This window comes from Lemur catta, chromosome 7 (assembly GCF_020740605.2).
Source record: "Lemur catta isolate mLemCat1 chromosome 7, mLemCat1.pri, whole genome shotgun sequence".
NCBI classification, from domain to species: Eukaryota; Metazoa; Chordata; class Mammalia; order Primates; family Lemuridae; genus Lemur; species Lemur catta.
The window spans coordinates 6,589,750-6,733,928 of NC_059134.1; the positions used below are offsets into that span (position 1 = coordinate 6,589,750).

At 43.4% G+C, this 144,179-nt stretch overlaps 1 protein-coding gene across 5 annotated transcripts; it reads right to left on the minus strand.

Moving 5' to 3' along the window:
- Nucleotides 1–16,825: 16,825 nt before the first annotated feature.
- CDON (cell adhesion associated, oncogene regulated) lies at nt 16,826–107,748 on the minus strand. Of its 5 annotated transcripts, none has more exons than XM_045555623.1 (20): nt 107,655–107,741; nt 72,205–72,341; nt 69,734–70,006; nt 68,349–68,495; nt 67,319–67,462; nt 66,372–66,659; nt 64,800–65,069; nt 59,856–60,119; nt 54,933–55,225; nt 53,478–53,652; nt 50,123–50,251; nt 46,535–46,738; nt 44,748–44,929; nt 44,166–44,271; nt 39,563–39,685; nt 35,694–35,915; nt 33,485–33,765; nt 30,217–30,296; nt 17,778–18,052; nt 16,826–17,159 (listed from the first exon to the last, which is right to left on the minus strand). In XM_045555623.1, exons 2-20 carry the CDS (start codon nt 72,278–72,280, stop codon nt 16,957–16,959), a joined length of 3,735 nt encoding a protein of 1,244 aa, XP_045411579.1. In that variant the 5' UTR covers nt 72,281–72,341; nt 107,655–107,741; the 3' UTR covers nt 16,826–16,956. The 5 variants fall into 5 exon arrangements, with proteins under 5 accessions (XP_045411579.1, XP_045411578.1, XP_045411581.1 ...); XM_045555622.1 differs by having other exon boundaries at nt 59,856–60,209; XM_045555625.1 differs by having other exon boundaries at nt 59,856–60,053; nt 107,655–107,740.
- Between the last annotated feature and the right edge of the window lie 36,431 nt (nt 107,749–144,179).

Sequence of the window (144,179 nt, forward strand, 5' to 3'; positions counted from 1 at the left end):
CCTCTTGCAGAGATGGGCTGCGGCTCTTCCCTGGGGGCTCTGGCCTGGCAGAGCCGGGGCACAGCAGGAGGGGTGTGCGTTACCGCTGCGGTGGGTAATTTTACACGCCAACTTGACTGGGTCACGGGATACCCAGATAGTTCATCAAGCGTCACTCTGGATGTTCCATGAGGGCGTTCTGGGGTAAGATTAACATTTGAGTCGATAGAATCAGTGAAGCAGGACGCCCTCCTCAGTGTGGGTGGGCCTCATCCGCTCAGTACTGGGCCTGGATAGAACCAAAAGGCTGAGTAAGAGGGACCCCTGCCTGCCTGACTGGGCTGGAACTTCAGTCTTTTCCTGCCTTTGGACTCAAACTGAAAAATCAGCTCTTCTTGAGTCTCCAGCCTGCAGACTGCAGAGCTGGGGACTTGTCAGCCTCCGTAATGACAGCGAATCCTTACAGGAAATCTCTTTCTGTACTTACACACGTCCTATCATCCCATCGGCTCTGTTTCCCTGGAGACCCCGAGGAATACGTCCTTCCTCCTTGACTCTCCCCTCTAGGGCCTCCCTTAGGGGCTGAGGAGTCCCCACCTGCCTCTCTGTGGCCCTGGTACTCCTGGCTGGGGAGAGGCTGGAGGGGCTAATTCCACAAGCAGCACAGACTAACTTCCGTGCGGCACAAACTCTGGCTGCAGACAGAAGGGTCCTTTAAAGCTTTCTGATTCACACTGCCTGAGTTCTCATGTCCTCTCCAGACACAGGTGCTGCTGCCCACCCTGTGGTGATGGCAATGCAGACCCCACTCTGTCCCCATACGAACATCCAACGGAGTTCTGAGGACATTCCCAGTTCGGGGAGTGGGGGGATCAAAGCGAGTGGCCCCTACGGTCTGGTCACTAGGGTCAGTCAAACCTGTCACCTGTGGGAGCCAGCTCTCAGGGACCACTGCCATCCTACTCCACAGCAGAGTTAGGGGGATGGAGGCTCAAGACCCTGAGGAGGGCTTGGCGGGGCCTCGGCCACTGTTGGGGCAAGAGTGGGGCAGGGTCTGGCCACAGAGCACCGGAGGAGCCTGCCTGGCACTGAGCCCTGACAGCCCCCATCCTGGCTGAGCCCTGGGGAACCTGAAAGCAGACATCAGATCCTTTCTCACCGGGGCCGAGGGGCCTCACCCCACCCCACCCCACCACCACAGGGGGGAAATCTGACCCTGTCTCATGCTGTCCTTCAGAGACGGCCAGGGCAGCAGGACGAGATTCAGAGAGCTCTGGACGGCAGAAAGCTGGGCTCTATCCCAGCCCCAGGGTCTAGACTTTATATTTCAAATCCAGCTAGAAGCAGGAATGGTACACCTGCTGCATGTGGGCACTGTTCACCTGTGTGTGTTTATGTACGTGTGCACATGTGTAATTTATATCAGACATGTGTGTGAGAAGTGTATCAATTATATCAAACATTTATAAAGTGTTAAAAATAAATGTACAGCTTGAACTGTAACCCCTACCCAAGTCAAGAAATAGAATAGTAACAGCACCCAAAAGCCCCCCATATGCTAATGTAAATTTTTTCATTTAGTTATCACAATACTCTTCACAGCAAAGAAGGTGTTATTACCCCACTTATCTGAGAGGAAACTAGCACTCAGAGGCCCAGAAACTTCCTGAAGTCACCCCCAGCCGTGTTCCACACCGCAGCTCCCCCAGCTTCGGCCCCACAGCGTGAGGATGGTGCCAGAGTGGATGCAGGGCAAGGAAATGTATGTCTGACCCTCGTGGGCCCTGTGGTCAGGACGCCTATGTTGGCCAGGTGGTTGGACTTGCTGAGGTTGGGGACCTCTGTCAACTGTGTGTTTGGTGACTCTAATTTTACAATAACCTTCAAATGAAAATGCAGGGGGCTGGTGGTCCTCCACCCTGGGTCTGCCCAGCTCTGCATGGTGGATGGAGTGAGTCATCTAGTGAGTAATTCATGTGTCATCGAGACAGTGAGGGGAACAGGGAAGCAGGGCTGGAGGCCCCAGGAGGGCTAAGGTTGGCAACCTGAGCCAGACTCCCATCCTCCCAGGGCTGTGCTGTGCTCTGGGGAGAGGGGCCCAAGCCAGGCAGAGCCTCAGGTGGCCGCTGCCACGGAGATGGGGCCGTGTGGGCCAGAGGGCCGGGCACCAGCTGTCCAGCCTCCCGCTGCAGATGCTCCTCTGCCTTCTGCATCCAGGAGCCTCAGGTGAGTGATCCTCACATCCGCCCCCCACTACCATCCCGTTATTTCCTCCCCTTTCTTCCTTGGGGACCCTCCTTTTGCACTTGCATAGCCATTCCACGAGGTTCCATTCACACCTGACATGTCCCTGGCCTGTGCTGAGCAGCTGCCGCGTGGTAACAGCACTCTGCTTTCCCCTGAGAAGCCGGAGTTATCCTGAGGGCCCCTGTAAGCTTTGGGTGTCTTGGCCAGATCCGGGTTTCAGAAAGCTCGCTTGTTTTGAGAGGGCTGGAGGCAGTTGGGCATCTTTGCAATAATCCAGGTGAGAGGTGCTGGCAGCTTGGGCCCAGAGCAGTGTCCATGGGGTTGGAAAGAATCACTTTCTGGGTTATTTTTCTTCTTGAGCAATGGAACATCAGAATTTTGCCCTTGATCCCTTCCCCCCAACTCCGCATCTGTCAGAGAAGATCCTCCCCCTCTTTGGAGAAGCTAACAGTGGTGGGGAGAATCAAAGACCGAGGCTCCCATCCCGGCCTCACCACCTACCGTGTGGTTTTAGGCAAAGTGACTTTGTTTCTCAGAGGCTCCTGGGACTGTTAACCACCTCACAAGGCTGTTGAGCATCCGGGCCGACAGGTCCGGCCAGTGACCGCGCACGAAGGCGGCATCGGCCGGGGGGCGGAGGGGGTCGCTCCTGCCACCTGGTCGTCCGTCCAGGCACTTATTTCACGCAGATTTACTGAGGCCCTCAGCACTCATAGCACGCAGGCCCACCCTGGCCACGTCCAAGGGACAGGGGCATGTGGTGCTCGGACTGAGGCTGGGTTGAGGGGTGGCCCTGCGTGGAGAACGCCTGTTGTGTCACTTACACCCTGGGGACTATTTAATCCCAGGCCCCTGATGGACCAAGCACTGCATGAGAGCAGGGCTGGGGGCTCTGTGTCCCCGTACCCTGGTGGCTGTGCAGACAGGGGCTGCTGTTCTCTTCCCCTCGCTGCAACGGGGCTGGGACAAGCGCTCTGGAACCCTGCTGGAATCCTTACTCAGAGACCTCCACACTCTGAATTGCCAGTGGCCGTGTAGATCTACATCTCTGGGGTCGTCATTGTCACCAGGTGGATCATCAGACAGACCTTGAGGCACTTGTTAAAAATGCAGATTCCTGGGCCCTGACCCAGCCAAGGGGTTTCTGCCTCAGTAGTCTGGGGTGCAGCCCACGAATCTATATTTTTATCAAGCTTTCCAAAGGGTCCTGTGACCCGTGAGGAGTGGGGGCTCTGCTCCAGTCCATTCCCTGACCTCAGTCCACCCCCCCCAGCATCCCAGCGGGAGCCCTGTCCTGCCCGCCAGCACCCGGGCGCCCTGCGGCTCCCTCGGGAGCCCTGTCCTGCCCGCCAGCACCAGAGCGCCAGCCGGGGCTGCACAGCAATGATGGAGGCTCCAGGCAAGGGGTGCAGGGGAAGTCAGAGCAGCCCCGATGTCCTGTGCTGCCCCTTCCCTCCCCAGGCCAGCCCCGCCTGGCCCCCGAGGCCCCCCGCAGAGCAGGCCACGTCCACCCAGGGAGGGCGGGGCGGCCCCGTGGGGCTGGCCTGCTGCTGGTGGTCCTCTGGAGCCTCGCCACCCTGGGCTCCCTGGTTCCGCGGCCTGTGGCTGTCACTGACTGCACCGTGTCCAGGGTGGAGGCCTCAGCTCTGGGGGCTGTGAGTCTGAGGAATGGCAGCTTGGAGCTGCAGGAGCTTCCGGGGGGTGCCAGGCCCTGCACACAGCCAGTGGCCAGCTCCATGCCGCCTGCCCCTTGCTCACGCTGGCCGGGACGCAGCCAGACGGCAGCTGGTCTGCGTGCTGCTGGGCACCCCTTGCATGCACCTCCCACGCTCCTGCATGTGCTGGGCCCACCCTCCAGGGAGCCGGGACACCTATGTCTTGAGGAAGGGATGTCCAGGGCTGGGTGGGCACGTGAGCCCCAGCCACCAGGGGTGGGGCTGCTGGACACAGCTGGGCACAGCCTGGATCTGCAGTAACAAACCCTGGGCCTCTGCCCATGCCCGTGTCCAAGGCTCAGGTGTGGCTGGGTGACCCGTCCCCAGCGAAGGGAGCCTCCGTGGTGGCCACGTGTGCAGCACAGCGGGGCACAGAGCCCGTGGCCTCTGCCTGGCAGCATCAGGCACCATGAGGCCCCAGGGAAGGCCTGGTGGGGGTCACCGAGCCGCTGCTCTGGCTAAACCCAATCAACTGGGCGCCCCTGGGCTGCTTTGTGTGCCACGGCCGAAATGCCGTCAACCGGCTGAGCAGCGGCGGAGCCTCCTGACTGTCATCTGTGAGTGGAACGGGGGAGGCATCAGGGCTGGCTCCCACCCACCCAGCCCCACCTGGCCTCCGCCACACCTCAGGAGTCCCAACCCCGTCCCCTGCAGCGCGCCCGGCTCCCTAAGGCAGGAACCGCAGGGCGCCGGGCTCCTCTTCCCCGGAAAACGGGCCCGTGTTCGTGCTCACGAGCTTCCCGTGATTCCAGGGCTGACCCGAAGGTCTGCCTTTAGATTGAGGAAACAGGGACGGGGCACCGTGGGAGGAGAGGCCAGCAGGCCCGAGCGGAGCCCCGGGTGAAAGACGACGACGGGACGCGCTAGAGCTCAGCGTCCCACGCGGCCCCGAGACGCGGCCGAGCCGAGTCCGGCCGGGCTGCGGGCGCACAGCGGCCGCGCGATTTTGCAGGCTTAGACTGAAAGGAAGATTGGAAATAGCTTATCGGTAGCTTTGACAATAATCTGGATATATTTGGTTAAATTAAAGATAAAACCTATTGGTGCATTGTTGTTTTTTTGTGGGGTTTTTTTTTTTTGATTGGGTTTGGCTATTTTTACTTTTTAAGATTTGGCTGCTGGGAAATTTGAAACATCCGAGGCTGCGTCCGTCTAGGGGACTGTGCTGGCCCAGAGGTGTGAGGAGCAGGCGCAGTGGCATTCCGCGTCTGTGTCCCCGGCGTGGTCTGTGGGGACCGTGGGAGGCAGCGGGCAGGCAGCCCTCCGTGGGGGCAGGCGCAGCTTCCCAGACAGGGCCACTGAGCTCAGGGCGCAGGAGCGAGGGGAAGGGGGCTGAGGAAGTGGAAGGGCTGGCTGCTGGGCACACACGCAGGGCATCATCCCGGCCGTGTTTCCTTCTCCCTGCAGTCCCGAGCAGGAGGGTTGGACCCGCTATTTCTCTCTTGCCTAGCAAGCTCTTGTGTGTCCCCTTTCTCAGCCCAGCCCCACAGTCCCTCAGGGAAGTCCCCAGAGCCACAGCTCACTTCCTGAGCCCCCCTGCCCAGGGTACTTACCTCCTTGGGCCTGACCACTTTGCACTGTGCTGCCCACGGGCCCCGGGACTCCAGGCTCCTGGAGGGCCTAGCACGGGGTCGGGGGACACAGACCCGCTGTATCCTACGCATTTGTGGGATGGGTGGAGAGATTCAGAGGTGACTGTGCACATGAGTGAGGGATGAAGATCAGGGACGTGAAATGGGCCTTCTTTGCCTTCCAGATGGTCTGGACAAGCCTGTGGTCACCGTGCAGCCACTGGGATTCACTGAGGAGAGTTTTGGGGCCAGTGAGAGGGAAGAGGTGAGACCAAGCTGCTGGGCTGCACCCAACCCTCCTAGTCACTGTGTGTGGCTCCGCGACCACATGCAAGTCCACAATGGGCCCACCTACGTTGGCAGCAGGGCTGGCCGTGTGCACACAGGCCCATACACCTGCCTGCCTGAAATGGCCGCCTGGACACAGCATCCAGGCTCCCATCCAGCTAACCATCTACTGCCAGTGGGAAGGAGGGCTGCCCGGGCCTGACCTTGGGGCAACCCGCGGCTGGAGCCCCTGCAGGCCTGTGCCCTGTGGAAAGGGGCGTAGAAGCTGGGAGGGTGTCTAGAGAACCGAGTTGCAGGGCAGGGAAAGAGGCTGAGAAAACTATGGCAAGGGGTAGGGGTGGGAACCTCCCAGACTTAACACAGCACCTCCTGCAGCGACTACCCCCATGGCCCTGACGACGGCACTGAGGCACGGAGAAGGGTAGCGACAGTGAGGCAAGCTGTCCTGGCTCCTAGTTGCCCAGGGCCAAGGAGGAGGACAGGAGTCGGGCCTTCCAGGGGGGCTCCTGGGATTCCTCAGGGACTCTGAACTCCTGCCCACCCCGTGACCCCCTGCCCCTTGACCTAAGAGCTCAACCTTTCTCCCACCAGCCCTCAGAGAGCCTCAGTCTTTCCCCTCGCACCCACTTCTCCCTACTTCCCTAACTTCGGCCCCCCAGGCCTCCAGACCCCAGACTGGGCCCAGGGACTCAAGGCACTGGCACTGGTGCCTGCTGCACACCCCAGTGACTCAGCCACGTCTCGCCCAGATCCCCCGGAGGGGTGGCCCTGCTGAGCTGTGCTCCTCAGCCCCAGGGCTGGGACTCTGCTCTGCACCTAGCCTGGGGGCTTTCAGTGTAGAGGAGGACTAAAACAATATTTTAGTTTGTTTGATGGTGACTTGTTTTTTGCTCTTAGCTAACAGCCAAATTCCGCTTCTGTACACAAAGCTTGCTTGCTTATTGCTTGATTACGATAAAGAGCTAAAACCATGCTCAAATGCAGTTAAAAAAAAAAACAAACAAACGCACCGCAGGTGGCTTCCTGATAGGGGGCCGGCTGTGCAGGGCGAGTGTCCTTGGGGAGAGAATCTCCTGGGAGGGAATCTCTTGGGAAAGAGTCTCTTATCGGAAATAACTAGCAACAGACTCCAGCAAAAAAAAAGTATAAAAGCTTTGTTTTTACCCCAGGGCGGGGTCCTGGTTCGTAAAGAGACCACTGTGTTGGTGCTCTGGGACTTGGACCCTAGCTCGAGCTAGTCAATAAAATAAAACTCCTTTGCCTTTGCAGCCTCAGTGACTGTCTTTCTGTTCCCGGGGCCGAGGGGAACCGGCTCTAACACCAGCTGCCCAGCTGCAGTGAGAAGGGCCCCTGGGAACTGGCCCTACTGCCCCCAGCAATGTCACCTGGGGTCATGCAGCCACCCAGCTCTGCAGCGGCAGCGTCTTCACCTGCACTGGCCAGCACTCAGCCCTGGCACTGCCCGTCCTCTGCAGGGTCACGCTCTGTGAGCGGACACAGGAAACACCAGGACTCTGACATTCCAGGCAAAATGTGGGTAGGGGTCAGTGGAGAGCCAGAGGGGCTCCAGGCTCCAGGTCATGTCATGTGACAAGGAGGTGGGCCACACTCAGCTCTCAGCTCCAACCTCCCAGCTCACCTATCCACACTGTGCTCTGTCCTCCTCACTTGGGCTCAGGGCCCTGGGACACCTCCCCACCGCCTCCCGCCCCCAGACTCCCATCGACCTTACATCCCACTTCCACTGCTCTGTTGCATCTCGGGCTTGAAACATGCCTCGAGCCTTCTTGGGGCTGAGTGTGCTCTTCCGCCTCCTCTCTGCCTGGGAAACTCCCATTCATCTGCCAAGACAGAGTCCAGATGTCATCCTAGCTGCAAAGTGCTCCTCCTTAAAGCCCCAGAGGGTTTGTCTTTCTACCTATATTCCAGCATTTATCAAACTATAATTGTTTGCTTAGTGTCTGTTCTCACCATTTCCCTGGCACATGATCAGCCCTCGTTAAACGATGAATGAATACGTGAGTGATCAAGTAATGGAGCAATAAGTGAGCGAAGGAATAAATGAAGGAGGGAATAGGGCAGAACTGCCAAGCCCTTCTTCCTCCCACAGGGCCATGCCAAGCCATCATTCCTTCGAGGGGAACCTCCCAGGAGCCCCACCTGCCAGACCACGGCCACGATGGGACACCAGCTCATCATGCTGAGCTGCGAGTGGCCTGGGGGTGACCCCCGGCCACGCTGAGCTGGCTTGATGGGCAGCAGCCCCTCCCTGGCTGTGCACCTGCTGCAGACGCAGGCGGATCTGGCTGGCAGAGAGCTCCTCTGCCAGGGCACTCGCCCTCTCAGGACCCTTGACCACCACTGCCGGCTGCAGCTGGGTGAGCTGGGCTAGCGACTCCGTTCTGGGCTGGGGCAGCAGGAGCAGCCCTTTGGAACCCAGATGACGGGCTGTGGGGGGCTGGCTGTGCTGGGATAGAAAGTCAGGAGAGTCGCCTCAGCTTCCAGGGACTCAAGTGTTTCTTTCATTCTGATCCATAAAATGAGGGGGTCACCCCAGGCCAGAGTTGTGCAATAGAAATAGAATGCCAGCCATATATGTGATTTTAAATTTTCAAGTAGCCACATTTAAAAAAGTAAAAAAAAAAAATAAGTGAAACATTTTATTTAATTCAATACACTCAGTTTATTATCATTTTGATATGTATAATAAAAAATTAATGAGAACTTTTACATTCCTTTTTTTATCCTGTCTTCAAAATCTGGTGAGTGTGTTTACAATTACCGTATACCCTGATGTGGACAGCCACGTCCGAGGGCTGAGGGGTCACGGCTGCGTCCGCGGTGCTGTCATCGGCCGGGGCTTGCGAGAGGCAGTGCCTGCGATCTTCTCTCGCACGAACGTCCCGGAGGACTGAGGTGTCTCTGCTTCTCCCCCTCCCTCTGTTCTTGGTCTGGTTCCTCTCTCTGTCTTCATCTGGCCCTGTCAGTCTATTTATTGCTGACTCAAGAAAAAAGAATTAAATATTGAAGTAAAAAAATGTGAGCAAAGCAGAGGAGCTGTCACGCGAGACAGTTCTCATGCAACGGCTCATCACTCGGCCTCCAAAGGCTTGGTGACTAGCGTATTTTCGGGGGCTCTAAGGAAGTCCTCAACCCCAAAGATTTCCTTGCCTATTACGCACTCCGAGGATGGGCAATTCCATCGTAGGAGATTCCCTGACACCTGAGAGTCTGGGTCTCTAATCAGAGTCAGTCCACAAAGACCGAGCACTTGCTGTGGGCCCGGCACTACGCCCAGAGGCCCTCAGGCGGGGAGGCCGGTGCCAGGCGCAGAGGGCAGCTCGGGCAGGGCCCGGCCTGCAGGAGCCGAGGCTAGAGTGGGGCGGGGAAAAAGCCTGGAGGAACACTGCTGTCATGGGCCACGCCTGGAGCTGACGGTACCAGGAACTCAGCACAGAACAGGAGCCCGAGTGAGGAGGCAGGTGGCCCCAGACAGGCTCCACTGTCAATGCCACAACCTCCCCGTCTCCTCTCCCATTTCTTCTCCATCCTTTCTACTGCATGCAGCACCTTACCCCAACCCTTCCCACTAGCTGGGGACGTGGGACCTGTCCCAGCCTCTCCCTCTCTGTCCCCTCAGAAGCCTCACAGCTGGCTGTGGGAGAGCCCCAGGTGTCGGTCGGTGTTGGAGGGGGAGAGGCCTGACTGGAGCGGGGGGGGGCCTAGCACCTGCCCAGCTCCTCTGGCTGGGACCCCAGCAACGGCACATGGAGCCGGGCACCTCTGATTTGTGCTGCACCCTCAGGGTGCCCAGCTCGCCTTGGCGTCAGATGCTGACCCAGCACCCCACGGGGGCAGCGACCGATGCACGGCCCACAGCAGTCGCAGCGTGCTGCTGGGGGTCCTGCGTGCGTGACGGTGGTGTGTGCACGCGTGACGAGGGCTGGGAGAGCAGCAGCCGCAGAGCGCCCGACGTGGAAAGACACAGGAATTCCCTGCTCTACATGTGGGCCCTCGAGCTCCCTCAGGCCCCCTCTTGAGGCCCGTCGAGAGCAGGGGCCTCGGTGAACCATGTGAGCGTGAACCTGGCACACTCTTGAACACAGGCGACTAGAGCTGCACGCAGTCAGAATGGTTTCCTTTTCTTCCTTTTATAGAGGAGGAAACTGAGGCTAGACAGGTCTACAGGCCGAAATCTAGTGCCTCTTCCACACTGCCAGGCTGTCTCTCAGCAGGCGCCAATCCGGGTGGCTGCGGGTACACGCGTGGGTGCGGGTACACACGTGCTGTGTGCGCCCCGCCCTCCTCCCAGGACACCCGGCTCCTGCCAACGTCACCCTCAGCAGCCTCAGCTACGGGAGGCACCGGAGAGAGGTGCAGGGCAGGGGGCGGACGAGGGATTCCTGGAGTTGGAGGAGGTGACCTCGGCCTAATCTTTCCTGCCAAGGGAATGTTCTGTCTGGTATCCATGGTTATTAGCACATAGCACAAACTGTACAATAACAATAACCTGGGTTTAATCTCCTTTATTGCAATACCAAAAAACCCACATTTACTAACTTTAACTTCCTGTTCTCCCTTTTACCGCAACAACATGCATTAGCCAATCGGGTAAGGGCAGGATTGTGAGGACAGAGTCCCTACCAATGGGACAAGACACGGCCCTTGGTCTGCCTTACGGATAAAAAGGTGAAGAAGAACTTCCCCAGAGCGTGCTGGCTGGTTGGCTGCTTTTGCTGCCGCTACACGCTTCTGAACAGAAGTAAAGATTTTGCCTTGCCAAGACAATTTGCAGTGTCATTGTTTTCTCAATGACACCGCAGGCTACTTCCAACAGTGGTGCTGCGGAGAGCCAGTGCCCCAGGCCCAGGAGCTGGGGTTTGGGAGACAGCTGCTAGCGACATGGAGCCAGAGAGCAGAGGCTGGTGGCTGGGAGGCTTGGACCCAGGGGTCCTTTATGCCTTGTGCACCCGGGCTCTGAATCACCACACACTGGGACATCCCTCTGCTGGGGCCAGCACTGGGGGGGCCTCACCTTTCTCCAAGGAACTGGACCCGGTTCCTCTTCCTTCCCACAGGGGATCCCTCTCTGTCCCTTTGCTTCCTTCCTACTGAATCCCCAGCCCCCGCCTCTGCTCTCTTCTCCACCCTCTCCTCAAGGTCCTCGGGTCATCTCTATGGCTCCTCCCCATCCCTCCCTGGGGGGTCAGAAGGCTCCAGGCATCCAGGAACCCTAATTCAATGTGAACCTGAAGAAATAGCCAAAGTGGAGGAAGAAGGTGCTGGTGATTAAATAAGAACAGGAGCCCCACTCGTGCCTGTCTCACCTCCTGGGGTGCAGGTGGGATCCCAGCTTCCTGCTGCTCCCTCTCCATCCTGGGAATCCCCTCTGTGGCATACTTCCCTCCAGCCCAAGCTGCCGGGGTAACCAGCAGGGGTTTGGCACCTGCTCCCTGGGAGAGACCTCTCTCCAGCTTCTCTGGGGCAAGGCTTGCTCTCAGTCCCGTCAGCCGGAGGGGACTGGATGAGTGGGAACCCGATCAGCCACCGTTGCCCAAGTGCTGCAGTGGCTCTAAACCACACAGCCCTGCTCTGCCCTGCTAGCAGGCCCTGCTTCAGGGCCCATCCAGCAGTGTTGGGTGCAGCGGGCAAGGAATGGTGATGTCCAGTGTGCTGCCCGGCACCCGGACAGTTTCCCCTGTGAGTGGGCATCTGAAGGGAGGGGCTGCTTGACCCCATGGGGTGGCTGGGTCTAGACCCACCAAAGGAGAGAGCTGGTGCCCCCTGGATGAAGAACCGAGGTTCCCCCCATGCTAGATGCTGTCCTTCTGGGCCCTGACCCCCAACTCAGGCATCTGGGGCCATCCCCTGTGGGGCTCCTGAGACACCAGTATGAAGCCCACTAGTACGAAGGGTCATTTTCCTGGGATCTTTGCTGGGTTGGCCAGATAATATTCATTTTCTTTTCTTTCCCACAGGCCTTGGTCAGTTGCTTGTTCCCATGCAAGTGCAGAACTGTCATCCTGGGGCCCAGGGCTTTCCTCCAGTTGGAAAGGAGGCTAGACAGACGAGCTGCCGCTGACTTTACCCTCCTACGTCACCCTCAGGGAGCACAGACTCTGGCAGAGGGGCTCAAGGGAAGGCCCGGGGGCACAGGCAGGTGAGCATCATTCACCCCAAACATCGTTCATGAACAAGGAGACCCTTGCTCAGTGTCAGGCATGATGTTTGGTTTCTCTTGTCCCCTGGGAGCCACCTGGGACACTCCCAAGGCCGCTCTCTTCTTGGCCCATACGTGCTCTTTGCAGGCCTTGAACGCCAGCCACCGCCCAGGTCCTGCGCAAGAGCCCCTGATGCTCCAGTAAGTCACCATCGTGGTGACAGCAATACTGCGAGGCCCAAGGTGGAAAATGCAAATCGGCCCAGGGAGGGCAGGTAGGTTTGGGAAGAACCCCTTTGTCACATTTTGGTCTTAAAACCAAGGTAGCTAAGACACCAGCTACCCTTCCCCACTTAATGCCCAGTCTTTACAGTCAGTGCGAGGCCCAGCTACAGTGAGCCTAAGTGACCTGGTGATAAGAGAAGCTCTGGCCCAGCCTATGGAAGACAGAAGTGACAGGATGAGGAAGACTCACACTGGACACAAGAGTCACGGGGTGTCTCAGGGCAAGTGAAAGCCGTGGTACTGGGAACCATCTCTGGTGCTACGTGAGTATGAGCAAGCTAGCTGCGTCCAGCCAACAGTCTGTGCACTGAGCAATTCCTCAGTAAACCACGGCTACGTCCACACTCAGAGAGGACACAGCAGCTCCCGGGGAGGCTGACTGCTGGGGCCCAGGTCTAGCTCGTGGGAACAGCAGGGCGTGCAGGGGTGTGCTCCCTCCACGCAACTGCAGCTCGGGAACGTGAGGCTGCAGCGGGCAGACCCCAGGAGGCCAGCCGACCAGACACAGCAGACGCAGCTCCGCCGCCAGGGTGGGGGCCGCCGGACAGGGAACCGGCCGTTCCAGAGTCACACTGTCGGCTGCCACATGACTCGCTGGCTCGCGTGTGTGTCTGAAATCTGGATGAAACACACAACGCGTGCTTGTCCCGCTGACTGGAAGTCGGGACTCAGGTGAGGACTGGCAGGGAGCAAGCCCAGCGCGACCCGCCAGCCACACAGAAGGTGGAGCCTGAAAGGAGACAGAAAACTGGGAGAAACTGAGGTAGCTTCTTCGGTTCTCACAATTAGACTTTATTGGAAAAGGGGTTTCAGCTTCCCTCAGAGCTCTCAGGACCGGGGCTAGGAAGGTTTGTTTATATGCAGGAAATAAAATAGAAAAGGCCACACAGAGAAGCCTGGCAACTTCAATTTTTTTAGCGCAGTAAAACAAAGCTGCTTCTTGAAGAGGCTGAATTTCTAGCCTGGAGTTCCTACAGATGTGGCCCTAAGTCAATGGCAGAGACGTGAGGAGGGACCTCTCCCCATTTCCCCCAGCTTCTCTCCCGTCCTCCTCTCTCTCTCCTGCCGGAAGAAGCGGCAAGTTGCCCTGAGGGTCTGCCCTGTCGCCACACAGCCCCTTGGCCTGTGTCCCCTCAGCCTCCTCCTAAACACCCGCCCAAGATCCTGCTCCTTCAGCGGCTTCATCTCCACACCCAGAACAGAAGGGATTAGCACACTGAGCTCTTGGCTGTATGCAGGGGATTTTCAAGGAAGGACAGGGTGGAGGTCCCAAAGAATTTCAGAGTAAGACATTCACCCACCCCAACCATAAACTATAAGCAGCTTTGCACAAACATGCGGTATCTGCATCCCCATCTTCAGAGGCTACTCTGTATGAAAGCAGCATTCTCTTTTAATATAAAATCATATCAACAAAATAAAACTTATCAAAGCTACAGCATTTAAAATATGTACAATTTCAAACAAAATATTACAACTTTAAGGAAGACAAAACATACTTTTCAAAATGATACAAAGCATGTACCTCAAAGTCATTGTTTTAAAAGAGCAACACAGGTGAAATTCAACTATAAATGTAACTTCTTGGCAGTTCTGTAGCTGCAATGAGATTTGTGGCATGATCAGCCCAGGACAGATGCCTTGGTCTTCACAGACTCATTCAACAAAAACAAAACCCAGAAAGAAATGCTTTTGAAAAGACCACTTCAAAAGGTTTAGAACACTGCAATTTAACTTGCACACGGACAGCACCTGTCACCACTGCCAGACTGTGAGCACCACGTACAAGGGAGAGAGTGGGATGATTTAATGGGAGTGGGGCAAGCCTAATGCCAAAACAAAGAATCACACAGAATCCTAGGATGACAAAGGATGTGAAGAGCCCTGACCAGTTTCATGATCACTGAGTGAAGATCAAATTTCTGGGTGTGGTGCGGAGCACCGAGGGGAGGAGTGTGGATTCCGGGGAGACGAGGATGAGCAGACCTCTGCCTGCGCAGGGAGGACGCGCACAGCAGGGCAGACAACGGCATGTGGGACAGGGCCGGCTCCATCAGGAGAGTGAACCACAGCAAGTTTGGAATGCAGTGTGGAAAAATGTGAGGAGCACAGATTATGACTCCAGATAAACTGAGTTCAAATTCAGGCTCTGTGGTCTGCATGCATGACTTGGGGATTTTAACAATTTGCTGTGAGGGTTAAATGAGATAACAGTGACAAGCACCCAGCACAGTGCCTGGTACACAGTAGTTATTCAACAAACGTTAGTGCTGTCTCCCATGCTCTATACTATGTCCTCTTATCTCCTGGCGAAGTGACATTAGGTAGAACTGATTTGGTGATTGTGCAGGCCATGAAAGTTCAGAGCAACTCACACTTAGGGAGAACTCATAACTCCCAAACATAAAGGCAATTATATATATTTATATTTATATATCTCAATATATAAAGGCATTTTTATAAATAAAATACAATAAAAAGGATAACACTTAAAACAGCGTTACTAATAATATAAATAAAGAAGTCCACAATGAGATTGTCCTAAAGGTAAAGCCATATTCTCTTCCTCATGGACAAACCCCATATTTAAACTCAATCTTTAAAAGCAGTTTATGACCTAAGGCTCATACTAATACACCTGTTTCCTGAATCAAAATGACTATCTATGGACATTACCTCCCCACTTTTCTACAACTCCCTGTGACAGCACTGCTGTGACTTGACTGGCAATCACAGAGTGTTTTCATATTCTATGTACTAGGACTTTGTCCCCTGCTGGTCACAGAAAGGAGGGATGCAGTTATCTCGCTCCAAAGCTAATTGCATCTAAGCAACATGAAGAATAAATCCAGTATACTACAGGCACGGACATCTGAAATGTAGAACTTGCTTCTATAGTACCCCTAATATCTAATTATGAAATTGTACTCGCTACATTCTACTAGAAGTAACTCTTGCATGGTGACCCAGCTTAAACAAGCATATTTTTACTAGCAGTTCTATTATAAAACATATAGACATACGTAAGGGAATACTGATGCATTTATATAGAAAATTGATCAACATACTATTCTATTCTATGCCATTGTGATTTCTGGGAAACTGGAAAATTTCTCCATTTATGCTGGGACTGCCTGACCCCACACAAACAGAGTGTCTGTTTCTTTCCCCAAAGGGATGTACAAACCAAAAAGCAGCAGCGATCCACCAAAGCTTCACTCAAGCTATGAAATGCGTTTATTGTGTGTGTGTGGGTGTTTAACATGGAGGAGGACAGCCTTCGAAGGCAGCTGCAAATGTCCTTGTCACACAGAGGCAGCAGTGACACATGAGCCCTGCTGACCACAGTTGTAGGTGTCTGTTTACAATGATGGCATTCTGAAAAAAAGGTCAAGAAGTTAAAAAAAACCCCTTTTCTTCTCAGTTAAGTCTTTTCTGACACTCACATCTGACGGTTGCCCACGCCGGCAGTGAGGAGGCAGCTGCGTCCGGGCAGTGCGGCCCCACGGACACGTCCCTGTGCCGACAGAACAGACGGGTGAGCTCCAGCAAGCCGGCTCCCTGGAGCCCTTCCCTTTTTTCTTAAAATATATACCTTTCTCTTCAAGCCACCACTTAGTCTTACTTTGTTTTTGCTCTTAGTAACAGTCTAAAGGAGCCCCATGGTGGCTATTTTATAAATTAATGTCATTTTAAAGTGACAGGACATTAAGGCATTATTTTTCTCTCTGGCCTGGGTTCCCTTTCTGCATACTGCAATAATTCACTAGATCTCCCACGCAACTATGTCCACGACGCTGCTTATAACTAGTGCCTAGAAGACTGAGCATTACTCATGCCCATGTGCTGATAGAAAGTCACTGTCACTTTTGTGAAAGGCACTCATAAAATACCAGCCAGGGCTGGGCACGGTGGCTCACTCCTGTAATCCTAGCACTCTGGGAGGCCGAGGCAGGAGGATCATTTGAGCTCAGGAGTTTGAGACCAGCCCGAGCAAGAGCGAGACCCCATCTCTACTAAAAAAAAATAGAAAGAAATTAGCTGGACAACTAAAAATATATATATAAAAAAAAATTACCCGGGCATGGTGGTGCATGCCTGTAGTCCCAGCTACTCGGGAGGCTGAGGCAGGAGGATCGCTTGAGCCCAGGGTTTGAGGTTGCTGTGAGCTAGGCTGACGTCACAGCACTCACTCTACCCTGGGCAACAGAGCGAGACTCTGTCTCAAAAATAAAATAAAATAAAATAAAATACCAGCTGGATCTGCTACTATGAACATTAGGTCACAGCTGTGGTTGATTTCACAATGTTCTCAGAAAGTCTGACAACACGGTACTGGAAGACAGTTTTCCATCTGAAAACCTGTGTGGTGGCAAATTTCAAATGGCCCCTGCAATTCTGTCCTGGCTGATCCTCCAACAGACGAGACCCTTTGTATGAGGAGCTCCTACTGTCACCGAGGTTTGCAGGAAGCATGGAATAATTCTGCTGTGCTCCAGATGACTGAAAACTAGACGAAACAAGGTTGTTTCCTACTGAGGCGGAGGAAGGAATAGGGAAGAAAATTTCTAAGACATAAATAATATAAAAGGGCACACATTTTAAGATACATTCAGATGACATTACTACTGCAAAAAAAAAATAAATAATGATTTTCTCTGATTTGAATTAGGTCCTTCACACAGTTCATTCCCAGGGCTGTTTCATGCAGTTACCGGCTGGACACGGAAACGTGACTAGTCATTTGCACGTCAGGGTTCCCGGGGTTGCTGCGGGCCCCCGACGAGCTGTCTAAAGGAATGCCAGGGGGACACCGTGCTGTCTTCTCAGAGCAGTCCCCTGAGACATGGGGCAAAATAAAAGGATTCCAACTTAGAGTTTCGTTCTCTGTTTCCAAACAGACACAGCTGTCTCCTGAAAAACAGAAAGGTTTGAGAACATTATAAAATGATAAAGGCTGATTTTTACAACGCAGTTTAATATTACTTAGAGCAATAAAGAAAGAATAGTAAGTAAAGGTAGAGCCCAGTTATATTTGGTTTGAATTTAAGGTAGAGAGAGTGTTTAAAAGGATTAAAATAAAGTTGAGCTTTCATGAATAGTTATACAATTCATCTGAGGATTAAAACAAACCCCTTAAAAGCCCCAAAATAACCACCTGTAAGAAAGGCTAATACTCCAGAACGAAAAGTAAAAGAAAACGAGGCTCATATTTACAAAATGTGTTCTTCCAGCACGCCTTCATGTACAGCCTGAAGCAAGGCCTGTTTGGATACATTTTTCAAAATGTAATGGGATTAACAGCCCGAGATAAAGGATGTGTGTAATAACAGAATTTCAAAGAATCCATTTTCTAGTCCCATCTTTTCTTGGAGTATCCAACACTGTCCCCACCCCCACTCCAGTCTCTTAAGAAATACGTAAACTAATCACAGAGGGGAACCTCTGAGAGCATCATTCTCCTTTATATATTTCTTAGCTAACTGAAGACTATCTGGAAACTTGAGGTTTTTTGTTATGCCTGCCCCGTACCTCTGCTGAACTCTGCTGTATCTTCCGTGTGATCAGAGCTGATGTCATTTATGGGGTCCTGACAGCGAGTGTGCTGAGCAGGTACTGATGCCACATTGTCCTCGATGCTCTCCTCAGGTATAGCGCCACAATCAGGGACTGTGGGAGCCAGACACACAGACATCTGCATGTGGGTGAGGGGCTTCATTTCCAAGCCCTCCTGAAGATAAGGTGCTACCACGGGGACCACAGGAAGAGAGCTGCCACTGAAAGTGCCGTTGGTTTTGGTGAAACACCTGCAGAATTTAAACCGAAAGAAACAGAATTGTGTCTAGAGGAATCAAAAATTAAAATAGGCTTTGTTTGAGAAGTATCATTTGGTAGTTTGTATTCTCAGACTCTTAAGAAAGAATTCTTAAGTTAGTCTTAAAAATAACTAAATGATTCACTATGATTTGAAATATCAAGAACTTGAAAATTCCAGTAAAGGTGGAAGACGACCAGAGAATGCACCCAAAGGCAAACCACTTAAGAATGGCACCTCGTGGGACAACCATCCCACATGCTTCCTCTGTCTTATCCCACCGTCGGAAGTCGTCTCCCCTTTCACCACTGAGTGGCTCCCACAGACACCTCCCAGGAGGAAAAGGCCATCAGCCACTAGAAGGAATGAGAGGGTAACAGACGACAAAGAGGACAGAAGCTAAGAAACTTAGGGCCACATGAGAGAAATGACCTTTTGAAAGTTAACAAAAACATTTTGCTTTGAAATCAGAAGATATGTTCCCTCTCATTTTTGAAGGAAACACAAGGATTAGACATTCAAAATCCAGAAGTTTTTTATTTTTCAATTTTTTAAATTGTAGAATTGCTATAATGGAACATTTAACTTCGATTCTGCTCTACTTCTAAAATTTTTTTATTTTTAATTATTATGGGCACATAATAGTTGTATTCTCCATACTGCATCAGATCCAACTGTCTCATAATCAGGGAAATCACATTAGTGGCAATTATGGAATTAGAGAGTAAGAAGGATTCTGATTTTGAAAAATCAGAAATATCTCTGGTCAGGGCAATCTGTATGGCTACTGTGATTTGTTGGAAATAATTCTTAAAAATGAAATTTCTGGCTTCTAATTATGACTGATTAGTTTGTATCAGAACAACTCTCCTGCTAAGAACAACTAAAACGATGGGGAAACTTTATTTTCAATCTGCTGAAGGCACTGGAGAGCTGCCAAAGCACTTTAGCAGCTGAGATTCTAGAGAGAAGGAAATCTTGAACCTGAGCTTCAGCACCACCTTTCCTCTGGGGGCATGTGCCCAATTCGGCACAGGATAAAACACTGAGACACGAAGAAGACAATGGCGCTAAGAAGCCAAGCAGGCCTTTTGACTGTTTCATGGGGCTGGGAAGACAAAAATTGGACTTTAGGGCCTGCCAAGGAGAAAAGGCCCAGTAAACACCCCAGGCTTTAAATTGGGACCCTTGAAGGGCTACATCCTAAAAGTAAGAGTGAGGCAGAAATAGACAGGGCTTTTAAAAGGACTGAAATTCAGCATCAAATTAGCTCATTCCCAGATTGGTTTAAAGGGATCTGCTCCTTGCCTAATTGTTTGCCAAAGGCAAATGTAAATCCTTTCTGGAGGAAGAAAACACCTTCCAGAGCCTCTATAAGTTTTTATATATAATTTCCAAAATTCAATAAGAAATATTGGGCATATCAAAACACAGGAACAAGATAAAAATAAGTGATGCAGATATTGAGTTAGCAAAGACTTTTAAAAAATGGAGTAAGTATGTTCAATAAAATAGAAGAATTTTGGGCCAGGCGCGGTGGCTAATGCCTGTAATCCTGGCACTCTGGGAGGCCGAGGTGGGCGAATCGTTTGAGCTCAGGAGTTCAAGACCACCCTGAGCAAGAGTGAGACCCTGACTCTACTAAAAAAATAGAAAGAAATTAGCTGGACAACCATAAATATATATAAAAAATTAGCCGGGCACGGTGGTACATGCCTGTAGTCCCAGCTACTTGGGAGGCTGAGGCAGGAGGATCGCTTGAGCCCAGGAGTTTGAGGTTGCTGTGAGCTAGGCTGACACTACAGCACTCTAGCCTGGGCAACAGAGTGAGACTCTGTCTCCAAAACAAAAAAAAAGAATTTTGATAAAGAACTATAATCTAATAATAATAATCATTTAGAAATTCTGAAACTAAAAACAGAATAATTGAAATTAAGAATTCAATACACAGGGACAAGCAAGCTGGGCACAGACAGACAGAGACGGCGACTACGGGAGCATGTCACCACGCAGTGTTCAGATTGACGCATGAAGCCAAAGGGACGGAAAAGATAGCAAGAAGCTTCAAGGACATATAAAGCATAGTATAGTGAAAAACTATATGTATTACTGAGTCTTTCTGAAAAAGAAAAAAGAGAGAATGAGAGAGAAACCACATTTGAAGAGATAAAGGCTGAGAGTTTTCTAAAACTGATAGAAGCTCAAGCCAATATTCAAATGGCTGGAAGCAAAATACAAAGAGAAAAATCATAAAAGCAGCCAGAAGAAAAAGACATATTACCTTGAAAAGGAACAATATCTGTATAGATGATTTTTCAACAGAAATGATGGATACAATAAAATAATAGAATGGTGTATTTAAAGTGCAAAATGAAAATAACTATCAATCTATTAACAGAATTTAATAAACAGTAAAAAATATCCTTCAAAAAGGACAACAATATTGAAGATATTTTTAGACTAAAAAGCTGGGGAAATGTGTCACCCTCAGACCTGTACTACAAGAAATATTAAAGAAAATTCTTCAAGTTAAAAAAGTAGCAACAGATAGAAAAAAAGTAATAGAGAAGGGAATGAGCAGCAACAAAACAAGGTAATTAGGGAATTCTGAATAAAAATTGACCGTAAAAAACATTAATTGTACATGTTTAGAGGATTTTTAAATAATTTTAGAGTGAAAACATGTGACAAAACACAAAACACTGGAGTTAAAATGTTCTAAAGTATCTCTGTTGCCTGGGAAACGGCAGAAGCTGCTCTACATCAAACTGCGAAGTGACAGTGTCCAACACCCAGAACACAGAAAATGGCACATGGCAGGTCCTGGAAAATATTTTTAAAAAATTAGAAAATCAGACTTTTTGCCTTTTACTTTTCTTTTTATTTTTTTCTTAGTTCTCTTTTTCTTTTTATAAAAAGAGAGAAAGTCTATAGACTTTTTACTTGGTTTTTTTTTTGATTTTTAAATTTTTTATACCCTTTTTCTCAAGCAAGTAAATTAATTACCAGGGAGCAACAATTAAACTAATCCATTAAAGTACTTTATAACAGTCCACATCCAACAGTAAGATGAGACATGCATATTAAAGTGGGAATGAACTCATACATTTATCCCTTTAGCTTTTTGTATTAATAGTATCACGATATTAGTTATCTCTGTCCTAGTTCAATATTGATTCTATTGTCTGTATGGTTTTTATAATATTTGTCAGCTTTAAAACTGTCTGACTTAAACTTCAGTTTCCAGGAGGACAGGCAAGGACTATTCTTGGTGGCAGATAAAGCTCTTAGGACAGTGAGACAAACAGCACAGTTGGGTACTCGGTGGAACCCCCCAACAGTGATGGTGTAAATCAAAGTGAGCGGGCTTCTGGCTTGACGTTCCACTTCTCGGCAAGAATCCAGAGGTAATACAAAGGCACTAGAAACCTATATTTAAAAGACAAAGAAGTATCAGATGAGAAAGAAAAGTTTTCATTTAAAAAATGTAAAATTAAACTATAGAAAAAAAAAGTACTTACCAGAATTTGGAAAACCAACACAGCTCCCTACAAACAAAATATTACAAATTAATAATTTGTTTATATAAATATAACATTAATAAATTTCATGACGTTGACAAAACAGAGTAACGAAGACTCACCAGACGAGATGCCTTCAATCCTTCTCTTCTTTCCTTCTAATTTCTTTTTTCCTGTTCTTTTCCTTAACTTAAAGTTGCAGGATGAGATTTTTTAATGAAGTCTAAGGGCAGCCTAAGAGTTCGATTGTAAAGTACTTTTGTCAGAACCACGGTGCGGAGGGGCAGGACTGAGGGAGCCGCGAGACAGGGAGGGAGGGTGCCACTACACACGTGGCCACAGCGCCAGGAGCAACAAGCACATGAAACATGAGTATGTTTTTAAAGAAAGTACAGATGTTTAGCAAGAGAAAAGTATAATTTCCTATGACCTATTCTTTAGCATCTGTTTTTCAGATAAGCGAAACAGGAAATCATAGCAGTATTTACTTTTATTCTGAACTGTGACTCGATTACCAGAGTGGTGTTGATAGCAATATAATAATTTGAGTTAGATTTGTAAAGTGACTGTAACCTGAATTTCAGCATGATAAACCACACTGATTTAAAATTTTCCAGTATACTGAATCTTAACTCATAATCATCAGTAATTAACCACTTAGCTAACCAAATGTAAATAATTAAGTTACATTACTTTTATTTCAGTCCCAGATGTCTACATGTGTCCGCATAAAAATGGCTCTAACTGGGGGTTACGTGTTGAGATATAAGCATAAAGGACATAGTCTATTAAAAAAGAATATAACCTCTGTTCTGAATATAATTAGATGTAGCTTGTGAAAACAATTCTTTTACTGATAATGCTTTAATTAAAATTTCTAAAGCAATAAGATGATCATAAAAATAATATCTGTATATGTATGTATAAACCTAAGAGACCCAAATTTACAGTAGTAAAGGAGAAAACAGGACCAATGGCTGCACACATGACATTCAATGACATGCTCTTAATAATACATGTTTTACAGTTTACACAGTACAAACAGTTTGTAATTTCACTATCTTCTGCTTCTCAAATGATCTTTCCAATGTAGCTGTTATTGGCTTAAGGTGGAGTGAAAGTTTTCAACTAAGTTGTCTCTAGCTCAATGAAATTAGACTTTCTTAATTTTAAATTTAAAATCATTCAGTAAATGGAGCTCTGTTCATCTTGCTACATACAAAAATCCATGCTGTTTTGTAAGAACTCAGATGGTCTGGGACCTGTTAGTTTACTAAGATAACTTTTATTAACAGTAAACCAGAAAGACCTGCCCTGGCCAATCTGTAAGATGGGAAATGATGCTATCATAGCATCACAAAAAAAAAATACACTCTTTAAGCAACAATCAGAATTGCACAGACTAGAGAATAAGAGACTAGAATAGTAGTGTAGGACTGTGCTTGGAAGAACAAGGTGCCTTAGTAGTTGACTAAACATGTTTTGGATGTTCCTGTAAAACTATATAGCACCTCTGAAATATTTTCTAGAGAAGTATCCATTTCTGACTACACAGTTGAATATTTGTTAAGCATGATCATGTACAAATTACTCTGATTAGATGATTATATAAATTTTGCATTAAGTTTCCTCTTCTGACTATCCCTGGTGGGCAAGGACTAAGCTCCATGAATCTCTTGGATGTGTGATGCTTATTCTCAGGCACGTGCTCTTGAGACATCTGAAATAGTGACATCCTGGTGGTGGCTTGTTTCAATACTCAGCACCTCTGTGGCTGCTTCTCCCCACTGTGTCTGCCATTTTGCTAACCTAGCCCTTATTCTGGGAGCTTATCAGTTACTGTGCAACAGACCCTGATGGCATTCAGGACCATGGCTGTCCTCTATCCTCACTGCCCACTCTGTTGCATACTGCAATGACCCGTGCATTAGAGTGGGAGTTTCCTTTTGGGAATTAATTTATCAGTGACTGTCACATAAAAGGTTAATGTTAAAATGTTAAAAGTGACAATAAATGCTTGAGTGCATTAGTGCACACAAGTGACACACACATAAGCTTACAAATAAAAGACCAAAACTATTACTCCCCAACTCTCTGAAAACAGGCCCTTGGCTTCCACATTAGAAGTAGGGGATAGATCTGAGGAGGTATATAACTTCACCAAAAGGAAGGTACTGATCAATTTTAAAAATTAGACATTTTTTTCTTAGGGAAGTAGGCAGATTTCCACAGACAGAAAAGAAGCTGAATCTTAGGTTTGGGTGTTTTCTTCCTTTGGCTTTATGGCTAGCTCTGAAGCAGTTAAGTGGTCAGACCAGGAGACGGACTGAGTCCTAACAAACTTACCATCTGGAAGAAAGAGTTTATGTGTACGAGACAAGCGGTTGTTTTCATACTTAACAAACCAACTGGGTAGATCAAATCTTAGGCCTGAAAGAACTTCTACTATAATTAAATGTTCTCATACTCATCTCTATATATTATTTTCATCTGAGTATATCTAACATCAGTACAGGGTTTCAAGTTGGTGAAAAAACACTCTCAAATCCAACAGCACACAGACCTTTGAGGTTATCATTCTGCCAAAACTGGGAGATCACTACAGGTGTAACACCTGAGTTCTCTGAAGCACCATTCCCAACTGTTTTACTCACCCTCTCCACCGTCAGCCATGTAACTTGTACTTTTCTCCCCAGATGAATTATATACATTTTTCCAAGCTGATTTTTGCTGGGCTCTTCCTGTCCATCTCCAGTCTCTCTAGGACCCTTAAAATTAATATCTCATTCCTTTCTGATGGGACCTCTCAGTTCGTTCATCTGTGAATTTCATCAGTGTTCTCTCTACTCTCTCACAAATTATCAAGAATGATGGTTAACAGACCAGATTTAATGTCAATCCCTTCCCATTAAACTATAATAGCCAAGCAACTGACACACATCTGATTACCTGTCCAGAACTGCACTACTGTCTTCTGAATTGAGAAAAAGACAAAAGGATAGAAAACTTTTGACTCATTTTATTAAAATCTATTTAGCTATTGAAATGCCCAAATTGCACAAAGATTTCTCAGTTAAGTCAGTCCTTATGTATGGGACTGGCTCCCTGCAAAGCTGCGTTAAATATTCTTCTTTCTAGCTATTCAGTGTGAGCTTTGCATATTCCTCCTAAAACCTGAAAAGGATTCAAGTTAATGGAACACAGTGAGGCAGGCAGTCATTTATAACATGCCACAAAAGCCCCAGAACCAAACAAAACTTCTCCACAGATTGCTATAGTACACACTCCCCTCTCACCTGGTCTCAATTTTTCCCAGCACTACTCTAGTTTAGATAATAAAGGCAAAGTTTTCCTTTCAGATAGTTATTACTAAAATAGAGGGATGAGAAAAGGGGTTGAGGGTTGGCAATGACTTGTTCCAAGAAATACATTTAAGTTTAAAGTTGAGAAGGCAGAGAAAAATAACCGGGAGTGGCAGGGCACAGTGTAGGCGCGACTGTGTACGGAAAAGGCCTCGAACAAGACTTCTCCAGTTCCCAGGCACCTGTGGCATGAGGAAGTTGAGTTAGATGAGGCACCCCTGGATCTCAGAAGACAACCCCCAGAAATGCATCAAGGGGTAAACAGTTCCTCTTCATCCCCTGCAGTGTTTCCCCACTCACTGACTGCACCCAGTTACCTGGCCGCCATCCTTGACCCCTCCCTCCACTGGCCTCTTCAACCAATTGCTTCTGTCTTTTTTTTTAATCTCTCAAAATCATGCACTTCTCTCCCGACAACTACCCTCGTCCACGTTCTCATCTGGACGACTGCAACTGCCACCTCACTGGCACTCAGCAGCCCCCCAGACTCTGCCTGGTTTGTTCTCCAAACTGCATCCAGAGTGTTCCTAAAAGCCTGAATTCTATCACAACGTGGCCCGGACTTGCCATGGCTCTGTACGATCTGACTTCACTCTGACGACTGTCGCTCCCTGGGTTCCGCTACATTAGCCTTCTTTAAGTCCGCTGAGGATTCCGGCACTCCACCTTATAGATTTTGAATAAACCTGCAAAGCTTTATGCCTATCTCCTTCCCTTTTACTTAACTTTAAAAAATTCTTCAGAACTCAGCAAAATGCCACTTACTTAAGGAGGTCTTTCCTAACACATCCTTTACTTTTCCTTTAAAGCATCCAATTTTAATTACATATTCATTTTTATGATTTATGTCATTTCTAAAAATAGTATGTCTCCCCCATTAGACTCAAAGCTTCAAGCAGGCAGGGCAATGCCTGCTGTGCTCACTGCTACGTCCTCAGCACCTTGCTTGGCACTTGCCCACTATAGATCCTCAAGTGTCTACTGAATGAAAAAATGAATGAATCCTTATTTTCCTTTTTTACTCTCCTTATTTTATCACTCTCCTTTCCCATCTGTATGATTCTTGGAAGACACAGTAAGGAAGGAAGCAAAAAATACCAGAGATGACATCTTATAAAAAGAATGTCTAACCACTTTAAATATATAAGAAATAAAAGCAAATAAATACCTCAAATAGTTAAACATATATTAATAAAAATAATCAGCTAAGACTCTTATCTTCCTTGGTGATCTCACCCATTTTCAAGGGCCATACTTAGAGAGAAATGGTCCTAAATCTGTATCATGGTCCCAGTCTCCCCCCGAACCCAAGACCAGCATTTTCATCTGTCTCCTTGACTCACATATCAACTGGTACTTGAACTCTAAATGCCCCAAATCAAAGTCATTATCTTTTCTCAATGTATCATTTTATTAAGTTTCTTATTTCTAGGACTACCACCCTGGTCATCCATATTTGAAACTTTCTATGTGTTTAGAATCTTTCTTTTATCTAGATCCCTCTCCATCGATGGACAAGCATCTCTTCCTCTCCATACCCATTTCCTACATGAAGGCTCAGGCCTTCGTCACAGCAATGTCTAACTGGTCTTCTCACTCTAATCAATGCCCTCTGTGCACCACTGCCATTTATCACGCCAAAACACATCACTGAACAGATCACTCCCCTTGTCAAAAAGCTTCACAAGAGGCTGGGCACAGTGGCTCATGCCTGGAATCCTAGCACTCTGGGAGGCAGAGGTGGGAGGATTGCTTGAGCTCAGGAGTTGGAGACCAGCCTCAGTAAGAGCGAGATCCTGTGTCTACTAAAAATAGAAAAATTAGCTGGATGTCATGATGTGCTACTAGTCCCAGCTACTTGGGAGGCTGAGGCAGGAGGATCACTTGAGCCCAGGAGTTAGAGGCTGCTGTGACCTAGGCTGACACCACAGCACTCTACTCAGGGCAATGGAGCAAGACTCGGTCTCAAAAAAAAAAAAAAAAAAGCATAACAAAAATTATGATGCTACTTGCCCAGTATTTCTTAACATTTAGTCCATATCCCCTTTTGATTAATGTAAAAACTCATATCCTTTTATATTTGTATTTTATATTACAGAAGAGATTTTTTTCTATTCTTTAAATATAAAATTATAAGATTCAATGTGCATCTTCAAACTCTACTTACTACATTCCTAGTTCTGTCTGAGAATTACTATTAGACTGTAAACTCTCTGAAGACAGGGCTTGGGCCAGTACCTAGCATGTGACAGGTGCTCGATAAAAAATGTTTATTAAATAAAGTACTAAATCCTGACATTCAGGGTTATCTATGATATAAACTCAGTCCAGTTTTCGAGTTTTATATCCTACTATTCTGCACCTGCACTTCACAGCCAGTCAAATTACTCCAGTGGTTCTCACAGCATGGTCCCAGCACCAGCAGCATCAGCATCATTTGGGAACTCATTAGAAATGCAAATCGTCAGGCCCCAACCCAGACCTGTTGAATCAGAAACTCTGGGAGCACAGCCTTGCAATTCGTGTTTTTACAAATGCTCCAAGTGATTCTAATGCATGCTAAAGTTTGAGAACCACTGAATTCGACTATTTATTCTTAAACACTATCCTTCCTACTTCCATAACTGTTCTTGCAATTCCTTCTACATGGAAACACTTCAGAACCTATTCCAGTGCCTAGCTAGTGCTCAGTAAATGTTTTTTTGACTGAATAGTCAAAAACCCTACAATGCCTACTTGACAGCCGTCATGTCACTTCACTGAAATCATGCATTGGGAAATGCAAACTTATTCCTAATAATAATGTTGATATTCTAAAAGTATAACTTGACTATAATTTTGCATATTTTCAGAGTAAATCATACATCATCTACCTCTCAGCATTCAAAGGTTATTACAAATTTTGTCACCCTGTAGAACCTTGAGAGGAGATACCAGGTCTCAATTTCAAAGTTAAAAGAGTTAGAAGCTTCAAATTTAATGATTCCAATTTCCAGAGTTGAAGGTAGGTACTTACTGATATTTATCTGTCCAATTATTAAGTGTCAAAATCACAGAACTGCTCCTGGGTGCCAGGGGAGACATCTGAATAACCTTGGAAGCAATTCAGGCAAGCAAAGACTTGCCCTAAACAGGTAGATTCTCAGGAAGAAAATTTAAACTAAGGAGAAAAATAAGCTGGTTTTCTCAAGCTGAAGAAAGTTCACCTAAATTCCCAGATAATAGTAAAACTTGCAAACACGAAATGCAGGAAGTCAGAAACTTAAAAATTCATAGAAATACAATTGTCCATTGTCTTAAAAAGAAAAAGCTACGTATAATAAAAACCTTTAAATACTACATACACATACACACTTCCTCAGACATACAAATGGCCAGGAATGCAAGGTCATTTGAATGGCAGAGGTCATTTAAATCTTTTTAAAGAAATGGAATGTATTTTTTGTACTCATCATAAAGACATGATTAGTAGAAAATTACCAAAGTCTACAATCAGATTATGTTGGGAGCAATCTTATATTACTTAGGACAATCTTCCATTTTTCAGTTAAGGAAACATTATGTAACTTTCCCAAGATCATAGGTTTAAGCAGTGGCAAAGCCCAGGTCTACTCATTCTTAGACCAGAAGCTTTCTTACTACGTTATACCATTCTAGTATCTAGGGAGAGTCAAGATTTGCTGATGGCCACAAGGGCCATAAAGGAAAACACATTGTATATTTAGGCAAAACTATTCATAATTAAATCCATTGGATTACTTACCAGGAATATAAACCATCTTTACCAGTTCTTTAGCATGTTTCCTAACAAATTGTGGTAAAGTCTATAACAAGCTCAGAAAAAAATGTGGCTTCAATGTTACGAACATTTTCAAAACTAGAGTCACAAAGAATTTAAATATGTAACAAGTAAATCTCAGTACATAAAATAGGCAGATGGCTCTTGCTAATACAGAAGAAATCCTAAAATGGGTTAAAATGATAACCAAAAATCTCCAAGAAGCTGTATCTTTTGTTCTGCAACTCTCAAAACACAGGCTGAAACAATGTACCTTATTTAATTCTATAGTTGACCAGATCTTTCTCCACGCTCTGATTTCAATAACTCCCAGAAACAACTCTTAATATTTTAAGTCATTTTAAAAATATAGATCAAATCCCATTTCAATAATGAAATCCAAACTCCAATCTACACTCCAGTTATTTTATAATACTAACTATAATACAATTTTTTAGTTGTAGAGTTTCTTTTTTTTTTTTTTTTTTTTTTTTTTTTGAGACAAGGTCTCACTCTGCTGCATGGGCTTAAGTGCAGTGGTGCCATCATAGCTCTCTGCAAACTGGGCTCAAGCGATTCTCCTGCCTCAGCCTCCCAAGTAGCTGGGACTACAAGTATGTGCCTCCACCCCAGCTGATTTTTCTATTTTTTGTAGAGATGGGGTCTCGCTATATTGCTCAGGTTGGTCTTGAATTCCTGGCCTCAAGCAATCCTCCCACCTTGGCCTCCCAAAGTGCTAGGGATTACATGAGCCACCGCACCCAGCCTCGTTGTAGAGTTTTAGAACCGAGAAGGACCTGAGACCATGTAATCCAATACAATTATTACGTAAAAGAAAGACGATGTCTGATACAAGTTTAACATAACAAAAAGCTTGATAATCCTTTGGAATTAATATATAGTGGTACCATGAAATCTTTTTGCATATTTTGTCTGTCAAAATTTAAATGTACATATTATTCTACATATTTCTATCTTGTTTGAAATATTGTCAGTACATACCACTTTTAAAATTAAAAGCAAGATTTGGCTACTTAATTATCTTAGATTTTAAGAGTTAAAAAAATCAATGTATAATTTGGTAGAAAAATTTCAGTAATAATTAATACTATGAAAAAATATTACTGCGTACATAGGGTTTTTCCCCCTAACCCCCAGACCTGGTCTCATTCATCCTCATAACATCTCATAACACCGGGCAGAAAATAACAGGTAAAAGAGATAAAAGTCTATCTACAGAGAATGATTCTAATTTAAAATTTTCAAAAACATCAAACCTTTTAACAACTTTCTCACTGAGGTCAGTGAGAAACGAGCCTTTACTGTTGCCAGTGCACGGCCAAAGCAACCGAGGACCAGAAAGACTCACGCTCGGACCCAGGCGCGACCCCGCCCGCGGCGCCGTCTCCCGGGCGACGCGCCAACAACGGCCCGGCTGGGGGAGGAGCCACCCGGGCGCGCGCCCGGCAGCACCCGCGCGAGCGCGCCCACATACCTGCTGTTGTCGCGGCAGCGCCGGCAGCGGGCGCACTCCCGGGGGTCGGTGCGCGGGCCCGCGGCGCCCGCTCCGTCGCCCTGCGCGGCAGGAGGGCAGGAAAGAGAACAAGGGACAGTGCTGAGGGCGCCGCCCGGCCACCCGCCCGGCCACCCGAACGCGCGCCCGGCCCTCGCGAGCCCCGGCCACCCGGCCACCGCAGTCTCACTGGGCGCTGCGCAGGATTCCACTGCAGCCCAAACCCTTCCCTGCCATGTTTTCCTCTGTTCTCTACTGAACAGAGGCAAATAAATGAGGGGAAAGGTTTAGTCACTTCCCTTCAAATCTAGGGGACCCCAAATACACAACACGTTGCAACCTCCTGTTCATCTGTGCTTTCCTAGCAGTCACCGGAGAATGTCACATGATGCCAGCTGGAGAAACGGTGTAAAATCTGTCTGAATGATATCATACGATAAACTCATCTTCCTTTTCCTGTAATTATTTCCATCAGGTCTGTTCACTGGACTACACTAAGTTTTAAAACATGGTATATTTTTCCAGATGGGGTAGATCCTCAGCCAGCAACGACTTGGAGGGGTGTATTAATATTTTGATGTTGCTTTTGGCCGAAACTACCCAGCAATTAAAGAAATGTCCAAATTAACACATACCTCATTGTAAAATGCTCACTTGACATATACAATGGCAAGAGTTCTGAAAAAATGAAGTTAAAAATTTGTGGACTAAAATAAAATTTAAAGGCTCACCCCCCCACCAGCTGACTGAATGGACCCCCTCCTGGCCAAAGGAATATCCTAAAACTAAATTGCCTGCCAGGAGGAAGGAGGTCAGACATGCCTTATTATGCCCCCCTTCCTCCTTGGGGACATCCTTTGTAACCCATTGACAGGCCTAAGGGTGTGCAAGACAAACCTGCAGGTCCTCAATTTACACAAGTATATGTCTGGTGGCTTGTCTCTGATAAAGAGCTCCGTATGTTGAAACACTCCACGCCTTTAGACAAAACTTCATGTCTTTAAACAGTTACAAGCCAAAGAATCTTCAAACCCACCTATAACCTGTAAGCCCCTGCTTCGAGATGGCCCACCTTTTCGGGCCAAACCAATATATGCCTCCCACGTATTGATTTATGACATTACCTGTAACCCCTGTCTCCCTGAAATTTATAAAACCAAACCATAACCCAGACACACCGAGTCCACTTGCTCAAGGCTTCTTGGGCGTGGCTCCGGGTCATGATCCTCAAATTTGGCTCAGAATAAATCTCTTTAAAATTATTTTAGAGTTTGGCTTTTTTTCTGTTGACAAATTAAACTAGCCTAATAGAGTCAGAATTCTGCTTCTAGACGAAAAACAGCAGAACTGAATTTGATAAGGGTGGGAGTGGTTGTCACACTGCACCCAAACCCAAGGCAGGCCTTCAAGGTTAGGAAAAGTTCAGGCAATTGTTTTTCCTGGAATACTTTCCATTTCCATTCATCTCATGACAACAGCCAGACTCTAAGCAAACCAAAAGTAAAGAAAATTTCCCTCAGCATTCCTGATCCAACTAGAAACAGGAATTATTAAGAAAACTTTGAGAGAAAAAAATACATGCCGTCCATGAGGGCAAACCCCAAAGGTTCAGAAAATGAAGTTAACAACCTGTAGGGTAATATGCTTATTTAAATCACTAAACATATTAAAGTTAATTCAATGATTTTTATGATCACTAACATTTTTTAAATTTCTCCATTTCCTCCACTCAGAAAAGAAGAGTAAGCAAACCAAATGGGTTGGAATCACAGATGATAATTTCTAAACTGTACACCTACTGGGGCAACTATAATTTAAATGGCAATTAATTGTTAAAAAAAAACCAAAGTTCCGTGTTCAAATACTAAAGCAAACATTAGCTTTATTTTTCTTTGTATGGAAACAGCATGTGCTATTCAAACTTTAGTGCTCACTCTTTCAGTTTACTTGGACAATGTTAATAGTTTGGACTAGGAATGGTGACCAAAAAAGTTTTAAAAGGCTGAATATAAGCCATGTCTTTCCACACAAAATAATGAAATCATGATTCTCTTTTGGTAATGAGATGCACTAAAGCAAATTAAATGTTTTTTCTACAACATATGAAAGCTAGGCCACATAAAACCATTAGATTTCTAGCTTTAAGATACAAATATATATTAAATTTTTATTCTCTAATTGTAATTATTTTAATAAATCTCTATTAAAGTTGAAGATGAAGAAAAACTCTTAAACTTCTTCAAATTATAGCACATTGTGAGTTATAGCAAATTTATCTGTAATCAGAACAATGATAAAAACTGTTTAATTTGATCAACCAACCAAATTACCTGTTTGATGAAAAATAATGTGAATGTGCACCCAAACAGTGTAATAAATCAAACTCCCCTTTAACCAGCATAAGTCTAAAATATGCTTAGTCACTCTATTCCCATTTCAAAAATTAAACTACATCAGCTAGCTGACTCTGAAATAAGGTCATTTGAAGAGTTTATCACTTTTTGTGGCTAAAGAATACTAATATTGTAAAATGCAAAAAGCCTACAGGCCACAAGAACAAAATACATTCAGCAAAACAAAAGAAATCCATGGCAGGTCAGCAGTCTCAATCTGGCCGCCCGCAGAGATGTTTTGCAGGCCTATACAATGCTTTCCAAAATTTGAACTAGATGCCAGAAGTAAAAATCTGGAGACCTCACCTAGATTTACAGATGTTTTGAAGAATCAGAAAATCTGGCAACACCGGTCCCCTGGCCCTGCCAAGACAACAACAGTCGGTGCTGAGCTGCAGCTGCTTGGTGAAGACAGTGCTGTGTCCTCCTTGCTGCCGCTGCATCTCACTGCCACCTTGATTCGCCCTGTTCCCTGATCTGCCTGACTCTTCTTGGCATTTGAGTTTTCAGACTCTGCTCCAAATAAATCAAATTTAAAGTATCTGGTCTGGTCTATGCCTAATGGTATTTCCGTTTCATCTCAAGAACAACTTCCAGTCTGTTCTTTACTGGTATTCCACTTTCAGTGTTAGGAATTTCACAGCAAAAACTAAATTGGTGACTATAACTATTACTTGACAATAGAAAACTTACAAAGGTTACTCTGCATCAAGGGGCTGCCAGTGAGTGATATGTACTATTGCATTCAGGTGCGCAGTGAGGTTTCTACCATGAAAAACCCCAGTATGCTGACCTTGTTCTTCTACACCAGCACCCTGAGGCACACAGAGGCTTTCGTTTATAATTAGGTCTCTTACATTCACTAGGTGATGAGGATGTTCAAAATCCACATGTGTCCTGGTTAGAGAGCTGCTGTGGCCAGAGTAAAGCCCTCCATTTAAGCTCGTGTTCACAACTCCGTTGACGCCACTCGCAACCTTCCGGTGCAGGTGTGAGCAGCCACTGCTGAGGCCACCGTTGCTCAGGAAGCCTCCACGAACATTTCCATTTATCCGGTTTGCTCCTGAGAGAGTGGTGTATTCCACCATCTGCCCGTTAATATCTGACCCTTGGTAGAGATAGCCCGGTGGGTCATATTCTGTTAAAAGAGAACAAACAAACAAAGACACACACACATAAAAGTAAGATACTGAAAAGGATAATCTTCTTGTTTAGGAAGTTTTATTAATGGAAACCCTAAGAAACTGTAAGTAGACTAAAATAAAACATTTAGAAAATGTTCACTCAAAGCCTACTTGTGAGATATGCTTTAATGGAGTTCCTGCTGTTTTTTCTTTACAGTGTGGAGGTAGCTATGAACTTTGAGTTAATTATGACTTTCTTACTGGGAAGAGAAATTAACCAGGGAGAAGTTACTCAAAAGAGAATGAACAAATTGAACAAGCTGAAACTATAAAAGTACTGACAACACTAAGAAAAAGTGCTTAAACTCCCATATACTGATGAAAAAAATTGTATAAAACAACAAAAGACTAGCTTTAGGTAGGATTTCTAATAGCAATAAACAACACTTTTAAGTCAAAGGATGGAGTTGTGTATACATTCAATGACTGTTCTTATAGCTTCTTAGAATAGCCAATTTGGCGGTTGTGGGTTACCAAAGGCAAAAGGATATTCTATTTCCTTATATTAAAAGCATTTAAACAACTGCCTCAACATTCTGATTTCCAGAGGTACACCTACAAGATATATTTAGAAAAAGTAAAACATCCCTTAGAAAGTCTGTATCTAAACTGTACAGGATTTGTTGTCAGAGTTTTGATAAATTCTTCAAATGTATTAGCTCTCGTCAAGACTGGAGTAGGTGTCGCTCCGCTCCACAGCTGCTCCCATTCCTGTACTTTCTCGCACAGGCATGTACGGTCAGTACACCTGCTTGTCTTCACCAAACTATCACCTTTAAGAGGGCAGAGATCATGCTTATTTTCCTTGTCATCGTATCTCCACTGTCCAGCATAGTGCCTGGCACACAGAAGATGGGCAATGATATCTTCTGAATGAATGACTGAATGAACACGACCATGATAATTTTCCATTTTTAAACACATTATCATGTCATAAAGGAAGATGACTTTAATCAGATGAATACTTTTCTTTTAGTGATTCAGCACACAGTCACACAATTAAAGGCAACGGCATCACAACCGTTGGGGAAAAGGCCCAACCCTTTCAGCCTGACACCACCACTCACTCCGTGTCTCTTAGAAGGCACCACTCAATAAAAATAGATCATTTTCCCCCAAAACTACTAACTAAAAAGGGACCACAGGTGGGGACTGACTGACAGCCACTGTCAGTGTCCTCCTTTGCTTCTATTCTAGGGCTAAAGGGAAAACCAAAAAATTTCCTCTCACCAAAGACTAAATTCCCTATTGGATTTGATTATCTTATTTTATAACAGCCAGGAAAATGGGAAAGGTAGGAAGGTGAGGTGAAGAGGACTGAAGCAAGAGAAAAGGGAAAGGGGGTTCTAGATCATTTGTTTCCAAACAGTGCCTTCAACTGTTCAACACACTGATTTCCAGACACACCTGGGGGAGAGGATGCCACTCTGGAGCAGTCTTGGTCCATCAGGTCCAGACAGTAACTTAGGAAAAGTCTTTACTACCTGCCTTTCCATCATAGCTTGTCTATTCCCTGTTGACAAGATTTACACTAGCATGAAGGTGTTCCTACTGCAATTCCAGAGCTCAGGCTTCCAGTACGCATCCTCTTTGGTGGTCCAACAAAGCCAGAGTTTCCCAGCACTAAGTCAGCTATTTACTCAGAGACCTTCTTAGTTTTGGCTTTGGTGTTTATGTCTACTGGGCAATTTAATTTGATGCTCCACTTACTTTGGCTGACAGCTAGGATAGTTTTAAAGTCATCTTCTCTGAATGAAGAGTGTCTAACGTGTTTCACACCATGACACTAATACACAAAAGTGTTAGGAATTAATATTTATTCTGACAATATTTTTCTATCCATTTTTAGAAAAAGAAAAGGAAAAATTTATGAATGACTCACTCTGTATGGTATTCTGTTGGCGATTCTTCCACAAGCACATGGCAATGAAAACCATAAGAATGAGGACCATGACACCCAGCACGCAGCCCACGATCAGGTACAACATATCGCTGCTTCTGCCAGGGCTAGCTGCAGGCCCGGCGTTTCCTCCACCTCCTGAAGAACTTGGAGGGGTGCTCAAGTCTTTGACCGGATACTCAGAAGCTCCAGGAACACGTTTCACTAGTTGAAATATAAAGGAAAACATGATGTCAGAGTGAACACAGACCGTAAGGAACGGTTTACTCTCCGGAGGAGGTCTGGTCAGGAATGCAAGCCAGTCTGTTTACACTTGTTACTGAGATGATCTGACCACCAGTGAGTCACAAAGAGGGCTCCAAAGTTTACGTATCTGATGTGCCAAAGTTTTAGTCCACAAATTTTAGAGAAATTCTAAAAGCAGAGAAACATATGCACTTCGTATAACCCAAACTGCTGTATCATTATCTACTAATTGTTCTTATAGAAAACTCCCAAAGAGTTGAAATAAAGTATTTCAACTTCTCGATGGAACAAAAACTCCGTTACATCTGATCTACTTTGAGCTGAATTAGACTCAAAATTACATATTTTATGCTTCTACCATGTATAAAAACATCACTACCAATACGAGAAGGGATGGCTTTAGACTATTAGAACAACTACATATAATTCCCCAAACTTCACATATAATATTAAGCATTCCAAAAACAAAGACTTTTGGAGTCCACATAAATGTTTTACTTTTACCTAACCCATTGGTATTCTGGGTAACAGTGATAACAAAAGCTAATAATAGGTGGCACTCAAACCCCACTCTCTCATCCCTAAATCATATGTTCTTTTTTTTTCTGAGACAGAGTCTCACTTTGTTGCCCGGGCTAGAGTTGAGTGCTGTGGCGTCAGCCTAGCTCACAGCAACCTCAAACTCCTGGGCTTAAGCGATCCTACTGCCTCAGCCTCCCGAGTAGCTGGGACTACAGGCATGTGCCACCATGCCCGGCTAATTTTTTTTTCTATATATAGTTTTAGTTGGACAGATAATTTCTTTCTATTTTTAGTAGAGACGAGGTCTCGCTCTTGCTCAGGCTGGTCTCAAACTCCTGACTTCGAGCGATCCACCGGCCTCGGCCTCCCAGAGTGCCAGGATTACAGGCGTGAGCCACCGCGCCCGGCCATAAATCATATGTTCTTAATGCTCTAAATGTCCCAGCAAAGCAGCAAAGTGGTGCACAGCCTGGTCTCTGGCACCAGACTGCCTGGGCACACATCTCAGCGTCACCATTTCATATCAGCCACATGACTTTTACCTCCACAAATCCCAGTTCCTGCACTTGGAAAACGGGGATGAAAACAAGAGCTTTGTCATACAGTCACGAAGAAGAGTAAACGAGTTCAGCCACACACAAGCACTTAAAGCCTGGCACACGGTGGTGTTCAATCAGTTTTGCTGTTATTATTAGCTATTATACTATTAATACTATACTATATATTTCCTATATACATTATATATAATGTATTCCATGGGGCCTAACAAGCCATGGGAACAAAGCAGCCTCTTAAAAATTTGCTTTACAAATGACATTAAATTGGGGCTCAATGTTCTAGCAATATCAACTACACAGAACAGGGCTGAGGATAAGGAAAAAAGGCCATCTTTTAAAGGAAGGGGGAGCACTCCAGTATTGAGAGTTGCACGGATATTTGGCAGAGACTTCAAAGGAAATTTCTATTTCAGGTGGTAAGTTGGATTCTACAATTCTAAGGTCCCTGCCAACCCTAAAGGAAACACAAAAGTTTCTGAGGCACAATGGATGTTCCATGACATACGTTAAAGATCATGATTACTTATGGGGAAGTCCTTCAGGCTTAATCACTCTTTTTTTATTCTTAATTTATTTGTAATTCTACCAAGCTTCATGATCTGGTTTCCAACCTCTTGATAAAGTTTAAAACTGAGGACAGACGGCTTGCTCTGAGGGGGTGAGACAGACCTATTAACGTCAGTAAGGAGAGACAGGTAAAAGCCTGAAATGAGAAAGGTCGGATGAAAAACATAAATACAAGCCAAGAACTCAAGGGAAAATCACAGCAGTCTCTGATCTTTCATGGGAAGGGAAAACGGTCAGCCTTCAACACCTCTGTTATTCCTGAAAACCTTACTAAATTGCTAAAAATAAAGCAATCATTGTTCACAAGAACCTGAAGTCATGTTCTTTTTAAAGGTTAAATCACGTATCATATCTTCCACCTAAACAGGCTGGGAATTGTGTAATACATTTTATAAAATCATTCACTACGAACAGTTAACATTTTTTAAAAGTTTTCTGTTTTTCACTGATCTGAAAGTCTATAGGTAGAGCCTTTCCCTAGCAAAGTCAGATAGTGAGGCTACTATTCTAAACACAGCTATACTATTATACTATTACAAACAACAGTTATAATATCGTTGCCTGTGTGTCATATTTTGTCTGGCTAGATTCTTAAATGCTTTGGGGACAGAGATGATATATTTCACCTTGATTTAATTTTACTCCAAGTATCTCAATTAACACATGACAGCGTCTAGTACAAAAGGCACTCAAATATATGCTAACCCAAAGAAATGTGATGTAAGCCTAAAGGTTTGTGTATATATATGTTTAAATGTACATTTGAGATGTGAGTATTGCAGCAGAAACACACATGATATTGAATTTAAAAGATAGAATTAAGCCATGGCTTTATAATTTAATCTTTCTGAGCCTCTGTTTCCTCAATTTTTTTTCATTTTCTCATTTTAAAATAAATAAGGATAATAAAATCACCTGTAGGAGACACTGATGGCTGCCCAGCTCACTCAAAGCCTTCAATGCTAGCAGAGCCCCAATTTTGTTTAGGTGTCCACAAAGCCCCCCATAACCCTGGGTAAATTCCGTGAATGGTTTGGGGGCGCCATGTGACTGAATTCTGGTCAGTGAGACCCGAGGGGAGATCTACTAGAGGATATTGGGGTAAATTTTTCCTTGCTCTTAAAAATAGACACTGTCAGACGTTACGGCACTTAGATGTGAAGCCGGAACTGTGCCGAGCTATGAGCAGGGCCAGGCTTGGGGCAGAGCTGACAACCGGTAGATGGCAGAGGGGAAACAGAAAACAATGAACCTCTGGATTAAACAATCGTGGAGTGACTTACCTACTTCTGGACTTCTTATTTTGGGGATAATAATTTCCTCACTGTGGAAGCCTACTTAGTGGGGATTTCTGTGTTCCCTGCAGTTGACAGCATCCCCAAGGTTGTTGTGAAGATTAGCTGGGACAGGAGTGCTTTTGCTTGTAAATACCCACATTAGCTGTTTTATTATTCTCCAGTGGTGTCTTCTGTTTTTAAAGATGGTAACATTTTATGGGTCATCTATGTACGTAGGTGGAGTTGAGAATGCCAATTTAAAATTAGCAACTGCTCATTCTAAACTTAACTACTACACTTAATTAAACAAGTAGTGTAACATCTACCTGTCATTCAAGAAACCACTTAATATTCTGATACTTTTATTAGTATTCTAATTCTCACAGCAAGCTCAGAAAGTAGTCAGCAAATAGTTCCATTTTCTTCAAGATGAAAAAGAGAAGGGAAGTGATTCACTGAGAGACACACAAAAATTAATGAACAGAATGCTTATGTAAACTATTTTTTAGACAAATGCTCTAGCCAATATACTCTGCTTCTGTTGGGAAAGTATAATGTATGCACCTAGAAAATGGTCCGAAGCAGAAATTTCCTCAGGTAAATACATCAATAGTCAGAGCAGTAATCCAGAGTTTGGAATTCTAGCGCTGTGCAGGGAAGAGCACAAATTCTCTCCTCCTACCTTTAGTCTCGCAGATCATCACGTTGCTAAATTCGCTTTCTCCTCCTTCATTGAAGCACTGCATTTTAATGTCATAGGAGGTTTCTGGCTGCAGGTGGCCAATCATGTGCCACTGCTTTGAACCTAAAAAGGAAAAATGAAAGAAAGCTTTACATTTAGTGCAACCTGCATGATGAGTCAACATAATTACTTAATATATTGAGAACGAAGCTGGAACAGCATCCATCACCATCTAGTATAGTTTGTGCAATAAAAATGTACTTAATGTAATACATTTTAGTAATGTACCACAGATAAATAGCAAAAGGTGAAGAGAAAAAATAAACTGAATTAAAGCTATATCTCTGTGTTGGTAGTAATACTTGTTTCATTAAAAATAATTAGTGGTGAGTTTTTCATAAAATGTATGTTACTCTTACACATAGGTAAAAGAAAAACCTCAAGTCCTTTGATCCTTATTTCAACTCACCGAGTCAAATCACTATCCCACCCACCAAAAAGCAATACTCTATATGAGATCAGCAAATGGTACATTACCCAGAGAAAGTGACCAATGACAAGAAAGGCCTTAGTGAACCTCTCGATTCAATTGGAATGGCCACAGCATGAACTGCCGTGTAAACAAATGTCTGAACAAACTGCTGGGAATCATCAAAAAGCAAAACCTACCACGGGAAACTCTCAGCTGCCACTCCCACTATAACTTTTCTTTTGAGTCAGGGTCTCCAAAGCACACAAGCATCTCCAATCAAATGATTCTGTTATCCCTGGCACCCAGTCAACATTTCATTTACAAACACTCCTAAACTGAACACTCCAATACAAATCACTCTCATTTTTACTTCCGTGGACCTATGACAAACTTTCATAAACAGGGACACTTTTGCCACATTTAATTAACTCTTCAAGTACCCTTAACCCTCTTAGGAAATAACTCTTCAGACTGTTTCCACTGTTTCTTAGAAACTCAAGCATACCACCAATTGATTTAAGAACAAATTAAAGGGGGAGAAAACACAAAACAAAACCACACGCACGAGTTACAGGACCAATGTCACCAGGCTCCTGTCTAATTCAACAAGGACAAAAATATTTAACACGAAACCCCACACTCATACAGACCCACATTTTATAAGGAAGAAAACCTGCTTGTTTTAGGATCAGGCATCTCTAAAAGCTCAAGCAGGGAGGAATTCTGTACCCCATTTTAAATGTTAAGAGGACCCCAAAACATCTTAATTTAAAAACTGGTTAAAACTGGAATAGACAGACCTACTTCTAAAATCCAAAAACTTTCCAAAGAGTTCTATTTTTTCTGTAGCTTTAGGTCTTTCCTGACCTGGCCCTATACTCACCTAACCATAAACATTGTCTTGAATAATTACTACACTAGATTTGAAGTTTTCCTTTCATAGCACTAGTAAAAATAGAATTAAACTCGGCTTCTAATATGCTGCTAATAAAAGAAAATACTTAAAATGATACAAACCTTGTGAGATTAATATTCCATTGCTATGATAATTCTTCCAATGGCAAAAATTACAGAAAATATCAGCACAGAGAAAAAGTTTTTACTGATCATTGACGAATAAGACAACTAATTGCATTATTAGATTTAGAATCAACCAACCAGCACACATCCTTTGCTTAACAGGCAGCTATCTTCCCAAAGGATACTTTAGAGAAAGTAAGGGTTTACCATAAAAAGAAACCAAAGCACAGACTTAAAGATCAGAATGACTGATACTTTATTTGGAACTTGATTTAACTTTACAAGATAAAAATATTCAACACAAAAGCAATACTATGCTGGAATCATTTATAGTTCATCAAAATGTGGAACTTAATTCAGAAAATAAGATAACTGTCCTTCTCTTACTATATTCTTTTTTCTTTCTTTTTTATTTTTGAGACAGAGTCTCACTCTGTTGCCCCAGGTAGAGTGCAGTGGTGTCATCATAGCTCACTGCAACCTTTAACTCCTGGGCTCAAGCGATCCTCCTGCCTCAGCCTCCCGAGTAGCTGGAACTACAGGTGCGCACCACCATGCCTGGCTAATTTTTCTATGTTTTGTAGAGACAGGGTCTCGCTCTTGCTCAGGCTGGTCTCAAATTCCTGACCTTAAGCAATCCTCCTACCTCGGCCTCCCAAAGTGTTCTTAATATATTCTTTTACAACTTGAGTTTCAAATATTTTTCAAAGCTTAAATTTGGGGTCAATACCTATAAGTAATCTAAAACTTTTAAAGAAAATTTAAATACAAAGGATGAACACTTTTGTTCCTGCGTTTGGGAGAATAGACCAATAGTTTCTAACTGCCACAAAAAGAATTTCATATGCACAAACTTGAAAATAAGGAATAAGCAAATTACACAGCACAGTGAAGCCCACTTAAACATCTAACTGCTCAGTATGCTACATTTATAAACAAATTCTCTGTGAACTATAAGGCAGAATTCCCATTTGTAGGCACTACTACTAGATTGAAAAGCTTCTTTACACTAATTTCCAAGTTCCAGGTTCAATATTGAGATCACAGAAATTTGTAAAAGTTTGAACATTTGACTAGAGAATATACCTTAAAAACTGTTTACCAGTGGGGATATTTCTACAGGGCAGAACTGGGAAGGGTGAAGGCAGGAGAGCGAGGAAGGCAGAGAAACACGGATGTTCATTTTATTTACATTTGTCTGGTTCAGAGCTTAAATATTTAACCTCTGTCAAAAAGTTTTAAAAATGAAAAGTGGCATCCCCACTACTCTAAATCAGCTGAATTAAAACGAAGAACTAGATAGGACCAAAATACAGACTGGTGATAACTATTATTTTTCTAATTCTTTTTTTTAAATAGCCATTTTATTGACGTGAAATCTGCACAGAAAAGTCCACACAGCTGTACAGAGCGGCGAACGCTCACAAGCGGCACACACCGATGGCACCAGCACTGGGCCAAGAAAGAGAACACCGCTGGCCTCGCCACTCAGAACAGCTGCTATGGGAACTGCCAAGACCAGAACACTTTCACCACAAAAAGGTATGGCAGAAGAGAAACAATCACTCCTCATTCCGAAAAAAATATTTATCGAGCACCTACTATGTGCTGAGTATTAAAACTGAGATCATAAAGTTTTCATTACATTACAAAAGTCATTCCATTGGTTAAACAGTAAGAGGGCTGCTACAATATTTAAAGAAATGTGATACAGCATACTTAAAGTAATTTATTATAACAAAAACTGTATGCAGCATTTGATGCCAATAACTCATATGAAAAATAACCTTGGCTGAGAGCAATTTTCTGACATGATTCATTACGATATTGAGTATTTCAAAGAATCAGAATCTTGGAGTGAAAACAGGCTTTGGAAGAAGCCTTCCTCCCAAAGCAAGAATCCCTTCCAAGACATTACTGAGAAATAGGCACCTACGTCCTATTGATCATTTCCAAAATTACGGAGTCTATTACTTTGCTATGTTAGAAAGTTCTTTCTTGCACTATTTTCTTGTAACTTTCCCTCCCCCAACTTACTCAGCTCCTCTTCCACATAATACTCCTTAAATATTTGAAGACAGTTATCATATTGCTTCTGTTAGTCTTCTTTTTTCCCCGCCTGAACACCACTAGACATTCCACTGTTCTTTTGGACTCCATTGATACATTAATTCAATACTAAACACCTCACCATTGTAGGGGCTGGCGATATAGCAGTGGGGAAAAAGTCCCGTGCCCACAAAGAAGTTAACATTTAGTAGAGGAGACAAACTTTAGGCAAATAATTCCAAACACATACAATCTCTTTCTCACCCCCCCCCACACACACCCACCATGTATTTAAACTTTGATAACTTCTATGAAATGAAGATAAAGAGTGTGGTTAGAAATTATTGCAAGCGGACCTCATGCAAATGAGAGGAAGTGATCAGGGAAGGTTCGTCTGACGAAGCGGTGTTTAAGCACAGAGCAGAGCAAAGTGGGCGCACCTAGACAGAGTGCTGGGGGCAGAGCACAGTAGGCAGCAGGAAACACCTGTGCCAGGGCCCCAGGCAAAAAAAAACCTCTTGGTGCGCACAAGAAAGCCCAAAGGCAGCCAGAAAGGGAAAGGTGCTGGAGACACGGCTGGGGGTGAGGCAGGACCCAGCCTGGTCCTGTGGGGCCTCTAGCCACATGCAAAATCCTGGGTTCTGTTTCAAATGCAGTAGAAACGCAGTTTCAACACATTTCACCACCGTGGCTGTTTTCTTTTTCTCTACATGCATTCCAATTTCTCTAACTTTAATGAAACTGTTTGAGTGAGACATTTATTTTTTAAATGTGGCTAAAGGTCACATTTGATTTTTATATTCAGGTCACTGTTCACGTAAACAAAACAGAAATAAAATTTTTTTTTCAGATGAACTACTGACAAATCAGATCTTCCCCATACTTTTGTAACTGTTTCTGCAACCAAAAGGCAAGGTGTTATATATATAAAATTGGAAAAATTGGCTTTCTTTGGGACAAATTTGACAGTAATAGAGCATGTGCCATTCCATTTTTTACTCTATCTTAACCTGGGATGATGCAATTCACAACATTTAGAAGCCCTCTCCCTCCAAAGCTTACCTTCTACAACATCCCTCTTGTAATCACTGTCGTTGTCACTATCTGTTGGTCGGTAATAGATATAAAATCCTTGAATAGGAGTGTTATTGTTACTTGATGGAATGTACTAAAAAATAGGAGCAAAGATTTGTCAAAGACAAAAATAAATTTAACTTTCACATTCACTAACATATATTTGTCTTTGTGGTAAATAGCTTCATTTTGCAAACATACTTAATGGCCACTTTCAACTTAATTCAAGAGTATTCAAAGGTATTAACAGCATTTAGCTTACTGCAGGTTGAATGAAAATAAAGCAGTACAATAGGCCCAAAAGCATAAAAGAACATTTGGTTCAAAATGAATTAATCACAAGATGACAGTTAATAACACTTGGATGAGAGCCGAAAAAACAATAATTTTATTTTTAACCCTTCCCCCCTTACAATATGTGCTTTTAGACAAATATTGGTACCCTTCCACTTCCCCTCAATTAAAAGTTTAAAAATTTGTTGTCCACAGTATCATGTCATGAGAATGTTGAACTGATTGTTAACATGACCAAATCAGAAAATCTTCCCATTCAAGAAGATATTTACTTACCGTCCACTTTAGCATGATCTGAGTATCACTGACGGCCTCTGTGTAAGCAATGTGAGGTCCAGCTATTGGACGGTTGGAAAACCGGTTGGGGAACCCAGCCACCTGGTAAGGACGAGATGCTGAACTTCGAAAACTCTCACCGTAATGGTTGATAGCAATGACCCTAAATTTGTATGTTGAACCTTTGGAGAAAACAAAAACAAAACAAAAAACCCATAACTAAAAAAAAAAAGCTATAAGGAGACAACTGAAGGTAGCACAGTTAAAATACGACAATTGTGCATAAGTACCCATCTACAATAAAAATAATGTACTCTGAAGCCTGTCTGGTAAACAGATTTCACCCCACTGGCCAATTTCCATCAACTGGGAGTGGCTGCTCAATGCACTGTGTTCAAGATCCCAAGACCTTCTCAGGGGTCCCCAGGAAAGAACACTGAGAAAGACCAGTGCCATCTCATGCACGGGGGCAGCAGGGGCAGAGTGAGAAAGAAGACGTTTACTCTCTTACTGCCCCACTCTAAGTCATACCCATCAAACACAGTATTAGTTGACGTGTTTGTCCCCAAAACTAGGTTCTTTTCACTTGGAAAGAAACAACTGAAGCGAAGTTTAATATGGTGGTGAATACATTTATCAAGAGGCACTGTGTGGGTAACAGCAGATGCCACTCTGGTTTCATGGCTAATAGGATAAAAGGGAGCATATTTAAACTACAACAGAAGGAATTTATTTGGATTAGATATTAATAAATTTAAAAATGCTAAGGATTGTGAATGTCTGAAAATTTGAATCTAAAGAATACATTAGAATCCTAAAGCAAGTTTCCTAATAACTCAAAAATAATCATTGGGCTTCTGAAGACATTGTTTTCAGTCTATAAAATATTACTTGGCTTTGCCCACATTGAAAACTGCTATCTTCTCCCAACTATACCTACATGTTCCTATGCTCCTCATGTTACTTGTTTGGACAAATAGGCATTTGCTACTAATGTACACTTAAAAGTCCAGAAACAAAAATGGTCATGAAACCTAAAAAAATAAAAGTAAGCAAAGTTTGTTTATCTTTTTTCTGTTTTACAATTTAAATTCTTTCATATAGCCTCAAGATTTTTATGGCAGGGGTGGTTCCTCTGTGGAAACAAAACTGACAGAACAAGTGTTAATCATTGTTTTATTTTCCTAAGACTAAGCACTAAGTATCGTGCTGAGATTCAGCATCAGATCAAACAATTTTAACCAAATAACAAGCAACCTTCCTCTTAACATGCTCTGCCATAGCAAAACACATACACACACACACACACACACACACACACACACATACAGATGTTCCCTGCATTACTGCTAATTGCAAACAAGTAGGAACAAACTAAAACCCAGAAATAAAGAATCGAAAAGTCAACTATGGTGTATTTACATACACAGAAGATAAACAACTATTAAAAGTTGAGCTTGTAAAGAATCTTAATGATATTGGAAAATGCATATGATATAATAAGAGGGAAATGAGGTGAGAAAACAACACTTAAATGGCATGATCTTGGGTGGTATTAAGAGGAAAAAAAAGGCTAGAAAAAAAATACACCAAAACATAAACAGTGATTATCTGTGGATAGGTAGATTTCAGGTGACTTATTCCCTTCTTTATATTTTCTTTATTTTCAAATATTTATACAGTAAGCATGTATTACTTTAACAATTAGAAAAAATATAAGATTATTAAAAATATGCATCTAACATTAGTGCTGATTGTAAAAAAAGGAAACATTTGAATTTTACTACCTGGTTCTAAACTACGAACTTCCACAGAAAGTTTAGAAGGAGGGATATCTTCAGCTGCCACCAGCCAATCACTAGTCCTCATTCGTTTGTATTCGACCTTGAAGGCAGTGATTGGAGAACCCCCATTTGCCCTCGGAATCCAAGTGACATAGACCGACGTCTCTGAGGCAGTGGAGATAGTAGGCCGATCTGGTGCCTCTGGAACTAAAAATGGAAATATTCATTTCAATAACCCATGGTGTCAGAGACAGAATAACTTAAATAAACTAAAGGGATAAATCCGAAACCTAATGTTACTAAAGGTTCGTAACCAAACTTTTTGCCAGAATTAATAAAATTACGGCTATCTTCCTGTCCTCTGTTAAAAGCAAATGGGGCCCAGGCACAGCAGCCCACGCCTGTAATCCCAGCACTTTGGGAGGCCAGGGCAGGAGGATCACTTGAGCTGAGGAGTTCGAGACCAACCTGAGCAACATAGCGAGATCCTGTCTCTACAAAAAATAGAAAAATTAGCCAGGTGTGGTGGCATGCACCTGTAGTCCCAGCTACTCAGGAGGCTGAGCTGAGGCAGGAGGATCACTTGAGCCCAGGAATTTGAGGCTGCAGTGAGCTATGATCAGGCCACTGCACTCCAGCCTGGGCAAAAAAAAAAAAAAAAAAAGGCCTATCTCAAAAAAAAAAAAAAAGGGAAATGGGATGGCCAAACAAGAAATAAAAGAAAGAAGAATAAAATAATCTATAAACATGGTAATTAGCTCTGAAAAACTGAAAGTTAATGAGTATGATAATTTTGACCAAGCTACTTTAAATTCATAATTAAAACAATATGTAAGTAATTATTATTGGTGTTTCAAGTCTGATTGTGGTTATAATGTATAATAAATTTTTACAATTATGTGTTTGCTCATTTAAATGTTTTTCTTTAACCATCCAAGCTACTAAAATGCATTCAGCAATCCACTGATTATTACATTAACCATTAATATTATATCCTGCCTTAAAATACGTCAAGGCTACAGGAATGCTATTCCAAAATACAGACTGCAAGCAGCAAATGCAGATAAAATCTGACTGATAAAATCAATACCGATAACAGAGGGAAAGGAGAATGCTGCTTAGGATGAAAGCAGGAAGACTGGTTACATAGTTAAATAAAGAAAGATGCTATCCAGAAAACAGATGATCCACATGAACATGTAGAAAAAGGTGGTCAGGGAGCTGATATCTAGCAATTTTCAGTCAGCACTGCCAAGGAGAGGTGCTGCCCTAACCCACAAATTAGACGGCCTAGAGTCTAGACCCTGTGGCAGGTGGAGGTGTCAGGAGGAAGCTCCTGAGCCATGTGCAGCGTGCACCTAACCCCTCTTGGTGACCGAGCAATCTTGTGCTTGTAAATGGTGTCCCACTAGGTTCCTACAAGGAAAGAATGCTGATAGAAACAATCCAGTCCATAGGACGGTGACATGGCAAACTAGTAAACTGCCATTCTGGTTGACATTAATCGCCTATGAATTTTGTAGAAGTGAGCTAGTTCTCAAGAGATCAAGGACCTTTTGGCATGCTGATAATCGAGCTGCTATAGCTGGAAGGTGGAGGGCCAGCACTGGGCCATGGTGACACTACTTTCTCCTTGGCTCCGTCTCTACCTAGTCTATGCCACACTCTTCAACTGAACAACACCCTTCTGCCTCAACACCTCTTGAATAATGTTGAATATGGTACTCGTATGGAGAAAACTGTGGCATTTTAAAAACAAATTGCTTAAGGGATGAAAAGAGAAATATAGTCAAAGCAGGCAACTCTGAGTGATACTTACTGTATTCCTTTCAAGATAGAAAGCAATGGAAACAGAATGAATAGAACTGTTAGTGAATCTCTATTTTAATACGAGAAAATCAAACAACTTCTTATGTTGATTTATCTAAGGTTAAAACTCATCAAACACCACAGATCATACAGGAAAGGAAAGTTATTAGGGAAAACATCTCTACAGAGAAAAATATCTTCAACATCTAAAAGAAACAGCACGTGACTGTTTACCAGGTAAGAAAGAACACTGCACTTAGAGTTAGAAGTCTGGATGTGAGTCGCAGTTCCACCACTTTCTGCATGGTCTCAGGCATGCTGGATAACCTCCTTGAGCCTCAGTTTCCTAATTTGTAAAACAGATATGCTACTTACCTCCTAAGTCTGTTATGAAGATTAAATAAATCACTTCTCATGGTTATCTCTGCTTGGATAACTCCAAATTCATGATTTCCAGAACTGAATCCATAACATTCATCTAAAAACTCTATCTATCTTTGTAAACGGTCCCTAGTTGCTGAAGCCCAAATCACCACCTTTATCCCTTTCATTCAGTGTGGATCCCCATCCCCCATCTTTCACAGAGGTTCCCCCCTCCCCATTCACACCATGGCTCTCCTCAGTACTTCTCTAATGTTTTGCCTTTCCTCCCTTCTCTCTCTAAAATCCTTTAGGGTTCTTACAGCTTTCAGGGAAAGACTGAACTTTTAAGTGTATCATACAAGGCACCTACCTCCCACCCCACCCTCGCATCATTCCCCACAGCACCCAGTCACACTAAATAAAATCTCTAATCTCTAAATCTCTAAACAAAATAGAACATGTCGGTCAATCTGCCTCTTGCACAAAAGGATGTCTTTTCTTGTTTCTCATCTAGCTGTATCATTCTTGCCCTTTGAGACTTGGCTCAAGATACTGAGGTGCCTCTCTTACCACTACTCACCCTCCTCTCCCTCAAGTGTGTAGCTTGGACATTGCTCTTGTGATCCCTTAACACCACGAGTACAATCTCAAGCATAATGAATCAAACAGTGTACCTGTCTGTATTATCCACTATGTCGTTATGGGTTTAGGTGTCTATACCACCCACTATATTGTAAACTCCTTGAAGACAAGGATTATTTTATCTTGGCAGTTCCAGAATTGTCTAAGGCCAATTCATGGAAAACCATAAAAATATGGAAGAGAAGCCTAGAAATTCTTAGAGCTTCACAATGTAATTTTAAGTCCTCCCTAGATGTCCTGATATATTGGCACAATCACAAAAAGCTCATTAAGCTGTAATTGTAGAACTCAGAAGTATGAGATTTAAATATTTAAAAGTCTTTTGAAAATTTTACTGCTAAGACGTTTAAAAACCATGAGATTAACTAGATAGCAATAAAAGTGAATATGGCATGTAATCAGTAAAATAACTTACCATGGGCACCACCATACATTTTGATAAGTCAAACACAAAAAAGTCAGACTTTCAGAGTTCAAAATACAAATTTAGTTTTCTTACCAGAAAGGAAACATAAAAACCATTTTCTTGAGTTATAAAAACTTAGTACCAGAACATTTTGAATCTGAGTTTATTAAGTTAAACGCCAATCATGACACTGAGGTGCCAAAGTTTAAACACGGCATTAGAAATGGTTGAAATAGGACCTAAAAGAGCTATCTGGTAGGATATAGCCTGAATAATGAACACCCCACTCCACCCCACCTCCCAAAATCTGAAACTGGTTAGTTACATTTGTAAACAAAGAAAATGAATAAAACGAAGATTCTTTTCTTTACCTCCACTATGCCTAGAAGAATCTGTAAGTACCACTCCAAAATTGTTTGCAGCCTCCAAAACAACAGGATGCTTAGGCATGCCCATGGGTGGAGAGGATACCTGTGTGTTTTTTGACGATGCTGTTTTCTCTAGACAGGTTAAAAAACACATACTGTAACATAAGCTTATATATATGTAAAGTAAAAAAAAAAGTACCTGTGAAACTTTACTGGTATAAATATATAGGTATAAATACATGAACTTATCTGCCACAGCATCTATATTAAAACTACATCATAAATGCTTGGCTGATCTGAGGAACTGACAAAAAATCACTTTGTCTTTTTCTAGTATCTTTAAGGGAAAGCTAAAGTGTATCTGTCTTCAACATTCTAACTTTAATTTACACATGAATAAAACAATACAAGTGAAAAAGTCAAATGATTAGAGTGAAGTTTTCCAAACTATTGGTCCATTTTTCTTTTTACTGTACATATTTCTCAATTCTAAAATGTAAAATTCATCATTAAAGAGCTTCTGTTAAGTTTATTTCACAGGAAAATTATCACATTGCTTTAATATTTCAAGAGGTAAAAAGTGAAACTGAGTGATTTTTAAAAACAGAAATGTATGCTTATTATTCAGTATTTATAGGTCAGACTCTATGAACATCTAAGGACCAATTGTGAAAATTAACTCAAGATACATTAAAATAGGAAATATTATTTTCCAGCCCAGATGCAATAATCAGATGAAAAGATCTTTTCCAAAAGCTACTAGATAGTTTCTTCTCAATCTTCATACCTCCTTTTTATTATAGCACCACACAAAAATACTATTCTGCCCAGTTCCCATCTCCACCTACTGAAGTCTCTGTTCATTTATGGCCAAGCCATGATGGCATGTTTTTTTTTCTTTCTTTTTTTTTTATTTCAAAATATTAAGGAGGTACAAATGTTTTAGATCCATTGCTTTTGTAATGCTTGAGTTCCGGCTATAGGTGTGCCCATCACCCAAACACTGTTCACAGTACCTGTTAGGTGGGTTTTTGCCCATCCCCTCCCTCCTCCTCCCCCCTGGTTGATGTCCACTGAGTTTTACTTCCCTCTGTGCACATGTGTGCCCATTGGTTAGTTCCAATTTAGTAGTGAGTACATGTGGTGTTTGTTTCTCCATTTCAAGATACTTTACTTAGGAGAATGTTCTCCAGTTCCACCCAAATTGTTGCAGAAGGCATTAATTCATCCTTCTTCGTGGCTGAGTAGTATTCCATGGTATACATATACCACAGTTTATTAATCCACTCGTGTATTGATGGGTACTTGGGTTGATTCCACATCTTTACCATTGTGAAATTGTGCTGCAATAAACATTCGAGTGCAGGTATCTTTTTGATGAAAAGTCTTCTTTTCCTTTGGGTAGATACCCAGTAGCAGGATTGCTAGATGGAATGGTAGGTCTACTTTTAGTTCTCTGAGGAATCTCCTTACTGTTTTCTATAGAGGTTATACTAATTTGCAGTCCCACCGACAGTGTATAAGTGTTCCTTTTTCTCTGCAACCATACCAGCATCTGTTGTTTTTAGACTTTTTAATAAAAGCCATTCTAACCGGGGTAAGGTGATATCTCATCAAGGTTTTGATTTGCATTGCCCTGATGATTAGTGACACTGAGCATTTTTTCATGTTTATTGGCCATTTGTCTTTCTTCTTTTGAGGAGCTTCTGTTCTTGTCTTTTGCCCCGTTTTTAATGGGGTTGTTGCTTTTTTTCCTGCTGATTTATTTGAGTTCTTTATAGATTCCAGTTATTAGCCCTTTATCAGATGTGTAGATTGAAAATATTTTCTCCCATTCTTTAGGTTGTCTATTTGCTCTGTTAATTATTTCCTTAGCTGTGCAGAAGCTTTTTAATTTATTCAAGTCCCATTTATTTATTTTTGTTGCTGCTATGATTGCCACTGAAGTCATAGTCATAAATTCTTTGCCTAGGTCGACATCTAGAAGAGTTTTTTCTACATTTTTCTCTAGAATTCTTATGGTTTCATGCCTTAGATTTAAGTCTTTTATCTATCTTGAATTAATTTTTGTGAGTGGTGAGAGTCAGGCACCCTGTTTCATTATTCTGCATGTGGCTATCCAAATTTCCCAGCACCATTTATTGAATAGGACTTCTTTTCCCCAGTGTATGTTGTCTGCTTTGTCAAAGATCTGATGGCTGTAGGTAGATGGTTTTATATCTGAGTTCTCTGTTCTGTTCAATGGTCTGTGTCTCCATTTTTGTAGCAATACCATGCTATTTTGGTTACTATAGCTTTGTAGTATAGTTTGAAGTCTGGTAATGTGACGAATGATGGCATCAAGCCTTCCCACACAAGCTGCCCCACAGAAGAAATATCCTTTCTTTGTGCTCCCCTAGCACAAGTCCTTGGAAATCTCTCATAGCACTTGGCATACGCTGGCCTACACTCTTGCCCTCCTCCAGCCAGAATCATTCTGCTAGAACAGATGGCACATCTTGTCACTCCTCTATGCAACCAGTCCAGCTTTTCCCAGCTCGCTCAGAGGCAAAGCCGAAGTCCTGACAAGGTCAACAAGGCACTGTGTGATTTGGATGCCCTGTTGTCTCCCTTAGCACCTCCCTACGGCCTCCTTACCTCCTTTGCCCCCATCACAGTGACCCCCTTGATGCTCCTCAGGCATACAAAGCACACCCCTCCTTGTGGCCTTGGCACTTCCCTCTCCTGGGAATGTCCTTTCCCTTGATAGCCACATGGCTTTCTATTCAGCCTGCTTCAGGTCCCTGCTCTGACACTGGCTGCTCACTGAGGACTTCTGGGGCTACCTGCTTAAGCTGTGAACAACTCCTAGCCCATATACTTTCCATATCCATTCCCTAATTTACTTCTCTTGTTGACACCATCACCTTCTTAGGTATAAGTCTCTCTCAACTAGAATGTAAGCTCCATGAGGCCATAGAGTTTTGTCTATTTTATTTATTGCCTGACATATAAAAGGCATTCAAGAAACATTAGCTGAACTGAATTAAATTTTGTCTTGTAGTTGGTATTTTAGTATGTGACTTACCTTTCTTATTAAAGTACAAGCTCCACTGGGATGGATTGTATCTTGACCATCTTTGTTTTCCCTGTACCACTTATCCCAATACTTTGTACATCATAAGCTCTCAAAAATATTTGTGGAATACTGAATGGAATGGAATAATACAACTACGCAAATGTGGCCAAAAAGGCAGGGGGGCTACAATAGGATTGTTTAGTGAATTTATATATAAGAATCTCTACTATCCAAAGGAATTCTTACTAGTAAATTAACACCAAGGCAGCCAGCTCATTCCTCTGAAGAGCCGGTGCTCACCTTTGCTGGTTCGGAAGGTAAGCATGGCAGGCTGTCCCTCACCCGCTGCGTTTCTTGCTACCATCAGGACTTCGTAAAGACTGGATGGCTCCAGTTCAGTCAGACGGAGCTCATTTTCGCTTCCTGGGACTCGAACCGTATGCCAGCTTCCCACCATGCCAGCCCCATCATCCAGCTGCCCAAGGGAAAGTAAGCCAAAAAAACAGGAGACCAACTTTGATAACAATTAAAATCCATTTAATTCTAGAGGAGTCTGGGGGAGTGACATACCACTGTAAGTAAGAAAAGACAGCACTTCTTCACATTAAGAAGTATACGGAGGCCTGTAACAAGCACTCAGGAGTCCTCACTGCAAAGCCTCCTGGCTCTGCCACTGACCACCAGTGTGTGGCCTCAGGCAGGCTGTTGCCCTCCCAGAGTCTGTTCCCTTACGTGTCACGGAGACAATACCTCCTTTCTTCCTGGGCTAGTGGAAGGATAAAATAAGTATATAATAATCCATATTATTGGTCATATATAATATACATGATGAATATACGTTAAGATAGATATGTTTGTATGTATATGCATTATATGATTATGTATTATATATTTCCAGCATTCTTGCTTCATGTCTTGACACCGTTCAGTATGTGTTGGAAGAAATAAAAAGAGATCTAATCAGTCGTTTCTTGGTTAATGGAACAAAGAGACAATTTTGCATGGAGGCTTTAGGGTAGATAAGATTACCAGCAAAACTTACTTTCTTCATCTAGAATCACCAGGTTAGAAAGAGCAGATAAACTTTAAAATATCACCATGTTAGTTTTTCCACTCATTAAAAACATCACCATTCAACAATGGATACCAAAATGTCTTGGGCAAAGAAAATGATTTTACATATGAATGCATCCCCCATTTCATTTATCTACTAGTCTCATTAAACAGAGAGGAGCTTTTTCATTCTGCCTTAATGCAAGCCATGCAGGGGAAATATTATGTAAAGAACCAACTGACAGACACCCAAGGTTTACCAAAATAAATGACTGAACAATGTTTTCTAATACAATTAAGAAGACAACTTAAAATGCAAACAATTGTCAGAGGTTATGCCAGAGGACCTTGTTCAAACAGTCATTTCTAATAAGAAACTGCTTTATTTGCTAAATAAACTATATTCTACTATCTTAGGGAGGTAAGACATTATGTTTTAAAAGTGGTTTATAAAAAATGTCAAGACATTACTGGGTTCTTAGAATCCCAATTTGGGTGGAAATTATTTATACTTAATTCTTATTCCTTTCATACGGTTGGTAAATCCAGCATGATTGGTAGGGTCTCTCTGACAAACTCACCATTCTGAAACACTCTCGTTCTGTTTTCTGTCATTCCACAAATGTAAAAGATAACAAGCATATGTCATACAGACAGTGTTAAGGTGTGAGAAGAGAACGATGATAAATGAGAAGACATTACCTTTCGATACTTCACAAAATAGGCGTTGATGGGCAGTTCACCATCCTTCCCTGGCCTCCACACCAGATCGTACGTGTCTGCTGTGTGGGTCTGCGGGGGGCTCAGTATGATGGGAGCATCAGGGACAGAGGCATCATCACTAGTGTTCCCCTCCGATGACGATTCCGAATGTGTCTTCACTGGAAATGAGCTCAACAATCCAGTTTCTAAACCATCTCTTTTACGTCTTTCACCATTCTGAGTAGCATCATAAGGTGTGACTGTTTCTGCTTTTGTATTTGTTTCAAATGGTACTGGAGGGAGAGAGGGAGAGAGGAGATAGCTTGAAGACACTCATCATTTCAGTGTCTTCTACCTAGTTAGTGATATTCTTGCCCACACTCATTGTTGGCACCATCATAGCCCTTGAAGTTAAAACAGATAACATTCCACTTTATAATTCACGGAAACATTTAACCTCTAGCAGCAATTTGCTCGTGGGGGAGCAAATGAGTTGTTTGAAAAATCAATTATATGATGCAATAGTTCAATGGTTTAAAAGTTTTTATTTTTTCCTTGTTCTCTACTAGTATTCCTCTTCTGCAAGAACAATTTGTTAGTTTAACCTCAGAAGATTTTAAGTTGAGGAACATTTGGCTTCAACTCCAGTTGGTAAATGAAACACAAGGAATAACACATTCTGTTGAGAACAAGGTGATATATATATATATATATAGTAAGGAAATGGGCAAGAGTTAGGCTGTCAGCCAGTGGGAGGCTAGTCTCCAAAAGTACCACCCAGTCTTCGCACGTGGGCAGTCTCCGCCCACACTGAATCCACGGGGTGGGGGGAGGGGCTCAAGACCAGCAGCTCTGGGGATAATCTTTTGGGTAATCGGTTACGCAGCAATAGATGCCCCACCCAGTAGACACCACCCTAACACAGCAAACAGTCTGCTTCAAGACAGAGGGAAAAAATGAAACCAACAAGACCAGCATAGATAGAGGAAGAATTAACTTATTTCCAAGTCCTATTTTTGGATAGAACTGAAGGTTGGCTTAAGAAATCGCAAATCTAAAGACAGATAAAACAGGCCGGGCACGGTGGCTCACGCCTGTAATCCTAGCACGCTGGGAGGCCGAGGCGGGAAGATCGCTCAAGGTCAGGAGTTCAAGACCAGCCTGAGCAAGAGCGAGACCCCGTCTCTATTAAAAATAGAAAGAAATTATCTGGCCAACTAAAAATATATATAGAAAAAATTAACCAGGCATGGTGGCACGTGCCTGTAGTCCCAGCTACTCGGGAGGCTGAGGCAGGAGGATCGCTTAAGCCCAGGAGTTTGAGGTTGCTATGAGTTAGGCTGACACCATGGCACTCACTCTAGCCAAAAAAAAAAAAAAAAGATAAAACAAGCAGACAGCCTTAATACTAACAGCATACAAATATACAGAAGAAAGTAAAAATAGTTTAATTATACTGAAAAAATAAATAGGTTGCATAGATCCAAAGAAAATTACTAAGCACATATTGTGTACCAAGTATTGTACTGTATATTTCATAAACATGATCCTATTTAATTCTCAAAACAACACTCTTGGGTAGATGATAATACTCGCACTTTACAGATGAAGAAATCAGAGTTCTGAGAGACTGAAGAACGTCAGTGGTGCCGCTGAGAAAAGACGTGAGAGAGCAATTTATGAACACAAACACACAGCCAGTACCGCAAAACCTAAGGATTGGCAGCTTGGTTTCTCTAAAGTGTCTTTAATATTGGCAACCAAAAAAAATCTCCCTATGTTTCACTCCTTTAGTGGAGGAAGGGAGGAGAGGAAACAACGTTATAGTTTCTTTTCCACTATGAAGTCAGGTTCCTGGTAAAAGGTGGCTGTGTTTTTGGGAGAAGTACTGCGCTTTAGTAGAGAACCAACAAAAAAAATGGGACTAACAGTGTAAGGTCAGTTTTCTATTAGTTTAAAAGACACAAAGGGTGTCTCAGAAGCATCTTCCATCAAAGAAAACAAGAAGCGAGTGAGAAAATAATGTAGAAGAAAACTAATTAAGGTCACTGAGACAACTTCACAATATTGCTCCTGGAACAGCTATGTTTGTCTATGAGTCAGACTGTGGACCGACACACAGGGTGTGAGCTGGTGTCTGCTAACGCAGAGAAACGGAAGCAGCAAGTGGAAGCAATTAGCTGCGGCTTGGGGTCGTGGTGAAGAACCTTTTATCATGAGGAGTTCTGTGCATCTTCTGGGCAGTTTACCACTGGGAAGTGGTATTTGGCTGTAGAAGAGTTTAAACACCACATGCCTCAGTTTATACATAGGCTTGAGAGAAAGTTTATGTTGCAGCCTGTCCACTGAAAGAGTCCAAAAATTCCATTTCTGTAATATTTAAGATGCAGTGAGACCTTTTGACAACTATTATTAAAAGGGGGATTCAATTAACTTTCCTCTTCTATTCCCAGTAATATAATCTGGGCACTTGCAAGATACTAGATACAATTTAGAAGACTTTAACAATACTTTCAAAAGTGTTCTCAGGTATATTATCTCAATGTATCTTCAAAACAACTCTTAAATGGCTGGAATAGACATCTAGCATTTTTTAAGGCAGAATGTTTTTTGAATTGGAGAAGAGACTGATAAAATTATGGCAATGAAAATGAATTTAGCAACTAAACAGGGAGTACAACCAGATCTGTCAAAGATGCTCCCACTGTGACCTCTCCTGCCAGCAATCCACACCCCAAACTATTTAGGAAACCCAGACCAACTCCCATTATAGTTTTGAAGAGTTACAACTCACTCTGAAAATATTTGTACATTCAGGACCTCAAAAACCCCAGGTCTCTGGAAAGAACAAAAGGGCAAGAGGAAGTCCTCTCTCTCTGACCATGCTTACTCCCCTTCACAACGAACAAGGCAAATAGCCATCAGTATGTTAGAATTTAATAAGGCTCAGCTTCCCAGGCAAAGAAGTGGACTGTTTGCTCTTTAGAGTTTTAATGAACTCAGTTGGATCTTCATAATTATTATAGAGCATGTAAAAGAGGCAATGCAGAACCACTCGGGTGGAATACAGCTGATGGGGTTACTACACATAAAAGTGGTATTTATCAAGACACAAAATCCTGGAGTGGAAGGGAATCCTAAAGATCTTCTAAACAAGTTAGCTTATGTAACTTCTAAGGGCTTCATATTTCTCATATTTAAAGTAAGAGAGTTAGACGAATATCTAGTTCCATCAGCCATGACTATGACATCTATGTCTCCCTATACCCCATATTTACATAAAACAATCAGTTCAGCTAAATTCTACCCAAGGAGCTCCTCCATTACACCTGTTGTGCAGCTAACAATGTTGAACAAAGCCACTCTTGTTTTTGCCTGGAAGAATAGATACATAAACACACATAGATACATGCATATACATATTCACATATATGTATAAATTTATGCAACATTCAACTACTTTCTTGATTTGAGGATTTTTAAGGTTACTAGAAATCAGTAACTACTTCTTCTTCCCCTAAACACCACCACAAGGGATCATTACAATTTAATAATAACTAGATGGTAATAATCATAACCTAATACTTCATATTTAACGGAAAGCTTTCTAGTGCCAGGTACCATTCTAAGCAGTGTATATGTATTAACTTGATTCTCACATCAACCCTATGAGTAGGGCACCTTCACAATACCTGTTACCTAGATGAGGAAACAAGCACAGAGAAGTTCAGTAATTTGTCCTGGCTACAGATCCCCTCATGGCATAGCCAGGATTCTACTGCAGCCTGCATGCTTACCCTCCACACCATCCCACCTCTGATACTCATGGAGTGGCACAAGGGCATGAATGGAAGTCCTTGGCCTTCCCTACTCGCCTCCCAGCCTCCAGCTTCATCCAGAGTGAGAGAGTCCTTGTTTGCAGGCAAAGGGAAATAGCAGTGTACACATCCAAACTCTTTCTATCTCAACCATCCCTCCTCTGCCAAAGACCACCCACTGGCCACTGCTCTGGCTAGAGGTGCCCACACCCTGGTGGTGTGGCCCACACTGTGGAGGACAGGCCAGGAAAGAAGACCTGCATGGAACCAGACTGCGAACTAATTAAAGCAGGGAATTCTGGAGCACTAGACCTGCTGTCTCCAAGGAGAAAAGGCTCTGAGTAAGGGGGTCTGTGCCCTGTGGGGCCTGAGGACCCGGGCAGAAGAGGGCTACAGCAGGCCCTTCAAGGCAGAGGACCAGAGCACCGAGACTAAACGCAGCACTGCCTTTGATATTCTGCCTCTCAGCCTGACTAGCTGCTGGGGAACAGTGCTCTCAACAGCTACTGATGTAACGTTTGAATTTGCATTAAGTCAAATTTGAGGTCCTTTTCATGAATATTGATATTCTACATACCAGTACTTCAAAAATCATATAAAATTTTTAAGTCATCAGCATCAAAAATCAGTAAAATATAAAAAATTAATATTATACATCCCATTAGAAAACAACTTTGGATAAAATAGGGGAATACATACATACAGGTTATATGTGATAGTGCCACGACTCTACATTCTCAATGAAGGTCAACCTTTTAGACTTTGAATATTGTAGTTACCAAGGGCTCACCTTAAAAATGTCTGTAATGCCACTTTCAGTAGCTTAGAAAACCAAAAGGATTACTCCCAAAAGATAGATTATATTTTGTGCTTGCTCTGAAAGGAGAGCTTTCTATATGACAACTACAAGCTTAACAAACATACCAGAAATGGAGACTAAGTGTCATCTGATTTACAAGAGGCCAAACAACAACAAATACAGTTCTATATTTCACTGCCATCAGGGAAAAAATACATTTAGAGATTGGTAGATTCATGAAAAAAATACTAAAGATACTATAAAAAGAAATTATTCAACTGAGAAAACATAATAACGGCCACTCACCAACTGTGAGAAATGCTTCTGCCCGTGTGGAGCCATGTTCGTTCGCAGCCTCACACACGTACCGCCCAGCACGCTCCCGAGCAGCGGCCTGAACGTGGAGCACGCTGGAGCCAGCTCGGGACACGACAAAGTGGACAGGCTCCAGGTCCAAGCCCCCGGGTCTCAGTAGGTGTGATTTCCGGGATTTAGATCTGAGGACTTGAGACGGACGGCTGGTTATCAACCCATGGCTGTCATACCAGCGAATGGCTGGCACTGGCACCCCTGTAGCATTGCAGGACAAAGTGACAAAGTCTCCATCGGCCACCTTTGCACTAGCTGGTGCTGTAATTATAACTGGCTTGAATCCACTGTCTATTAAAAAAGTAATTCACATATAAAAAATTAAGAACGTTATAGTGTCTATAAGGCAAATAATTTCATCCTATTGCATAGACATGATAGTAAGTAATGAGAAAAACAGTTATCTCCCTCCTTGTTAGTTCCTTCTCAACTTTCACCAAGCAAAACTGTCAATAAAAAGTAGAATTTTTCATAGCTGTTGATTCCTAGGCATTTCCTACATAGATTTCTTGTCCTTCAGAAAGAGAGCAATGTAAGTAAAGAAATCTTTTGAGAGCTTTCCAATAGGTATACTATAATATCTGACCACTGTAAATATAGAACATATAAAGCTGAAACCTCAGACTCTAACATGAAAAAAGTATAAAATATAAAACTAGATAATATTCCTTCAAGAAAATGGTCAGTTCAGGGAGGAGGGGGAAGGGGCCAGGAATATGATTATAAAAACCCTGGGAGAAAAAACCTGTTCTAAATACAAGTTGATGCATATATTTCTTACCAATTTCTTATTGTTTAGAAACAATATTTTTGTTGCTAAATTAAAGTGGCATCAAGTCTTTTCTTTTGGTACTGGCATTATCTGAGGTATTTTTAAGTGAGCCTACAATGGTATATTGATCAACATACATGACATTTCCTCCCTCACGTCTTTCTTTTCCTCTAGTCCTGCATCCCATGTCTGACAAAACCAACTGCTGATATCAGATTTCTGGATTTTTGCCAAGCTACTGAGTATAAAATGCTATTTCACTGGTCAGAACCTGCATTTTCCTGAGCACTAATGAGGCTGCACGTCTTTTCATGTGATTATGTGCCGTTCATATTTTTCCTCCTCTGTGAAATGCCTTTTGTCAGTTTTTCTACTGGGTCATTTATCTTTTTTATAATGGTTCAGAGTTCTTTGTCTACTGTTTTTTTGTTTAGTTATATATGCTACTAGTAGGATCTCCTCCTAGTTCATTGCTTTTTTTTTTCAGGTTTTAATGGTATCTTTTAATAATGAAGATGTTTTCATTTCAATATAGTCCCATCTTTCTTAATTAGCACCTTTTAAAATGTCTTATTAAAAAGTTTTACCCACAGATCATATATTCTTCAATATTCTATTTAAAATTTTTACATTTTTCTTTCACATTTAGGTCTTTAGCCCACTGGGAATTTATCTTTATATACAACGTGAATAAGAAATTTAATTTCACTGTTTTCTCCATTTTGATGATCTATTATCCCACATCAAAACTTAAAGTGGATGTCCCTCCCCTAATGACATGCAATGCCAGGCCAGCCAAGTCCCTACATGCAAATGTCTTTTTGGCAGTTTCTATCACGTTCCAAGAGTCTACTTGTTCTCGCACCAATACAATACTTTCTTAATTACTACAGATTTTTCATACATTTAAATCAAGTCTCCCATGTTCTTTTTCTTCTTCTTCTAGAGTGCCTTAGCTTTTCTTGGGCCTCTGGTCATCCATGTAAATTTTAGAATCAGTTTGTCAAGATCCTCAAAATATTATGATGGGATTTTAATTGGAATTTCATGAATCTACAGAACATTTTTTGAAAGACCAGATAACTGCATAATACTGAATTTTGGTATCCATGAACTGGTATATCTTCCTATGTAACTGGGTCAGCTTTACGGTTGCTAACATAAAAAGATGATTTTTAAATTATATTTTGTTTGTTGCTGGTATATAGAAAGGCAACTAGTTCTTTTTTATTATTATTATCTCAGCTTATTATAGGGGTACAAAAGTTCAGGTTATGTATATTGCCCATGCCCCCCCATCCCCCTGAGTCAGAGCTTCAAGCATGTCCATTCCCCAGACAGTGCGCAACGCACTCATCATGTAGGCATACACCCATCACCTCCCCCCACCCCCCACCTCTGTCCGACACCCAATTGGTGTTATTCCCATATGTGCACTTTGGTGATGATCAGGGAAACCAATTTGCTGGTGAGTACATGTGGTGCTTATTTTTCCTTTCTTGGGATACTTCACTTAGTAGAATGGGTTCCAGCTCTCTCCAGGAAAACAAAGAGATTCTACATCACTGTTATTTCTTATAGCTGAGTAATACTCCATGGTATACATATACCACATTTTACTAATCCACTCATGAACTGATGGGCATTTGGGTTGTTTCCACATCTTTGCAATTGTGAATTGTGCTGCTATAAACATTCGGGTGCAGGTATCTTTGTCATAGAATGTCTTTTGTTCTTTTGGGTAGATGCCCAATAATGGGATTGCTGGATCGAATGGTAGGTCTACTTGAATCTGTTTAAGGTATCTCCATATTGCTTTCCACAGGGGTTGCACTAGTTTGCAGTCCCACCAGCAGTGTATGAGTGTTCCTGTCTCTCCACATCCACGCCAACATGTATTGTTTTGGGATTTTTTGATAAAGGCCATTCTCACTGGAGTTAACTGATAGAAAGGCAACTGATTCTTATTCGTTGGTCTTCACCCAGCCACCTTGTTAAATGTTCTTATTACTTCTAATAATAAGATACATAACAATAATAGACAGCAAACTATTCGGGATATTCTATATTAACAATCATATCAGTTGTAAATTAATAACAATTTGGGTTCTTTCTTATTTCTTTTTACGTCTCCTTGTGCTGGTTAGGACCTCCAATGTAATGATGACTGCAAGAGATGTTAAAGGGAGTACTTCTCCCATTTCACCATTAAAAGTGATGTTTCCTGTAAGTTCCTGTTAGATACCCTTTATCAAGTTAAGAAAGTTCCCTTCTATTTCTACTTTTCTAAGATTGTCTAACATGGATACTGAATGACCAATGTATTTCTGCCTCTAGTGAGATAATCATATCACTTTTCTCCTTTATTCATTAAATAGGGTGAATGACACTTTAAATTTTGTGGTGGACTCCTGGGATAACTTCTTGGTCAAGATATATTATCTTTTTTTATTCATTCCTAGCTTGCTAATATTTTATTTAGGATTTTTACACTCATGTTCATAAACCAGATTGGCCTTTGACTTTCCTTTCTTGTGCCACTCTTTTGTGATTTTAGAATCAAGACTGGAGAGTTTCCATCTTTTCCTCTTCTCTGGAAGAGTCTGTATAATATTTGGACTGGTCTGTTACTTGCAAGGTTGGTAGAATTTCCATAAAACCATCTGGCCTGATGTTTTCTTTGTGGGAAGATTTTTAACTCCTAATTCAATTTCTCTAATAGGTGTAGGACTATTCAGGCTTTTTATTTCTTTTAAGTCAGCATTGCTAAGTTATATTTTTCCTCAGAATTTGTCTATTTCGGTCTATATTTGTAAATTATTATCATAAAGTTTATCATAATATTATTTTTAATTTCTGTAAGACTGGTACTTATCACCCACCTTTATTGCTAATATTGTTTATTTGTACCTGCTTTCTTTTCTTGTGATCAATTTTGCCAAAGATTTGTCCATTTTATGAGACTTTACAAAAGAACCAATTTCTATCTTTATTGATCCTCTATGTTTTAGCTTTATTTTCTATTCAATTGCTTTCTGCCCTTATTTTTATTATCTCCTTTCTTCTGATTTCTATGAATCTATTCTGTTATTCTTTTACTTCACTCACTAATTTTCAGTCTTACTAGTTAAAGCTATAAATTTCCCTCTAAATCCTGTTTTGGCTGTCTCTCTCATAAAACTTGATCTGCAGCATTTTCATCATCATTCAGTTCAAAGAATTTTAAATTTCCATTATAATTTCTTTTCTGGCCCAACTATTGAGAAGTATAATTTTAAATTTCCAAGTACATGTCAGTTTTTTTAAAAAATTATGTTTTTATTGTTAACCGTTAAATAAATTACACTAAGGTCAGAAAATGTGGACTGTATCATGCTGATTCTCTGAAATTTGAAATATTTATAACTCATACCATAGACCAATAATCAATTTCCCTAATATATAAAGAATTCTCATAAATCAGTAAGAAAAAACACCAATAACCTAATTTTTAAAATGGGCAAAAGACAATAAACAATCAATACACAGGAATGCAAATTCAAATGGCTCAAAAACATATGAAAAGATGCCCAAAATCACTTATAATAAAAGAAATATAGATTAAGAGGTACTTTTTTTTTTTTTAACCTATCAGACTGGCAAAGATAAAAAAAACTGACAACACCCTGGGTTTGTGAGGGTATGAGGATACAGGCAGTGTTATACCTTGCTGGTGGGAGTATAAAGTGGTAATAATTACAGAGATTAATTCAGTAATATCTACCAAAATTACCAATACATATATGGTTTTATTCTACACATTCCTTCCTATGAATTTCTTTTATAGGTACTCACACATGTGCAAAATACTCTTTGTAGAAGGGCATTCACTACAGAGCTATCCATAATGGCAAAAGATGAGAAACAACCATCAATAAGATACTAGTCCCAGGGTATGGAACCTGTGACCTTAAGGACACATGTGGCCTTATATGTCCTTAAATGCGGCCTTTTGACTTGCATGGTGATACAGTAACTTTCTTTTAGCAACAATGATTTCATTTTTAACCACAACAAAAGCCCCTCATCAGTAAAGTAAAATTGCCTATGATTATGAACCAAAAGCATACCTTTTTCAATTTCAAGTCTTCCAGTAGACTGCATAAATCCAATCCCATTATCTGCCACACACTGATACAGCCCAGTATCTTCCACAGTAACTCCACTGATTTTCAGTCCATTTCCTGCAGTTAGATGTCGTGGGGAAGGATGAATGGGCTGAGCATTATGAAACCAGGTACGGTTGGGGGATGGGTTCCCATGAACATCACAGGTAAAGTACACTGTGGCACCCAGAGACACTATGTGATCCCGCAGTCCTTTAGAAATTGAAGCATGTTCTAAAAATAAAACATACAAATTAAACTCTAGCCCTCAGGATGTACTTTTTAAATTATCACACAAGTCAGATAAAATCTCCTCTCTACCAATAACTTAGTTGAAACCAAGTTGTTTGTTCACATTCTTCTGTCTGCTGTGGTCACCAAGAAAAAATTAGGAATGCATTTTAACTTTCCACTAATAAGACGAACCACATGTTACTAATAAGCCTTTCATAGATGGCTCTACCCACTTAAGTCCCCAAAAAACCACGGACACACATACACACACATACACAAATAGTTTCTAATCCTGGGGGTTTCTCCTAGCACTTATTTCAGGTGATTAGTATGAAATAAAGAAACAGTTTCCCTGGATTTCATACTAAACAAGAGCCAAAACAGAAGAGTTTCCTCAGAGGTTAAATTATTTTTATGGTTAATTTTGCTTTAAGGTACAGTGTAAATAAAAGGCGGAAAAAACACACCTTATTTTAGGATCTATCCAATCTATTTTTACCCAAAAAAATAAGTCATTTATTGACATCTGTAGCATGTGCCTAAATTAAATGATTATGCATATCAATCCAGTCCTGATTATCACTGAATTTTAAAGCCCATCTGCCATGTACTTACATTAATTCTAGTGTTGCTAACTTTGCACATCAGGCCACGGTTGTAAATAAACACATCCAGAGGGATTAAAATTATGTTTATGAAACCACTTCCTACCCATTTTTTTCTGGTTTTCATAAAAATGTTTTGATAAAGGAAAACATTCTCTGCTGCTACACACGACTGTGAGAAAGGTAGCTGGTTGAAAAGGACTAGCTTTGAAATAAAGAGTATTTATAGAAATGTGAGTGGAAGTAATGCAAATTTTATGAGCCAAACCTAGGTGAAACCATCCCAAAAGGGAAAATCAAATGAAACATCGATGTCTTTTTGAGATGACATTTCCTGGTCAGCACCCCGTCTTAGTCATAACTACTGGATGCCACACCCAGAGACAGCCCAGAATCTTACATTCTACTGATTTCCATTTTCTTTCCTCTAGGTCATGAAGAAGGGAGAACAAGCTCTGTATAACTAGGTTGGGGTTTCGGTTCCCAAGAACATTCCATGTGAGATGTTCTGTAAGACCCAGAAATGCAGCCTAATTCAGCACTTCTTTAGAAAAACGAAGGCGTTCTGGCTACGGGTGTAGACATTTCTAGATATTTCCATTTCATTTTTGTTCACAAATAGGTCTTTCCTTCAAACATCAGTTAGATCAGGAAAATGGCTTCATTTGAAAAAAACATTTGATAAGCAACATCTTACCAAGTACGGTAACCATGTAAGTCACGTGTCTCACGTCTCCAGACTTGCTCCTCACCACGCAGGAATAGTTTCCAGAGTCCACGGGGTCAATGCTATCTGTGGCAAGATGAGAATACAACCTTCTCCAGGCACTTCCTGGCACGATATCTTGCCCGTCCTTCAGCCAGTGCACTTGAGAAACAGGGACCCCGCTTACTACACACTCCAAGGTTACAGGGCTGCGGGAAAGAACAGCTAATGCCTGCGAAAGGGTGGGGTGAAGAATGTGACAATCGTCTGAAGAAGGGCCTGGGAAAGGAAAAGACACCAGACGATTAGGAAGTGTTCGTGTCCAACCCTTGCTTAGCAAAGCTGCACATCCCCACATGCCCATTTAGTCCTCTTTATAGTACAAGGCCCTATTTGGGAGCTAAATCCTTTTTAGTTGAGGATTAAAATTAAAAGATTTTGTAGCCCTTAGCAGTTTGGAAACATAGATTTTTCAAATTCAGAAGCCACTCCTCTATTGTACTCTGACTGTTGGCGCTTCTTCAACTCAACTACCAAAATCTAAAAATCAGCAATGATTTTAACTGTACCTGAAAGAAAGAGGAGAGATCTTTTTTCCCCATAATGTACAGTTAGCCACCAATTTAATTACCACTGCGATAAAGCTGCATTTCCTCTATAATTTCTTCTTGTTTGAGTGAAGGGCAAGATTCCCCATATGTATTCATTCACTCCGTCACCTTGACTGAAATTCCTTACTATAAATTGTTATATTTTTAAAACATGTAGAGTGCTAGTCTATAATGCATTGACATATTTACTTTTTTTTGGTAAGGCTTTCTTTTGATAAACAAACAGGATCTGAAAAAACAACAAACTCTCATTTCTCAACTTTTTATGAGGAATACTTTTGAGGACTCTTCCTTTCTCTAGTTACCATTATTCTCCCAAATACTTACGACTCACAAGGAGCTTTCGGCCAATGGGTTCAACTTTTAATTCATGTGTGACAGGATTATAAACTGCACATCTGTATGATCCCTTGTCCTCTAAGGATACATTCAAGATCTGAAGGTTCCCTGACGGAAGGATTAAGTAATTCTCTGAGGAAGGAAGCAAGTTCAGTTAGGCCTCTCCCTCTGTGATGAGCACAACTAAAACTGACAACGCTTAACAGCTACGCTTTAAATTTAGCCATGAGACTAGCAACAGAGAAGCAATCAAGGAAATTTCATCAAATGAAAGAAAGGGAGAGTAGAAGCAGAAAAGAAAAAAAAAAGTCAACAGTGCTAGCGTAACAAAATTAAGCCTAGCAGAAACATTGTAATAACAGAGGGTGAATCTGAAAGTACAAAAAACGGGCTCAAAGATACAATGACCACAGCTAGCGCCTGAGCAAACCACCACCTAGAGCACTAGTCACACTGTACTCATTCACTGTCTACTTGTTCCTTTTTTTTGTTCAACTAATACATATCAAGTTCTATTTTCTGCTAACAATGGCCCAGACACAAGTGATACAGCACGGAAAAAAGCAGACAAAAGTCCTGTATTCATGCAGCCAGCATTCCACTGGGGGCCAGGGAATGGCAAGGAGAGGGGTAAGTAATAAACAAGCAAACTAAAATATGTGTAACGCAATGGCAGGTGTGATGAATTCTATGAAGAAAAATGAAGCTGAATAAAGGCGACAGAGTGGCAGGGCATTTATTTTAGATAGGGCCATGAAGGCAGTCTTCTCTAAGGAAGTGGTACCTCAGTAGGACCTGAACGAATTGAGAGAGCAAGCCCTCGGGGGAGGGGTTGTAATCACTTATGTATTGTAACCCTTCCTTTTAGCCTTCTCCAGTTGACTGCTGAGAGCAGAGACAACATATTAATATCTTATGCATTCTTGTATCCACGGTCCCTAGCACACAGAGCTTAATAGCAGGCTATTTAATGAGCATTTGCTCTGTGTGCACCATTGGCTTTCATAAAAGGTCTCACCTGTGGAATGTTTCAGCCATTTTCCCCGGATTTTATAGCGCACCTCAGCTTTGGGGTTACTCTCTGGTACCCTGCAGGCAATGAAACCAGTATTTTTTTCTTCTGCTGTAATAACATGCTTTGTGGATGAACCAAAATCACCAAGAACTGCAATAAATAAGTAGACAGATTAGATAGATAGATACAAATTCAAATTATATTTCCCAAAGGAGATTTAAAAATTAGAAACAACGTCTGCCATACAGCCTTTTGTGACCTCTAATCCTAGTCCAGAGGGAAACATGGCCTTTTCATCTCAAAGCAGCTGGGGCAGAGACACCTGGTTGAGGGCTCAGACCTAAGTCACAGCACCCTTTTTCGTAAGTCAGTGCTTCCAGGAGACCATAAAAATACTAACTGCTCCTAAAATGTCTAGGAGAACTACAAACCATAATTGTTCCCATTCTGTCAAGATAAATCCTTTTCAACCCAGTCCCCTCATCAAACTCACTCTCCCTGTGAGTCTTTATTCTCTTTGTAGCTGCTCACATTGCAGTAAAATGGTTTCTGGGAACAAACCCAGGACATCAAAAAACAAAGCAATAAATCATTTATGTTATCTGGATACCCTAACTCGGTCTCAGCGCCTCCCCTCAGGGAGGGGCCTCACTGTCTCTAGTCCTCACAGCACTCGGCGGCTGCCACTAGGATCTCAGCTCTCCAGGGTGTGTCCAGTAGCTATCCATGGATCACAGCTCTACAAAAACATTTACTCTTCTCAGTTATGACAAACTCACTACTCCCGGGGAATACACATCTGCTCTGTAAATAGGGGCTCCCTTACAAAGACGTTACTGGAAGCCATCACCGTTCGAAAGGCAGATTAGCTCAAATTTACTAAGAAAAACCATGCATTCCAGATTTTCCATAAGTTCAATATCAACATTCCTTTCTTTACAGTTATTATTTGCCTGCTTCTTTAGCCTTGTTTCAATTAAATAAATTAAAATCGCTCAATAATCAAGGCAAGTAAAACAATTAGACATGAAAGAAAAAGGACTGCACAAAATAACTGTCAAAGTAGACAACAGCTCTTTGTTGTTATCAATATTAATGACTTTTAAATACTTAAAAGGAAATTGTCCAGAATTCACATTAGAAACCTGTCCTGTGTAACTTGAAAAAAACAAAAAGAGAAAAACCATTTCCATACCATTGTTACAGAAGAAGACACTAGGCCAGGCTAACAGACGTTCAAGTACATTTCCCCCAAATTATACAGTCAGAGTCAAGGCTGGGACAAGAACTCCTAGATGTCTCACATCAAAGCCTGTACTCTTCCCACCATTCAAAAATGTGAGTGCTAACAGTAACTTCATGCACAGCAGAGGCAAAATCAAACTCACCTGCAGTGGATACTGTTGCAGGGCCACTCACAATGGCGCCGACGCTGTTGTTGGCAATGCACTGGTAGGAACCCGAAAGGGAGGGGCTAAGAGAAGAAATCGTCAAAGTCCCCTCATGAATCTGAATATGTTCCATGTTTCTGTCCAGTCTTTTCCCATTGTGCAACCATGAGATATGAGCGGTCACAGGTTTAGCAGAACAATGTAGCACTACAGGTCCACCAAGTTTCTGGATAGCAGAGAGTGGCCCAGAAATAAAATAAGGTGCCAAGTCTACAAGGAAACATTCCCCGTGTGCAAAGAAATGGGGAGAGGGTGACAGTGGGAAAGAGAAAGGGAGAGAGAAAGAAGAGTACATTAAACACATTTCATCTGCATCTTTATAACTAAAGGTAAGCCCTTATTTCATCTGTATATGTTATGATTCTTGATACTTATGAAAGTTCTAGCAAAATTCTTATAAGCCTATTTTGGCGAAGAAAAAAAGGGCAACATGTTAACTTAGAACTTAATAATTAGGGTAGAAGAGACAAAAATGCTTATGATATAAATCAGATATAATACAAATTCTATTAATGAGAAATAACAAACTGCTTTTTAACAAAGTGACTTGTAAAAATGGAAATTAAGAACCTGAAAAAGTGAAGACGACTTTCCAAATAAAAAGAATTCTCTATTTTACAATAGGATTTGACTTACGAGAGCAAGTTATTCTATAAATGAAGGCTATAGCATTTCCTGAGTACTTCCCTTCAGTGGAAATAATGTTCAACTTTTAAGAAAACAGAAATAAAAAGTTAGGAAGCCACAACTGAAATACAAAGTCTATCCCTCCTTCAATATAAGGCTTCATATTTTTATTTGGTATTTGAAATAGCTTCATTTGTTATGTCTGTTCCTCCAGGAACTTGGACGGGGGGTGTTCTTGCACTAATGTATCAATACAGATTCTCTTCTCAACCAAAGGAAAGAGGGGAGCAGGAATATTATTCATCTGGCGGAATAAAATACTTATAGGGAAAAAAATCAATAAATTACTCAATCTACTTATATAGGATATTTAATCAGAAATGAAGATTAAGGGACATGCCTCTCTTGGCTGAATCTGGGGGTTGTTTAGCAAAACACAAACAAATAAAACTACTAAATCAATTTTTGACTTACCAAATCTAATATAGTTATATAGTATTTTAACGGATTACATATATATAAATATTACTCAGTGAATATACATCACTATATTTGTATACACTTATATATCCATTTTTACATAACCCTAAAATAAAAAGAAATACATGTGGCCTACGTATTAGGTTTGAAGCTTATATACACATTTAACAGTAAACACATTTAAGCTTTTCAGGAACCCAAAGAAGTACACAGTGCATTAGGCAAGGTCATGAAAGAAAGTGGCACACTTGGGATTTGAAACAAGTTCTCTCACCCCAAGTTGAATATTATACCATGCCAATTCTAAAACTTCTCTTTAGTGGTATATATTTAGCATTTTATTCCTGTTATCATTTCCAAACTCAAAAATTTACAACATATCCCCTTATTGAAAAAAGCATGATCAGAAAATGTTTATTTTTAGGCCAACAAAAGGAATAAATTACGAGAAGAATAAGAAGGCCTGCTAATGCCCAAGTATTACTAAGAGATCCCTTTTTTTTTTTTTTTTTTTTTTTTGGGAGACAGAGTCTCACTTTTTCACCCTGGCTAGAGTGTAGTGGTGTCGCCTTAGCTCACTGCAACCTCCAATTCTGAGGCTCAAGCAATCCTCCTGCCTCAGCTTCCTGAGTAGCTGGGACTACAGGCGCACGCCACCGTGCCCAGCTAATTTTTTCTATTTTTAGTAAAGATGGGGTCTCACTCTTGCTCAGGCTTGTCTTGAACTCAAGTGATCCTCCCGCCTCAGCCTCCCGGAGTGCTAGGATTATAGGTGTGAGCCACTGTGGCCACCCCATGGAGATCCTTAAATTGCTTAATTAATCAAGTTTTTTAATCATATAGCTGGTCAAACAAATCTTAGAAACATCTTTAGAAACCACTATTATCAGCTGGGCATGGTGGCTAATGCCTATAATCCTAGCACTTTGGGAGGCCAAGAAAGGAGGATGGCTTGAGGTCAGGAGTTCAAGACCAACCTGAGCAACATGGCGAGACCCTATCTCTATAAAAAAAATAGAAAAATTAGCTGAATGTGGTGGCCTGCCTCTGTAGTCCCAGCTAGTCAGGAGGCTGAGATGGGAGGATCGCTTGAGCCCAGGAGTTTGAGGTTGCAGATGACACCACTGCACTCTAGCCCAGACAACAGAGTGAGATCCTATCTCAAAAAAAAAAAAAGAAAAGAAAAGAAAGAAAAAAAAAACACTATTATCAGCAATGCACTAAAGGTAAAACTTGTTCCTTACAGGATTAAGATGATGAAAGCCTTCAACCAACCCCCAGCCCCATTCTTCTGTTCTTACCTGAACTCACAGAAGAGCACAGTATTGTAAGAGTAACATACAGCAGTATCCATAAGGATCCAAGATCTGGAGGCATAGCGTCAAATTACAGAAGCAGGCAGGACAGATTTCTAGAGCGAAACTCAGGCCTTGGTTCACTGAGAAACATTTAAAAAGACAAAAGAAAAAAAATCTAAACCACAAAACCATTGAAATCTTTCACTTGAACAGCTGGAGTTGTAAGTATGGGGTGGCTGCCATCTATTTTGAAAGATCTCTATAGCTTATGACAAATTCAAAGCACTTACTGATTCACATCTTCCCAATTTACAAACGGATGTCTAGAGACTAAATTAGAGTGAGAAGTTTTACTCATTCTTCCCAGGTACCAGGCTACCTCTTACTACACAGAACTACTCATTCCAAACAAGTACATTCAACTGCCTATAGTGTGTTTCTATTTATATATCTCACAAGCATATAAAACTCAACACAACTTACATGAATTCCTCCTCTACATTCCCCCAAATAGTAACTAGAACAAAAACAACAAAGTAACAGCTAACACACACCCGTGCTCACTACGTGCCAGACACCACTGCAGTGCTTTCAGTACACCAATCTTCACAACAACGTGATGAGATGGGCACTACGGTTTTCTTCCCTTTTTTCGGATAAGGCCCTCAGGCTCATGGACTGTTCAAACAGAAAGAATACCAAGGGCGAGCCTGGGAGAGGGCTGAGCCAGACACTTTGGTGAGAGTGGAATGAGCCAGAAGGAGAGCAGGAAGGGATGAAGTCAGGTCAGACAGGAAGGCTGGGCCAGGTCATACCCAGCTTTCAAGGCCATGCTGAAGACTGGAGGGATTTATTCTAAATGCCCTTGGCAAGCCCCTGGGAGACGTGGAGGAGGGGTGTGATATGATCTCATTTATGCTTTAAAGAGATCACTGGCTGGTGAACAGACTAGCATGGGGCAGGAATGGAAGAGGGCGGCGAGCAGGAGGTGCTGTAACCACCCGGGGGACAGATGAGGACACGGTGGGTTAGAGCAGCACGTCAATCGTGGAGGTGGCGAAAATGGTGGATTCACAATACGGTCTAAAGGTAGAACCACTGCATGTGCTGCAGGCTTGGACATGGAGTGTGGGATAAAGAGGTGTCGAGGATAACTCTTGGTTTTTGGTGAAACAAAGTAAGTAAGAGCTCTGTTCACTGAGACGTGGCTGACTGGACAGGAGAGACAGATGCAGGACAGGGGCAGCCAGCAGTTCTGTTGTGGAGAAGGTGAGTCTGGGGCATCTATTAGATATCTAAGCACTGCTGCCAAGTTGACAGTGGCATGTGTGAGTCTGGAGGCACAGGGAGAGTCGAGCTGGAAACATCGATTTTACATGTACAAAAGCCTCGGCACTAGCTGAGCCCTCTCTAAGGAAAGTGTGTTTAGAGGATTGAGGAGAGGAGAAGAGAAGAGAGACCAGGGAAGAGCCTTGGGATAGTCCAACCATTAGAGACCGAACAGAGGAGAAGGAAGCAGCAATGCAGACTCAGAAAAAGCAGTCAATGAAATAGGATGGAACCCAGGAGAATGCTGTGTGGGAGAAAATGAAAAATATTTCTAGAAGAGTGATCGACGGTCTCAAACACTGATGAGACGTCATCAGAAAGGCCCAACGGAGATGGCAGGTGGTAGTGACAAGAGCGGTTTCAGCAGAGAGAGAGCAAGAGTGTGCTGGTGGATCAGGGTGGAATGAGAAGGGAGGAGACAGAGAAGCAGGCGCAGATCACCCCTCCGAGGGTTTTCTATACAAGGGCAGCCGAAGACAGAATTGCTGAACACCAATGGTAGTTGGGGGGCCATTATATATATATATTTTTTACTTTTTTTTTTTTCTTAAAATATTGAGACAGAGTCTCGCTCTGTCGCCTGGGCTAGAGTGCCGTGGCGTCAGCCTAGCTCACAGCAACCTCAAACTCCTGGGCTCGAGCGATCCTCCTGCCTCAGCCTCCCGAGTAGCTGGGACTGCAGGCATGCGCCACCATGCCCGGCTAATTTTTTTCTATATATATTTTTAGTTGGTCAGATAATTTCTTTCTATTTTTAGTAGAGATGGGGTCTCGCTCTTGCTCAGGCTGGTCTTGAACTCCTGACCTCGAGCGATCCTCCCGCCTCGGCCTCCCAGAGTGCTAGGATCACAGGCATGAGCCACTGTGCCCGGCCTATATTTTTAACATAGAGATAGTGAGGCACATTTAGCAAACTTTTAAAAATTTCACAAAACTCAGCACTGGCAAAGATGTGGGTTAAAAATCACTATTATATTGTTGATGGAAATACAATCAGTAAATTCTTTTTGAAGGTAATTTGGCAATATCTATCAAAAATCATTCATTCATGCAACAAATATTTATTGAATGCTTATCACAGGTACTATTTTAGAAGCTGGAGATTCAGCAATTAAAAATATATAAATAAAGGTAAGTAACTCAGACAAAAATTTATACCTGTATTCAAGTGGGACAGATGGTTAATAAACAAGATAAATAAAATTAGTAAAATTAACAACATCCATGACGTCCCTCAGATACGGTTAATTCTTTCTCTTCTGTGCTACCGCTATACGTTGGGCATGTATCATAAATGTCTCTTAAAATGAGTGCAGTACCTTAACATAATGCAGTTCCCAGAAGTACCTTAAACAGTAGTATTTAATAAGAACTGCCACCTTGTCTGAATTCAGCATATTCTAGCTATATTATTTCACTCATTTATTCATTCACATGTATAATGTTAAAAATCAGCAAAAATACAGTAAGTGCCTACTACAAACCAGGCACTATGCTAAACTAGGTTACTGTGTCTGCAAATTCTGCTCCACATTCCCGCTTAGCCAGAGCTGGACGATGGACCTATCACTACGAAATACGACAAAATTTAATGACAGTGCTATATTAATGACATTTTAGAAATGAGAATTTTACGAGCATTTTGATTTATGCAAAGAAAGGTTAATCCTAACCATTAATAAAATTGGGTAGTAATACAAAGCAAGGCACCCTAAATATGGCTTTCAATAAATCAAACAGTATCTCCCAGAACCTGTTCATCATCTTATGCCAGGTAGTCCAAAGTCTCAAAGTTGCAAACTCAAGTTTACCCAGGTCATGGTTAGCAAGTTATGGACTGCCTTTCAGACTTTTTCTTGCTGATCTCTTTTAAAAATTGAGAGAGGACATACTGACACCACTCACCGGCAGAAGAGTCCAGCTGTGTGAAAATTTTTTGGTTTATTTGAACTCTCCCTCGGTTCAAGGCCGAGTAAACATCCCAAAAACCTGATAACAGGAGACATTTCCCTGAGAGAGCAAGGACAAGAAGGATTGTTTCTTCCTCTTGCCAAATCTTTCTTCAGCTATTTATTTATCAAAAAGCAGTGAAACAACTTTCAGAGTCAACTTTAACCCTAGCACATGACCAACTGACTTACTTTACAGCCATCCCTTAAAGTTCCATAGCTCACGACTGCTACTTAGATATTATCACACAGGAATCTCCTTTATTAAGTCTACCTTTCCATGAGGTTACTCCTAACATACTCTTAGTTGATTCTGGAAAGAACCTACGACCATAAAAAGCATTTACTAAGTATTTGTTGGCATGGTTTATATTTATCCACAGCAACCTTGCTCAGTTTGCCAGAGAACCGTGGTAATGAGAACAAAGAGTTGGATTCCATTGCTGTGTGGGTCAGGTAGCATGACATTATAGTAATCACTGCAACAGCACCCCAGGTCCAACCTCACCAGGAACATCACTGCCCACACACAGGGTTAGATGTGTAGAAATCAGAGTATTCTCATTAGCCCTATTGGAAAATCATTCAATGGCACGTCTTTTTTAAAAGTACTTTCTTAAAAAAAGAAACCCTTAATGATACTAGTGTTATTGCTATTGGACCACTAAGTTATTAGAAAACCCAATATATACATAATTTATAATTATAATATATTAAAATATATATATTATATATATAAATATATACATTTATATATATATAAATATACATATTTATATATATATACATACATTTGTGTGTATATATATACACACAAATTTTCCCTGCACTGTTCTGACAAATGATCACAATTTTGTTTGGAAAAGTTTACCAAAACTAAACAAGGCTCCCACCATGTTCTTACACAGAGGTCAGGGGCCTCAACATGTATGTCATTTTCCTCACCCACAAAAATTTACCTTGGCAAGGCAGATAACAGGCCTAGTTTCCTCTACACAGCTATTGCCCCAAGAGGTAGGAATACGACAATCCCACCACCTACAGACGTGTCTACATTGTGATGCACTTGCTTCTAATCCTTTTCATTTATGTGCATACTGTATTTATATAACTGAGATCATGAAAAGTGATAGTTTAAAATCTTTATTCATTTATTATCTACTTGTCATTTTTCCTTATTAAAATTCTTCGTAAACATAATTTATAACACTTCCAGATACTCTACTAAATGAAAATACTGTATTTTCATCTATTTAACCATTCTCTTTTGGATAGTTAGGCTTCTTTTTATATGCATGTGTATATGTGTAATTTTTTTTTGCTATTACAGATAATGCTGCTATGAATATCTTTGTTCATAAATCTTTAACCACTCTTCTAATTATGTCCTTAGGATAGACTTTTAGAAATGGAATTACCATTAAAAGATCAAGATCAAACATTTTTTAAGATTCTTAATATACATTGTCAAGTTGTTTTCCAAAAAGATGCCACCACTATACAACCCTATCCCCAACAACTACCAGCAGCACATGCAGGTGACTCCCCATCACCAGTATATGGTTTATTTAGATCCTTACACTGTGGTAAGCAAAGTGTAGATATAAAACATGCCTTCGAGCAATTAATTAAAATATTTAATACTGCATAAAGCAATTTTTTACTCACTAATCTACTAGAGAGTTTTCTAATAATATTCTAAATTTACATAATAGTAACTGCAAAAACAGAATAAAAGGCATGGATATTGCAGGCCACATTTATCAAACCTTGTCAATTTACAAGCTTCCAATCACAAAAAACAACATGGACAGAAAATCTCTACCCAAAATCTATTATGAAATAGGATAAGAAGTCACTGTTGTTACACTGTGTGGTTTTAATTCATAATATGTATTTCTCTAAAAATGTGCATGCAAAAACTGCTGACACTTTATGTGACTATTTGCTGGCATTGGAAACAGTAAATTGCCATTCCTTTAAAAACTGTGTTCTCCCTTCCCTACTGCTTTTCTTTTTTAATTTCAGAATATTATGGGGTTACAAATGTTTACGTTACATATATTGCCTTTGCCCTGCCTGAGTCAGAGCTACAAATGTTTCCATGCACTAGACGGTGCACAGCACACCCATTAGGTGTGAATATACCCATCCCCTCCTATCACTCCACCTGCCCGACACCCGGTGAACGTTATCACTAAATGTGCACACAAGTGTTGATCAGTTAATACCAATTTGATGGTGAGTACATGTGGTGCCTGTTTTTCCATTCTTGGGATACTTCACTTAGAATGGGTTCCTGCTCTATCCAGGATAATACAAGAGGCACTATATCACCATTGTTTTTTGTGGCTGAGTAGAACTCCATGGTATACGTATACCACATTTTATTAACCCACTCATGTATTGATGGGCACTTGGGTTGTTTCCAAATCTTTGCAATTGCGAATTGTGCTGCTATAAACATTCTAGTGCAGATGTCTTTTTTATAGAATGTCTTTTGTTCTTTTGGGTAGATGCCCAGTAATGGGATTGCTGGATCAAATGGTAGGTCTACTTGTATCTCTTTGAGGTATCTCCATGTTGCTTTCCACAGAGGTTGTACTAGTTTGTAGTCCCACCAGCAGTATATGAGTGTTCCTGTCTCTCTGCATCTACGCCAACATTTATTGTTTGGGGATTTTTTGATAAAAGCTATTCTCACTGGAGTTAATAAGTGATATCTCACTGTGGTTTTGATTTGCATTTCCCCGATTAGAGATGTTGAGCATTTTTTCATATGTTTGTTAGCCATTAGTCTATCTTCTTTTGAACAGTTTCTGTTCATGTCCTTTGCCCACTTTTTAATAGGGTTGTTTGATTTTTTTCTTGCTGATTTTCCTGAGTTTTATAGAGATTCCAGTTATCAGCCATTTATTGGATGTGTGGCATGTGAACATTTTCTCCCATTCTGTGGGTTGTCTGTTTGCTCTCGTGATAGCTTCCTTGGCTGTGCAGAAGCTTTTTAATTTGATCAGGTCCCATTTATTGATTTTTGTTGTTGCTGTGATTGCCTTTGGGGTCTTCTTCATAAATTCTTCTCCTAGGCCAGTGTCTATAAGAGTTTTTCCAACATTTTATTCTAGAATTCTAATAGTTTGATGCCTTAGGTTTAAGTCTGTTATCTGTTGTGAGTTGATTTTTGTGAGAGGTGAGAGGTACGCATTATTGGAAAATCTTTGAAGGGCTTCCCAATCATGTCCCACCAGTGCCACTCCTGGAGTACTGACGTCACTAAAAAATAGCTGGTCTTTCCTAAATTATAGGGCTCAAATTCACACAGAAGACAATTTGTCAAGTGTAACAAACTGTACTTTATATGCCATTCCAGGCTTAAGAGAGCATTTCTGCTGACAAAGAAAAGCTAAAGGTATGCCCCATCTTAGAATAAAAAGCGAAATACCTCCCTAACGTTTACTTAACTTATTGTTCAGGTTGTGAACTCACTGCTTTTATAACCCCTTTTCAACATGCTGCCAGAATAATCCTTTGGGAAAACTCTTTCCTGAATTTCTAGATTTGATTACTTTGTTTTTAAAGGAACATCTTTGCTTTCATAAGGACAAGCAAGGCTGTCTTTCTGAGTCATCCCCCTCCCTAGACTCCTATTTTGTACTTTCCATGGTTTTCTTTGAAGCTTAGTGAATAACTGTGATTAATTTGTGAACAAAAACTTGGCTTTGGAATCAGTATAGTTCTTCAAAACAGGAAATTCTTTAAGTTACTTTCCTTTTTAAAAGAATCTTATTCTACATGAAACATGGTAGTTTCCTCCTTCTAATAAAAATTGATTCCTATTTTCAAATAATCTATTTCAAAACATGCTATTTATCAGTTGTTTAGAAAAAATCATTCTCTGCAGTAACTAAAAAGAATAACTAAAAACGTGTCAACTTAAAAATTCTTGATTAAGTACTATCAAGATTAATTCAGTACAATCTCAATTAGGGAAGTTAAATATAATATATACACTCTTTTTAACCCATCAACTAACTACCTTAACCTAACCACAAGCAACCTTAAATCTCCTATCAATGTTTTCTTCATTTAAATATTTAAATAATTTAACTAAGAAGTTAACACTATTTCCTATAGAAACTTTTCAAAGAACCATACTTTTAAAAGTATTCATTCAGTCACTCCATTCAATACAAAGGATATCTATTTTGAGCAAGACCTTGTCAGGGGTACAAAGATGAGGAAGACATAATAATTCCTGAACTAAACAAAACTACAGCTCACCTGAGAAAAGAGGGCATGGACATAATTAACCCCAGAATAAAGAAAATTCCTCAGTGAGAGAGTAAGAAGTACGGAAAGAGTTCAAAGCAAAGGAATTCATCTATCATTCAACAAATATTTGGTTCGTGCCCACTATGCGTCAGGCACCGTGCCATCCTGGGCCCCCCATCATGAATGAGAGAGACACACACAGCACCTGCCCGCAGGAGGAGAAGGAAGGTGATGACTGAGGAGGCAGTTAAAATCCAGACTTGTCCAACGTAGCAACTGTTCACATAGCACCTTTTGGTTATAATGGCTCTTAAAAAGTTATTCCACTCTTTGGACAGCTTCTTGGTAGTCACTATGACAACTTTCTTCAATCAGAAATTAAAGAAAAAACACTCTAAAGAGGAGTACACTTTGATACCACAGCTTCAAGCAAAGATACACTCAGCAATTATGAGTTATGGTGATTATGGCAATTACGACACCACAATCTTTAGTCAGAAAATATCTATAGACAACACTGAATTGCAGGCGATGTCTGGACGACCGCAGAGCACTGTGCTTGGTGAGCAGGTGCCAAGTGAGCCTTCTCTTCCCATCCATGTCTAGGTATGTGCACCGTTTCCACAAGCTGTGAAGCACTCTCATGTTTCGCTTGCATTTTGCTGTGAGATGTTTTTCTGTGCTGTGACTTTGTTTTTAAGTGTAGTCTGAATGCAAAATAACTACAAACCTTAAAAAGACTTCCTGTCTAAAAGTCAATTTCCTGACTCTCTGCCACCTTCCAAGGACTTCCTCAGGATCCCTCCTTCACTGGCCTCGAAGCACCTCTTCCTCCTTTGACAAGCACAGTGAACTCCACGCAGCTTATTTAAGAACTGTATTTACTTTCAAAACACTGTTTGACACCTCTACAAATTTGCTTTCACTGCTCCACTGACATACTTTTCTATCTGTGAAAATCGGCTATCTCAGATTGGGATGAAACATATGATAATATTTTCCATCAAAATCGGTGGACATGGTTTTCGCTAAGAGGTAGAGGTCTTAGGAAATAAAGGTCTTCGGGGATTAGAGCAGATACGTGAGGGAGGGAGAGGTGAGCGACGGAATGAAGCAAGCACAGTTGCTATGGGGAAAAGAGAAGGTTCACCTAACCTGGACTTGGACTGGGAGTGGGGAAGACATTCCAGAGGAAACGAAGACAAGGGTAAGTCTGGGGCCGGGGTGGAGGGAGGCAGGAAGAGGAAGGGAAGGGAGGTGTTCCACACAGACCAGAGGCAGAGAGAGGGAGGAAGTGTGGGCTGGAGAGTGCACTAAGGCAGGGATAACAGGTGGTGGGGAGTAGGCTACACAGGTGAGTCCAAATGAGAGCAGAGAGAACAATGTAAGTCATGTTACGGTGTTTGGCTTTTATCCTGAGAGGAGGGTATTAAAAGCTTTTAAGCAGGCAAGGACATGACCAGGCCTGTACCTCTGAAAAGCCATTTACACTGCAACATGGAGCATGGCCGAAGACAAGACAAATCAAAAGGCTGCTGTGAAAGAGGATGGGGACTCGTAATGGAGAAATGGGGGATAAAGTTAAAAGATTTTTTAAAAAAATTTAAGACATGGACATATTTGAAAGCTATGTGAGGCAGAATTGATAGGACTTGAGTGATTTAGACTAGAAGAGAAAAGACCACTCGGACAGCTTTGGAATCCATCCCACCTGTCACCTCATGCTTTGACTACAGCGGCTGCAGTCCGGATTTCTGACTTGAGCAAGTGAGTGAGCGGATGAGGTGAGCTCACCAAGGCAGGAAACACATGAGAAGCAGCAGGGTCTTCTGTGGATTGCTGCTGCTGTTTGGAGGCCGGTAGAGGAATGGAGTGTATCTGAAGCTGTGGAGATGATGAGTTGAGCTGGACATACGTAGTTCTGTAAGAAAGATCTAGCAGGCAAGCAGAAAGAAGCCTGAAGTTCCTAAGAGAGATTTGGGTCACAGATGGAGATGTGGGGACAACAGCAGACAGACGGAACTGCAGCCTTGAACGGAGGAAGGGGCCTCAGGCTGAATCCTAAAAAGTACCACATTTGAAGAGGTAGAACTCCTCATTCAAGATAACCCATACTACAGTAATGAAAATTTTTAAAAACAAAACAAAAAGGGAAAAGACAGAAATGATATTACATGGATGCGATCAAACACTCAAGACTTTCTAAAAATGAGTTTTGAGACATCATTAAATTTCACACTGCTGTACCTTTCAAAGACACTGCAGTCCAGAGTAATCAGACACACTCCTTAACTGTCGACTTCTTCCTGATCACCAAAGGCTTTGATCAGTGAGGGTCTTCCTGCCATCCACAGGGGGTCTCCCAAAATGAGAGTAACGGCTGGCATACATCTTCAGTGAGAGCAAATAAAGTGCTATGTCTTAAGTCTGGCTGCAACAAGTATGCTACCTAATAGTTAGCATGTTGCTCTTGGGGGGGGTCATGTGGGTTCTTTTAGAAACTGCAGAATGCCCTGCAGCAGTCACGTGCAACTGACGACACATCCCCTGCCCTGCGGCACTCTGAGTCTGTTGGAGGAACATGTAAATCTCACAGAAGCAGAGCTGCAGGGCATCAAACACCCTGTCAATAACTGGCAGTGCTCTCTTCTCACCAGAATGAAGCCCCCTCAGTCTGAAATACAGCCCTGCACAGCACCTACTCCCTGAGCTCTTACTAATGATTGTGCAATCATTCAGATCAACTTTTTAAAAAATGTTGACACCAACAGACTTGACAACCCTTCCCCCACTTCTCTTGAGTCTCAATCGAGTCAGCCAAGCACACCAACCATCCTGCTGCTTGCAAAAGCATTTCCTTTCCCTGTGGATGGCCAGAAGTAGAGGAAGAAAATGGAAGTGACTTGGAATTGCGGCACCAAAGAGGCCAAATGAGCAAAGAAATAATCAACTCCACATGAGCCACTTCAGCTCCAACACAATGAAAAGGGCCTAGGACGAACCCCAGGAAAGGTCACTGAGGTCAAGGGTCACAAGTAGAAACAGGCAGCAGTAAGGGGCGGCCAGCTGCAATAGGGATCAATGTGGTCCTAATTACCCATCCAAAGGGAGGGGCCTGAGAGCTGAGTTAGGTTCTACTCACAACATTTGTGTGTTTCAAAAAAAGTCAAGTGTCCCTGTTCCAATCTCTTTCTATAAGACTATTTCTTCTGCCTCTAGAGCACAGGAAACCAAGAATTGTGGAGACAAGATAATTCCCACATCCACTGTGAGTTGTAAAGGAGCATTATAAATATTTAAAAGTGTAGGTGCATACAAATGGTGAAATTCTAAAACGCAACTTGGGAAAGATTATAAAGACAAAATACAGCAAAACTTTCAAGGGGATTACTTTACAAGTACCATGCCACAAATCCAACACTTGGTAGATTTTCAAGTTTGTCATTGAAATTGGCTTCATGGGAAAAAATAACAGAGTTATGATAACCACAAAACAAATGCTAAAAGCAAAATTTTTAAGTTTACTAAGAACTAGCTACACTTGAACAGACTAATATTGTAAAAGATGCAGAAAGACATTTGACTAACCTTCTCTGATAAGGGATGAGAAGGAGGAATATGCAAACATTTGAAAAAGAGCTCTGTTACAAGTGTTAGGTAATACAATTAATATAGTTGTTAATAAACCCAGTGCTTTGCTTAGCCCTCTCCACACAATGCACCGGACTAATTTAAGTACAGGACTTTCTCTGAGTTACAGAAGACTCACCCTCATGGGAGTTGGTTTAGATCCCATTTTTATAATAAGGAGAAAGAAACCTCAAGGAAAAACTCATTTTCATGAAATATATTCTAATATGTACAGTCAAGCATTGAGAAAAGAGCAAAGAAGAAAAAATAGAAATCTTGGAAAAGTATCTTTGCTGCAAATAAACCTGACCTAATGCTGGCTGAACACTGGACCTCTGTCTTTTACTTTTACATAATGTTACCTGTCGAGTTATAAGCTTCCTGGAGACATTGGACATATTGATACTAGTTTCTAAGTATCTTATTCCATCTTTAAACTTGGTTACATAACATAAAAGAAGTCTAGATTGCTTATGAGTCCCTGATTTGTTCAAACTGGTGATGGGAATTAGGTCAGACACAACTTCATCAAAGCTGTCGCTCCACTGTGGAAGGCTGTGCATCAATAATGGGGCTCTTCAAGCACATCCATAAGCTGACGTACAAGTCAATCGGATCAACGTGCAGTCAGCACATGATTGGCACAAACTGACTGATAAGTCTTAATATAAGTAAAAACACACATTGGCGTATACTAAGAAAATGTGCACCCTAGAAAACTTTAAATCAGTGATAGGAAGTTAACACCCAAGCAATGATCAGGATACGATGCCATGATGAGCTGGATAATACAAAAATAAATCAGTTAAGATCAAGATATCTTCATAAACACAGCATAATACACAGCATGAAGTTTCAATCAGAAGAGCCCAAGAAGTCGTCCTTGGCATTAGGTCCAGCCTGTCTATCAAAAATGCAGCAAAGTTTGCTGGAACAATTCTGCTAAGGCCGAATGTGTAAGAAGCACCAGCTGCTGGACTGCACAGTAAACTGGGCAACAGTAAACAGGATGGTCAAGAGATATCATTCATAATAAATATGTGTACATACACAAACACACACACCGTACATATACTACTGAAAACACCACAGCAGCAGACAGACTCAACCTGCAAGACGGATAAACTTATTCCAGTGATGTTTCCCCGTGCAGAACTGTTCTGAAAATTCTTGTTGATTATTTTCAGTGTCAATGGATAAACCAAACATGAAAATCATTCTCATTATAATTACACCTCATTCTAACCCCATGTATTCTTAACCCCAACATTACTGACAATTTATTCATTAATAGCTATTTCCCCAAAAATCAAGAACATCAATTTTTTTTAAATGTGCCATATCCCATAAAGATAATTCCAAAAGAACTCCAAATTTCTTGGCACAATAACAGCAATATGATATTAAATATACAGTTTCCCAAGGTAAATGACTTCTTTAAAGACATAATTCTCATATATATAAGTTACAATATATTTCTTAAACTTTTTACACTATACTCATTTCATAATTTTACAACAAAAGTACAAGACATGTTTTCACATGTATATAACCTTCTAGGTCTGACTCTTCTTTTTATTTTTTTTTTGAAACAGAGTCTCGCTTCGTTATCCGGGCTAGAGTGAGTGCCATGGCGTCAGCCTAGCTCACAGCAACCTCAAACTCCTGGGCTCAAGCGATCCTCCTGCCTCAGCCTCCCGAGTAGCTGAGACTACAGGCATGCGCCACCATGCCTGGCTAATTTTTTCTATATATATTTTAGTTAGCCAGATAATTTCTTTCTATTTTTAGTAGAGACGGGGTCTTGCTTTTGCTCAGGCTGGTCTCGAACTCCTGACCTCAAGCGATCCACCCGCCTCGGCCTCCCAGATGCTAGGATTACAGGCGTGAGCCACCGCGCCCGGCCTAGGCCTGACTCTTTAAAGGACTTGTCATTGCTGACTTCTGTATACAACATAAGGGTTTTTTGCTTTGTTTTGTTTTGAGTGAGATTTAAAAAATAAAAAAACGTACAACTTTATTCTTTATATAACATCATGTTACTAATCTGGGTCTGAGAATTACAGGAACGCTGCAGGGCTGGATCCTTTGCTTAATTTCTAAAATCTCTTCGTTCAATTCATCTTCTAAGGGCAGATTATTAGTGAGGTTGGACTCTGCAGTCTAAGACCACAAAGTTTCACTCATTTATGCAACAAAAATGTATTGAGTACCTATATTCAAGGGAGTAGGGAAAAAAGATGAGTGGGAGAGGGGTTTAAAGTAGAATAAGGCAATAGAAAGACTTTGACCTCATTTCCTAAAACACTCTGTCTCTGACATCTTTAACTCTTATAATAAGCAACAGAATTAAAGAGTTTTTGTGTAATACAGTTTCAAAAAGTGACAGGAACCCTAATTTTTTAAAACAATGTATTTTAAACAAAATTATTAGTTGGTGGTCTAAACTGATGTATTTTTCCTTTTCCTAGAGAATGTTAGAATATTTACTTACTAATTAGTGTGGCTTAGGTTTTATCTGCAAGGAGAAAAAAAACTCCACAATTTTTTTCCAGCTTTAGAATTCTATAACAAGCATTTTACAACTGCTGTGTTTAAATGAAAGAAACACTTAAAAGCTTGTCTTACTCTAGGTTTTGCCTCATCTTTGGCAGATTCCAAAAATGACTGCACTAAGAGGAAAGGGATGAGGGGGACAGCAAAGGTATCTAAAATCATGAGCGGCATTCATAGCACAGGGGTGAGCCTTCCAAAATCAACAAAACTTCAGCTCTAAAAATTAAGCTCAGAACATCAGTTTGCAAGCAAAAAAGTGTTCGCTTAAAAAAAAAAAAAAAGCTAAGCTGAAAAGAAAAAAAAAAAAGTAGGAGACGTAAAGTTCATGGTTTCATTGTAAGAACCTGTAGAGGTGGTCCCTCCACCTCACATTCAGGTGAAGAAATGCAGAAATCACCCTTGCAAGCTTTCTTGTTTTATGAAAGCAACATCCACCAATTCAAAGAATTCTAGAAACACTGTCAGAAACATGTACACAATGGAAAGGATAGGTCTTCACCTGAAGGCTCAGCATTTATCATAAAAAAAGAATCACTGGTTATGAACAACAGAACATTACCAATTTGAAAACTACTTACTTACAGACCTCATAGACTTAGAGACCTTTCCAAGAATTTACATTTAAAATGTTTCAGAACTCCATAAAATCATCACCTTTTTCTCTGCCTAGCTTCCATGCCAACCTAAGTAACTTAAGAGTAAAGGACCAGGCCGGGCGCGGTGGCTCACGCCTGTAATCCTAGCACTCTGGGAGGCCGAGGTGGGTAGATCGCTCGAGGTCAGGAGTTCGAGACCAGCCTGAGCAAGAGTGAGACCCCATCTCTACTAAAAATATAAAGAAATGATCTGGACAGCTAAAAATATATATAGAAAAAATTAGCCAGGCATGGTGGCGCATGCCTGTAGTCCCAGCTACTCGGGAGGCTGAGGCAGTAGGATCGCTTAAACCCAGGAGTTTGAGGTTGCTGTGAGCTAGGCTGACGCCATGGCACTCACTCCAACCCGGGCAACAGAGCAAGACTCTGTCTCAAAAAAAAAAAAAAAAAGAGTAAAGGACCAGATGGCAAGTGCAGGCATTCCAAAAATCAGATATTATTTTGTTTATTTGAATTACATCCTTTGCTTGAACAGCCTTGGGTGCAAATAAAACAAACAACCGGCCGGGCGCGGTGGCTCACACCTGTAATCCTAGCACTCTGGGAGACCGAGGCAGGAGGATTGCTCAAGGTCAGGAGTTCAAGACCAGCCTGAGCAAGAGTGAGACCCATCTCTACTAAAAACAGAAAGAAATTAGCTGGATAACTAAAAATATATACATAAAAAATTAGCCGGGCATGGTGGTGCATGCCTGTAGTCCCAGCTACTCGGGAGGCTGGGGCAGGAGGATCGCTTAAGCCCAGGAGTTTGAGGTTGCTGTGAGCTGGGCTTGATGCCACGGCACTCACTCTAGCCCAGGCAACAGAGTCACACTCTCTCTCTCAAAAAAAGAAAAAAAAAAAACCTACTAATTAAAATAACCAACAGCAGTACTAATAAAACATCTAAAAAGTAGCTTTTATATAGATAGAGGCTTTTTAGGTGCTTGCCTCCTAACCACAGTATATGGAACAATGAATGTGCCCTTAAAACTAAGTGAGATATTTCCATTTCTGCTGGAGAAGAATAAGAAGTCAACTTAAGTCTCCGGCTGGAGAGAGAACCCTACTTGATAGTGAGGCATCGTAACTACTTGGGCATAAATCTTATCAATGGAGAATCCAGCATGAGAAACAGCAAAGCCATATACCAACACACATAATTATATGTTGAGAATTTACTACATTTAATCTATAGCAATGGTTCCCAGACTTTGGGATTCTAATAAACAGAAAATTTAAAACAAAACACCTGTATGCCCTGTGTAAGACTGCCAAAATTTTGCGAAGTAAGAAGATTTGAAAAAAAATTAAGAACTTCCATCTACTATCATTGTTTCATCTATCATGATTTCATTAGAACAAAACAAAATGGTAAGCAAGAAATAATTTCAGAATTAATTTAGCTTTAGGAAGCAACTGCTACATGTCTTTTGGCTGGCTGTTTCTCATCTTACTCCAGACAAGTATAAAATGTTCATTAAAAATCATGCTGGTTCAAAGATCAATATTAAACAACTAATCTAGAGATTTTCACTGTCTTAAATCAGTAGGATTATAACAGTTCAATACCACACATTTGGTTATAAAATAGGCTAAATTTTATAATGTGTGTCTTCAAACAGAGCCTTAAATGCAGGTAATTCTGTAGCTCTTCATCCTCAATGTCAGCCAATATAATCTCCCTAAAGCAACATTATCACTCTTCTCAATAGTGACAGGTCTCTGCCACTTAAAAAGACCCATCTTGTCCAAAAGTCCCATCCCTAATCTTCCTTATTAATTTCTCTCCAAAATAGGCCAAACTTTCAGAGCTTGCAGGGAAGCTGGTGTCTCTGAGACAGGAAACTGACCACACTGAGCCCTACATTCAACTCAAGAGTCCCCAACACCCCTCCCTTTCTCTGCGCCGCTCTAAAACTTCACGTTTTAATACTGCTTTCCTCCCTCAGTGGTGGCCTTCATTTTCATTTTAATCTGATTTCCCCTAAGTAAAAATCACAGTTGAGGAAGAGTCGTGAAGGGACAGAGCAGAATTTGATTTTACCTGACTCACTCTACTATAAAAAGAAAAAAAGAACGAGGCTAGATTATTTATCAGTCACATAAATGGAAAAAATGTCTTTGGGAGCATGGGTTATATGGGAACCTAAAACTCTAAAAAATAAGGGTTTTGTTTTGTTTTGTTTTTTGAGACAGAGTCTCACTGTGTTGCCCGGGCTAGAGTGAGTGCCGTGGCGTCAGCCTAGCTCACAGCAACCTCAAACTCCTGGGCTCAAGCGATCCTACTGCCTCAGCCTCCCGAGTAGCTGGGACTACACGCACGTGCCACCGTGCCCGGCTTTTTTTCTATATATTTTTAGTTGTCCAACTAGTTTCTTTCTATTTTTAGTAGAGATGGGGTCTCGCTCTTGCTCATGCTGGTCTCGAACTCCTGAGCTCAAACGATCCGCCCACCTCGGCCTCCCAGAGTGCTAGGATTACAGGTGTGAGCCACCGCGCCCGGCCTAAAAAATAAAGTTTATTTTTAAAAAAATCTAAGGGAAATAGATTAACCACGAGTTTGTCAGATCCATGAGGGAAGGGACCAGTCTATTTTCCTCATCACTGTACATCCAACACCTGGGAAATATCGTGCACAAAATGAGGGCTTCAGAAGTTTTGATAAATGAATAAACTTATACTGTGAGAAACCCAGCAATGTTTTCTGGGAATTACTAAGTTATTTAACACACTACTGGTTTGAATACACCTATAAATATTTTGGTAAGTCAACAGAGAAACGATAAGAATGGTCTAACATTATTAAATAGCTATTTAAGAGAATCAGCACTAACACTTTATGACCTGTTCACTGAGTTTCCTTGGTGTCTTTGGAAGCCAACACCTATATTTACTTATTTTTTATTAAGATAATTTTTAAAAATCAATAGCCAATGATTACATGATGTATAATTTAAGACAGGTACTAAAGTCAAAACAACTAACAAAGAGCACAAGGCAGCATTACAGAAAAGCCAAAGGCAAAAGTGAAACAGTTTGAATAAAGGATGCTATCAAAGGTCCCTTTAAACCTGAGAGAAAACGACACTACAGATACTACCACAGGCACTATTTGTTCACAAATAGCAATGACTGAATAGTCTGCAATACAGTCATGATCTTAAAAGCTCTAAAATGTATGTATGCCCAACAGTGGGCAAATGAAAGCCTGTACATTTAGGATTGCTCTAGGAATTGTAGCCAAAACAAATACAATAGACTCTCTTCAGACATTTATGACAAAGAGCAGCAGTGCAGGCTAAAATACTAAGTTTTTATGGTTCATACTTATGTTTCCTGCAACATGATATGAACTTCTGTACAAACTCATGTAATAGCAAACTACGTTAAAACAAAATTCTACCACCTAATGCTTAGTACTAAATAGGAAGATAACTCCTTAGGAGGAATTTTAAGTATACTTTAACAGTATTGCACAAATTAACTGGGTCAAACCACAAATAGTCTTATAATTCTTCTTAAAGCCGTCAAATCAATAGTTTCCACCTCTTACCAACACTTTTTTTTAAAGTCTTGAATCTGGTAAATATCTAAGGAAAATCAAGTGTGGTTTTTAAATAATCAGCCACAATGCTAATTTAATTTATACATACACACGAGGTAGATTAGTCATTCCCTGTCAATATCAGGCAGTATCAATCTGCAGATTTCTCTATGTTAATAAATAAATTAAAGAAATAATTATACAATTATAATTTTAAAATATTGTACAAGTATTGAAATCAGAGCTACCAGAGAAAGACTCAACAGTTTTAGTCAAAAGTTCTCATTTTTCTGCCTTAGCACAGGAGAGTTATGACACGTTCCCAGTGGTAACTATGGGTCATTCATAAATGGCTTGAGAGAGTGGGGCTAGATATGCAGCATGAAAAATCTTGCCAGAAATCCTGATTATCTACTCCACCCTTGCCTCTTGCTTCCACAAGGCAGAGAATAATTGGTTTGTGAGCAAATATATATATATGTGTGTGTGTGCATATATATATATACACATATACACATGCATCTTACTAAACATCTGTCTTATAAGATTAATTAGCTATTCCAAAAATAGCTACCACTTATTAAGTTTATTGGTCAAAGACTTTACATATATTATTACCAATCCTCAAACAACCTTAAGGATGGGTATTATTCCCATTTTATAAATGAGGAAACTGAAATGCAGAAAACTCAAATGTGCTTCCCAAGAGTCCACAGCTAATAAACAGCAAGGGTGAGATCTGAACCCAGGGCAACCCCAGGGCTAAGCTTTCTCCCATATACAGGCAGCTTCCTAAATAAAAGGCCTTGAGGACACTTCTGCTCTTAAATCTACTTACTTACTTCAGTGTGAATCCATGGCCACTCCTCATTCTGGAAGGATTCTCAAACCTACCAGGTTTTAGTTCTTTTTCTCTATTCTAATTTGCAGATGGATTTCTGGAGATATGAAATGCACTCAGAAAAAAAAAAACTGTTTCTGCACTGCTGATAAATTATCGTGAGAATCTGACCCAGCAAAGTCTGCAGCATCAAAGACACGTCACAAGATTTCAGGGTCCAATTTGCGTTTGTATTTTTGGATCATATCGATGATATGTGAAGGTCAAACGACATCACAGAATACTGTACAAAGAAAGTCTGAAACAGGTAAAAGCAAAAATGAGAGATGTGAATTATCTTCTAGCTCGAGGCAGCTTTGGCATGCCAAACCTGAAACCACATGGCACAGCAGACGGCCTTGCCCAACACTAGGAACACACGCATTGCACAGATCCATATTCGTATGGTTCATCAACAACAAGTAAATATTAACACATGACAAAACGGTTTCATTGAATTTTTTTATTTTTTTGTATTATATATTGGGGTACACTTTTAAAGTGATTGGCCCACAACATAATGGATTGGTAGTTAAAAACAAATTCATTGTTAAAAATGAAATTAATGGTAATCATGCTTAAAATAAAAAAAAATCAAATCGAATAGACAAGTGAAATATAAAATAAGTGAAAATATCTTTCAACCATTAAAATCAACATTGGCAATCTAAACATTTTTTAAAAATGTTATTTTAAATTTTTTAATTGTTTTGGTTTTAGAGTTTTGCCAGTATTTACTCTGTAAATTTATTTTAGTTTTATAAGAAGTTTGCATCTACCTTATTTTGTACATAATTAAATAAAATCAATAATATTTATTTAATCAACATTAGGATTCTATAAGAATTTTTCCTTTTGAAAAAGTCACATATTATTCAAGTTCCAGTTTTTAGCAAAATACAGAGCATTATCATCTCAGTTAAGACATTAAGTTCACTAATATGGCATTATAACTAATCAAACACATAGCTATTTCCTTGGTCATACACATCTTCAAAAATCTGGGCTGAGAATGGGGTTGGGATTGTAGGACAAGAATTGTAGTTTCAAATATAAGAGTCACATTCTCTAAAATCAAAAAAGTTAAAAGAATCTTGTAAATGCTAGCCTAATTCATAGCAACCAAGACCACTACCATAAGAAAACTCTATAAATGCAATACAACCAAGCTTTATCCTCTATTTTATAGGCCCCAGATGGAACATCTTAAAAGTCTATGCATTTGCAGAATTGTGATACAACGTTTTTTCTTGCATGCATGTTCCATACAACTGCCAAAATTACTCTGCTTGCCTGCAAACCTGGAGGCCAGTGATAAAAATTCACTAATTAGGCCAATCTGTGGGGTAGAAGAAAAGCACAAGATTATCAACACTTACCTAAAAAATATTTTTATTTATTTTTTTTTATTTCAGCTCATTATGGGGGTACAAAAGTTCAGGTTATATATATTGCCCATGTCCCGCCCATTCCCCCGAGTCAGAGCTTCAAGCGTGTCCATTCCCCAGACAGTGTGCATCGCACTCATCATGTAGGCATACACCCATCCCCTCCCCCCACCCCCCCCTCAGTCCGACACCCAATTGGTGTTATTCCCAAATGTGCACTTAAGACAAGCATCTCCTTCCTGAGGCATTATTATTGTCACTGCTGAACAAAAAGGCAATGCCCAGCTGAAGAAAAGGATGATGGCCCCCACTGGGCATGTTCTGATTCCTCATCTCCCGGTGGCTCCAGGGTTTGGGATGTCCCGCATTACTAAATCCCCATCTCTGGTAATCAGTAGAGATCATAAATGCTAGCCTGTACTGTACTTATCCTAGCCAGCTAGAAACCAAACAGGGAGTGGCTGGGCGGGGCTCACAGCATGCATACTGGTCTTTCTCAGTCAAATACTTGCCTCTGACTTCTCACTTTATTTTTCTTTTTGAAACACCCTGGGGATAGCCCATTATTGGTGGTCTCTAATGCCACCGATCCCAGTTAGGTGTTTTTTTGCTCTGACCATATGTAAGTCCAAAAGAAAAGTAGGAAATTTGAAAGAACAGGCATACAATCATACTCAGTATTTAAGTATACATACACAAACTCTAGAAAGCACTAGGGTTTCCCATAGAGGACAATACCTGTACTTTTTGGGGGGGAGTTATTAACAGAAAAGTTAGCAAATGATTCCAACAATAGTTATCCCTTGCTTTTAAGCACATGTAAATAAGGGTAGGTATCAACTTCATCTCTTAGAAAATAAATTTTACTTTCCTGGTATTAAATTGAAATATGTTTATATTTAGTTTGTAGAGATGGAGAAGGGGAAGGGAGAGTAGAAAAATTGAAAATTTGCGACAAGAAAGTCAAGATGATGTTCAGCTGTTTGAAGGTATGGGACTTTATCCAAAACTTCACCACTAGGTATCACAGCACTCCCCTAACTGCTCTCTTTGCTAGGAGCCATGTCCTAACCAACCTAAGAACAAAAACATATCATTTATTCTAGTTTTTCCCACATTAATAGCTCCCCAAATTATAATCCTACTCATTTTTGTCTTGAAAGACTCTAATTAAGCTATAGGACAATAACATCAACACCACATTTTGTCAATAAGCACCCCCATCCCAAACACAGTAACAACGATGGCAATGGCAACAGCAACTGCCCACAGTTAGTACATACCTAGCAAGTGCCATCACCAGCCCAAGGATTTAGTCCTCTTTGCCTGGGGGCACTAAACCCAATGCTGGGACAGCCCTCAGAGCCAGTGTTCAATTACAGAGATGAGGAAACGAAAGCTCGGAGAGGTGGCATCCATTGCCAGCACACAGTGGAGACTGGCTTTGACCCCAGGCACTCTGACTCCAGAGCCCATCCAAGTCTAAACCACTATGATAGACTGCCCGGAAATTCCCAGGGTAAAGCTTTCATTTATCTAACACTAATTCATTCTACATTCGATCATTTAATTAATCTAGATATTCTACATACTAAATTTACTTAAAGTAAGGGTGGAATGCCTTCCAGTCCTATATCCACTTCCTGTAAGCATAAAAAATAAGAAATGTTCTTTAGTTGGACTCAGCACTGTGTAGACTAATGATTTACAGTATTGCCAAGGACACTGGCACACTCCCATCACACACTGTCAATCTGCCGGTAATGAGAATGAGACAAGGAACAAATAATCTAGCAACACTCAATGGCCCAGATATGCTATTACAATTGCCCAAATCATTTTCTTTTAGTTAGAAAATAAGGGGTTGAAAATACCTTAAATTAAAGCCAAAGACACCCCAAATAATTCAATTACATTAGAGAATAAAGAGAAAATTTTCTTATAGGTTAAAAATTCCACTAGACTATAAAGACTGTATAGTATCAAAGAAATCCATGGTTAAGAAAAATGTTAAGATGGGAAGCAGGATCTCTAAATTTTCAACAATTTAATTACTTAAAAGCCAAGTTAACCTGCAGACCTAAAAATATTGTTATTTTTAAGCCATTTAATTATAACCTAAATATAACGTACAAATTAATGCATATTACTCACTAAATATAAAATCATACTACAGACTTGGTAGTATAGTCTACTTGGCAATTAGAGATCTGAACAAGTATTAATTCTTGTTCAGTTTTTCTCTTTCAAATTAAAAAAAAAAAAACTTATAGACAAGCCTCGTCAATCATTAAGAGGGCCTGGTTCTGGTATTATATGAGTTCTGTCAACCTTAATCAAATTGCCTGCCAGATCGTAGATAAGTAATGACTTGCTTAGGTTAAGCAAGGCCAGAGTTTTCCTGCTGTAGTATATACATCTCCAGAGTGAAAATAAACAGCCTCACACCTCTCACTGGGAGCTGCACCCTGCTGCTATTACAGTCCAGTCTTCACTCCAAAGTAGGAGGAGGGGCACACCTTCAGCTTTAAGAATATCTATTTTTCTTTCCTTCTCAATAGGGTCATTAACATCATTTTTAAACTATTCCATTAAACAGTTAATAATTGCTTTAATCTACAGCAAAATAACACAAACTAGTTATCATTAAATGCTTCAGCATTAACATTAGTTTTAGTTAGCACTATAGTGATATAAAGAAACAAACAAAACAGAAATAGCTAACAATTCACAAAAGCAACGCTAAAAGAATCACTTAAAACTGCAAAAGCTTTCATTCATATTCTAACATATCCAAGAAATGAAAAACCTAATTTTGTTTCAACACCATCTGCCTTGTTTTAGATATAGCGGCATCTTGGAACAACTGTTAAAATAAGAGAAAGAGCCTATCAACTTAGATTTTATATTCATTCCACAACCAAAGGCACAAATGTAAAATGAGCTTTATTTCTAAAATGTTCTCTTTGCTAATTTCTTTACATATAATTGGAAAGGACTTTCAATCTTCATAATTAGCTGGGATATACTGTTAAGAAATTTCTAAGTATACAAGTATATTATCTGCTGTAAAAGAAAGGTGTTAAAAAGCAAGGATCCCAGTGACTAGGGAAAAATGAAATGACTTCCTTAGAGGAAACAGTTTAAAAATGTAAGATACCATGCAGTCAATTTTATCTTACGCAAAATACACTTCAATATTTTCCATTAGGTCAACAGAACCTAGAATGCAGGGTTTGTGGTTTAGAAATGTCAGAGACCAAAACAAAACAAGAAAACCCTTAGAATTTAACTATTTTAATCTATTCCTAAGCACATACAACTGTGTAATTATACCCTAAAATAAACCTAAAAAGAAAGACTACAGTTTCAAAGAACACCCTTTTTCAACATTTGACAGAGAGATTTTAAAGGACACCCAACTTTGAATATGACTGAAACTTTCATATCTGATACCAGTGTTCAATCATTTATTGTCTTCAAGATTTCCACTCTGATGAAACTTTTACAATCTCATACATTTCTTGTAAGTAGCAAAAAAAAACCTGTAAAATACTCTGCAAAGTACAAAGGACTCTATAAAAGTTATTTGAGAAATGATCACTATTAGAACCAGAGGGAAGGAGAAAATTATTCTGTATACGGAATAAAAAGAACCACAAAATAAGAACTGCAATTGTTGAAACAGTAACGCCTCAGCAGGAGCACTGTGGACAGGCTGTGTTGAGGCTCCTCCTGTGCCCGTCTGTGCACGCCACGCCCAGACCAGGTCAGGACATTTCTTTCCCAATCCCCCGAGGCACCATTCTTGTAAGTCTGCAGGGCACCCAGACAAGGGCCTTGGTCGGCAAAGCAAAGCAATACTTCACTCCTTTGTCACCATATTATTTATTGTTACATTGCCCAAGTACACACGCAGCACACATTCACTCTAGGTGAATCAGAAACAAAAGAGGCTAGTATTTCTCAGTGAATTAGAGAGAACAACCCTTGCAAGCAAATGGGGACTCTGTTTGCCTACTAAACATCAAAGAATTTTTTTCCAGAAAACTCACATTTCAACACAAAGAAAAAAGAATTCTTAATTGCACAAGTGAAAAACTTAAAACTCAGTTTCTCATTCTTGGTTGTGGAAGGCGTTCAGCATCTGAGATGTGCCTGTTGATCTGATTCCATGGCCAAGTGACATCTATGATCACAAATAATTAAGTGTCCTGTATATACACACACAGCTAGCTAAGAAAACATGCATCTGACCAAGCATTACAGTTTCTGCTCTACAGGGCAGATCATCTGGGGAAATTATCTTTCCCCTAATAATCTACCTATCTGGGAGAGAAACCCCGAAATAACAAATAAAACACTGACAGTGTTTCTTTAAAATGATTTTTGATATTATTTTTTTTGGGGGGATGCATTAGCCTGGATTTACCAAGGCTCATATTTAGAAACCCACTTTGGCAGTTAGCTTGCAGGGCTCCTATTAACATTGGTAAGATGCATGCAGTCAAATCCCTGAGCTAAAATTTATCTGATGCCATAAAACATTGATATCAAATCTCTGCACAAGCTGCATTATATAATTAAAAACCCCACTGTGGCTGCTGTCATAGTAACAAATGTAAAATTATTGTAAGACCTAACCACTATGACAATAGCTCTTTTAAAATGCATCCTCAAACACAAAAGAAATAACAAGTAATGACAATTGTATTTGCTAGCCTAATAGGAGACCGCAGTTAGCAACCAGTCTTATAATGACTCAAAATTGACTTTCATTAGCCATGGGGTTAAAAAAAAAAAACCCACTTTAGCTCTAAAATGTAAGAGCAAAATTATATAAAAGACCTATATAAGTCTACAGTCAAAACATGACTATTGCAACTTCTTTTAAGAAAGAAATCCAACTAAAATACAATATAATTTAAAACATGGTGACTAGAGCTTGGAATTAGGAACTCAGGGTAAAAGTTCAATCTGTTTACTTTTGCTATAACCTCAAAAAGAATTCATGCTATAAAAAAGAAAGTATGCTTAATTTTCAATAAATAGAAATCAAACTACTAATTTAGAGATCAGAACAATTCTAATCAGATTATAATAGGACTTGAAACTATGTTAAGTCATGGTACATACAGCCCACACGCCATGTCCATCTGCAGATTCAACCAAATGCAAATCAAAAATATTCAGAAAAAAATAATAAAAAATTACAAAACAACAATAAAAAATAAAAACTTTAAAATATAGTATAATGACGATTTACATAGCACTTACACTGTGTTAGGTATTACAGGTATTCTAGAGATAATTTAAAGCATACAGGAGGATGTGCACAGTTTATATGCAAATACTACAAAATTTTATATAGGACATGAGCATCCAGGCATTTTGGTATCCGCACAGGGAGGTGGGAGGGGTGTTCTGGAACCAATGCCCCGTGGATACTGAGGGACAACTGTATTTAGAATTAGGTTTAAAATATACTTTGACCCACCAGAACCAACTCAGCAGAACCTCACTATAATTCTTATTACTGTAGGAGGAAACCTGCCATTTCATTTTGGATGAATATCTAAGATTTAATGGAAGAAACAATAAAATAACCTCATTTAAAAAGGTGATCACCCAGTAAAATGCACCCAACAAGGTAAATCATGGGTACAACATAGTGGGAAGATTCCAGTGTGGTTCTACTCAGAAGTTTAACAATCTATCAAGAACTATAAAAATATCTCCTCAGGATTTAGCAGTCTCAAGGTCTACTGGCACCACAGCTCAGATGCTAGGACACCAAGTTCAAATCCTGATATGAGTTGTCATTAAATCATGGTAACATCTAAAAATCTAATTTCACAACAAGGGCATACAGGACGAAATAGGAAGGAGGAAATACTATGTCCAATCAAACTGCTTTGATTGGTGATCTGATGTTATTTTGCTGACGTTTTTATACAGAGGATAAATGACACCTTTCCTGACAAACTGTACTATCACACAATTACATTCAGACATTCACCCTTACTTAGATCATCTTATAAGCCAATCATCAGATGTTTTCAATATATTGCAAGCTATGTAATACCAAGCCAAATTATGAGGTTTAACCCCATTTCATAAACAAGGATTCCTCATACCCATTCTCACACTCTCATAGTCACCAGCATGAGAAGAACAACTTGAATTACCGAAATAGAGGTGAGTCATACATGTTATGTCCATTCCCACTGAAACTACATTCACTCCCTAATTCTTATTATCTGTTATTCAATGTGTTATTTTGTTATACACCCACCCTGAGGCCAAAACCATGAAAAGGCCAAGTTAAATGGGCAAGAAAAATGTCTAAGCTCCAGTTTGTGATGCTATTTTGCTTTTTATAGGAATAGACGCCAAATTCTGATGTCACTACAGTAGTTTCATGGCCTGATAAAAGTAGTATTTTATCCATTAAACATTCGTCTCTCTTCCCAATTTTACCTTCAACCAGGCAGTGTGTACAATTACTCACTGAACAGATATTAAATTACAGTAAAATAAAGAATACTAATTACTTTTATTCTGATACCATAAAAAGCTAGTAACTGTCAGAAATTTCCCTGGCAAGAGACAGAAGCCAGAACATACTTTTCAGTCCCTATATACCCAGGAGAAGCTCTACAATACTGAATATTTAAAACACAAACAGACAAAAAGATGACATTAGCTCTCTAGGCACCAAATGATGTTGCACAGAATATATACACTTTAAATAATAAAATTGCTAAAATATTCAAAATATTTGACAAGTATTCTAATAATATAATAATGTGATAATAGATGTCTTAGTATATCCAACCAACGCTTTACTATTTCTTCCTTCATCTAAAGCTTTCTTTAATCTTATTTGAAGCTGTGGTATTGCTCCCGAAACTGGACACGGACAATCACTTATTTCATTGGATTTTCAAGAGCAAAATTGTGTGCTGAAATCATTCATGGACCTAAAGAAGATACTTTAGGATCTTTCTACTCAGGGTGCTCCACCCACCTCATCACATCATTTGGAAACTTGTTAGAAGGGGAGAATCCTGGGCTCCACTAGAGACCAACTGAATCAGAATGTGCATTTTAACATACCCGTCCCCCTGCTCCCCACCCCACACAAGAAACTCAAATGCACATTAATGCCGTTCAGGACATCTGAGTGTTTAGTACTTATTTGGCAGAGTGCAAAGAAAGGGTGGGTGGGCTGACCACATATAGGGGAAAATCACATTGTCCTTAAGGACTGAGACAAGAGAGACAGACATATATGCATTATGACATCATACCAGTTTTGCCCTGAGAGACATAGTCCCAGCCTGCAGGAAGGTATGGTACCTTCATGGAATGCAAAGTAGCTGAGGATGGCAGAAGCACCAGGTAGATAAATAACCCTATTAAAGACGAGCTTTAAGAAGTGAACAATTCAAGGACTTTGAAGGATTTTAAGGACAGCGGTCACATGATCAGATTTATGTTTTAGGAAAATCATTACTCTGGCAAAATGTGGAAAAATGGATGATGCAAAAGGGGGGAAACCAAGACTGAAGACAGGAGGATGAGTTGGTGGCAGTTTAAGCAGGAGTTACAAAGGCATTTTTTCTTCTCACATTCTGAGTCTCTCTTGTCTGTCTTTCAGAGTTTGAAAAGGAGGATGGAGGGGTAAGAAATGGTAACAGAGAAGAGACAAAAGAAACCTGTTTATAAGTTACAGGGAGGATAGACATGGTACCGATGCACATATATAAATATAAAACTGTAAAAACTCAATGTAATTTTCTGCTTTATAAAATGGAGAAAACACTATTTTGGAAATTCAAGATACTACAGTCCCTTCAATCATGCTTGAATAAAAAAATAAAAATAAATTTTAAATTTTTTTAAATAAAAATAAATTATAAATATCAATTATTAACATAAAGTACTACACTTAGAGATACATGATATGTACACAGCTAAATACCTACAGATCCTAGAAAATATCCCAAACATGATTTTGCTGCTTGGATAAGTCACTGATAGTGCCCTTTCTCTGCCTATATGAGTTATTTCTCTCTCTTAAAATTCAAGTGTAGAAAAGTTTGGGTGAGAGTGACATAAGAAGAGCATTTATTAATTTTTACTTTATATCTAATTTGTCGTAGGAGTGAATAAATAACTGGGCCAACAGATGGATTCGGGTAAATTCTCAGATGTGTACTTATTAATACAGAAAGAGGTATCATACACTGCACATGTAAAGTATTATCATTTCTGATATTGATAAGAGACTGGAAAAGTCCCTATTTCAAGTAAGAAAGAAAGAATATTTCACATTTACTTGTTAGTGATAAACTTAGGATTACATTTAAAATGAAAAGAGCCAGCAAGGAAAGGCAGTTCTCAACTTTAAAGTGGGGTTGATCTGAAAAAATGTATTTACCCAATGGCTGTTTGGAACTTTAGCATATTTTTTTCCTCCCCAATCATTTACATGGTGAGTACGTAGCTGAGACACACCACAAAGCCGATTTCACAGAGCCTTGGTACTGCAAAGGCCCGTAGAGGTCATCTGGTCCAATCTCTCACCCAAGAAAGAGATTCTTTCCGTGCTATCCTTTGCAAACAACAACAGAACTCATCCAGTGACGAGGAGCTTGTGTCCCTCCAAAGCAGCAGTTTCTCTCATGAGGCAGCTCTAGCTGTCAGACAGTTCTGTCTTTTGAAACACAATCTGCATCTCTGAGTGCCCCTATAGCACAAAAGGTGAATCACTATCACTACCTCAACTCTCCCCACCCCCAGTGAAATCTCGGCCTCTGGTGGTCTGATTAAAGAAGAAAAGGGTACAATTTGGAGTCCAGGGAAACCAGCCCTGCATATGGCTGTATGTGAAGAATGACCTTGTGCCAAAGGGCTATGAATAGTAAAATTTAATAAAATTATAAATGCTGAAAAACACACTGTCTCCAGAGAGAAAAGTGGCTAGTGTGTTCAAGGAGCACACCCAGAAAATCCTTAACATTTCCAACGACAGAAATACAAGCTGTTAACGTCAGTCAGTGGCCCCTCCAAAATTTAAAATGAAGCAAAGCAAAAAAAATTCTGATTCATTTACTGAATCATCTTGTATCACTGTTGGTGAAATAAATTTTATGTAGCATATTAGGGCATTCCAACAATATAAACAGAGATTCTAAACATATAGGCACAGCCTAACCACAGTCAGTAGCCAAAATTCTTCCTGATGTGTTTGGTCCCTTTCTTCAAAATCTTCCTGCAGTATAACAGCCTATCTATATTTTATTCCTTTTTTGGTGGACTTTTTTTTTTTTAAACGTTGTAATTATTTCACTTTCAACTCAAAGAATATTACACTAATGCTGGGCTGGTTGTTACTTCTACATAATTCTAAATATTGATTATGGCATTTAACCCTAAGCATGAAGGATATGAACTACCTTAGAGGGTTCTTTTCCACTATTTTGAGGCCCTTCTTTCTCTCCTAAAAACATTTCCCAAAATGAATACAGTTATCAAAGGATTTGGTTTATGGGATTGTGATTGAAGGTAATCATATTACTTTCAACCTAGTTTTATGTATAAAAATGAGGTCATGATTATTTTTCTAACATAGCCACTGGGATCTGATTTTCTAATAACTTCGGAAGAAGTGTCGTTATTTTCTTTTTCTCCCCAATGACCATGTACCCAATGTGCCAATAAAATGAACTACTATGAATTTTAAAATGCACAAAAGACTCTACAATTTAAAAAGCATGAATTAGTACTGTATACAACAATATAAATAAGTCTCACAGACCCAATGAGCAGTGCAAGACACTAGATATATGAGTATATACTGTATGAGTCCACCTTTATGAAGTTCAAGGACAGGCAAAACTGACCCATGGTGAGACTAGTCAGAATAGTCACTGCCTGCAACGAAGAGGGAGGGCTGCCTGGAAAGGGCACAAGGGGACCTTCCAAGGCAAAGGAAATCTTCTGTATCTTGATCTGGGTACTGGCTACCACAAGTATGTGCACATGTAATAACTCAGCCAGCTGTTCTATTAGTGTACATTAGCTGTACGCTTGTGTACGTTGTATTATACCTCAACTGGAAAACAATGTAACACATTATTTCCAAGTGCCTCCTTAGTTTCAATTGTAAATTTAAGAAAACTAACATACTAAAACTACAGCAGTTACACTATTACAAACTTCAAGAATTTCTATTATTGAGTACTTCAAAGAAATCACTTTGAGATCAAAGTAATACACTAACATATACAAGAGGAGTTAATAAAAATAACAGCAGCTGACATTTATAGAGGTTTTACTACATACCAAGCACTTTACTTTCATTATCTCATTTAATCCTCACAACGGTGGTAAGGGATACTACTGTTTTTAATCCCCATTTTACAGATAAAGAATCCAAGGCTTAGGTCCAGATCCAGCCCACATAAATAATAAGAGGTGAGTTGGTCTATAACAAGAATAGCTGAAAAGCAAGTTCTATGTCAACTTCTCAATTCTCTGTATTAGGGTGATATAAAATCAACCACACAGTGCCAAGCAACAGAACATAAGCAGAATATGTAACCTAAGTTCAATAATATAACTAGTATATATTTTTCTCTCAGTTAAGATTAAAAGGCACATCACTGGCTCTCAAGAACTGACATCCCTACTCACATTCCAGCTGATACACAGCAGAAGAAAATGTTCTTTGGGGTAGTTTTTTCATTATCTCTGGCCATCAATATATATCACACAATAAAGCAACTAAATAGCTGTAAACCCAGATGGGCACAATGCTAACTTCAGTGTTTACTCCAATTCATTCAAGAGTCCTTTCAATTTGGCTACACTAGTAGGAGCCATGCCCAGGATTAAGGTGGAAAAAAAATTAAACATACTCTCAAAAAGGCTTCTTTATTTTCTAAACACACTATATTGGGAGGAGAATTTGGTAGAGGACTACATGGGAGCAGGATGGGAAGAACTGTGCTCTGTACACAACATGATTTTAATCAGGGACAGCCGGGCGCGGTGGCTCACGCCTGTAATCCTAGCACTCTGGGAGGCCGAGGTGGGAGGATCGCTCGAGGTCAGGAGTTCGAGACCAGCCTGAGCAAGAGCGAGACCTTGTCTCTACTAAAAATAGAAAGAAATTATATGGACAACTAAAAATATATATAGGAAAAAATTAGCCGGGCATGGTGGTGCATGCCTGTAGTCCCAGCTACTCGGGAGGCTGAGGCAGTAGGATCGCTTAAGCCCAGGAGTTTGAGGTTGCTGTGAGCTAGGCTGACGCCACGGCACTCTAGCCCAGGCAATAGAGTGAGACTCTGTCTCAAAAAAAAAAAAAAAAATCAGGGACAAAATACCTCAAATAATCCATCAAACATGCTACTGCATTAGGCATTAGTGGAAAACTATGAGCACTGGAATTCACATTCTCAGAAGATGAAGACTGATTAACTACACCATCCACAATTCAGAACTGGTCTTCCTTGAAAAGTATGCAAGAAAAAAACTGGGCTAATATTCTGAAAAAGGTTGTACCCAAAAATTATTTGGAGCAGAGACAGGGAAAAGAAGACACAGAAATGTTTCTCAAAAATTTTGTTCCAAAGATTTTACAGAATGTTTTTGGCAGATATATTTTCATTTACTTGGGGCTGCTAGTAAGTCTGCAAAGTAACATCTCAAAAATACCAGAAATCAGAATTCTTAAAAAGACAACAGAAAAGAGAGACCTACCCTAAATAAATTTAAATTCTATAATAATAACAATAGTGTAACAAAAACACAATAAAATCACATGAAAAGAGTAAAATATGCCTATTCAAACAAGCATTTCACCTCTGCAAAACAATTTGCTTCACGTAAAAGTCTAATTTTGCTCTCAGTTTTAAAAGTTATTACAACAACACATCAGCTTTTACAGGCAAGACCAAACTGTAAGACAATTTTACATATTTATCAAAAGATCATTCAAAGAAACTCACCAAGTCTGCAACGTGTATATGCTTGTGCTTCGGAGGGAAAGCAGAGAAGTGACTTTCTGTACTTAACTGCAGTTCACTTCAGTGTTAAAAACACATCAGCACAGTCCTTCTTGTAATAAAGTCCGGACTAGCAATGTGCCTTTGGGTTGGGCTTTTCTCTTACAAGATAAGCTGTTAAGTCATGCCTTGATTTCAGATCTGCTAACATATGGAGTCTTCTAATGTAGCCTTCTCTCCACCCCCATAACCCCCAAACCCCACTCTGCTCCACTCCCTCTGCGCCAGCGCCCAAGCGCGCACACATACATACACACACACACACACACACACACACACACATACACGCATACAAAAAAGGCACTGCAGGGCAGAAATTCCTCAGGTGCTCGCTAATGGAATTCCCAGGGTCTTGGAGCCGCTTCGGGGATCAAGAGATCTCATAGCCCCTGCTGGGGTAAGGAGCAGCGAGTCTGTTCCATTTAATCAAATACAGAATGAATTTTCAGCTCTATTCACTAGCCTGTCTCCAGGGCTCTCAAAAGGCACCAGGCAGCTAGAATCACACACATGTGGCTCTTTTAGGCAAGTATAATTAGTTTGATTTTAAAAAGCCACATTAATAATATCACCTCAGGACCATTATTCAGGGGACAGATGACAATGATACTGTATGTTTTAAGCCTAACAATGGGACAAAGAGCACAAACAATGAGGGAAAACTTGAAGGATTTAGAAAAAGACAACAAACCAGTTTTTTGTTTAACTGTAATCCAATATTTTTAAAGTGACATTAAGTATATTCCATATGCCACCATCCCTTAATTTTAATAGGAAAGTCTCAAATAAAGCCCTCTCCCCATGCTTCTGAAAGTGAATTAGTGCCAAATACACAATAACAATTATCACATGGAATATTTACATACAATATAAAAATTTAAATAAAAACAAAACATACTCTAATTCAAGTTAACAAAATTTATTGAAAATATTATCAATCAAAAAGCACTATAAAAGCAAGTCCTTCAAAGCAATATATTTAGCAACCAGACTTCACATTGTTTCTAATCTAACCAGGGAGGCAATTCATCTGCACTTCTAATGTGTCATCTATACTTCTACATAGTAACAGTGCTAATCACAAGGTTTTAGCTAATGTAATTATACATTAAAACAACAAATTTTTCAATTCATTACTTTTTATTTCCTATCTCCTCTCTGATTCCACTAAGACAATGTTTAATTCCTGAAATCATTTCTCTAGCATTTTACTTAGAAACAATGACTAATTTTTTAGTCTAAATGTTCACAAAAGAAACATTTCTAGAGAACAAAAATTTTACTTCAACTTATATTTTGACAAAACCATAGATGAAATCATATACAAAGTCATGAAAGCATACATGTAAAGTGGAAAATTAAGAGGAAAGCACGAGAACCAATTGACAAATTTTACCTAACCTCTTTAGAGCAAAGCCCTATGACAGAAGTTCCTATTCCTACATACAGCCTTCATCTATATATGTGTGTGCGTGTGTACACACACACACGCACACACACCCTGATGGCGGGGGGAGTGCTATCTTAAAGTGAACTTAATTCCTTTTATGCAAAGTCAAACTACCTAAACTACCTGCAAAGAAGGCAAGAAGATCGATTTAGAAGCCAAGGTACACAAGCTAGATCAGTCCGCTCCAAGTCCTAAGGGCTCTTTGTACTTGAAGGTTTGAGAGTCAGAGCTGTTTAAGTACTTTGCACAGAAGAGGAGGCTGATGAGAACCACAGCAATCAATCAAAGCATCCCCAGTGAGTTGCTACACAAACAACAGCACAGTACCTCTAGTAACTGATTTTCCTGGTTGACTAAACTATTCAAACAAAGACAGATTTCCCAAACACTATATCCGAGTTTTTGCATGAAAGTTAAACAATATACATTTGTGTGTTTTTTAATAGAAATATAAATGTTTCTGTTCTACACACTGCCAAACACACACCCAGGGCACGTCTTTACAAAATGAAACAGGTTTTCTCCATCCTTCTCATATAACTTCAAGTATGAGGCAGTTTATTCCAACACGTGCATAACAGAGACTACAGGATTTGGTGCCTCCCTGAGTTCCTAAGAATGCTTTCTAGTTAAACGCTAATTTAAAAGTTCCAGAAATTTTCTGAAGGTTTTCTTTCCTCTTATCCTAAACATTGAACTATCTCCACATTTTCAGCTAAAAATAGAGTACCAGGAGAAAAAAAGCTATCAAATGTAATAGAATGTTTAGAATTATACTGATAACAAGCTTATTTCCTTCTCCAGGCCCCTCCCCACCTCCTCCTTGGAGACGGTCTCCCTTAAGTACGGCAAGTGTCAGTCTGGGATCTGAGGCTTATGCTATCAGCGAGGCATGGAATCAGAATTAACCGATTTGCCCTCTTTCATCTTTACTGGCATAGGCCTCAGAATAAATCTCATGTTACATTTTAGTACAAACTCCTGTTTTCCAAGGTGTCTGACTGGAAACACCAAGGCTGACTTTCCGTTAATGGGATTCCCTAAATTCTAGATCTCAACTGGAAAGCAGCCTGCCCTTAAAAGCACCTGCCACCCTCTGTTGTCCTGACCAGGAAGGGCAGCGAGAGGAGCTGCTTTGCAGAGCCTTCCACCTGATTTGGTGGGGTTAGGGAGGACAATAAAGGGAAGGGCAAGACAGTCTATCTATCCCCCTCGGTGATTTATTACCGAAATTCCTAGATGTGGAGAGAAAGCAAGAAAGGTCTGGAAGCTGCGACTGAAAAAAAGCGAGCTGCAATGTATGTAAGCAAATGATAATGCAATCCGCAGACAGCTTCACAGAGAAGGAAAAATACACTCCCCGGGGCTGGGAAGTCACCGAGTTTGAGACGGCAGAAAAAGATACATTGTGCAGGAAATTTCGCTTGCTACTCGCTACACATAAATCACTGTCTCTCGCGGGCGCTCTGCGGGGACCGGGGCTGCGAGGCGAGGGCCGCGGCTCCCGGGCACAGGCGCGCCCGCCCCGCGCGCCCCACCTGCCCCCCGGACCTCGTCGCGTCGCCGCCACCTCCGCCCGCCTCCCCCCGCGAGGTGGCTCCGAGTCCCGAGGAGCGGAAGGTCGGAGCTCCGGGCTGGGCACCGCCGGCGTCCGGCCCGCACCCCCACGCGCCCAGGGCCGCGCCCGCCCCCCTCCCCGAGCCGCCGGGCCCCGCGCTCCCGGCCCCTCCCTCGCACCTCTCCGCGGGGCCGGCTGAGCCGCCAGACCTCCCGCGCCGCAGCAGGCTCCGAAAGCCGCCCCCAGGGCATCCCCCCGCGCGCCGGCGGCCGCTGCGCCCCGGACGGGCCCTCCATGCGCCGGGGCGGGGCGGGCGCAGGGTCCGCTCTCCCAGCGCCGAGCCGCGCGGGCCGGGCACCGGGCTCCGGGAGGCGCGCTGCGGGCGGAGCCACCGGCGCGCGTCCCCGCGGCCGCGCTCCTGCCGCCCGGGCGCGCGGGCGCGTGACCCGGCGGGCGCGGGGGTGCGCGCGCAGCGGCCGGAGCGGCGGGGTCGGGCCGTACCAAGCGGCCGCGCGGGGGGCGCCTCTCGGCCGCCGCGGGGCGCGGGACGGGCGAGGCGAGCGGCCCCGGCGCGTCACTGGGGTCCCCGGGATGCTGCGCGCGCTCCCCTCGCCGTGGCGTCCCCCCCGGAGGCGGCACGTGCCCGGCCGCCACCGCGTCCTCCGGGCCGCGGCCCCGGCGTCTCCCCGCGGACGGTCCCCTCCCGCTGCGGCCTCCGCGTCTCGTGCGTTAGGCAGCCGCATGTTTCCCACCCCGCGCCCCTCACGTGCACGGAAGCGGGTGACACAACTCAGCCGAGGAGAAGCTCAGTGTCGCCCGCTGAAACGAGCGTGGCCTTTGGCTCCACAGTCTTCCCGGCCTGTCCGCTGGACCTGCCCAAGTTATCTGATCCCACTGAACTTCAGTTCAAACGCAAAAAGGGAAAATAGCTTCTGTTTAAAAGGGTGTTGTGAAGCATAAATAGGACACTCTGTGGAAAGCACCTGCCGTTCAGTGGGCATTCGAGGACTGTAACTTCTATATAGATAATAATAATTAGCATTTCATTTTTTTAACCATCATCGTCATTACTTATTAATATTAATTTAACTACAAAAGGAGCCTTGATGATACTTGAAGTTCATAAATAGTGCTGAACTTCAGGAGAAATATGCCATTCCCCTTTTAACTTCTTACTTGAATTAGAAAAAGAAATGCTTAGAAAGTGTGGTATTGTTCAAGCAGGTTAGCTCTCTGCTTTGTGAAAGCCCTGGAAAGTCAGTGTAGGAGGAGAAAAAAAGAACTCTTCGTTCAGTTTGTCCTCCATTGTTCCATTTTTCACTTATTCAGAAAAAGAATCTATATGTCATTAACTTAATGTGTAGTAAATAATTTTTCATTTAGGAAATAATACCTCCTATAAACATAGAAGATTTAACTGAAATGAGAGTTTTGTATGCATGGAATTAAAGTCTTGCAGGTTGCTTGTGGCTACCAACAATTCCAGGTTCTTCTCGTGTGACCCGACTGACTCTCAACACCCCTGGATCTCACAGAGCCATCTGATTATCACTATGCCTACTGTTACTCATAATCAGACTGAGAAATAGTCACAGTGTTTGTTGATACTAATTCTCTTCTTCTGCCTTGTTCATAAAGTGGAGAAATTACTTCAGGTGCAAAATAATTTTTCACTAATGAATCATTCATTTGTTCAATGTTTACTTTTAAAGTATTTATTGAGCTCTGTGCCATTGCTAGGCACAGGGGTACATAGAGAAATAATGCACAGTCCCAAGCGTCAAAGAGCTCACAATTTAATTGTGGCATAGACACATAAATGGATAAGTACACTGAGACTGCTTCAGTGCAATGAACAGGGACCTGCGGGAGCCCAAGGGCAATGTTGCCTACCCTATCTGGAGTTTGGGAGTGGGGCTTGCCAGGAAAGTCTAACCAAAAGATACGACTTATGAACTAACTCTTAATGGATAGTAGGAGTTGGCCAGGTGAAGGTGAAGGAGTGGAATATGGTTTAGGCAGAGGGGAAATTATTAATAAATGTATAAGGTGAGAAACAAGGAACCTCAAAGGAACTGTAAGCTTCTTTGTGTGTCTAAAGTATAAGTGCCAGCTAGGGATTGGTAAGTGAAGGCACTACAGAAAGAAGCCAAAGCCAGATCACACACACGTGGCCATGTATACCATGCCAAGAAGCTGGGACTTTATCCTACAGGCAATGGGGAGCCAATGCAGGGTTTTAAGTGGGAATGTGATATAGTCAGATCTGTGTTTCAAAGGATAACCTAGCAAGAGTGATAAGGGTATGTTTGAGAGAGCCAAACCTAAAGTCAAAAAATTTTGGGCTAGGCACACTGGCTCACATCTATAATCCCAGGACTTTGGGAGGCCAAGGCGGGAGGATCACTTGAAGCCAGTAGTTCGAGACCAGCCTGGACACCTTAGAGAGACCCAGTCTCTACAAAAAATGAGAAAAATTAGCTAGGCATGGTGGTGCATGCCTACAGTCCCAGTTATTCCAGAGGCTGAGGCAGGAGGATCACTTGAGACTCGGAATTGGAGGCTGCAGTGAGCTATGATGATGCCACTGCACTCCAACCCAGGCAACAAAGTGAAATCCTATTTCAAGAAAAAAAAAATTGGAAGCTTCTGAAGCAGTCCCGGCAGTTTAATTCCAGCAAGAGACTGAATTAGGAAATAGTAATAAGGACAGAGAAAGAGGGATAAATTGCAGAAACAAGAGGAAATTTTGGCGGGACTTGAAAACCGATTGCATGTGGAAGGTACGGAAAAGAGAGGGCTCAAGGCTAATACCAGCCTCCTAGCTGGGGTGGAGGTGGCCACTCTCCCTACCCCTATGGTACCTGAGAAGAGAGTAATGCCCTGCAAAAGATACAGGTTTTAGAAAAACAGTAATGTGTTTTGAACCTTTTGAATTTGAGGTGTCTGTGTGTTATGGTCTGAACGTATGTCCCCAAAATTCATATATTGAAACTTAATTGTTAGTATGATAGTATTAAGAGGTGGGGCCCTTAGGAAGTGACTAAATCTTGAGGATGGAGCCCTTATGAATGGGATTAGTGACCTTATGAAAGGGTTTCAGGGAACTAGCTAGCCCCTTCCGTCCCTTCTGCCACATGAGGACACAGGCACCATCTGTGAGGAACTGGCCCTCACCAGACACTGAATCTGCTGGCGCCTTGATCTTGGACTTCCCAACCTCTAGAACTGTAAGCAATAAATTTCTGTTGTTTATAAATTACCAAGTCTGAGGTATTCTGTTATAGCAGCAGAAACAGACTAAGACATTGTGGAACCTCCAAGCACAGGTCACCACGAGGTAAATAACTCCAAGCTGGAGCTATGAACTTAAAAGTCATCAGCATAGAGTAGTATTTATACCAGGAAAGTGGAAGTGAACTCTCAGGAAGAATATGGAACACTGGAAAGTTGTAGCCAAGGATGGATCTCTGAAACTCCAATAACTAAAGCCTCCAGTTATCCTGATGGATTGGGAGGGAAGGCTGTTCACTTTTAAAGGATGCTTGAAGAAGATGGTGAAGGTTTGGAATGGTTGAAAAATGAAAGTTGAAAATCAGTCACAGATTGATGAGTGATGTTGAGGGACTGGCTGAGGTTGGAGACCATGAATTTATAGTGGTGGAGCTTTTGTGATTATGTGATTTCCTCTATCAAAATTTAACCACTCAGGTATGGTGGAAAGGCATCACACAAATCCAAATTTGGAGTTTTGCTGGGAGATGTGCAAAAAGGAAACTAATATATGGTATTGGTAAGAAAGTAATTAAATCATCAATCATAGAATCTAGGCAAAGAGCCAGAAAAGATTCGAGAAGAATGATAGACTGAAGGAAATGACAGATTAAAGAAAAGAAGCTTTCTATGAGGTTAAAGAGCAATTGTTACAGCATTGAGTGTGAAAAAGCCAAGAAGTCTTTGGTGATGATCAGAGTTTATCATTTCACAAATAGAACAGTTCCAGTAATGATGAGGTTACTCATGGATGCTGCTGGGTGAAGTGGTGTGAATGTTTAAGGTCACCAGAGCTTATGCTACCAGGAGACACTGGGGCTTGGGAGATGGGCAGACACTGAAGGGACTGAGGCTGGTAAGAGAAACACCCTGAGCCAAGTGCCAAGTCCTCAGGGACTAGGTGAGAGGGTTGTTAGATGATAATAAGTGGCAGGGGTGTACATTCAATGAATTTTAGGCCTGAATTGGCTATCTTTTATTAATAAATATTAAAACTGGCTCTTCAAGAGTAACATGATAGAACAACTAGAGTCAATGGTCCAATATTAAATTCCTGACTGTACCTCATTTGACCTTGGTCAAATTACTTAAACTCCTGGAGTCTTGATTTCATCACTTATAAAGTAGGGATGATGATGATACCTCCTACTTCAGTGGGTTGCTGGAAGGATTAATTGAACTGATACACACAAAGCACTCAGTACAGTACTTGGCATGTAGCAAACACTGAATAAAAGCTAAATATATAATAATAATATTTAATACTTATATAGTTCTTGCTATGTGCTAAGTACTATTTTAAGTACTAGTCCCATATTACAAATGAGGTAACTGAGGCACAGAAACACGAAGTGCCTTGACTAGGCTCACACAGCTAATCTAGAGGCTGGACTCTTGATTACTATACATTAATGTCTTCCCATGATAAAAAATATTTATTCTTATTAATATCACTTCAAATAAATTGATCAATTTAAAAACTTTTATTGAGCATCTTTTAGGTGTAAAGTACCAAATTGAAGAAATAGAAGGAAACACATCTTATGGGCCTCCTCAGACTCTCTTGGCCTCACCTGCCTCTGAGACCTTGCAGTGGCCCCTCTGTGCTCCTCACACCATTTCTAGATGTTGCAGAGCTTGGGATCTGGCCTCCCCAGTGTCTGCTAAGAGGGCCAAGTGACACAACTCAAAAGTGCAGTTGTGTTATCTCCCCCGTGGAATATGAAAAGGAGGGCAATAAGTCCTTCCTTCCTCCACCCATGGACTGTTCCAAGACATGGTTTGTGCACACAACTTGTCTGGAGACAGCCCTCACAGCCAAGCAGGAGGACGGGCTGAGTGGTCAGCTGTGTCTCTCGTGACTTTCAAGGAACGTTGACCAGCATGGCAACATATCACTTTGCATTTATTTCCCAACTTTCTCTATCTCATTGCCCTTTTCCTCCTACTCTCACCTGGGGTTGATGTAAGTCTTGCTTCAGTCTCTGGTTATTGCAAAGTCTTTAAACATAAGGAGTGTATAATAAAGCTTTAGAAAGTTTAGGCCTGTGTATTATAAAATAAGTAACAGGGCCAGGTATGGTGGCTCACACTTGTAATTCTAGCACTGGGAGGCCGAGGCGGGAAGATTGCTTGAGGCCAGAAGTTTGAGACCAGTCTGGGCAAGAGTGAGACCTCATCTCTACAAAAAATAGAAAAATTAGCTGGGCATGGTGGCACGTGCCTGCAGTCCCCACTACTCGGGATGCTGAGGCAGGAGGATTGCTTGAGCCCAGGAGTTTGAGGTTGCAGTGAGCTATGATGATGCCACTGCAGTCTAGCCCAGACAACAGAGCGAGACCCTGTCTCAAATAAATAAATAAACAAATAATAGTATAAATCACTATTTGATAAACAGCAAATGAGTGAGATACAGCAGAGCACAAGTTTGAGTCCCAGCCTGAATATTATTAACTATATGATCATCTTGTATTTTCCGTGCCTTGGTTTCCTCAAATACAAAACGCAGATGGCAATACATATGTTGCTCTTCATACATTGTTGATGAGAATAAAAATGGTATGACTTCCATGGAAGAAAATTTGACAACGTTTGTCAAAATTTATCATGTTTTTACCCTTTAATTTTACAGTTCCAGTTTGGAAATTTATTCTACGGAAGACTCTTGCACTCATATGAAAAGCTCCTTCACAGCAACATTGTTGGTGCCTGGGCTAGAGTGCCGTGGCGTCAGCCTAGCTCACAGCAACCTCACACTCTTGGGCTCAAGTGATCCTTCTGCCTCAGCCTCCCAAGTAGCTGGGACCACAGGCATGTGCCACCATGCCTGGCTAATTTTTTCTGTATATGTATTTTTAGTTGTCCAGCTAGTTTCTTTTTTTTTTTTTTTTTTTTTTTGAGACAGAGTCTCACTCTGTTGCCCGGGCTAGAGTGAGTGCCGTGGCGTCAGCCTAGCTCACAGCAACCTCAAACTCCTGGGCTTAAGTGATCCTACTGCCTCAGCCTCCCGAGTAGCTGGGACTACAGGCATGTGCCACCATGCCCGGCTAATTTTTTCTATATATATTTTTAGTTGTCCAATAATTTATTTCTATTTTTAGTAGAGACGGGGTCTCGCTCAGGCTGGCCTCGAACTCCTGACCTCGAGCGATCCACCCACCTCGGCCTCCCAGAGTGCTAGGATTACAGGCGTGAGCCACCGCGCCCGGCCAGTCCAGCTAGTTTCTTTCTATTTTAGTAGAGACGGGGTCTCGCTCTTGCTCAGGCTGGTCTCAAACTCCTGAGCTCAAACAATCCTCGAGCCTCGGCCTCTCAGAGTGCTGGGATTACAGGTGTGAGCCAGACGCTGGGTCCACAGCAACATTGTTTATAGCAAATTAGAAACAATCCAAGTGTCCACCATTAAGAGCTATATCCACACAGTGGAGTACTGTGCAACTGAAAAAAGAAAAAGGAAGCTCTCAGAAACTGCTATGGAAAGAACTCTAGGATACATTGTTAATTGACAAATAAAAGAAAAAGACAGAGATAGGTGTGAATGCAGGAGAGTGTGTATGGTATTGTGCTCTATTTTCTAAGAGGTAGAAACTAAGAATATATATTTATATTTGCTGATCTTTTGCATAAAGAACCATTAGGATATGAAGGATGTCTCTAAAAATGATTACCTATGGTGGAAGGTAGATAATAGCATTGACAGGAATAGGGATAAGATTGATGCTTTTTATAATATTTTGATTTGTGACCATGGAAATAAGTTACTTATCCAAAACAAACAAAAAATTTAATATAAAAATAATACCTGCCTTTCAAGGTTTAAATGAGATTACGTATCAAATTTCCAGTACAGTATCTGACACAGAGGGGGGTCTCAGTAAATGGTAGCTTCAAAAATAACTTCCAGTTGAAGCGGAGGAAGGAAGGCTTCTTGAAGGAAGACAAATGAATTTAGCCTCAGTCTGGAGGCTGGGGGAGACTCAGAGTGAAGTAGAGAAGTGGGGACCACTCCCAGGGTGGGGGACGGGCAATGGGAGCCCAGGTGTAAAGGCAGGATGCAGGCAGAAGGCTTAGGTGGTGAGTGCCCCGGGCGATTGGAGCAAAGCTTTCAGTGCACAGAGCAGTGAGAGACAGTGTTAGTAAGAGAGGTTAGGGATCACAGGGAAGGGTTTTAATGGCAGACAAGAACTTCAGACTTTATTCTTTGTGTCACAATAATCATAACTAATCTTTAAATTTGTATTGTATTTTATGGTTTATGGAACTTTACTCATAGATTCCCATATCTAGTAGAAACTCAAATCTTATTGTCTGGCATTTGATAGCAACCCAAATTAACATCATGTGACCCTAGAATATTCATGGGCTTAGAATCAATTAATCTCACAGATGTAGCAAATGTCAGAAAGTGTCCCATTTAGCAATGGCAGGGTGGTCAGAGTTGATCATCACCAAGCTGACTCAGTCTGCTGAAGGTTTGCAAACCAAACAGCAGTTTCACATGTTTTGCTCTTGGTCATGGCTTTGGATTTTATTTGATCTTATTTACCTAAGAAAAAAAGTATTAATCAATTTAAAACCAAAAAAGGGAAAGGAAAATGACCATCTAAAAGTCATTTGGTTTACAGCTTTTCTTCTTACTCTCTGCTAAAAGTACCAAAGTTCAAAACAATAACTGAATTCCCAAAATTAGTTGGACCCAGAAGGCTAAACAATAACAGAAGCCACTTGTCTCGATTTGGATGATTTCCAAATTATTCAACAAAGTTCCCACTAAATATCCAGGAAGTTTTGATTATTTATGATGTAATTTAATATTGACATGTTATTAAATGACCTGGCCCTTCCCCAAGCCTTCAGAATTTTATGTCTAATGACTGACTGCAGGATGACTCTCCTAGCAAAGCTAGAAGGTTGCAAATCAACAGTTTTCTCCTGCAATCTTTTTTTTCTTCAAAAAGAAATTCCAATAGGTTGACCGTATTCTTGCTGTCTTGTAAATTTCCTGAATTGTGTGCAAGAGGATTTCACGGAGAGAGGGATTTCTAAGGCTTTTTCTTATGCTGAACAGGCTAAGCTCCAGAGACTCACTGACTAAACCTATTACACACAGATCACCTAACTCTGTCACTGGGTTTGTGGTGCTAGAGTAATTTACCCATATACCAGGCCAGGAGAAAATGACTTTCCACATCTTCTTTGCACTCTCAAAGAATGTGGAGATCCTCTTACAGGAGAGAGAAAGGCCTGTAATAAAAGCCCAGCACTGAGCAGACACGGATGCCACCGTCCTGTCACGCAGCTACATGCATGCAGCAAAGGAGCCCCTGTCCAGGACATGAAAGAGAGTGAAGGGCCTGACAGGGAGTGGCGGGGAGTTGGGGACATGTGTGCAGGGTAGGCAGCTGACGGATGCACCATTTGAGGCTGGATGGTCTCACAGAAAAGCACGAGCTGGGCATTGGGAAACGTGTCCAGCGCCCTCAGTATCCTCCTGTCTGCTGTGTGGACTGGGGCCAGCCGGGGTGTGTGGCAGGATTTCCCTCCTGCCTCTCCAGGAGGATGAGTGAACTAACTCCAGCATGTGGCGGTCTGTGAGGGGCTGGCATTGTTAAATTCTGGCAACTTTAACAGCTCTAGGGTAGGTTGGACCAACAAGACTTTGAAATAATGCCTTAGCTGCTGCTTGAAGGACTGGATTGTGAGTCCCCTCAGGACATCCGACACCTGAGGGAGCTCTGACTAGACTGGTCCCTGGAGGCAGCAGAGGCCTTCTGTTTGGTCCCGGTGTCCAGAAACGCTGTGTGAACTTGGGCAAGTTTCCTCATCAGCAAAACAGGTGCGAATACACTAAGTTGCCAGGTTGGTTTGAGGATTTAAGGTGCGTGACGTGCCGTATACAGCGCCTGCCGCGTGACAGGCCTCCCTCGACCACTGCGCCTGTTGCCCGTCAGCCCGGCTTGGACAACCACGGTTCCTTACCAATCGCGAAAACTTCTTATGTCAAAAGCAAAGAATGCTATTAAAACTAATTTGCATCTTAGACAAATTACCAAACATGATTTGTGCATCCGTTTTCTCATCTAAGAAACAGTAATAGTACCTATTTTCCATAACTGTTGTGAGGACTAAGTGAAATGATATATATGAAGTACGGCCCAGTCATAGGCAACAACAAAATAACTAATTTTCATTATTTATTATATATGAAACAAGAACATAATCAATATTAAAAATTAACTATTATTATTATTTTTAGCATCACCATCATCATCATTGTGGTAAAACTCATGTAGACTCTCTTCCTACAGACCGAAGTTTTCTCTTATTTTTTCAGCTGTGAGCAACTATTATGCTACATGAGCAACGAGAGTTTGAGCACACGTGAGTTATTAGTTTGTAGTATAATCTTTTCCATGTTAGTAATATGGATAATATTTTCTCTACATGTTGATATTTATCCATAAATGACATGCATTTAGAAGACTGTTGTGAGGATTGATAAGCTTGGCACATGGTAAGCATTATACAAGTGCTGGTCAGCAAAATAAACACATGCATACATACATGAAAAGACAAGGACATCACATGAACTTCCAGCACTGATTTTGCTTTTACATTACCTAATCAAATATTTCCTCTTCTCTTGGTTAGTTAAAAGTACCTACAAATGACATCGGTGCTGAACACCCTTCAAAGACGATTGGTCTGAGCTGAGCCCTCTGGAAGGCAGGTTCCTACCAGCTTCCCCAGCATCGCGTCCACATGCGAGCCCTGTGCTTCCCAACTTTCCTCTTCTGAGTCTCATCGTCCCCCCTTGGCCAGATCCTTGACCAACTTACTTACTACCCACCTGTTCCCCAGTTTCTGTCTGTCCAGTTCTGGGGGTTCTTGGAAACAAATTTGCTGGGAGAAATGGAAACTGCATTACTGACTCTGTACCTCCATGTCGGAGTGTTACTTCCCTGGGGGCTAGAGAGAGTCTGGCTCTACCCTCATGAATGGGCTCAGTGCCCTTGTGAGAAAGGCTGAGTTAGCTGCCCGTGCCTGCTGCCACATGAGGACATGGTGAGAGGCACATCTCTGAAGCAAAGAGGAAGCCCTAAACAGCCTCCCAGTCTGCTGGCGCCTTGATCTTGTACTTCCCAGACTTCAGAACTCTGAGAAATAGATTTGTGTTGTTTGTAAATGATGCGGTCTAAGGTACTTAGTTGTAGCAGCCTGAATGGACTAAGACGTCGTCTCACGGCAGCTTGGCTGTAGCCTCCCATTCCCATTTATCCCAGAAAAGGAGGGCAGCAGGTGAAAAGAGGCACACCCCCAGGAGCTAGAGCCCTGAACAAGGCGAGTTGCGGGGGTCGGGGGATGATAACCATTTACACTTGGGGCCATCCCCTTCTCCTTCCAACTCCTTCCTCTGGCACGGGGCCGGGATGCGCAGGGCCGAGCCACGCTGTTACAAGTCCTTACTCATCGTTACCTGCCCCTTGCATCGCAGGCTGCCTTCTTTCACCAGGAAGTGCAATGAAGAAAGAGATTTTCTCAGGGTTTCTCATGGTCAGAATTGTATCAGACTGCAAAGGCTTGGCTGACAGAATTCAATCTAAGGTGCCAGTAACTGATAACAGCTTTATAATTAGTTCTCCCAGGCTCTAAGGAGATGGCTGTGTAACTGCAGACTTTCAGATACTGTAACATATCCCTGGATGTGGGGGACCTTCTGTCTTTCCACCTTTCAGCTCACAGCACACCTTTGACTCTGTGCCACCTACATTTAAGGCCCAGCCCTGTTAACAGCGTGCCCCAAAGCCAGCATCTCCCTGGTGACCAGCAAGGGCTCTGAGGATGAGATTAGCAGCCCACACCTGTGTGAAGGGCCCAGATTGGGAGGGGTATGAGAATACCTGTAGAAGAGCCGCTCGCATGGCCCTCCTGTCCTTCTCAGACCCCCACCTGCACTCAGGAGCACCTTTCGGGCCCCTCTGTTGTGTTCCTGTCACGGATTCCTGAAAAGCTCAGCGCCCGCAGCCCCGCCTCCCGGCTCCCTTCCACAGGGGCGTCCACCTGGATCAAGGACCTGCCTGAGGAGGGGCTGTGCTTAACATTCTTCACAGACGCCAGAGGGGGAAGGCAGGGGCCTTACAGTAGAAGGAAGGAATGGAGGTGGTGGCCTTGAGAACCTGGCCCAGAAGAAACTAAACCAATACAAAATGCTGGGACTCTGGGACTTTTTTCCAGAGTGAGTTAATTTTCTTTTTGCCAATCATCAGGAGCCATGACCTTGGGGACTGTGTGTAACCTCTTGAGCTCCTCAGGCTCCCCGGCCTCCACGCATGAGGATGGCTTGGGGAAGGCCAGCTCCTCTCGACAGGCCCTCATTCCACTCTGGTCTGTGACGCATCAGTGTCCGGGGCCCCTGACCGTGAGGTATGTAAGCTCGAGGCCCCTCCAGACCCAGTCTGGCTTTGTCATCCTCTAACACAGGAAACATTTCAGGACCTTTTTGGGATGTTCAACCCATCCAGATTCCTATCCTTGAGCCCTGCTACCTGTCCACAGTAGGATGTCACCAGCAAGGAAGCCCTTCCTGGCTTCTCCTCCCAGCCACAGCAGCAGCCGGTTTAGAAGTTTAGCCTGCGTTTCTCTCTGGTGCCTGGACCTGCAGAGACTTCCGCTCTGAGGCGTCCCTCCAGGTGCCTTGGAAGGTGCTGAACTAACAAGCACTTGGAGCATGAGCCGAACAGACCACATTCCCTCTTCTCTCTTCTCTAATTGCCATAGTTCTTAATTTTAGTCCACTTGCTACTATTTTTTAAGTATAATAAAATTATTCAATGACATTTGCCAAGCACCTACCATGTGCAAAATATCATCAAACAAAATGTAGTGTTTCTACAGTTCTTTGTGTTTGCCTCATGTTTTGCTGTTTCCTGGGAGGGGTCAGTATACATCCCCCACCGCTTTTTGAGCAGCCGAAGACCCAGGCACGTCGACCAGCGTTTGTCAGGCTGCTTCTGTTTGCTCGCCACTAGCTCTGCACCTGGGAAGGACACAGGGCACCCCTGCCCTTGAGACCACTGTGCTGTGCAGCCTTTCAAATGTATCTCCAAAACAACGAGAAAGCCGTGTAAATAGACACTGATGTGTTATGGTATAGACTGGGGTTATACATTTGAAGAGCAAGAAGGAAATGGTTCTCAGGGGATAAAAGGAACTACGGAAAGAGCTGATTTAGGCTGTTTCAAGGCAAAGAGAAGACCCTGTTCACGTGCAGAGTGGGCAGCACAACGGCCAACCTGGAGATCCGAAGGGAGGCTCAGGGATGGGTGGGAGCTCGGCCTCACTTAACAATACAGAAACTAGGAAAATTCCCCTCTGCAAAATGACAGGAACAGTGCTACCTACCTCACAGTCGTGATTAGAACATGTCTTGCATGTAGGAAGCTCAGTGTTGGTGTCGGCAATGCTATTACTATTTTTGCTCTTAGATGAACTGTTTTACTTCAGGACTGGCTAGAGTTGGGGAGAGGGGAGCCTCGCTTGTGTTATGGTGTCTTAGGTTAGTGACTGGAACACACTGACAGTCTTTGTTCCTGGCAAAGCAACACTATGCTCTCATTTCAATCCCACTTATAAATTCTGCAATGGAAAACATGGGCTGGCCCTTGGGGAACTCACTGTAAGGGCCTGAGACTTGGGCCGCACTCTCACTAAACCCTCTGGCAGGAGACCTTCCGGCCGCCCAGCCCCACCTGGAGGGGAAGGCGATTAAATGGATGATCTCACCCAGTCCCTTTCAAGAGGGCCTGAGTCTGTAATCCTGTAAACAGACTCCCATGCGCTGCAAACTATGGGCGTTTTTGTGGATTGTTCTTTCTTCAGAAAAAGCCAGAGCAGTTCTGAGAAGTCTGCAGAATGTTAGAGCTGTCACTTCCAAAGTAATGTAACTCTGTCTGTTACCCCACCAATCAGCAAGGCAAAGCAAGGTGTATGTCTTCATGAGTCAGGGTTTATTTAATATCCACAACCCCAGCAGTTTTTTGACTGATGAAAATGTTTCTCGAGCAGAACCCGGTCCTGTCTTTCTCCACACGCTTCCCCGCCAATCGCAGGGTGCAAGGCTGGTGGAGGCGGTGCTGAGCGAGCAGGGCTGAGGAGATGAGATCTCCGTCTCCTCGTAACACAAAACATTCATTTTGCAGTGAGCGAGCAAAACATCGAAAAGGGTCCCAGATTTCTGGGAGCAAGAGGCTTGGTCTCCCCCTAGTTGGACTGCCTGGTTTGTTGGCTTTTTGCCTTTGCCACCCCATGAGCAGCACACCAGCCTCACCTGAGACATGTGCCATTATGAAGGCAGTTCTAGAAGAACCAACACTCCCCACCTCGGCTCCAGAAGTTAAGAAAACTGCCAAGGCAGAGGGGAGGGTGAGCCAACACTCAGCAAATGAGATCAGCTCCGAATGGCAACACCAGACTTGGTGACTCCCTTTCTCACATGTTGCCTTTGCCCTTTAGCTCTCTGTCCAGCGACCCAAAGCTAAGTGACGGGCGTCCCAAGTGCAGATGTGGCTCCCGCAGCAGCTAGGCAGACACAGGGGCGCTTTGCTGAGGGCCTAGCTCCCATGCTGCAAGACAACGTACATCAAGATGTGACCACGGGGAAAGTCACAGTTTCCCAAAGTTCGTTCCCAGCTAGACCAGGTGCAGATACTGCCTCGGTTGAAATCCTGGCTCTTACTACGTGTGTGGCCGTGCGCAAATTTTTTAACTTTCCTATGCCTCAATTTCCTTACCTGCAAAATGGGGATAATAATAGCACCTTCCTCCTAGGCTGTTGGAACACTCAGAGGAGTGAGCTCAATGGACGTGTTAGCTACACGGACACTGTCCTTGTGGAAGTAAGGCAGGAGCACAGTTCCTCTTAGCCTTTCAGCTGCACAGTCCTAGAGCCACTGACACCTGCTCTCGAGTGCCTCGCTGTGTCCACAGGCTGGGCCCTGCTGCCTCGGCCAGGGCCCTCCTGTTACGTCAGGGCTGGCTTTGTGTTCTCTGAAGCTCCCTGGACTCACAACCAGTTTAGACCTTCCCAGCGTGTTCTCTGGTCCTCTTGCAGGGGGCTCCCAGTACCCGCCTGAACCACTGTCTGTTCAGTTATTTAAAACACAATTACTGTCCAAACTCTTTCTTTTGGGAGAAGAGAAGTACCTTAAAGAGCTGGTCCCAAAGGGGATTTAGAGCCACACCACTATGGTCCTGCAACAAAAAACGTACTATCTCTTTACGTATTTTTTCATCTAACTCGTTCGTTGTGCAATGTTTAGGTCAGAGTTTTCCACTCTGCAGTGCTGGTATCTCGGGCCAGGTGATCCTGTGTTGGGAGGGGCACAGGATGTTAGCAGCATCCCTGGCTCCACCCACCGGATGCCAGTGCCACCCACTCCCCTCCTTGTGACAAAATATCTCTAGAAATTGCTAAAGTCCCCTGGGATAAGGTTGTGAGGTTTAGCAAATATATTTTATCTGTCAGCCCTTCTTTTGGGGCAAAATCACCCCAGATTGAGAACCACTGGTTTAAGGGCCTGACGCATTCACAGACATTACTCACATGGTGACTGTGCCAGGGAGCAGCAACCCATCCTAGTGATGAGGACACTGGGTCCTGCCCACGTCACCTAGGTGGATGACTAATTTCAGCGCTCTTTCCATGGTATTACAGAGGCACATTGGAGCTCAGCCTCTTGCCATATTCCCCATGTTTATGAACATTCAGGAGGCCGTGTTCCAACCTTTCTGTGCTGATGCTCTGATAATTGGGACATCAATTGTATGAAGGGCCAAACTAGACATTGCCCTACAAACCTCTCCACCTCACATGGCTCTGAAAGCGTCCCTTGGAGAAGAGGGGAAAGGAGCAGCAGGGGTGCAGGGTGCCTGCCTCCCACAGCTCTGCAGCCAAAGCCCGGAGAGACAAAGGGCAGCCCTGTGCACGGTGGTTATTTCCCTTGCTCTATCACCCAGCTCAATGGGGCATTCTGGATCCCTGCCCTCCAGTGCTCAGGGGCCTTATTAACAGGCCTCAGCTGTTGCCCAAAGCCCTTACCTCACCCAAGAGGGCTTTATTTGCATGATAATGCCCTCTTTGGGGGAATTATTGCTTAATTAAAGAACAGCAATCACTTTAATTAGCATGTCTCCTTGCTCCCTGGTACTTTGCATGGATTCAAATGAGCTCATCATTAGGTATTGGCACTTGGACAAACCCGGGGCCTCTGGCTGGGAAGGGAGGCTCCCAGGGCAGGGGGCCGGGCCCTGCCAAGAGCACAACCCAGGCTTTCTGAGGGGAATGGCGGACAGGGCCTGGGCCAGTGCCCTTTGGGGCCCACGACCTTGCCCATGGTGGGGGGGGGACCTGCAGGGTGCGCCTCAGGCACCAGCCAAGGACGTCCCCTTTGCTTCTGTCTAGCCACTTGAGCCAGCATTTAGCCACCTGACGCCATCAGCCTCCTCCCCTAAAAATGTTCTGAGCTTCCTTCTATCATCCCAACTCCCACCACCCCTGAGTCTGGTGTAATCTCAGTGCACCTCGGACTCTTCACTCTCAGTTTGAGGGTACGGTTTTCTAACTGGTAGTGTGTGAGCATGGCACATAAAACTAGCAAAAACAAAACAAACGAACAAACAAGAGAAAACACCTATGTGACCCAGAGATGGTGTCTCTCTCCCACCTCTCTTTAGCTTCTCTTCCCTGAGACCTAGAAAGTGTCCAGGAACCACTCTGTGCCTGCAGGCCTCTGAGCAGGATTTCCAGATATACAGGCTGCTGTGGTCTCTCACTGCCATCACTCACCCCCCCTGACTGTTAAGAAAGCATCAGTTATTTCACTCTCTGTACACTGGGGGTAACGTCAGACTGATTATGCTTTGATGTTTCTCTTGATCTGTCCTAGAGTAGGGCCACAGCCTCCCCTCCAGAACAATCTTCTCTCTTCTGCCTGGATGTCCATGGCCCTAAAACTGCCTGACCCTCACCCTCCTTCCTGCATCACATTCACACACACAGACGAACACATACACATGCACATACAACATACAACCCAGGCCTCTATCTATAATTCTGTTACAGATAAAGGTAAAAGCACATATTTAAAAAGTGGCAAGGCAGAAATGGCCCTAGATTTGCACTCAAGAGACCTGGCTTCCAGTCTAAGCTTAGCATCTGGGGCAGAAATATCTCTTCGCCCATTTTCTGGAGTTTTCTGGAAGAGAGTGTGAGTAGCTCCAGGGCTCCCCCCTCCCCAAGAGACTCCGTAGCCCCACACTCCCCCAGTGCCCTGGCAGGTGCACAACCAGTCTTGAGGTGTCTGCAGCTCCCCCGGAGTGAGCAAGCACAGGGCCCCCCTATCCTTGGGGCCCCTGCTTCTGTCTGTGCGGGAGAAGAGTCCAGCCGGGGAGGCGTAGCCGGGAGCTACTTTGGGGCTGGAGAGAGATGAGGGGAGGGGCAGGGGAGGGCGAGGCAGGCGGTGTCTGGGAAGGAAGGGACTACTCCCTCCCTCTGCACCATCCTACAGAGCGAGTAACAACAAATCAGAGGTAAATCCACTTCCTGGCAGGAAGCTGAGCCTGAAACCAGATGAAGCCACAGCAGTTCAAAGGCAGAGTGACACCCAGACAAGAGAGCAGCTCTTAATCCTCCATAGAAAGACGAGAATGGGGCGCTTGGGCCCAGGAGGGAGACCGCTAGGCTTTGTTTGACCAGGGTTGAAAACACAGTCCTATTGAGAGGCTGGGACTTTGAGACACAGACCCGGAGGGACAGTTGCCAAGTTGAAGGCAGACCAAGGCTGCCAGCTTTCGCTTCTTTAGTTCTGGGCTTGGCAGCAATGAGGCGAAGGGCCGGGACTTTTAACTAGCCAGGTCGAAAAGGTTTCCTTGTTAGACAAACAGTGTGGGCTGGTGTGGGGGTGCATTTGTGTCTAAGCTTGGCTCTGGGGGTTTCCAGAAAAGAGGCAGAGCCAGAGGTCTGTGTCTCCTGACACACTCAGCCCCCACTGCCCAGCCCCTGAGCCCTTCTCCTCTGCCCCAGCCTGCACCTGCCCATCCTTACGACAGCTTGGAGGGGCTTGGGGAAGTGTCAAGTGGGCCAGAAGAGGCCCAGACAGATACTGAGTGACAAAGAGCCGGCTTGGAGGAGCCTGCCCCAGGCTGCTTCTTGACGTGCTGGCTGGCGCCTGGGAAGGGCAAGCTCAGGGAAGGCTGACGGGCTGCAGCGGTGAGCAGCCCTCTTTCCTGGTGCTGGCACAATGGTCCCTGTGCAGCTGCTGTGGCCCGGCAGTGCCCTCGGGGCTGAGGCCCACCCTGCTGGCTGTCCCTGATGCTGTTGGTCAATCTGTGCTCCGCAGAGACCTCAGGTTTAAAAGCTGGTTCCCGGGAGCCAGGGAGAGGGGAAGGGGATGCTCCAGTTGAGTGAAGGGGTCCCCTATTTTCCTTTTTCTGAATTTTTTAAAAAAGACTAGTCAAGTGCAGTAGTGAGAGTGGGGGACAGAGTGGAACAGGGAGTTCGAGCTGTAGCTGACTGTGAAGAATGGATTGAGACGACTCACACCTTCGCATCGGCCGTAGAAGGGGCCCGGGCCCCTCGCCCACACAGCGCAACCAGAGCAGCTCCTCTTCTATCTACCTGCCGTGTCTTCCACGGAAGACTTCGTGCAAGGAAGCAACCGCAGGACTCAGCCGGGAAGGCCCGGCCCTGCGGGACGAGAGGACGCTGCACAAGGACACGGCCGCACGGCCGCCGCCAGGGACCCGCGCAGCGGTCGCCCGAGAAACCTTATTTATGTGCCCACGGTTTCCGCAGAAGACTTGAGACGGTTCACAGAGATGCACACAAGAAACAGGGATAAACAGGAAAACATACGTGAAACGAAATTGTTGGGACCAAGGGAAAACTTCCTCCTCGCACTCTGAAGTTTAGCTGAAAATCACCGTCAACAGGCAGATCGGTAGGAGAAGAGGCATAGAAACGGATCTGGTCACGTTTCTCGTGGCCCGGGGGCCTTCGGAATGAAGAGCCCGAGACGCGGGCAGACCGTGCGTTTCCAGCTCAGGCTCAGCAGCGCCGGCCGCCGGGTGGCAACGCGGAGGGACGAGAGGGCGCTGTCCAGTGCCAACGGGTGAGTGAGGACACCCGGCGAGGCCTGTCTGTGTGGGTTCTCCTTGGCCTCTCTGAGCAGCATCCTTCCCTCTGGGTGGGACAGGACCCTTGCTAGAATAAGAATCTTGTGACCTACAGTCAAACAAGGTAGGTCAGATAATTTCTTTATGGCCAGTGTTTACAAAGAAAAGTGGAGGGAAAGTTAGAGTAATATCTTTAGGTTTTATGGCTGGCTTTGAGGAAAAGGGGCTGTGCTTTCTACGACCCACCTTGGGGTAGAGGGAGTCCAGTTTCTATGGCCAGCCTCAGGGGAGGATGGGATTGAGGCACAGGGGGACAGGAGAAGTTCAGAGAAAAACTTTGGCTTTTCAGGCTGCTTCTGAGACCTTCATTTTGGGGTATTGTTTTCTGAGTCCCAACAAAATTAAGACTAGGGAAGAGAAGCACACACATGCAGAGGATAAAGTTCTCTATAGATTTACTGTTATTGGACTCCAAATTGGCTTCAGAGCTTTCCTGAAGGCAAATCTGGGAAGGAAAGAGAGAGAGAGAAAGAGACAGACAGAGAGACAGGCATCTAGTATCTAATTCTCCTTACAGAATGGAGGAATTATACTAGCTTCTTGGGCTAAGCAAAATTTTTTCCAGCTGTAAATTTTAGAAAAACTTTCTCACAATGAACGTCACGTGGGAAGTGCTTAGTAACAGGACGGACCACATCTTCAGCTGCCTCCCTACCGCAATGAGACTCCTGTGGCTGATTCTAGGGTTGATTAAAAAAACTGAAGGCATTAACGCCAGAAACAGGTTGATGAGGGTACAAGGCACATGGCCCAAGAGTGATCTGTGTTGCTTTAGTCTGATCCAGGCAAGCCCACCTGACTCAGTCTGGGTCCCCCTAGAAGCAGACCTTGGGAAAGGATTCAAATGCAAGTCATTTGATTCATTCCGGTAAACACTGGTGGGAGAGTGGGCAAGTGAGACAAAAAAGGAAGAGAAGCTTCCAAAAAAGTGCATCATTAAGCTAGTTACTACTAAGGGAAGTGAGAGCTCACCCCCACTGGGGAGTTCTGGGAGTGAGAACACCCTCGCAGAGGCATCCCACCTGAGGCGGGAGGGAGCTGGGGTGTTTACACAGGAACTCCTGTCGGTCATTGGTTGAGGGCTGCTTCTGGGAAGCGTGAACTCCCTGGCACTTGTAGCCTGCCACTGTGTGGGCAGAGCAGGCTCCAGCAGGCAGAGGTGGCCCTCAGGCAGCGAGACACAGGTGCTGGCAGTTGAGACGTCACTCAGCAAGCCCTGGAATGGTACAGGCAAGGGAGGGACGGGCAGGATGCTGACAGCATGTGCCATGCCAGCCTGCTCTGGCCACATCAGCCTGGGGAACAGTCCACACTCTGCTGGCTCTTGCCCAGACCTGCTGATGCAGGACTACTAGTTCTCTGCAAAGTCTCCCCACAGTTACACGTAGGAGACTGCAGGGTAGCTGTGCTCACAGACCAGTCCAGTCAGCTCTCTTGTGGCCTCCACTGGGCATTCCACTCCTGCTGGGAACAGCTCACACCAACTCCCAGGGCAGCTGCCTTTTCCGCTGGGCAGTGACAGCATGCCAGGGCAGCGCCAGGTCTCTTCCGCGTCGCTGACGCCCTTTCCCTCAGTTCAGAGTGAGACAGGGTGCTCAGAAGCCCTCAGAACCTCACGCTGTGTTCTCAGCTGAGAAAAAGAAAATGCCTTCCTCTCCACTTACACTGTGTTCTGTCAGAGGTTCACCAAAGCAAGACAGTCCTACGTCCTGATAGTGATCAAGATTTTAGTGGGAACAACTCTTTTGATTTCTACATGAAACTCCACTCTTCCTTCTTTAGTCCCAACCAAGGCGGGGGACAGAGTCAGAGGATGCTGTACACAGACTTTTCTTCTCTCCAGCAAGCTGCATTCAGAAACACTCTCTGCTGCCCTTCAACACCAGGCTTTCTTACTGGATCAAACTTGTCTCCCCCTCTTCTCTTGGGATTATTTCCTGGGAAGATACTTGGTCCTTCATGCAAATAGACATCTAGGGTGCTTGGCCCACCAGTGTGCCAAATTTGCTTTGACATGTCTCAGATTGCAATGGTAGATGCAGCTTGGACCAGAAGTGGGAGTCCTGCTGCAAAAAGATTGAAATTTTTAAATTTAGAGAAGTGGATAAATTCCACAATCTTCAGATAATTTTTCATAAATGTCATTTTTGAGAGGTGCTGGATGGCAGACATCAATATTACAGGTCTCTATAAAAAGACTCTGGAACACCAATGTTCTTTGTTGATAAAAGAGGATAGATCCTTATGTTTGGAAACCAATTAAGCAGGTGGTAATCTTGATATTGTTTTTAAGGTGTCTAACCAGGACTTCTCTCACTTGTGTGCAGGGTCATAACCACCTCAGCACAGAGAAGGCTGGGTGGGTACCCACAGGTAAAGACAGAATTTTTCCTAAGAAATTGATTTTTTTTTTTGTATATTCTAAAGTAAGAGTGTCCATCTATAGATAACTAGAGCAGGTTATTAGGGTACACTTTTTTTTAATTTAAAATTTAAAAAAGCAAGGGCAGAACACATGAGAAAAAAGAAAAGTTACCAGAATATCATTCTGGTTTAGAATGTCCTAAATTGTCATTTTTATAATACATTTATGATAAAAAGTTTTTTAGTGTTTATAATGACACCTCTGTTAGGTGTTAGTCCCTGAGGACTTTGATTCTCCTCATGGTATCAAAATGTAGGTTTTACATGAACATCAGCAAGTACAGATTTATACTGTTTTCATATGGTCCATTTCCTGTCCACTGAGTCAAGGACAATGAAAGGCCAGTAAAAACCTCCAACAGTCTGATAGTGCATGGGCAGCTTCCTTCCCAGCCACAGAGAGGAAATCGGGAGTCAGTAGTAGAGTGGCTGTGATTAAAAACTCCAGTTGCTCTCCACGTGAAAACACTGGCCTAGGAAAACACAAGACTACAGTGTGTCAAAAGAAAGTGTGCACAATTTTATTAAATGCAATTTACTTCATTTTATTTCTTTAATGGAAATGATATTCTATATCATCAAATGCTACCCCCCAAAAGTTGATCAAGATGAAAGCTTAGAAGCCATAGGGTCTTTCTTCAGTTAAAGGAGAGTTTCCGAGCCCCAGGCACTCAAGTGGGAGCTGAACCTTGCCCTACCTGCTGTCCAGTTCCTCTCCAAAGCCTGGCTGGGACCACTGGTATGTGAAGAAGATGGGCCAAGGGGCATGCTAGTCACTCACGTTGTAAGCCTCACCCAGGCATGGACTCTAAGCTAGTCTAGGGTGTGAGCTGTATGGTGGTCCCACCACCTTCTCGCTGCAGCAAAATCATTGAAACTTTCTGTCCTCTCTTTTGTAAAAAGAAGATAGCAGCACCTACCTTGCAGGCTGTTGTGAGGGTTAGAGATAATGCATGCAAAAATGCTGGACCTGTTTCTGATACATAGTAAGAGCACAGTAAAAGAAACTACGACTTTCTTTTCCAAATGAGGAATTCTTTAAATGAAGATGGGCTACGTCTTCTGTTTGACGTGGCCCTACGGAAGTATACTCAGAGACCTCGGGTCCTGGTATCTAACCATGCTCAGAAAGACTTAAAGTTATTAATTAATCTAGCAATTTAAGAGTACATTTACAATTAATTTTCCTTGTAGAGTCATCAGAGCATTGCTCTAAGCTAGATATTCTAAGAGAGCATTTTTGAGATTTTTCCATGGCTGTGTACAGTAGTTGACTGGCACCATTCCCCTCTAGACACTGTCAGGGCCCAAGTAATTTTCATCATCTTTATGGCCCAGATTTCCAAATGGAGTTCATATATCCTGAGGGAACATGCAGCGTGCCACACAGGTATATAAAAAAGGCTCATTTTCTAAAAGGATTCTTTTTACTAAAAACTTTTAGGGAAAAGTGTGAGTAACTTAACAGATATATAACTTACTAGAGGTATTTTATAGAGTATATTCTCATGAAATTTTAAGATAAATGTGAGACTTTGAAGGAGTTCCATGCTAATGGCAAGCTACATTAGGCACGAGTCCCAGACTCGTCAGGATACACAAAGGTTCTCGTCAGTGGAGGATAATTGATCTTGGAGAATGGTCATTTAAAAGTGAATGCACTCAAAATGGGGACCAAATATTTCATGGTAAATAGTTGGGGGGGAAGTGTGGATTAGAATTTTATGTTGCAAATTAAACCTCCAAAATATGTAAAGTAAGTTACTTAGTGCAAGAAACACTCTTCCCCAAATGATTTAAATAAGACTCACGAATGTCCTTGTTCACCTAAGACAAGGCCAGTCGTACACCCTCCAAGGCCCCTTGCTTTGCCTTTCCATAATGCTTTGTCTCATAAACGATCAGCTGAGCTTGTTGTCACTGATCAACTGGGACAAAACACTTGCTAACCAGACTTTGGTTAAGAGTTTCTTTTTCAAGGCCCCTGAACCCGGCCACTGTCAGGCTGAGCCCGTCCTGAGAACGGCCGGCCCCTGGGCAAGACGGTCTCTGACCTACTGTCTGAGGCCGCCACCCTTCCATCTGCTCTCTTCCCCACACCTGCCTCTTTTTGTCTTGTGTCTTCTCAATAAAGGAAGACCCTTTTCTGCCTAACTCTTGAGGTGCTCACAGGTCTTATTGTCAGAGCCTTCTGCCTGTTGCAATAGTTCCTTCCCCTCTCCCAACCTCGCAACAATCCTCTTTGAATAAAGGTCTGTCCTTACAAAGTCTGGAATTATTTTTTGACTATAGTAATTTACCACACAAAGAGTAGTTTTATATATAAAATACATCTAAAACTACTCTTTTATATAGTAGTTACATATATTATATGTACATATATTTCAACATGTAAAGCTACTCTTTATTTGGTAAATTTTATGTGTGTGTGTATATAGTGAGTTAAGTTTCATTATAACAATATAATAAAGTCAATATTCTTTTTTCAGCTTCAACTTACCAGTAAAGAAACAGAGTTTCAAGAAATTATTTGCCCAATAGGTGAAGAAGTGATCTGAAGCCAGATTTTCTGTCTCTAAATCCTGGGTTACTCTTTCTACGCCAACAGTATTCTTTTTTGAAAGTGGACGAGATATAAATAATGCTTTGCATAGTGTAAGAGAGAAGTGTTCCCGTCGTGGTCTTTTATACCCTGCCCAGACGTGATTACTCAGATGCATCATGCTGGGTGGCTTTGCTTGTTGCTTTCCCCGGTACCGGGAGCTGTCCTGGTGGTAAGAACAGTGTGCCATGTGCCAGGTCTGACGGAAGACGACCCCGTGCATTTAGCACAGAGACCTGCATCGAGTAAACTCCCCGTACATAAGAACAGCACCACTGGGCACTCTGCCGGGCATGTTACTGAAGTCATATTTTGCCTAGTTCCACATGAATTTGCGGTTTCACTTAGTTACTTCACTGCATCTCCCAACCGCTTCACGAGGCAGGTGGAAATGAGGAAAGTAGATCCTTCAAAAGATTGGTCTGTGGTTCCAATAACCAATAGTGATACATGGTTACTGCGTATCAGAGACAAAAAGAACTCTGTGAGCTATATACCATTATCCCAATTTTTGCAGAAGTAAATCAGAGACATTAAGTAATTTAAATAATTTGCCCAACATACAGCAAAATCTACTGGACTCTTCTAAGTTCTTCCCCTTCTTTTTTTCCTCCCCCCACCCCTGCTCCTCCTTCTGTCCTTTATCACATTTTTTTAAACCGGAAACTTTTGTGCACAAAGTTTAAAGACATCAAGAGTTCTGTAGGCTTGATAAGAAACACAGCAGCCCACTACCCCTCCACCACACCCCTGCCAGTTCCTCATTTTCAGGTCCAACTTTCTCAACATTTTTTTAACAGATTCTTTGCCTTCGTTGCTAAATAGCAAGCTTACATTACTGCTCCCTAATTTTCCAATGCTAGCCATATCTTAGATTTTCTTAATTTAGGCATATTTTCCACCATCGAAGAAAAGGATTTATTTCTCTCCCACCAGAACTCTGGCCCTTGCCACACACCTACACACATCTCCCACCCCAACTCCGCCGCCGTTTCCCCGGTATAAGTAGATTGCAATTTCATTAGATCAACTTTCACTATTTACCTTATCATGAATATATAAACACTACTCATAGCCAAGTCATGAGTATAGGATGATTATTTTCCTTTTTCTGCTAAATTTTCCCTCTAGAGTTAAAAACCATTTTGGTTTTATTTGTTTAGTTTTCTAGGTATTTGTCACTAATTTATTCCCAAACTCTCCCCAAACTGAATAATCTCCTCAATCCTCTCACATGCTGAGATGCGTCAGGTATGCCGTCCATTTCATCTTCTTTCTGCATCTGCCGGCTGGGCCAGGCTGCGCTGGTTGTTCCCCGGGCCTGCTGTAAGGGGTTGGCTCGGATCTCCCTTTGCCGCCCGACTGGAGCTTCCTGGGTGCATGTCCGTCAGGGTCGCTTGCTGAGACACAGTGCACAGGAGACAAAATTTGGAGACTTCACACATCTGAACATGGCTCCATTCCACCCTCACACTTGATTGCGAGTTTGGGTGAGTAGAAAATTCTACGCTGGAAGCAGTTGCCTTTCTCACTGTCTTCCAGCGTTGTTGGAAAGTCCACTTTTATTCTGACTCCTTCGTATAGAACGTGCTTGTTTTCTCTAGAACCCTGTAGGACCTTCTCTGTTGCTAATATGCTGAAATGTCATGATGATTTACTTTCTCTGGGTTTGTTTTTCTTCATTGATTATTCTGGACATTCAGTGAGCTCTTTCAGTGCTGGAATCTCGTGTTTTTAAGACTGGGGAAATTTTCTTGAATTGTACCTTTGATCTATTTTTTTAACCTCTGTTTTCTCTATTCTCTGTTTTTGGAACTCCTGTAATTTGAATGCTTTCTTGAATGCATCTTTTAATTTTCTTGTTCTTTTTTTCCTTCTCTCCTAACTCTTCCCTCTGCTTTTTGAGTAATTTCCTCAACTTATTTTTCAATCATCTATTGATTTTTACAAATTCATCCTGTCACATTTAATTTCTAAGAGCTCTTTTTTCCCGAGAATTCCTCTTTAATACTATCTCATTCTTGATTTTTAGATGCAATACCATATCTTTCTAAGTATGTAAGAGTTTTCTTCTCCATGCATAGTCTCTGTTTCCTCCAAGATTTTTTTGTCTTCTGTTTGTTTGTTTGAACATGCTTTTTATGTTAGAAGCTTTTTTCAAAGGCCTGGTGCTTCTTAGCTGACTGCATATGAACAGGGAACCAAAGAGCTGTGTGCTGGTACTTGTCAGTCCATGGGCAGGGCTTGTCAAATACAGGTTTCACTGTAGGGTGAAAGCTATGTACACTGGTGGGGTCATTGTGAAAACCTGGCAGTCCCCTGTACAGCCTTCTCCTGCCTCAGGGAAGCCAGAATGAGGACTTGTAGACCTGTCTGGTGGTGACAATACTGGGTGTTGGAGGGACCTGGGTTCAAATTTTGGCTTCACTTCCACAAGCTGTGTAACTAATTTTTCTCTGTCGCAGTGTCTGCATCTGTAAATGTAGTTATTACATCATACCTGTCTGCCTTTCAGGGCTATTGTGCAGCTTCTGTAATATAATGTGTGTAAAGCTCTCAGCACAGTGCTTGCAAATAGTAAGCATTCAGAAAAACAAGAAAATGCACTAGGAGAGAGAGAACAGAAGGACCTTCCCCACAGGAAGTCATGTGTATGTCCTGAGGTAAGCGTGACTTTGGCAACACTGTCCTGGAGACAGAGCTGGGATGAGGGGGAGCCCCAGAGATGACCGTGCCTGCACATGTGTCCCCTTGCCCCAGGACTCAACATTTCTTCTTGTTTCTCGCTGATCTGCCGTTCTTCCCGACTCTGCTTTTCTGTGTCCCAACCCCTCTGTTAGTCTCTTAGGGTCTCTGTCTCTATGTGCATTTGCTAATTCAACCCACATGGAGCCCAATAAGCACAACATTTTTATCTCTCTTTGCAAATGAGGAAACTGAGGCATAGAGTGGGACCATCCACAGCCACATAGTTGCAACCAGGACTCAAGCTAGATCTGACCCAGAGCCTGTGCTCTTTGCCCAGCTCGGCCTGATTTTCCTCCAGCGTCTTGGTCATCTGTCTTTTGGGTCATTCTCTCTTCCACCTCCAATCCGAATGACTATTTTGTTTTCATTCTCACTAGCTGTTTTTTCTTCTCCTTGAGCCCCTCTCATGCACAAACGTCATGTCACATCACTTGGCCTTGTTCCTTGCTCCCAATGGGGTTTTCAGACACATTTTGGGCTCAGAAGCCTAACATGTAGAAACGAAGCCCTGCCTGGGTTTCAGCCCGTGCTCCCCGGAGTCCAGTTCCAGACCGCTGCCCTGGAGCCTGCGTCTCCTGCCACCTTCCAGAGCAGAAAACTGGACCGTTCTTGCTCCAGGCCACACAGCGGGTGCTGGCAGAGCCCAGGTCGCCTGCTGCCCCCCCAGCCTGGGTCCACCATGAGCCAAAGCTTCACAACTTCACATTTCAGCCAAAGAGATGTCCTAACCACAGAGCTCATGACTCAGTCACGTCAGCTACAATCAGGTTCAACAAACGCTCTCCTTGCTCGTATCTTAGGGAACTCACACGCACCCGTTCTCCCTGTGACCTTGTCCCACCACCCAGCAGGCAGCATAGATGACACACATCTGCAGGAGAGCGCTTGCCCCAGCCTGCCCCCTCCTCTTCTGATAACCAGTCTGGGGGCACTGTAAGCGAAACCTCTCTCTCTCTCTCTGAAATGCGGGCGGGCTCCTCTCCCCAGCCCCTCCCTTATGCTTCAGCAGGTTCCGGATCAAGGCGGGGAGGGGCCGGGGAAGGAGCCTGGCACTTGGCGGCTGGACGGGCAGAGCTTTACCCACGCTGTGTCAGCCACCCTCGCTCTAACCCCGTCTTGTGAGAAACTGACGCCATAAAGGAGTATTAATGAATACATACAATTGTTATTTATTAATTAAACATAAAATTAAAAAATAAACTTGCCATAAGTGCTATAAGGTCACAGAGCCAGAACATGCTGGGAGTGAAATCACCTCCACTTCAGGTTTCAGAGCGAGGGGGACTGGACAGGGAGCTGGGAGCCCAGGGACTAATCAGGAGGGAAGCTTATGACAAGGAGACCCAGAGAGTACCCAGAAAAAGTGGAACCATGGAGAAGGTAGCAGAATCAAAACCATATGAGGCTGGATGGTCAATCTGAGTACCCGGCACCGTGGAAGCGTGGCGGGGTGAGGCATCTTAGGCACCTGGGATTGGCGCTGGCCGATTCTGCTGCCATAATGGCTCCCACCAGAGCTCCGCGCTCTGCCCGCCTCGCCCCGGGTGCTGGCGGAGGCTGTGCAGCCAGAGTTAGCATGGCCATCACGCTGCTGAGGGGCTAGGGAAGTGGAACCCAAGAATGAGAAGGGGCCTGGCTGAGCTGCCAGCACTGCCGGGTGACGCAGGGCCCCCACAGAGCCAGTGGCTGTGGCCTCCAAGGGGCAGAGCCCCAAAGATGGAATCACTTTCCCTTTCTTCCTCTGAGGCTCCAGGACCGGGATGAAGGGGAGGGGGCATTCGGCCAGGAACCTGCTGTACATTTCAGCTGGAGTCTGACTGGTTCAGACCCGAGACCCTCACATCCTCATTACCGCCGGGAGAGACCAGCCACTCCCTTTCCAGCAGGGGCTCTGGCTTAACCCAGCCCTGGCCTCAGACGTCACATGTCTGGCCTGTCTTTGCTTCCTGAGAGGAGAGTGGCGGGAAGAGTACTTGGCATCAGCAAGAGACAGAAAGAATTAACTGAATCTTTTTGATTGAGCTGAGTAGGATTCCCTAAGAGGTACCTTAACTTACTCACCTTTCTCCCTATTGATAAACACCTGTGGTTTGTTTCTAAAATTTCTTTTCTTTTTCTCTTTGAGACAAGGTCTTGCTCTGTTGCCTGGGCTGGAGTGCAGTGACCTCATCATAGCTCACTGCAACTTCCAGCTCCTGGGCTCAAGTGATCCTCCTGCCTCAGCCTGTCCAGTAGCCGGAACTGCAGGTGCCACCACCACACCCAGCTATTTAATAATTTTTCTATTTTTTATAGAGATGGGGCCTCACTGTGTTGCTCAGGCTAGTGTCAAACTCCTGGACTCAAGCGATCCTTATGACTTGGCCTTCCAAAAGTGCTAGGATTGCAGGCTAAAATTTCCTTATTACAAACAATGCAGAAATGAACTTGCAATGCCTGTGACAATCCCTTCTCTTGGGGAACTCTTTCCTCCTTCAGGATCCTTTAGCCTGTGGTTCAAATGTCCACTGGATCATCCTGTTTCCAGGGCTACCATGATTGGTCCTGGGGTGGTGGGCACCCCTCAAGCTGGGCCAGTACAGAATCCTTTCCTAGGGACTGCCCTGCTGGATGCAGGGGAGAGAGGCCCTATTCTCCTTCTGGCTGGGAAGCAGGGATAACAAAGACCCTGGGGCTGCCAGAGGGCCAGAGAGAATGACGCACATACAAAAAGCCACAGAGACAAAGGAGAATCTCTTTTTTGAATCAACGGTCTAGATCATGTCTAAGTTGCCTCTGCTGCTTATGTCCTAAGACTCTGAAAAAGGAGACCAGAGAGTGACCCCAGGGCTTTCTACGCAGCATGGTCCCCTCCCTGTGAATCCTGGCCGGGACCAGGGACCTCTCTGGGAAGCCCTTCCCTCTCCTGCTGACTTGGCTCTTCCAACGGTGGAGATTCCCCAGCATCTCCTCGCTGGGACTGCATCTGCAACACAAGAACTGACTTCCTTGGGAGGCGTCATTTGAAAGCTGTTCCCGTTCGTTTATATTTCCGTGTGGTTTTCAGGTCTTTTCCTGAGAGCAAACTTTCCTAAGGGTGAGGCATAAAGCAGGCAAACAGGACACAGTCACGTCGTCAGCAAGTGTCTGTGAAATACCTCTGCTTTTCCAGGCACCACGTGTGCCCGGGAGTCTGAGGGTAGAAAATGGGCAAAGCATCCTCCCAGCTCCTGGCCCCCATGCCATGGACAGCTCCAGCCCCTGGATCACTGACGTCCTCCCCACCCCCACTCCTGCCAGCACCCGTGGGCGTGTGCCACCCACAGCCCTGCCCTTCCTGCATGCAGCTCCTGTAAGGATCAGATGAGCTGTTGTATATAATTGTTCTCTGTAAACTGTAAAGCACTGTCATTATTAACACCCAAGAGGAGAGCGAGTGCAGGGAGCACGAGGAGCAGCGCTGGGGAGAGGCGGATAACCAGGGAGGCAGCCCAGGGCAGGCCTGAGGGACCCCACACTGAGTGAACCGGCCAGTGGGAAGAGAGGATGGGGTGGGGCAGGGGAGTCAGGAGCTCTGGAATGCAGAAAGCATTCAGATGTCCAAGCCTGGGGTCAGAGCCCCCATCCCCAACATTATTCATCTCCCTGGAGGGGGTGGCCCCAAGACGTTTCTGTGACCTGCTCAGAACAGTGGCTGCCTGCAGCCTGGCTGCCTCTCCCATGGCACGGCTGTCTGTCTGTCCATCCATCTCCCCAGCCTAAGAAGCAGGGGGGAGCAGCAGCAGCCCTCCTCCTTCCTCCTGCCTGTTTCCCAGACTTCCCGAGATGCAGAGAGATGGACAAGGAGACGCTGGCACCTGGGAACCTTGGTGAGGTTAGGGGAGTATGGACTTGAGCTCTCCCCTACCACCACCTCAGGGGCCACAGCAGGACCCTCTGGGTCAGACGGCTTGGGGCTGCTCGGCTCCCCCAGGGTGGGGCCAGGATATCAAAGTTGGAAGTGCGGGGGCATGTCAGCATGGCTTTGTGAGCTCAGCGCCCATCAATGCATGAAAGCCTCGCTCTACAAACCTCATTCGCTGCGCCCCCAACCTGCATTCCCAATTGGTCACGGCCTGGCCCCCAGCTGCATTCCTGGGCTAGAGGAGGCAGAGGGGCCTGGCTTCTTTGTTCTTCCCAAATCAGGGCTCAGAACCATGACAGGCCGATCACATTACTCAGCTGAGGTCAGCCTGGCAGGAGTGGCCCCCTCCTCCCCTCCCCATCTCACCAAGACAGAGCCACCCCCCACGCCTTGCTCTCCTTACCTGTGCTGGTCCTTCATAACAGGCTGCAGTGGGTCCCCATCCAGGAAGGACAATCTCCCAACCGCAGCTCTGCTGCCTCCTTCCAAAGGCAGATGCTGGGAGCAGCGCCCAGACTCTCATTCCAGAGCTTGTCCAATTTGGGCCATTTCCAAGGGCTTGCAGCTGCTCTGGAGTGGGCCCAGCCCCCCTGCTTGCTGCTGGACCCCTCAGAACGCACATAACACGTACCTACATGGCATCTCAGACCCGAGTTCAGTGTCAGAACAAGGCTGGCTTTCAGCGTTACCAGACATAAGATGATTTTCTGCCCTGAGTCCCATTTAAACCACTGCCCACTTGGGCTGGGAGTAACATCTTTCCACTCCCCTTCCGTCCCTATGCTTGGTGATGGGGAAGCAAACTGGACATCTGACCTGCCTGGGTGGACTCTTGGCTCTGCCACTGACTTGCTGTGTGACCTTGGATGACTCACTTTACTTCTCTGGGCCCCAGATTCCTCATTTGTAAAACTGCAATAACTATGAAGATGAAATAAGATATTGTATCTTAGGTTTCCGGCCTGTTGTAGGTACATGGCAAAGGTGACCTTTCCTGCACCCCCCATTCCCCCAGGAAGGAAGCCCCAGCAGATCTGCATTAGATTGTTGATGCCCTCTCCTCCATTCTCTGATTTCCTAAAGTTCCAAGAAGAGGTTCACGATATTCGGAGACAGCCACACACAAACCATCCTGTGTTGTTCTGAATAGTTCTGTGTGTCAGTCTTTGCCTCCCCAGTAAGCTTGTTGGCATTCCAGGAAAGATCTTTTACTTTGTTTTTCACTCAGCAAATACGTGTTGAAGGGAGCCGTGCAGGCCACCAGGGAGGGCAGTCAGGGGACCCGCGCTCACAAAGCTCCCAGCGGAGTGCACAGACGGGCCCGATGTCATCGCACGCGTTGTGATGGGTTTTTCCCAGTTGCGATGAGCGCTGTGATAAAACACGAGACCATCGTGAGAACGCAGCAGGGGCTCTGGGAAGGCTCTTCTGAGTAAATGACACTTAAGCTGAGACCCTAAGTACCAGAGGGGAGCAAGGGGGAGGGAAACAGGCTTGGCTGAGCCTAAGTGCCGCTGTGAGGCGTGGGGGCCGCGTACCCTGACAAGCAGCCAGGCTGCGTTCTCTGTGAGGCTGTGAGCAGAAGCATGGTATGAACCAGTGTTACTGGGCGGGGACAAAAAGAGGGTGGAGGTGGTTAGGAACAGATGGTGGTGAGTCTTGTCACGCTTCTCGGGCAGAGTCCGGGCTGGAGGTACCAACTGGCGGCTTGGGCATTGTGGGGCAGCAGCGATGGAGAGAGGCCAGCAGGCCCGTGGGGTGTTCCATAAATAGCTGGGGGCTCGGCTGGCCCGGGAAGGCCGTGCACTGACCTGCTCTGAGCCATGCAGGAAACGTGAGCACTCCCAGCAGGGCCCACCTGCACCCCTGAGAGGGCGGCTTCAGAGATTTCCAGCATGCAGGACTCGTTCTACTGTTCTCAGTCTCACCCTGTGAGTTGTGGTGAAGGATTTTTATCTGCTAAACAAACTGAATTCATTAAATTGCTAGTTAACTTTGTTAACTCGTGTTTTACTAGTCAGGCTACAGAACTGGTCACCAGAACTGCTGATGGCAGGTGATGCCAGCTGTTTCCACGTGGAGACGGTTCAACTCCAGCCCAGGCAAACCAATATGACGTTGCCGTTAGTCTGAGTGGCCTTGGTGTTCGTCTTGCCAGGGGAGTCTACCGAGCAGGGACGCACAGACCAGGCCCCGCCCGCGGGGAGACCTGCATCTTGCAGGAGACAGAGCAGGAAACAGCCGTCTGCCATCCAGGGCGGCAGCGTCAGGTTCCAGGCAAGCACAGGGTCGGCGGGCGCACCAGGGGGCCCCCAGCACAGCCTTGGGAGGGTGCTGGATGTTCTCCTTCCTCCCTTCCAGATGCACCCCTGCCCCTGCCTCCACCCTGCACTGAAGGCCGCAGGGCCCCCGGGGCAAGCAGGCCCTGCGCACCACGGTAGGGCTCGTGGGTTTCTGGCCACTCCCGCTTCCCTTGCCCCCCCAGGCGGAAGGGGGATGTGGACTGAGCTGTGGTTGCTGTTCCACTAATTCTGCCAATGGCGGCGTCAACAGTCCCTTCCCAAACCCTCCTCGGTGACCTTGCTTAAGGGACGGTCTGTTCCTGCCGGGAGCCCGACCTGGGCGAGGGTCTAGCAGAGCTTCCCCCAGGGCTGGTGTGGAAGTTGCTATCTGAGGGACGAGTAGGAGTTAGCCCTATTGCAGAAAAGATATCTTCTATGATATTTTTAATATACACTAAAATAGCTCCCTAACCTCATTGCCACCTCCAGGGACATTTAGGGGCTGAGAATCACTGGCCTAGAGCCTGAAGGGGCTACACAGACCCAAATGTGGGGGCCTAGGTTCTCTCCTCTCAGCCATACCCTAAGCGGAGAAGAGAAAGTCAGGGCCTGTCATTTTCCCTCAGTGGCTCTCCTGCGACAGGAGTGAAGGCCTTGCCATTTCCACCCCCGTCCCCAAGCCCTCTCCTGTGCTCTCCCAGGGCCAGCCTGGCAGGAGGCTGCTGAGAATGATGCCCTGGGAGGAATGTGCTGGGTCCTCCGGGCTGAGGGGGACAGCTGCCTGAAAGATCCAGTTTCAGGGAAAACAGGCTGACCTCCTGGCACCGCTATCCTGCGCTCCTGGGTGCCTGGACGCCTGCCGAGGCCTGAGCCAGGCTGTGGGTTGTGGGCCTGTCCCGCTCTTCCCGCCCACAGTCCCTCCCCGCTCCCTGTCACCTCCAGTTAGACAATTCACATCCACGCGTTTCAGACTCCCGCCTTCCCAGCAGCCCAGTCCTGCACCTGCCACGCCCTCCCCTGCCCCCAGCTCCTGGGGGCTCCGTCTGAGATCCCGCCGGCCTCGTGTCTTTGTGGAGAACACACTGCGCTTCCTCCTGCTGCCCTTCCCGGCTCCCTGAGCCTGCGGCCTCGCCAGCTCCCAGCGCCGCTTAGCCTGTCCCGCTCCGCCGCCGCCGGCCGCCCGCAGCCACGCGCATGACGGTGTGAACCACAGCTCCAGCTACTGTTCTGGTTCTCTCAGCGCCTATCTGTGCCAGGGACTTTGGGCAGGGGCGGAGTGCACACGTGGTGGGCGCCCGGCCGGGACCCCCCAGGTGAGTGCTGCCATTACCGTGTGACTGTTGAGGTCACTGAGAACTTAAGGAACTTTCTAGGCTGGGAAGCAGTAGTGGGAAACTCGAGCCCAGGGTGGTCTGTCCTCAAAGCCCTGGCTCCTCCCTGCCGCTCCACGCTGCTGTGTCTTCGCTCCCGACTCGCTGCGAGTCCTTGGAGCGCGGGGACCCTCCGGCGCAGTTCTCTCAACGTCCGCGCGCAAACCCTGCCCCCGAAGTCCGTGATCCGCTTAGTGCTTAAACCAGAGCATATCAAGGCTCTGCTCAGGTGACAAACCAGGATACGAGCCAGAGTCCCGCCAGGGCCCACAAGGCCCGTGTGACCTGCTCCACACTCTCTGCTCCAGCCCTGCGGGCCCCCGGCTGTTCCTCACATGCGCCCAGAGTCCCGCCGCGGGTAACTGGCAAAGCCACCCAGGACTCCTGTGTCCGGCCGGAGCTCTGTCCACCTTGCGAGGCTGCTTCCAACTGCCGGCCGCAGCCCTGCGTCCTCCCAAAGCTGAGGCGGCGGTGTCCTTGCCATGGCGGCTCCGTCCCCACCTGCGCACGGCGTGGCCGGTGGAGTCTGCCAGGCTCCTGCTAATGGAGCCACCAAGGCCTCCAAGCTGACCTCTGCCGCTCTCTCATGCCACGTGCCCCTTGTCCCCGTCTCGGCACAGCCCCAAGCCCCAGTGCCCTGCCCTCCAGCTGCACATGCCACTCCCAGGGTGGACCAGGACCCCTGCCCACAGGGCCTGGCTCGTGCTGTCCCCTGCACCCAGGAGGTCTCCCAGTGTTTGCCTCTCCACGTGCTTGAGGTCCTGCTCTAGTCACACCCGCTGCGCACCTGCTCCCTGCAGCAGCAGCCTGCCAAGTGCCTGTCCCCACTCCCATCCCTCCTCTGCCATTTTGCCACCTTTCTTAGAGTTTTACTTTCGCATATTTCAGCCTCCACCTTTAGACTACGAGACCCAACAGGCAGCAAGAGGGTCTTGTCCACGCTGTGCCCCATGGTGGCCGTGCCCAGTTCACACACGTGGATTTTAAAGAATTAAACTGACTTCTCTCAGGCGGAAACCGAGGTCGAGAAGAGAAAGAGCTGGCCCTGGTCACAAGGACAGGGCCATCGCCGGCCTCCCCCAGGAGGGCTGCCAGGTGGCATCAGGGACTCCCAGGCAATTTTCCTTTTGGAGAAACAACACATAGTTTTTCAGTCTGACGAGAGGCCCGTCTGCTTCACCAGGCACGTCCACGGCACAGGAGATGCGGAGCCAGGCCAGGGGCAATGTGGCATAACGCAGAAGTCACAAATGTCTTGGTGTGGATGCTTAATTGCTGTGAAGTGAGGTCATTCGTTTACCCTTTCTGAGCCTCAGTTTCCTTATCTGTAATATAGAGTTATTGGGAAAATTAAAGAAATAATATATACAAACTACCTAGCACAGTCTGGTCCTCAATAAATGGATGCTAGTTACCATTATTAATAACCACAATTATTACCAATAATCACAACCACAATGTCATCGGCTCCTCCATTCTCTTTTCCGCAAGTCTTAGCATAGCTGCTCTCAGGCTCTAGCAGGGACAGTGGTGTCCTATAGCCTCCAAGGGACTTTGCCCTTTATAGCCATATAGCCCTGCCCCAGGTCCCACAAGGCCCTGGCCAACTCTTCTGACCTCCTCTGGCCTGTCCCTGGCTCAGCCCACTCGCCCCACACTGTCTGCCCACTGTTCCACCAAAATGCACGTCCACCCTGTGGTGGGGACGTCCCACGGTTTGCTAATGAGAAACAAGGGCCTGCCATGCTCGGTGCAGAGGGAGGAGGGCAGGTCCCCACCACAGCCCAAACCTACATTCCGGAGGCGGCACAGGGCGACACGGCCAGGCGGGTGCAGAGGGTTCTGCCCCTAAACCACTGCTCGGACACAGAGGCCGCTCCACAGCCCCACACCCCTTCCTGTGGTGGGCACTGGACAGGCCTGGGTGCGGGCAGGAGAACAGCCAGAGCCTGAGTCACTGGGAGGGACAGCTGGGGCTTGGGTTGTGGTCTCCATGGGGAGGACTGAGAGGGTGGGGAGGGCCGGCAAAGCCCCTCCCTTCCAGAATCCCGTGTGGCCCTGCCGTGGGAGCAGGCGGCCCGTCTCCACAGGAGCTGCAGAGGCAGCAGCCACTGCCCGCTCTCGCCCTGGCCTCACTGGTCACACAGGCAAGCAGGGGCCCACGCAGGGCCGCTCATTCACCCCAGGGAGCAGAGCAGCGTGAGGACTACAGTCGCTGCCTCGCTTTTGAGCTGAGCTGGTGACTCTGGCCACACCCTTCGCACTGGAGAGAGGGGCTGTCCCTGGGGCTGGGACAATCTGGCCTGAGCCTGCCCAGCCTGGCCCCTGGGCTGCTCCACACTCAGATCCGGAGGTGGAAGGAGCCAAAGCGAAAAACCCCCTCAGCAAGGCCTGCCTGGCACTGCCCAAAGCTCCTGCTGCCTCTCTCAGCTCTCTGTCCCGTGTGCAGGCCACGGTCACACCGCCCTGGCTTCACACCCGGCTCTCGCCACCTGCCTCCCGCGTCTACCCCTCCACGTGCTGGGCCCCGTGATCCTTCGGGACTCTCTTTCTCTGGCACAACAGTCTCAGGTTGTCTCTTGCCTGGACTTCAGCATCTTCCAGAGCTTCAGCGGAGGGAGCTCCCTGTCTGCGGTCAGCCCAGGTGGGGCTTGTGCAGCCCCTGGGAAGGGCCGGTTCCCAGCGCAGGCAGGACCCCAGCGAACCACCTCCGCTGACAGCTGTCCTCCTGTGTGGCCACGCGGGGCCAGCCCTCCCGCCACTGACTTCCCGGGCTCACAGTCCTCAGCACCAGCCCCTCCCACTGCAGTCCCACGGTGGGTGTGGACCAATCCTGAGCACAAGAAGAAGCAGAAGGTCTGGGTGCCCTCCTTCTCCCGGAGACCTGTGAT

Coding starts and splice junctions, on each gene's coding strand:
- CDON (XM_045555622.1), bottom strand. CDS start 72,280: ATGCCTCCAGATCTTGGATCCTTATGGATACTGCTGTATGTTACTCTT. Junction 60,210..64,799: donor AAGACTTGAAATTGAAAAAG/GTATGCTTTTGG, acceptor CTTTTTTAATAG/ACAGTGGATTCAAGCCAGTT. Junction 53,653..54,932: donor ATTTTGTGAAGTATCGAAAG/GTAATGTCTTCT, acceptor TCCCTTGGGCAG/CTGGATGATGGGGCTGGCAT.